The following is a 144,179-nucleotide window of genomic DNA, read 5'->3' on the forward strand; positions in this document are numbered from 1 at the left end:
AAAATACACAAGTTCAAGTTTTGCAATGTTTACAGGATCTTTCTACATGTTTGGATAAATTTAAGATACCTGTTACGAATGCATCAGTGGTTTCTGCTTCTCATTTACGTCTACCGACTCCAACCTCTTATGACGGTAATCCAAAAACCTGCAGAGGATTTCTCAACCAATGTGAGATTCATTTTGAGTTATTACCGCAAAGTTTTTCCACCCCTCGTATTAAAGTGGCTTATATAATGTCATTAAGTTCTGGTACTGCTCTCAAATGGGCCTCTCCTTTATGTGAGAGAAATTATGCTTTAATGTCTAATTACCAAGTTTTTGTTTCTACTTTTAAGAGGATATTTGATGAACCTGGAAGATCAGTGGCCGCGTCTGTGGACATTTTGCGATTGAAACAGGGAACATCTCCAATTGGTCAGTATGTGGTTAGTTTTCAAACTATAGCGAAAGAGCTTAATTGGAATAATGAAGCATTAAGTGCAGCCTATTAGAATGGTCTTTCTGAGAAACTTAAAGATGAGTTAGCAACTCGGGATCTTCCTCAGAATTTGGATGAGTTGATTTAATTGACTATTAAAATTGATTTGCGGATGCGAGAACAAGGGGTTCAGATGAGTCGTACTGAGCATACTAAAATTTCTCTTCCCCAGTCTTGTTCCTCTCATGGTGCAACTGATGAACCTATGCAAATTAATAAATGTAAGTTATCTGAAGTAGAGAAACAACGTAGGAGGCGTTCTAATTTGTGTTTGTACTGTGTGTCCTCTGAACATTTTTTGGCTAAATGTCCAATAAGACTGGGAAATGGTCATCCCTAGTTGATGGAGGGGAAGTCAAACTAGGGGTCCTCTCAAAGAATTTCCCCCAAAAGGATTGTTTAATCTCTGTTAGTATTCCTGATTTTGGTTCTTCTTGTCAAATGTTTTCTGCCTTGGTAGATTCTGGAGCAGTTGGCAATTTTATTTTGTCTTCATTGGTTCAAGAGTTGCAGATTCCTTTTGTCAGATTATCCTGTTCTCTTTCCCTCTCTGCAGTGAATGGGACTAGAATTTCTAATGGATATGTTATGCATCAAACAAAGTCTATGAAGCTGAGGGTTGGAGCTTTGCATGAAGAAAGCTTAGAGTTGTTGGTATTACCTACTTCTATGTATGATATAGTTCTTGGTTTACCATGGTTAACTCTTAATAACCCTCATATTGATTGGACTTGTTCTCAAATCCTTTCTTGGAGTTCTAAATGCAAACTAAATTGTTTGATTCCTGTTGTATGATTGGCTGAAGTAAAAGTAGATGTTCCACCTTCTCTCTCACAGCCTTATCACGAGTTTGATGATGTATTTTCTGAACAGGCGGCAGACGTACTTCCACGGCATCGTCCTTGGGATTGTCCTATTGAACTTATTCCTCATAAAGTGTCACCCAAAGGTCGAGTGTACCCTCTCTCTGTCCCTGAAACTCAAGCCATGTCGGAGTATGTCCAAGACAACTTGATGAAGGGCTTCATCAGGCCTTCCTCATCTCCCACTGGAGCAGGATTCTTTTTTGTAAAGAAAAAATATGGCGGACTTCATCCATGTATCGACTTTCGAGGTCTAAATAAGATCACAGTAAAAAATAAATATGCTTTGCCTCTTATTACAGAGCTGTTCGACAGAGTCAAGGGGTCTCGACTGTTTACTAAATTTTACTTAAGGGGAGCTTATAATTTGATCAGAATTAAAGAAGGAGATGAGTGGAAAACTGCGTTTAATACGCAAGATGGTCATTATGAGAACCTCGTTATGACTTTTGGCTTATGTAATGCTCCCACAGTGTTCCAGGAGTTTGTGAATGAAATTTTCAGGGATATACTTTATCAGTTTGTTATTTTTTATCTTGATGACATTTTAATTTTTTCCAGGAATCTTTCTGATCATTGTATTCATGTCAAAGAGGTACTAAGTCGTCTTCGAGCTAATAAGCTTTATGATAAGATCTCTAAGTGTGTTTTTGAGGTCCCGATTATACCCTTTTTGGGGTATATTATCTCTGATTCCGAACTTCAGATGGACCCCGAGATGCTGAAGGCTATACAAGATTGGGTTTTTCCCACTTCATTAACGTCTATTCAGAGATTTTTAGGCTTTGCCAATTATTATAGAAAGTTTATCAAAGCATTTTCAACGATTGTGGCCCCAATTTCTGCTATGACAAGAAAAAGGTTTAACCCCAAAGTGTGGTCCCCAGAGGCATTGAATGCCTTCCAGACTCTCAAAGATGCATTTTCTGCGGCCCCTATTTTAGTTCAACCTGATGTTGAGAAACCATTTATATTGGAAGTGGATGCATCCACTTATGGAGTTGGTGCCATTTTGTCCCAAGTGGCTGCAGATTGGAGAACAGTGTCTTGTGGTTTCTTTTCACGAAAGTTTTCCAGTGCTGAGAGTAACTATTCAATCGGGGGTCAAGAATTATTAGCTATTAAATTAGCAATAGAGGAATGGAGGTATTTGCTAGAAGGTGCAAAGCATCCAGTTACCATTTTTAGTGAACATAAGAATTTGTTGTATTTGAAGACAGCTCATTGCTTGAACCCATGACAGGCTCGTTGGGCACTCTTTTTCTCTCGTTTTGATTTTATCCTCAGGTATCGTCCGGGTTCATTGAATAAAAAGGCAGACAGACTCTCTCGCTCAATGTTGGAAGAGAAATATCAAAATGAGGATAAACCCTCTGGCCTTTTCTTCAACTTCCATCTCTCCTGATCCTCCTCCTGGAAGGATATTTGTGGCACCTGAATTACGAGGTAAACTCCTTTCTTGGGCTCATAATTCTCGTTTCTCTGGACATCCAGGGGTTCATAAAATGTATTAATTCCTGCAACGTTCATATTGGTGGCCCTCCATGAAAAAAGATATTCAAGAGTTTATACGTTCTTGTTCTAAATGTGTACAACATAAATCCTCCCGGCAGTCTCCTGTGGGTCCCCTCCATCCACTACCCATCCCTACCCAACCATGGACCCATCTTTCCATGGATTATATTACAGATCTTCCCGAATCCAAGGGGTGTACGGTTATTTGGGTAGTGGTGGATCGTTTTACCAAAATGGCCCATTTTTGTCCTTTGGCATGAATTCCATCAGCCCCCAAACTAGCACAAATTTTTATCAAGGAGATATTCCGCTTTCATGGACTTCCTTCTGAAATAGTGTCTGATCGTGGTGTTCAGTTTGTTGCTTGTTTTTGGATGGCGTTATGTTCGTCATTACAAATTAAATTACAATTTTCTTCTGCATATCATCCTCAAGTTCCTGAGCTTTAATAAGTTCCTACAGTGGACGTTCCGGCAGCCAAAGCTACTCTCCAACATTTCTCCGGAATTTGGAGACAGGTATATAAGTGTCTTAGGAAAGCCTCTCATAATTATAACATTTTTGCTGATAGAAAATGTTCGGCTGTTCCTAAATATTCTGTCGGTGATCGTGTCTGGTTGTCCACTAGAAATCTTCGACTTAAAGTACCCACTCTGAAATTTGCCCCCCGGTACATTGGGCTATTGGGCCTTTCCGTATTGTAAAAATTATCAATACAGTGGCATGTAAGTTACAGTTACCTCCAACTACAGTATGCGTGTACCTAACTCCTTTCATGTCTCCTTGCTTAGACCATTGATTCTTAATCGGTTTCATGACAGTTTGCCTAAAGTACCTCCTATAGCAACTTCTCAAGGACTGTATGTGGATCCTGCTCTCCTGTAAAGTGACTGTCCTCCATACTCACTGCCGTCTTACAGCAGTGTCACCAAGCAATTATAGGTCAGCTAAGTTGAGACTAACGCACACAACCAACCACACACACAAAAAATAGTTTTTATTTTTTCACTGGTGGTGTGGCAGGCTAACACGCACACACCAAAAAATTGTTTTTATGTTTACATTGGTAGTGTGGCTAACATGCACACACAAAAATAATTTTTATTTTTTTTACACCCCTGATGGACAGAGCACCCCCTGGACAACTCAGCAGAACAGCCAGCCAGACCCTATGTACAGGACAACAGCCAGCCAGCCCCTATATGGATTAATATGGACAACAGATAGCCCCTATGGACAGGACAACCTCAAAACAGCCAGCCAGCCCCTATGGACAGGACAACAGCCAGCCAGCCCCTAAGGCTAACAGCCAGCCAGCCCCTATGGACAGGACAACCTCAATTATGCAGCACAGCTCCCAGCAAAAACTAGTCACAAGTCACAATGCACAACAGCAGCCACACAGCAGCACAGCACAGCTCCCAGTTCCCTCTCTCTTCACTCTCCACAGCCAGAATAAAAAATGGCGGCGATCACGGGACCTTTATAGAATCCAAAACCCGCAAGAATCCGACAGCGGGATGATGACGTTTTGCCTTGTTTTGAGATCTGAGTCAGGTGGGAAAACCCAAGCCGGCTCGGATCTGATTCCCTAAGTTCTGGTCGGTTCGGATCTCTGAGATCCGAATCCGCTCATCTCTAATAATTGTAATAATAGTAATAATAATAATAATAATGTTAGCCATAAATATTTGTCATACAAATGGGACCCAGTAAGGAAGTTCTTAGCTGTTCAGGGCCCTATACATCCCCCATGGAGTTAATTAAGGAAACTGACAAGCAGGGCCGGATTAAAAGGGGGGGGCGACAGGGGCAGTCATCCCTGGGCCCCCACACATGGAGGGGCCCTCACTAGCAGTGGTGTGCTGTCTGCACCCACCACTAGTGTCCCCTCCGCTAGTGTAGTGTAGACCGCGCAGTGAGCGCAGTCCGCACTACACAGTGACATACACACAGCCGCCGACGGCAGCTGTGTATGTGTAACAGCAGCCGATGAGAGTCACAAGAGACTCTCATTGGCTGCTGCACAACGGAGGGAGCCGGCTGGAGCTCACTCAGAGCTCCGCCTTCTGGCTCCCCCGCAGCGTGTGATGGCAGAGACGTCATGACGCTGACCTCTCTCCCATACTGAACTGAAGGAGAAGAGCCGGGACCCGGAGCTGACTACGGCAGTCATGTCAGGAGCGGTGATTCAGGTAAGTTGTGATTTTTTTTGTGTGTGTGTGGGCACTGCATGTGGGGGGGGCGCGCTACTAGGGTCAGTGCATAGGGGGACTACTGCTGGGGGCACTACTACTTGGGGCAATGCATAGGGGGGGACTACTACTGGGGGCACTATATAAGGGGCACTGCATTGGGGGGGACCACTACTGGGTCTGGGGGCACTATATAATGGACACTACTGGGGACTCTATAGGGGGACCACTATGGGTGCATTATATATGGGGCACTGCATAGGGGGACCACTACTGGCTGCACTGCATAAGGGTCATTACTACAGGTGGCACTGCATAGGAGGGACTACTTCAGTGGGCACTGCATATGGGGGACCATTACTGGGGGCACTGCATAAGGGCCACTGCTACTGGGGACATTGCATAAGGGGCACTACTACCTTGGGCACTGCAAGAGGGGCCGAACTACTGAGGTGAATAAAAAGAAAAAAATAATGTTCCTAGGGTGACGAGAAACTGTAGGGGCCCCCACAAGTTTGTTGCCCAGGGGCCCCCATAGACCTTAATCCAGCCCTGCTGACTAGTCCAGCCCAATGCTAACCATTGCCTAAGATACCAGGGGCCAAATATAATAGTGAGAGTTTAGAAAAAGTGAGAGTTTTCATATTATGTGATAGATTTTTTAACTGGTTTATGCACCCACCCCTGTTGTAGCTTCACAACTTATCCACAACTCTGCTCACCTCTGCCACCCCTCCCCCCAGGGTTCACCCTGCTATTTTGTCATTACCGGGCCCCACAAAATCTGATGGCAGCCTGCATTTCATCATAGACAAACATAAATCACAAAATGACAACTATTCTAGTAAAGTCTTAGAAACTTAAATGTAATAACAAATAAGGGTTGTTCAATTAGCCGCGGGATTTACCTCGCAGCTAAAGGATCGCACCGCACAGGGAATAATTATTCAATTAATTAGCCATATTCCAGTGTACCACATTAATCGTGCTAACCCACTAATCCACGTAAAATGTGGATTCACTGGGTTTTCTTGCTGGGTAAAATGCGGAATCTGCATTTTAACGCAGATTTTTGCTTGCAGCTCCTGAGGCTGCGAGGAAAAATCATGGCTATGGTAATTATCGCTAAAGGTTCCCACAGTAATTGAATTAGGCAGCGTGATCAATTAGCTGCAGGGTTTTGTCATGATGTGATAGTGATTTCCCATAAAGGTGCACTGATTATCTCCCACTTTCCACTTTTCAATGTTGTTTTGATTTCTCTTTTTGTTAGCGGTAGAAACCAGTTTTACTGCTTGCATTTGTGCATCCTGGGGCCTGATTCATTACTGATCGCAACTGCGATCACGCACGCAATCGGCCGATTGTTGTGTTCTGAGCATGCATATGCATCATAGTGATCGAAGGCTTCACTGCAATCACAGAGTCTACACAGACCCATCGCAGAGTGATTGACAGGAAGTGACCATTTGGGGGTGGTGACAGGGGTGTGGTCAGCGAAATGCAGGCGTTCCAGTACGTTTGAACACCGTTAAAGGGGCGTGCATAAATTAGGCACTGCGATGCCATATGCCATATGATGCCATTTCTGATTAAGGGCAGACCTTGTGCAAGTGTGCGTGAGGCTCCAATGGTACTCGATGTTACCGATGATTTTGCAGACTTACAAAGTATTATGAATGTGTGTATGGTAAAGTGGGCATCTTTATGGTAGGTGTCAGCATTGCGATAGCATTCATTAGCATATTTTTGCAGTGAGACTGCGTGCGTAATCGTAGTTGTGATCGCAATAGCGATCCATAACGAATCGGGCACCCAGTCACGTAATGAAACTATCTTATTCTAGCTCAGTGGTCAGGGAACAAGGGTAAATTACCCCACATGGGGTAAAAATTAAATTCCTGGCAGTAATGGACGGACAGCTGGGCATGCATATGAATCATTCTATAATATAGAATGATTCATATGCATGCCCGGCTGTGCCGCAGGGAGGCTTTAAGCCAGACGCCCGCTGGTAATGTTATTACCAGCGGGCGCCCGGCTCCTTCCCTGCAGCGCCGCGTTAGCCGGAGGCTGGAGTTCTCTTCTGAACTCCAACTTCCGGTTCTCTCCATGCGCACTATGGGAGAGACGTCAAGACGTCTCTCCCATAGTTCCGAGGAGCAGCCGGGCGGACAGGACGGCGGCGGATGCAGGAGCGGGGATTAAGGTAAGTGTTTTTTGGGGGGGTCTGTTTGTACAAGCGGTACTACAGGGGCATTATATGGGGGCACTACTACAGGAGCATTATATGGGGGCACTACTACAGGGGCACTATGGGGGCACTACTACAGGGGCATTATATGGGGCACTACTACAGGGGCATAACTATGGGGGCACTACTATATGATTTCCTTCCTTTCAAATCAAGGAGGTAACGTCGGTGTATCTAAATATATTTTGGGGTAAACAGTAAAAAAGTTCCCTGACCCCTGTTCTAGCTTGAAATCAGTCTGTCTCGAAGTGATGAGGTAAATTTTACATGTCTTCAGGTCAATGTGTATAGTCTATAACACAGGTTCTCAAACCCGGTCATCAGGACCCCAAACAGTACATGTTTTCCAGGTCTCCTCACAGAATCGCAAGTGAAATAATTAGCTCAATCTGTGGATCTTTTAAAAGGTGTCAGTGAGTAATGAATACACCTGTGCACCTGCTAGGTGACCTGGAAAATGTGAACTATGTGGAGTCCTTAGGACCAGGTTTGAGAACCACTGGTCTATAATAATGCTTTGTCATCATGTACTGTATAAGCCCTGGTCTGATTCAGAGATTTACGTCAATGCAATCACAAATGCTATCTCTCATGGACCGCAATAACGAAAATATAATAATGCTAATAAAATATAGTGGACCTCAGTGCCAGGATACTTTTTATATATACCTTGAATACATATGAAATACAGTATATGGTAAAACAGAATCTTCTGATAATCAGACATGTTTTTTCCTTATTAGAGGCTTGTCAGTCATCACAAAAATCAATCACTTACATATGTTTAAAACCCAGAGGGAGGGATGTATTAAGGTAAACAAAATGCGGTAAAACCCCCAAAAATGCAGCTTTCGAGGGTTTTACTGCATTTCTCATATGTACCAAACTCTGGAATGTGATACATTCTGGAGTAATGCAAACTTTATATGGTGTTACCCAACTGAAGCCTATGAGCTTCTTCTCACGATGCCCCCTAAGAGGGATCCAATGTGTGCATGCGCAGAATGATGCCAGTGGGACTTCTGGGTCATAAACCCGTTAGTCCCTGTTTTGCACAGTACAGTTGTCCTTTGCGATTTTCTAGGTACGTATCGACAATATTAACCCTGTACCCAATATTTGGCGGTATGTACATCCTGTCCTATATGAGTATAAAGGTTTCTTTTTACATCTCAAGTGGATCTGGGATGTCTGCTAGATCTTTTTTCACGAATAATAAAGTACTGTAACACTCACATTGGTAAGATGTCCTATATGCATATAAAAGTTTATTTCTCTTTACTCTCCCTTCTTCTTTATTTCCTCCTTGATGTATTTTACTCTGTGAAACAGCATTTCTTTATCTTTAACAGGTAATCAGAAAATAACTTACAATCTTATTCTGCCAGCTGTTCATATAAAGGTTTCTTTTTTTCCGTATTAATGAGGATACAGTGGTTATGTGGGGAGAAAATGTAGAAAAGCCCAGTCATGCAGCGTTCAAAATAAAATGCTTCTTTAATAGTTCCACAATAGGACACTTTCCCCAGCGAAAAGAAAGTTTTTAAACAATCAAATATAAATAATAAGTAGTGAGCCCTGTACCCGGCAACGTGGAGAACAGTGGTAGCCCTGTGCGGCACTCTATTTCAGGACCATGTTGATCAGAGAAGATGTTCTGCCTGCAGCCATCTCTTTCTCTCCCCCACCTGCAAGTGGGTCTCTCTTGCTTCAGTAAAGTTCCAAGCAGTATCTACGAGTGTTGGAGACACCTGTCTTCTTTGGCAAAAGCTTGGAAACCACAGCACTAGGTTAATGCGCATAAAATGCGGAATCAATGGGTTTCTCTGCACGTTGATATTAGAGAAGTGTGCAGACCCCCTTGTTTTGGTTTTTCTTCTAATTCATCATCATGTTTCGGTTTTGTTAAAACCACCCTCAAGTGTTTTGGTTGGGAATTGGTTTTGGATTCTTTCAAAATTATAATAATTGATCAAAAATTGTAACAACCCCAATTTGGTGGGATGTCAGTGAGTGGGTCGTACCTGCTGTTCTTCTGGATTCTTTTTGGGAGTCACCAGATAGATCAGGGCCGTTACTCTACTAGGCTTGTCCTACCACGGCAGAGAGACAGGAGACCCTCATAACCAAGCACAGTAAACACATGTTGAAGAAAGTGACATTAATTTGTATTATTCTGAGACACTTTGTCACACTTGTACTGTTCTGAATAAAGTCTAAAGTATGCAATATGACAGAAATAACTTGCACAATATGACATTTACAATACTTGTTTCACATTTGCTATTACTAGCTGGCAATTAATACCTATAATTTAATGTATCAATATCACTAAGTGCATTACAATACCATGTCTCTTAGTGTAATTATAACCAACTGTTATGGTGTAAGGTCTTACTGCAAATCCCAATGAGGAGCACAATGTCCTTCTCTGTGTGTCCCTTCTCTGTGTGTCCTTGAGTTATTGTTCCTTAATCTTCCCTGTACATGCTCTCGTCGATGCCCATAAAGGAGATTCAAGGAATCAGTGTATACTGAGATGCAGGAGTGGCTGTGCTGTCCCTGTAACTGTGGCCACTTGGAACATGCAGATAAAAACATGGAATTTGGACATGTTTTCATTTAATTCAAAACCCGAGTTCTGTTCTTAAATCCGAGTTTCGAACTGACAGCAGACCCGAACTGGGGCTCAGTTGCACTCGGAACCGCAAAGTCATTCCGAACTGGGACTTGATTTGATATGGAACCCCTAAGTTTGGGTGTGTTCGTATTTCAGGAAAACCATCTCTAGGTAATATACAGAATCTGTTACCTGCGAGGAAAAATCCTGCCTCTGGTATTTAGCAAGCGTGGTTGCCACAGCTGATTAAATCGTGTAGTGCAATCAAATAGCTGTAGGGTACTGTCATGATGTGATGGTGATTTGCCGTAAAGGTGCACCGATTATCTGCCACTTTTCAATATTGCTTTGATTTTTCTTTTTGTTAGCAGTAGAAACCAGTTTTACCACTTGCATTGTGCATCCAGTCACGTAATGATACTTTATTTTTCTAGCATGAAACCAGTCTGAAAATCTCAGTCTGAGTGATGAAGTGAGTTTTTCATGTCTTTAGGTCAGTGTGTATAGTCTATAATAATGCTTTATTATCATGTACTGTATAAGCCGTGGAGTAAGCTAACACATTACCTGCAACAGCCGAATATTTACAAGAGGGGCGGGGCCTAATGATACGATTCTTATAGAATTGCGTCATTAGGCCCCGCCCCAATGTGTGGACCTGCCGATACACTGTAATATTTCCACCATTCTGCCCACTTCACTAGGAAGTGGGCAGAATGTGGGAGAAGTGCCTACCCTTCCGGGGTTGTGGGGATTACCCAACATAACATGAGCCTCCAGCGACTTCCGGGGGGTATGCATGTATAGAGTAGGTAGAAGTGCAAATAGTTTGTTTTCAGTAGTACAGTAGCTGGAGTATGTGCCTGGTGGTAAGGGAAAATGTAACCCAGGCATCCTCATTGTCAGTGTGTTTGTTCCATTTGTCACACAGAGTGACTGCACACTCACACACTGCAGTGCAGACAAACAGGCTACTGTCTGTGTTTGGTGTTGTTGATTGTTTTAATTTGTTCCTTTTTGTTAGTTAAAGTGAACCTGCACCTTTTTCTCCTCTAGGAAATCTATCACTGCAGAATACTAATATATACAGTATATATAGAGTGTAGGTTCTGGATTTATCTTCATGTTTTGGTTTTGCATAACCACTCTCACATGTTTTGGTTTTGGATCTGTATTTTTTTTTAATACTAATATAAGCTAAAAGCATGGAGTTTAGGCCTGTTTTTGTTCATACAGTATTATTAACCTTAATAACATTCATTTCCAGTCAATTTTGACCACCTCACAGTTCACAATATTGTTAACCAATATTGTTCAAAGGCTGGCTGGCTCAAGCAGCTCAAACACATGGCAGTTTAAAAAGACTAAGGGGCATATGTATCAAAGCTTGGTGTGAGATAAAATTGTGAAATATATATCACCAACCAATCAGCTCCAAACTATCATTTCTTAAACACAGCCTACAAAATGTAAGTTAGAAGCTGATTGGTTGGTGATATATATTTCACAATTTATCTTACATCAAGCTTTGATATATATGCTCACTGATTAGCTGTGTGGGCTTTACAGACCACAAGCTTCGCAGGGGGGTAGCAATTGCCAGTCAGCACATGCGCGGAACCTTGTCATTGTATTTTTTGCGAAAAATACAGTGATAAGGCTGAGGAGGGGATTCGCAGGGACAGAACTTTATTGCAAGCTCTGTCCCTGCAAAGGATTGATTAATTTAATTTAGATTATTTATTACAATTTAAAAGAGAAAAGGCCATAAAAGAATACAGTATTAATATCCTAGGACTCCTCACAAGGGTTAAAAGATAAACCAAGAAAATTAAAACTCAAAATCAGCCTATTTTACACTAACACATATTAAGAGGCTAACCTACTGACCATAGAAACCAAGATTTTTTTCAAACTTTTCATTAATCACCTAATACTAGATCATAGGCCCAGGGACAGTACAGGTAAATGGAGTTAGAACAGAGAAGCGGTTATAATTATAAAGAAATGGCCTTTTTTACACTAACACATATTAAGAGGCTAACCTACTGACCATAGAAACCAAGATTTTTTTCAAACTTTTCATTAATCACCTAGTACTAGATCAGAGGCCCAGGGACAGTACAGGTAAATGGAGTTAGAACAGAGAAGCGGTTATAATTATAAAGAAATGACCTTGCAAACCAGAAGACCATCATCAATGATACAGTAAAGAACAGCCCAGTAAAGTACAATGAAAATTGGTGCATGATGGAATTGTCGTTGGGTACACCAAGCCATACTTATGTTGTAAATAAAACAGGACATGCACAGTTTAACAAACCAAGCACTGCCACTTTTGTGACTGAAGTGCTTACTTTGTTTTGGGCCCCCACAAAACAAGCAACCAATTGGTGTTTTTGTGCCTGTCAGAGTGATACAACTATCCCACAGTACACAATGCCCCAGCCTTCAGTGTTTCTAATATTTTTTTTATTTAGTACAAAGTGCTCCTATACTACTCACTCCCCCTCCCTCCAGTCTCCAGAGAGAACTGGTGCCCAGTCATGAGGCAGGGACTTTAATATGCAATCCAAAACACACAAGATCCCACGCCAGGAAGATGATGCAATCCAAAACAGAAGAGAACCGGCACTGGTTAGATGACATTTTGCCTAGTTTCGGGATAGAAAGTTAGTAGGAAGACTCGAGCCGGGGCTTAGTTTGACTCTAACCCCTGAGTTCAGGTGTGTTCAGATTTTTGGAAACTAAACCCACACATCTCTAAAAATAACTTTAAACTAATCTTTCCCAGTTACCTATAATTCAAGACTAATTAAACTATCTGAATTTCATCACTATTTACATTTGTATGCAGTAAATTATGTATTTCTCCTTTTTAAAGCTTATTTGCATATTGAAGATTTAATCACATTTTTGAAGATTGTTTTCTATTTTTGGTTTATTGTATTTGTTATTTTTTCACTCAAAAATATTTAATTGTATCCATCATAAAATTACAGTACATTTGTAGTAGCTTTCTTGTTTAGGTTTTTATGTATTTTTACTATTCCTTAAGAATTAGGGGGCGGGGGGGTGCTGTGGAAGGATTGATGTCAGTTTTCCATGTAAGATGTTCCATTTAGTTGTATACAGTCTAATTGAAATCAAAGTAAATTACATGATATAATTCAAAATAATATTTTACTTTTTTTCTTAATTGAATGGAATTATATATTTTACATTTAAATAGACTGTTGCGAGTTTGAACAACTTACCCACTTCGATATAAAAATATCGATATGTCTATCTATCTATCTATGTTGAATGGCACTGTGTGTTGATTCACCCTACACTTTGCCTGCTGCAACCACAGAGGAGCTGCGTGGCAGCAGGCGAGTGACTAAGTCATGCCGAGGGCAGGAAAAGGCAAAGTGCACACGTCCAAAGCTTTAGAAGGAGTGGGCAATGACCATTGCAGGGATTCTTTAGGTAGCCTATTCTCCCTATATCCTCCAATATCATCTCTATGATGATGATACTTAGATCTACCTTTCCTCCCCTGACCTCTCCCACTTTCTCCTCACCTGCATCTCCAGCTGTCTCTCTGCTATCTCTTCCTGGATGTCCCAGCGCTTTCTAAAACTTAACATGTCTAAGACTGAGCTGATCATCTTTTCACCCTCCCGCATAACCTCACTTCCCCCAATTTCATTATCAATTGATGGAACAGCTATCTCCTCTTACCCCAAAGTGCTCTGTCTTGGAGTTATCGTGGACTCTTCCCTCACCTTCAAACCACACATTCAGCACCTCTCGCAGTCCTGCCATTTCCATCTCAAAAATATTTCTAGGATTAGACCCTTTCTCACCTTGGATGCTACTATAAAACCCTCATCCACTCACTGGTCATCTCCAGATTGGACCACTGTAACTTCCTTCTATCTGGCCTCCCAGACTCTCACCTCTCTCCACTCCAATTTGTCCTCAGTGCTGCTGCTCAGCTCATCTTCCTCACCAAATGTTCTACATCTGCCGCCCCTCTCCTTCAACCCCTACACTGGCTCACCTTCCTCTTCAGAATCCAATTCAAGGTTCTTACACTCACCTACAAAAAACTCACCCAAATGTCTCCCATTTACATCTCTGACCTCATCTCCCTTCACACTCCCACCTGTCCAGTTCGCTCAACAAATACATGCCATCTCTCCTGCCAACTGATTACTTCCTACAACTCCTGAATCCAAGATTTTGCCTGTGCTGCTCCCTACCTTTGGAACTCTCTCCCTCTCCCTATCAGTCTCTCTACATCTCTACAAAACTTAAAATGGGCTCTCAAGACCCACTACTTCATCAAGGCTTATCAGCTATCATCCTAACCCACTAGTACATGCCCTTTCCTCCCTGTCTACCCCATCTGTGTCACACCTGTTTGTCTGCCCATCACCTTTAGATTGCAAGCTTTCATGAGCAAGGCCCTTTTCCCTCATGTGCTTCCCCTTATACTTTCTTCTACTTCTTACTCCCCACAAGGGCATCTAACACTTGATTGCTGACTCTCTGCTGCTTAATTTGAGTGTTATAATCGCTAATGCAGCATATCCTTGTCCTATATTGTACTGTAAGTTACTGGGTTCTTGTTCAGTTATGTTTATGTACTTTGTAAGGTGCTATGGAACACTTGTGGTGCCATATAAAAAAAGGATAATAATAGTCGCAGAGGGAGCAGACTGTGCAGCCAAGGTAGCTCCAAAAGCAGGAGCTGCTTGTGAGTGCCAGAAGCTATGTGGGGAGGAACAGGAGGTAGTGACTGGGCAGAGCACCGACACCAGCACTGACCTCCCCCTTGATGCCCTGTAGTGAAAGGAGGCAGGTGTGTGGTGAGGTTTCCCCCCACAGGGTGGAATCAAAGGCAGAACTGGGCAAAGATTGTGATACAAGCTCCGGCCTCCCCCTTGATGCCGTGAAGTGTGAGGGGGCAGTCATGAGATGCAGCTTTTTAAGACTGGTTGAGCCAGAGGTGGACCCAAGAGAACCTTCTTAGCTGCAAGCCAGAGCCCCTGGCAATGACAGGAGAGTGAGAGAAGGTCTATGTCATTGCTGTGACTGGATCAGCCCACTGCTGTTGATTGAGGCTTGAGTACAAGTTGCTGTATAGGACTCCTGAGGTGCAATAACTTTACACAGCCAGCGAGGAAACAGGTCTCTCAGCAAACTTCCTGCCGCTGTTATATTTAACCCAGGCACACTCGTCATATATTGCAATACAGCATGAACATCCCTCCTATACAGTATGTGCAGAGGCACCATTAGATATATATTTGTCCCATTTCCACTAATGATAAATAGAGTGCACCGCTGAAAAACTGGCCAGTGAGGACAAGAGAGTTTAGACTGTGGGGAAAACGGTTATTTATTTTAGCAGTTGGATTTATATTTTAAAATCGAATTTAGCAGTCAATTATTTTTAACTAACTTTAGTATAAAATAATGTTAATGCAAGTATTCTTAAAGTTTAACAGTAACCAATAAGTGATAACTGGATATATCCAGTCAGAAATATTGGTACCTGTATCACAAATTGGTTAAAAGCATAGGCCCTGATTCAGAGCCGCTCGCTATTTGCGGTCGTTCGTTCTAAAACAAGGGGTGACTATTCAAATGAACCGTTCGCTAATTACGGTCTGTTCACGCCTCTAAATCAGAACGAGCAAGCAAAACTTGCGGTTGTAATTTTGAAAAATACGCCCCCTTGCCGCTCGCACCATACATCATGTCCACTATTTATTAGATTAATCGAGTACATCGAACAGCGTATGAACTGCTCGCTATTCTTGTGGCTGGTTTTTTCAACTGCTATTTTGCGAGCAGTTCTGAGTAAAAAAAAAACAAGTGACGTGGTCAATGACGTTGCTGTATTAATTATGCCCTCCCTTAAAATGCCCGTTTTGACCTTTAAGAACGCCTGCGTTCGAATTCCACACCCCAGTTTTCAAGCACCTTCCCCTGTTACCACCCACATACGCCTCCTTCTGTCACTCAAAATAGCAGGCATTCGATATATAGCGAGCAAATGATTTTCGGCCGCACTGACTGGTTCGCGCATGCGTATTAAAATCCGTACGCATGCGCAGATGTGCGAACATCGGTCAGAACGAAAGAGTGGCCGCTTACGAGCGGCTCTGAATCAGGGCCATAGTACTGTTTTGAAGTGTGACAATTTATTACTAATTTTGGATCAAAGGAATTCTGCAAATGTTAAAGCGTTCCAGTTTAATAAAAAGTGTTGTATTATTCATTGTGTCACTTTACTGTGGGAACCACCTGCCTCTGCTATGGAGTAGGGAATCCAAAAGTCGACCCCACTAAAGATTAGCAAGCACGCACATCAACACACCCACACCACTAGTGTGTTACATAACTATTCTTCCATCCATCCATCCACATCAATCCATCCATCTATCCATTTTCCAGGTAGATGTTCCATTTAGTAGTATACAGTCTAAATTAATTCAAAGTAAATTACATTATTTAAGTTAAAATAATATTTTACTTTTGTTATTATTTAGATGGCATTATATATTTTATATATTTAAATTTTAATCAGAATATCCAATTAAATTATCTGGATCTCATCACTATTTACATTTGTTTGCAGTAAATTATTTCTCCTTTTCAAAGCTTATTTGCATGTTGAAGATTTAATCACATTTTTGAAGATTGATTTCTCTTTTAGGCATATTGTATTTGCTATTTTTTGGATTCCTTTGCCGGATGCTTTTAGGAGAGGCCTCTCCCAAGATCTATGCTGCGCAGCAGCAATACGGTACCAGTTACACAGAGACTGTGTTAAGTCATGATTTAGTGGATTCAGCAATATATCCCCAGACGTGACTTATATTAATGTTCACTCCTATTACTAAACAAGCCCATCACTTGGTGGCTGTGCACGCTGATTTTATTTTTTATAATTTAAGTCAAATCCAACAGACTTTTTGATTCATTTCCATACAATACTGGATAAAGAGACAAAAAAGAAAAAAAGATGTAACTTACATATCTATACTAACATTTATTCATTGGGAAATATCCCCTTTTCTATGCATGCTGATTTTTTTGTCTGTTTTTCTATGGCCACAGTGGTTTCTTTTTATTTTTTATTTAATTTACTTTTATCTATTTTTTATTTCCTTTGGTCATCTACAGATTTGATTCAAGGTCCATTTAATATGTGAATTTTATTATATGTATTTTTGTGATTTTATGACTATATCTGCATATATTAAATTAATATACTATTAGTGTCATTTAGCACTCCAAGTTGTTTTTGTTTTTACATAAGGTTTCAAAGGGGTTAGCAACTCCTTCCTGGTGAGCTGCTTCTAGATATATCTATTGCCATTATTGAAGCGCCTACCCTATCTTTCCTTCTTTTTTTGGTACCTATCTATCTGCTCTATTGTTGTATTTGAATATGTATCTTGATATCTTTAATATTGCAGAGCAATATACTGTTAAATAGAGGATAATATTTGCGACAAAGGGTTTATTTATTAAGGTGGGATGATAACATAGATTTTCATCCTAATTTTTGAAAATTATCACCAAAACAGCTGACAGACGCCTGCTCCCCAACAATTGTGTGTGTGTGTTTGTGTGTGTGTGTGTGTGTGTGTGTGTGTGTGTGTGTGTGTGGACTGATTTGGTTCACATTAGAGATGAGCGGGTTCGGATTTCAGAGATCTGAACCCACCCAAACTTAGGTGATCCAAGTCAGATCTGAGTCGGCTCGTGTTTTCCCGCCCGACTCGGAACTCAAAATGAGGCAAAACGTCATCATCCCACTGCCGGATTCTCACGGTTTTTGGATTGTATAAAAGGTCCCACAATCACCGCTATTTTCTGGCTATGGAGAGTGAAGAGGAAGGATGGAGGGGGCTGTGCTGTTGCTGACTGTGTTGAGAGAGCTGGCTACTGTTGTCACTTGTCAGGGGCTGGAATGCTGTTGTCACACTTGTCATAGGGGCTGACTGGCTGGTTGTTGTCCACTCCAAGTCCATACTAGGGCTGACTGCTGTGCTGGGCTGTGCCTGATATGGTTTAAAAAATGGAATAAAGCAGCTAAAACTGCATTCTCTAATTATAGTGTCCCTACTCCCTATCCTTGGACCCTCTACCTGAATTTCAGTGAGTCAGAGGGGCAACTCCATGCAACCGTATTCCAGAGTGCAGCTGCTTCTCCTATAGCCCAGGTCAGAAGATGTGTAGGGGGTGTGGTGATGATATGGACTAAAATGGAGCTCACATCCACTAAAGTGAACAATGAATCCCCAATCTAACAGGGAGCGCAGCTGTAATTTATACACAACACAGGATGGTCTGACGGTATAGGCTTGGGTGATGGCATAATCTGGGGTGATGTAAACATCATCTTCTTCACACAATATTAATTTGTCCCCGCTGGAATCCACCATTATAGGTGCCTCTGTAATTTTTACACGTAATTGACGGTAAAGGTCTTTCTCATAGAATTTGTAGTTCATTTTGATGGACATCATCTTTTACACATTTTGGGGAAGTAAGTCTCAGGCCGATCACTAACAAGGTTCCCGGCTGTGCTGAAAACTCTTTCTGAGTACACACTGGAAGGTGGGCAGCTCAAGTAAAGCAAAGGTAGTTTTGTGTAAGTGCCTACAAATTGCCTTTTTTCTGCCAGTAGTTCTTTACATCTCTTCAGATCTTTGTCCGTTGGGAAGACAAAACAATGTTTTCATCCCTTCATGGATAAAAATCCACTCCCAGCAGCATGCATGGTACAAAAGAATTCTCATGAAAGACACAACATAAGACTTAAACCTTAAATCTGATATGTTGCATTTGCTGCTCTGTTCCACTTGTCCACATATTTGCTCTGGTTAAGTGGACAGTGGGTACAATGGCAGTTTGAAGGCCACCAACTAACTATGTTTTTTCACAAGGTTTGCAAAGAATTATTTAACAGTCAATTGTTTTGGACAGTACTACGAGAAGTATTCCTGGTCCTCTTCTGGGATGAAAAAAAATCCACTCCTGGCAGCAGGCATGGTGCTCAAGGATTCTTCTAGGGCAAGGACTGATGTGAATGTGAATGAGTAAAATTTTCTTGTAAATGCCTCCCCTCCTCCCCTCCCCTTCTCCCTCATAAATTTACTTCAGAATCAAAAAATAAAAATAAATATACTACCAATCAACCCTTCCTGTCCCTGCCTTCAACTACATATATACTCAAACTACCTCATGCCTCTCTTGAATAATAAAAATATTTGTTTCCTGATATGCCTCATTGGAAGTTGAACTGCCATGTGTTTGTGCTGCCCACTGCTACCGCTTAGCTTAGTCAGCCAGCTAGCTTGGTGCAAATTTTGAGCCTAAACTGTATGAAAGCAATATAGTGAGCTGTGAGGTGGTCAAAATTGACTAGAAAAGAGTGGAAATAAATGTTATTGAGGTTAATAATACTGTAGAAACAAAACCTGGCCCATTTTATGTGATTTTAGCTGCTGTTATGATTTTTTAAAGAAAAAATCCAGATCCAAAATCAAAACCACAAAATAACAAACACAGAAGGGAGGTGTTACGGTTGTCTGGGGGTCCATATGACCAAAATACTTTAAGGAGAGAGACACCAGGAGACGTAGGGTGAAATCAAAGTAAGTGATATTATTGTCACAAAAAACAGGCAAGAACATAAAAGAATAGTTCAAAGAACGAACGGTGCAGCTGAACGCCGATGGTGCAGCTAAATGCTGATGGTACGGCTAGGGAGCCGATGGTGTGGCTATGGAGCCGATGGTGCAGCTAAGGTACCATTGGTCTGGCAAGGTGCCGATGATACAGCTGGAGAACCAGTAGAGTGGACCGAGGCCGATGTTGCAGCTTGGGAGCCGATGATGTGGCTTAAGAGCCGTTGGTGCAGCAAGGTGCCGATGATGTGGCTGGAGAGCCAGTAGAGTGGCCAGAGGCTGATGTTGCAGCTTGGGAGATGATGATTTGGCTTAAGAGCCATTGGTGCGGCAAGGTGCCGAGGATGTGGTTGGAGTGCCAGTGGTGGCTGGAGGTCAATGCAGCGGTCGATGTGTGCACTGGTGCAGCTTGGAAGCCAGGAGACAGTGTGTGTACTGGTGTGGCTTGGAAGCCATTAGGCAAGCTGTGCAATAGTGTGGCTTGGAAGCTGGGAAACAGTCTGTGCACTGGTGCGGCTTGGAATCCAGGAGACAGGCTGTTCAATGGTGCGGCTTGGAAATTGGGAAACAGTCTGTGCACTGGTGCGGCTTGGAAGCTGGGAAACAGTCTGTGCACTGGTGTGGCTTGGAAGCTAGGAGACAGGTTATGTAAAACAGACAGACAGGTGCAGGACACTGGAAGAATGACTTCACATACAGGAACTGTGGGACAAAGTAAGACCGGCAAAGATTTAGATTTCTGAGCACAGAACAAACATTCTCCGGATGTCAGATAATATAACCGGCCCTGAGTGCAGGGCTGGCTGTAACTGAAAGGAAACAGGATCCAATCAGAACCAATTCCTGGAGAAAGCAATTCCTAATTAAAGGCATGTGTGCACTTGCTCTGCACACAGACAGCTAGTTAATTAGTGAGCACATGAGATCAGCACACAGACAGGCAGGAATGACAGACAATGAGCTGTACACAGACAAGGCAGGAATAAATGCAGTATCCCAGTCTCAACTATGGCTGGGACCTGCTACCAAGATGATCCACTACCCGCGGATCCTAACAGGAGGTTTTGGCAAAAAACAAATCTAGATCTAAAACTAAGGGAGATACAGATCCAAAACCAAAACACGAGGGTCCACGCACATCTCTAGTTCACATTCCATTCACATGCATTGCAAAAGAGTACTGTCACACTTGAAGTGTTAATATGTCTCAGAAGTCACAGGTTACAAAGGCCATACTCTGCAAATTGATCTCATACAGATTAGAGCAGTGATTCCCAACCTCGGTCCTCAAGGCACACTAACAGTCCTGGTTTTGGTGATATCCAGGCTTGAGCACAGATGGTTAAATCAAATTAACTGAGGTACTAATTATGTCACCTGTGCTCTAGTATGGCTATCCTTAAAACCTGGACTGTTAGTGTGCCTTGAGGACCGTGGTTGGGAACCTCTGAATTAGAGATACAGTATTTAAAGAGTTTATGTCTGCATTAATGTGGATTGTGGTTCTGACACTTATAAATCTGACACTTATGACTGTCTACAACAGGTGAAAAAGGACAAGAGATGTAAGGTCTGTTATATAATGCAAGCCAAGTACAATAAGATTGTGGAACAAAGGAATTGTGTGTGGAGAGGGTGCACAAAACCTGCAGCCTTCCTATCTCACAAAATACGAGTATCACCCTCCTCGAATAAACATGCAAATAACCAAAACAATATAAGAACAGGATGGCGCTGGATATCAAAAAGTACACTGTAAGAATTGTCCAAAGATGGAAAAACGTATTCCTTTTTCCTGTGTTATCGAGTAAAGGATATCCTTCTTCTGTAGATGATCAAAAACTTCCAGAATCCCCCATACCGTTTGTACCGGAAAGACAAAAGGAAAACGTACAAAAAAATTCCTGTTAAGGAATGAATCTAATTGAGGTGGTTCCCCAATTTGATAAAGGTAATCCTCCACTAAGTAAATGTCATACCCCAACTCACAGTAGGACAAGTGGGGATATGCCTATCTTGGTATCTTTTCCTCCTCCCTCTTAGTTTTAATTCCCCGGTGGATTGGTGACAAACAGGGAAATCGATGAGAATAAATGCGTACCCTAGTTACAAGCAGGGATATATCTTGAGGCTCATCAAGGTTTCTTTAATAGATCTTCCTGTATATTTCTATGGCAGGATATGTTATTCTTTCTTCTCCTCATATGCTCCAAAATAATAGAGAAGTTGAAATGATGCTGAAGTTTTTCTTCTTATGAAAATTTAATTTGAATACATACAACTACAATTTAAGTACAATAAAAAATGAACTAATGAACCTTTTAGGGAGAACGTTTGGAGTCCGGATGTCCAAATCCTTCTCACAAGGACGACCTTTAGACCGAAGTCAACATTCCTCCCGTCCTACCCAAAAGGGAGCCTTCCAGACACGTCTGCAGCCCAGGTTTTGGAAGATGTGAAGGATCTGCAGCCCTACTCACTCCCTATGCAGCAGCAATCCTCTTTCTCCGCGCACTCTGCATCCAGCACAGGTGTAGTAGTGGCCATATGGCTGCAGGTCGTCCTTGTGGGAAGGATTTGGACATCCGGACTCAAAACTTTCTCCCTAACATCAGGTCAATTATATTGTATTTACATTGTATTTATATGTATTCAAATTACATTTTCATAAGAAGAAAAACTTCAGTCTCATTTCAACTTCTCTATTGTTTTGGAGCATATGAGGGGAAGAAAGAATAACATATCCTGCCATAGAAATATACAAGAAGATCTGTTAAAGAAACCTTGATGAACCTCAAGATACTGTATATCCCTGCTTGTAAGTAGGGTACACAATAAGGCTGTGTTTGCAAAATTGCACACAGATACAGCTGACATAGAGACACATATGGTGCATACACATGGTCAGATTTTACAGGACGATTTGTACGATAACGATATTGATCATAACATTATCATTCGAAGCGTCCTGTCTTTGGTCCCTTCCAACCCGCAAAAAAAGGTCGATGCGTGGGCATGGATGGTTGATATCGATATCAAACATTGCCCATGCATGCAAGCCAAGCTGGTCGATATCGACCTGGTTAGCCTGGTTACTATAGGGACCTGCAATTGTTGATCGTAGGGCATTATAGTCGTTTGGGGGTTGGTGCATGTGCTGGATGTTCGATATCGAACATCCAGCACATGCAGGATGATCAGACAATGATCATCTGATCGTTGCCTGATCGACCCGTGTGTACTGGCCATTACATGCTTGTAAAAGCCATATGATATGTCTAGCGGTAGGCGCAAATACAGTACATGCTGATAATACCAGTGACTGGTGCTAGCTCTAAACACTACCTTTGATTGTGGATTTGCCACTAAAGCTGATTTTTTTTCTGCATTGATCCTGCATGTATTATATTTTTTTTCAGGGTATTTTAGCAATTTAATAAACAATGTGAGAAAGAAAAGAGTTGTCTCAATATGGAACACTTTTTAAAACATAACTTTAAATGGATATAATAAAAAAAAAATTGTTAATAGTTTAAAACCAATAGTAATTAATTAAATTATAATTTAATAAATACAAATAATTATTAACATTATTTGTATTTATTTGTTGTAAAATATATTTTGCTATCGTTACACAACTATTTATTAATACTCCTACTAGTTGTGGTGGGCAGCACCCCAAAACGTTATATCAAATTTAAGTCAAAATCTATATGAGGTTTAGGCTGATATCCTTCTATCAACTAGTGCAGAGGTTAACCTCCTTTATTTTAGCAATTTATTTTTATTAATTCGTACACCAGAAGGACAGTTGTGATGGCTATATTCCAGAGGTTTTATTTACTCCAGCCTAATAGTGAATGTGTAGTTCAATATCAAAACAAATGTTTTAAAACTTGGGTACAAGTGTACAGTAGGTGACTTGAAGTAATGCTGGCACATATACTACTGGTGCAGACCTGTATACATTACAATGCGTACACCTCAACGTACAGGTGTAGTTATGCTATGTAATATGCATTTTTTCTCACATAAATGATGTCCAACTCAGTGTTAGTCTCTGTATGTGCAGAAATGGAAATGCAGTAAGCAGCCTGATATATTATTTATAGCTTTAATGAGCATGATATCCTCTGCTAACACAAAGACTGCACACCAGGGCCGGTGCTAGACTTCTAGGCACCCTAGGCAAAACTTCTGCATGCGCCCCCGGCCCCCCCACCCAGGGGCGGGCTGGGCCGGGGGGCAGGGTGCCATGTGCCCCCCGGGCCGTTAACATTTTAGTGACCCAGGGCCGCCCGCAGCCGTGCTCTGCATATACATAGCAGCGCAGGCTGTGGAAGGCCGTCGGCTGGGGCTGGTCATCTCTGATCATTTGGACGTCCTACCTCTTGCCCCGCCTCCTGTTCTCCGTTCTCTCGCAGCGGTCCCCAGGTCAGTAATTGGAGCTGCTGACAGTGACAGTGTCGCAGTGCAGTTTGAAGGAGGCTGACAGGGAGGCGGAGTCAGGACAGGGGGCGGGGCTACACAGTCCAGCAGCAGCAGCATGGGAGAGAGGGGATGGTGGAGACAGAGTATATAAACAGTGAGTATACTGTACCCTGCCTGGCTGTAAGGTGATAGAGAGAAAGGTGGAGGGAGGGGGGGGGGGTGACTATGTATGTGTGTGTGTGTATGTATGTGTCTCTAACTGTATGCATGTATCTGTGTGTATGTATCTGTCTCTGTATCTGTGTGTATGTATCTGTGTGTATGTATGTGTCTCTGTAACTGTATACATGTATCTGTCTCTGTAACTGTACGTGTGTGTGTTTGACTGTATGTATGCTGTGTATGTGTTTGTATTTAAGTGTTTTAATGCATGTTTGTGTGTGACTGTATGAATGTATGTATCTGTGTGTATATATGTGTATCTGTAACTGTATGTATGTGTGTTTGACTGTATGTATGTCTGTGTATGTGTTTATATTAAGTGTGTTTATGCATGTTTGTGTGTGACTGTGTGTATGTGTGTCTGACTATATTTCTGAATGTGTAACTATATATGTGTGTGCATGTATGTGATTATATGTGGACTGTGTGTGTGTATTAATTTATGACTGTAGGTGTGTATTAGTGTGTTACTGTATGTATGTGCGTATTAGTGTGTGACAGTGAATAAATGTGTATATGTATGTGTGTAACTATGTATGTATGTGTGTATGTGACTATGTGTGTATTAGTGTGTGACTGTATGAATGTGTGTATTAGTGTGTGACAGTGAATAAGTGTGTTTGTATGTATGTGTGTAACTGTATGTATGTGACTATGTATGTGTGTTACTGTAAATGTGTGCAGTGGCGTAACTACTGTAGGTGCAGTAACTGCGGATGCAATGGGGCCCGGACCAACCCGGGGCGCGGCCCTCCATCCTCATCTACGGTGCCAGGCCTCGGTTTGCACCCCCCGCCCGGGCCACTTGATTGCATGTGCCCCCAGAATAAAAGTTGCCAGCCAGCCCCTGCCTGAGGGGCTAAATGAGTATGGGGTGGGGGCAGGGGCTGGCTGGCAACTTTTAGCCTGGGGGGCAAATGCATGCAGGCGGCCCTGGCAGAAGAGTAGCGTGTAGCCAGGGTGCCCGAAGAACATGCGTGCTATGGCGCCCCCCCCTCAAGTGTTCCAGGGAGGAGGTGGGTCCATATGGGATTAATGTAAAGTAAAAATAAAGATATGGGGCAGCTCCCTGTTGTAGTGCCCATATGCAGTGCCCCCCTGTGCCCCAGCAGAGGACCCCCTTATGCAGGCCTCCAGTAGTGCCCCCAGTAGTGATTCCCCCTATGCAGTGCCCCTTATACAGTGCCCCCAGTAGTGGTCCCCCCTGTGCAGTGCCCCTTGTGCCCCCAGTAGTAAGACCCTTATATAGTGCCCCCAGTAGTGGTCCCCCTGTGCAGTGCCCCTTGTGCCCCCAGTAGTAAGCCCCTTATATAGTGCCCCCAATAGTGGTACCCCCTATGCAGTGCCCCTTATATAGTGCTCCCAGTAGCAGTCCACCCCCCATGCAGTGCCCCCAATAGTGGTAACCCTTATGCAGTGCCCCTTAAATAGTGGCCCCAGTTGTAGTCTCCCCCCTATGCAGTACCCCCAGTATTGCCCTTTATATAGAGCCCCCAGCAGTTGTCCCTCGATGCAGTGCCCCCAGTGGTAGTCCCTTCCCCCCTATGCAGTGCCCCTAGTAGTAGTCCCCTCCCCCATATGCAGTGCCTCTAGTAGTAGTCCCCTCCCCTTGCAGTGCCCCTAGTAGTAGTCCCCGTTGTAGCGCCCCCAGTAGTAGTAGTCCCCCCCTTGTAGTGCCCCCAGTAGTAGCCCCCCCTTGTAGTGCCCCAGTAGTAGTAGTCCCCAGTAGTAGTAGTCCCCCCCTTGTAGTGCCCCCAGTAGTAGCAGTCCCCCTTTGTAGTGCCCCCAGTAGTAGTAGTCCCCAGAAGTAGTAGTCCCCCCATTGTAGTGCCCCCAGTAGTAGTAGTCCCCCCTTGTAGTACCCCCAGTAGTAGTAGACCCCAGTAGTAGTAATCCCCCCCTTTTAGTGCCCCTAGTAGTTGTCCCCCCTTGTAGTGCCCCCAGTAGTAGTAGTCCCCACCCTTGTAGTGCCCCCAGTAGTAGTAGTAGTTACCACCTTTGTAGTGCCCCCAATAGTGGTCTCCCCCTTGTAGTGCCAGCCCCCCCACCCCCGCAGTAGACATAGGTAATAAAAAATTGTAAAAAAAACACTTACCTGAATCCCCGCTCCTGCTGCCGCCATCCGCTCCTCTGTCTGTCCTCCCAGGCCGGCCCACTCTGCATTATGGGAGAGACGTGATGATGTCATGATGCCTCTCCCATTACCCACTGCGGGAGCCGGAAGATGGAGTGGCTCCCGCAGTGGGAGCAGCAGTAACTAATGAGAGTCTGTCAAACTCTTATTGGCTGCTGATCAAAACAAACACACAGCTGCCTGAGCCGGTGGCTGTGTGTCAGTCAGTGTAGCGCTGACTGAACTCCATCCGGTCAGCGCTACACATGCAGTGCAGCCTGTGTCACAGAGACAGACTGCCCACGGCCAGCAGCCCGCATGGCGCTGCGGCCCGGGGGGTACATGGCACCCTGCCCCCCGGCCCAGCCCACCACTGTACACACACACAATATATATATATATATATATATATATATAGACACACACAGTATCAGGGGTGTAACTAGAACTTTTTGGGCCCCACAGCAACATTTTTAAGGGGCCCCCCTAACTTAGGTCTTACACAAAGCCCACAGTAGTAGTTCCCCTAAAACACTAAATGCCCACTTGTAATGGTGGCCCTTATGCAATGCCCACTGTAATGGTGCCCCTTATGCAGAGCCCCCAGCAGTAATAATGCCCCTAAAAGTATTTCCCCCTGTAGTGCCCCCAGTAGTAATGCCCCCTGCAGTGCCCCCAGTAGTAAAGGCCCCTGTAGTGCCCCCAGTAGTAAGGCCCGTGTAGTAAGGCCCCTGTAGTTCCCCCTATAGTAAGGCCCCTGTAGTGCCCCCATATGATGCCCAGAGTAGTAAGGCCCCTGTAGTGCCCCCAGTAGTAAGGCCCCTGTAGTGCCCCCAATAGATAGGCCCTGTAGTGTGGCCCCTATAATGCTCCCTGTAGTGCAGTGCCTGTAATGCCCCCTTTAGTGCCCAGAGTAAGGTGGCCCCAGTAATGCCCCCTGTAGTGCCCCCTGTAGTGCCCCTAGTAGTGCGGCCCCAGGAGCAGCCCCTGTAATGCCCCCTTTAGTGCCCCCAGTAATGTGGCCCCTGTAATGCCCCCTGTAGTGCCCCCAGTAGTGCGGCCCCAGGAGTGTCCCCAATAGTAAGACCCCTGTAGAGTCCTAGTAAGGCCCCTGTAGTGCCCCCAGTAGTGCGGCCCCTGTAATGCCCCCTGTAGTGCCCCCAGTAGTAAAGGCCCCTGTAGTGCCCCCAGTAGTGCGGCCCCTATAGTGCCCCCAGTAGTTCCCCCAATAGTAAGGCCCCTGTAGTGCCCCATATGATGCCCCAAGTAGTAAGGCCCCTGTAGTGCCCCCAGTAGTAAGGCCCCTGTAGTGCCACCAATAGTAAGGCCCTGTAGTGCGGCCCCTGTAATGCTCCCTGTAGCACCCCCAGTAGTGCAGCCCCTGTAATGCCCCCTGTAGTGCCCCCAGTAATGCGGCCCCTGAAATGCCCCCAGTAGTGCGGCCCCAGGAGTGTCCCCAATAGTAAGGCCACTGTAGAGTCCCCAATAGTAAGACCCCTGTAGTGCCCCCAGTAGTGCGGCCCCTGTAATGCCCCCTGTAGTGCCCCCAGTAGTGCGGCCCCTATAGTTAGTGCCCCCAGTAATACGGCCCCTGTAATAAGCCACGCACACAAACACACACATAAAAAAAACAACACTTACCTTAAACCCCGCTCCAGTGCCCGCTGCTGTCCATCCCCAGCGCCCGCTACTCGAAACTATGGGAGTGACGTCATGACATCACTCCCATAGTGCACTGTGGGACCCGGAAGACGGAGCTCAGGAATGCCCTTCTGCTCCACGGGAGGTTTCTGTCCTCCCTGAGCTCGCCTTAGGACACCTGCGTTACGGTTTGACAGGTGTACCGCCCCAGTCAAACTCCCCACCTGCCAGGAATGAGCTCCGTCCTCCGGCTGGCGTCAGGGGGAGGGGGTAGTAAGGAGCCGGGCGCCGCTGGGGGTGGGGGACGTAGAGAAGAAGCTGGGTGCCCGCTGGTAACAATCTCAGCGGGCACCCTGCAAATGGGGAAGGGTGATCGGAAGGCCGGGCGCCCTCTAGTGGTCAGCGCCCCTAGGAAGCTTCCGAAGATTGCCTAGTGGAAGCGCCGGCCCTGCTGCACACAGTACCCACAAAACATTATAATAATAACATCAGGCAATGAATGAGATTACCATCATCTAAGCCAGATTCTTTGTCTTTTTGTGACCTGCAGCTGACTGATGCACTTGTTATAGACTATTACATGGTACTAAACATAATGTGTCAAGTCTTCTCACCCACAGATCCTTAACCTAGAGAGGAAATGATCAGCTGCATCCAGGCCCTGAGATAGGGGGGACCAAGGGGACACCAATACCTGGCCCCATGGATCAGAGAGGACCCAAGAATTAGAGACAGAAAAAAATGGGCAGCAGTACCTCTTGAAACTTTTCAGTCAGGCAATCCTCAGGGCAGCCATCCTCCTTCGGGGTCTTCGGGTGCCGGCTACAACTCCTTAAAGTCCTCTTCATCCAGCAGTGCAGCATGCAGCTGCAGTAGTCTCCTTCAGACAGCGGGGACTTTCTCAGAGGCTGAAGCAAGCTCCTCTTCACAGGGAATAATAGGGACTACCTCTTCAGCAGTCCTGTTAATGGCATCGACAGTTCCCGGACTCTCCTCCTCCCTCCCTCCCTCCAGCAGGCAGCACCACGGTCCCCGTGGGGTCCTCAGGCTCTCCCAATGGTTCCCGGAAGCATTTCAGTAGGCGGGTCCTCTTCTCTCACCGTGTTCCATTAGCAGCAGTGACAAGTCAGGAACACTTGATCTAGCCGCACCAGTAGCCTTTGCACTGGGACCAGGTGAGTGACTCCCTGCGATGGGAACTGCAGGGATTTTGATCCACCCATCCTCTCCTCGATGCAGGGTCTGGCAGCACTTCCTACTCCTTCCAACAGTACAATAATCCCTTCCATAGGCACACCACCCCACAGCCCTTCAGCGGGGCCCTCTTATACTCCTTGTCCTGACTTAGCCGGCCACTGATGTTCCAGTTCTCTTATTTCATTGGTCAGGGGACCCTAGTATAAACTTGCTTCTTGGTCCTTTGCCCCACAACCCAGGGCAACCAATCAAAAGGGTCCACTTAATGCCAGCTATCAAATCTTCCTGGGATGCGCATGCTCAGAAGCCCCAGGGAGAGAGAGGGGTCTCCTAAAGTTCATCAGCCTGCTATTACAGGCTAGGGGCTGTGTATTACCTTTTACCCACACCTGCGGGGGCCAGTACCTTTTATATAAATATTTTTTTTTAAAGTGGGGTACCACATATGTATGTGTGTGTGTGTGTATTTCTCTCTGTAATAATTGTGTGTGTGTGGACCCGGCATGTTTGTTTGGAGGACAGGTCAAGAAGGGAGCAATGGGAGGAGGGAGCAATGGTTGCCCCAGAGATCCAAGTGTACCGGGCCCCAAAATTTCTGTCACTGGCCCTGGCTGCATCACTCTAAGAACCTGGGAACAGGGTTTACGTATCAAAGTGCATTAAAGAAGGTATTTTCTACAGCTGAGATGTGGTGGACCATACCAAGGGCTCCTGATATGTATACTGTACTAAATTGGCAAGTTGTTAACACTTGGGATCACATGTTATTAGCAGAAGGCCATCACTTTTCACCCATCAAGGTCCTATACTGGGAGTGTGAAGGATCTTCATTTCCAATGTCAGCTTGCTCCGCAGGTAAAGTGTCATATTGGTTTTGATTAGAGACTTAATAATTTTGGAAACACAATAACATCCCCTTTCAAAAGAACTGTACACATAAAAAGGATTGAATTTGACTTATTTGATTGCATCTACAAGGGAATTATCTTTATGTGCTGTTAACATATCTACTGTATATACTGGTGAATAAATTGTTATTTGGATAACATCCTTTTTGTAGGTATAAGACATGAGCTGTGTAGGTGTACAAAAGTTTGTACAGTAGCTGCCAGATACTGAGTGAATATTCCACTCTCATTATGAAAGTAAATCAATAGATGTCTTATCAGTGCTACATATGGGGACCAGTCATCATTTATCACACCTTACACACTCACATTTACATACATAGCACCAATAAGACTTCTATAACCCTGGATCCCTTGTGAAGTACTGTATACTCCAACCACAAAGTATTCAATCTGAACTTCCGTTTCTCTCTGTAACAGTGCTTCCACCCAAACTTTAAGCTGTGAACACACTAGAAGATATATTGGACGATTTTTTATTTTTTTGGGATGAATCGGAATGGCAAATCATCTACATAACACAGTGTGTACGCACTATTGCATACTTCCATGTGTTGTTTGTCGCATCTTCAGATTTGCCTGGAGGCAGGCCAATCTGAAGATCCGGTGGCCGACACCATGGTTCTCGATGTGGTGGGGAAACAACATATCTGGCGGTTATAAACCAGATCGTGCAGTGTATACAGACCACCCGATATATTGTCCATTTGCATCTGCCGTCACTGGGTACACACATCGTCTAATGTCTACCAAGTATTAGAGTAGTTCTCATAATCCACCAAGGGTTGGCTTGGGGTACTTTAAATAATCTATAGATTAGTGTATGCAAATTACTTACTAACTAATCCTAGTAATTATTATTGTTATTATTATTAGTGATTTCCGTGACATTATTTTAATAAAATAAATAGCTACAACTGGTTACGTCTGTGAGAGATACATGTTTATAATTGTGAGCCAAACATCTAAGCGGGCATAAAGGGCACCAAGCTGTATGCTCTGAGAGGGGTGCATGTTATATTTCCAAACATCCAATGAGTCCTGCACTGACCAGTCTGGGACTGGATTTTACTACAATATGCTGGGACTGGTTGAGGATTTGGGAAAGGGACATACCATTTTTTTTATTAAAAAAAACTTTTTACAGGGCTGCTCCTGATCTAAGGACTATGGTCAGTGGTATTTAGTTTTTAGACCCAGCCAAATCGATGAGGCCCATTTAACGCTTCCATATTGCACTATGTCTAAGCACACTCCAAATGATGTGTTAACAGCTAGACAGAAGTAACACAAGCAAACTATAGGTAAGCTATTAAAAAGGTTAAACCCAGCCGTATTTTAAGAGAGAATTGATGGAGAACCGGTAACCACAGGTGACCATACCACACACATGGCAGACATGTACTGGACCTCCACCAGTCCTTGGATTCAATGTTAGAGGCTGAAATACTGATTATTTCCTGGCCTGTCATTTGTGCATGTTGCCCAAACTGGATTCTGTGAACACTGTGCAGAAATTAGGGGGTTTACATTATATCACAGGACCCCTGCAATCATTTTGCAGTAGTAATGTAAAATGTAAAACCCCATCTCTCAATGTGCTGCACATGCAGAGGTGGAAGAAGATGTGACAGGCAAAATGAGCCATAGTTAAGCCCATATCCCAACCTGTTCTTTAGTGCTCTCAATCTTCATCATGGGGTGGTGTTCAGTCTATGGAACATTTTCTCATTACTCTGAGTATTATTTGTAAGACTTGGAATTTTACCATGCAGTATTATTTTGAAAATATGAAAGATACTTATAGTGATATTAAAATCAAAACTCACAAATACAATTTTTACCAAGGACTGAAAAAATGTGTAGCTTTTATTATACAGCTTACAGTTCCAATGATCAGAATGATTGCATAGTTGCCCGTCACTATTGGACAATTGGTAAAATAATAGTTCCAAATGTACAAAAGCAACATACTGTAAGCAAATGGAATTTGCACCAAGTATTAGTATAAGCAGGTAATAATGCATCTTCCATCACTCCCTATAATTCCATTGCTCCATATACAGCAGTGTCTTTTTAACAAGATTTTGGATTTTGAGGCATTAAATGTGTGTTCTTGGTTATGTTCTATTATTTGTTCTTTTATCGTAAGGTCATACAGATTGGTGATGAGACTGAAATCTTCTTAATGGAACCAGCTTCAGAGTCGGGAAGAAATCAGGACACTGAGCAGTACGGCTGTACACATTATAGACACAGAAGCCTGAAAGACAAACCAAGGACAAATTTAATGACTTAAGGGCAATCACAAACTATAACATGAAATGTATTACTGAGTCAGCGTCATTAGAGAAATATTCTGTAATGTCCAACCAAAGCCCTATATCTTTTCCGATGTAATTGTATCTCTTTATCTTTATGACAGTCTTAATTCAGTATTTAGTTATAGTACTTACTGTTACATATTATTTTAATTATATGACCTCGTAGAGAACCAGGCCCAATCCTGAGTAGCACTGGGCTTTTGCACAATGACATGGGTAAAATTGGATGTTATATATCTGGTGTGTTCTTAATCTCTATGTCCTTGTAGAGAGTGAAGCAGTAGGTAATTTTTTAGGTATCAGTCCTACTCATTACACTATTACTGTTTAAGGTCTTGATGGATGTTTTTCTCTGGGGCACCTGGTTGTAAAACACCAGAGTTTACCTTGTTGATAAGGGAGTATATATGGAGTGTTTACTGTATATTCATTTTTGATACACTACCATCCTCTGTTGCTATTGTTAAGACTAGGGGTGTGCACCGGACACTTTTCGTGTTTTGTGTTTTGGTTTTGGATCTGGATCTTTCTTCGTGTTTTGGATCTGGATTGGTTTTGCCAAAACCACCGTTCCGTGTTTTGGGTTCTGGGTTTTGTGTTTTGGATCTGTATTTTTTTTAAAAAAAGCATAAAAACAGCTAAAATCACAGAATTTGTAGGTTTTTCTGCTCCTATGCTATTATTAACCTCAATAACCTTAATTTCCACTCATTTCCAGTCTATTCTGAACACCTCACACCTCACAATAGTGTTTTTATGTCCAAAAGGTTGCACCGAGGTAGCTGGATGACTATGCTAAGCGACACGAGTGGGCGGCACAAACACGTGACCCATCTAGGCGTGATACTGCAGTGGCAGACAGGATGGCAGTTTGAAAAACTAGGCCCCAAACTGTACATAATGCAAAGAAAAAAAAGAGGTGCAAGATGGAATCGTCCTTGGGCCCTCCCACCCACCCTTATGTTGTATAAACAGGACATGCACACTTTATCAAACCAATCATTTCAGCGCCAGGGTCTGCCACACAACTGTGGCTGAAATGATTGGTTCGTTTGGGCCCCCACAAAACAAGCTGGCAATAAATCTGTCCCTGCACAAACTGGCTCTACGGAGGCAAGATGTCATCCTCATCCTCCTCATCCACCGATTCCTCACCCTCTTCAGTGTGTACATCCTCATCCTCACAAAGTATTAACTCGTCCCCACTTGAATCCACCACCACAGGTCCCTCTGTACGTTCTGGAGGTTGGTCTCCCTGGAAGAACTGATAATTCATTTTGATGAACATCATCTTCTCCACATTCTGTGGAAGCAACCTCCTACGCCTTTTGCTGACAAGGTTCCCGGCTGCACTAAACACTCTTTCGGAGTACACACTGGAGGGGGGGCAACTCAGGTAAAATAGAGCCAGTTTGAACAGGGGCCTCCAAATTGCCTCTTTTTCCTGCCAGTACAGGTATGGACTGTCTGACATGCCTACTTGGATGCTGTCACCGATGTAATCCTCCACCATTCTGTCAATGGTGACAGTATCATATGCAGTGACAGTAGACTAGTCAGAAATTGTTGCCAGGTCCTTCAGTCCGGACCAGATGTCCAAACTTGGTCCTGCCTGCCCTGCATCACCGCCAGCGGGTTGCTTAGGATACCTAAGTTTTTTCCTGGCAGCCCCAGTTGCGGGAGAAAATGAAGAAGGAGCTGTTGACGTGTCACGTTCCGCTTCAGCTGACAGTGTGTTCACCAGCAGGTCTTTGCACCTCTGCAGGCTTGTGTTGGCCGGAAAGAGAGACACCACATAGGCTTTAAACCTAGGATCGAGCACGGAGGCCAAAATGTAGTGGTCTGATTTCAACAGATTGACCACCCTGGAATCCTGGCAAAGCGAATGAAGGGCTTCATCCACAAGTCCCACATGCCGAGCGGAATCGCTCCATCTTAGCTCCTCCTTCACTTTCTCCAGCTGCTTCTGCAAAAGCCTGATGAGGGGAATGACCTGACTCAAGCTGGCAGTGTCTGAACTGACTTCACGTGTGGCAAGTTCGAAGGGCTGGAGAACCTTGCACAACACGGAAATCATTCTCCACTGTGCTTGAGTCAGGTGCATACCCCCTCCTTTGCCTATGTCATAGGTGGATGTATAGGCTTGTATGGCCTTTTGCTGCTCCTCCATCCTCTGAAGCATATAGAGGGTTGAGTTCCACCGCGTCACAACCTCTTGCTTCAGGTGATGGCGGGGCAGGTTCAAGAGTGTTTGCTGGCGCTCCAGTCTTCGGCACGCAGTCGCTGAATGGCGAAAGTGGCCAGAAATTTTTCGGGCCACCCAAAGCGTCTCCTGCACGCCCCTGTCACTTTTCAGAAAATTCTGCACCACCAAGTTTATTGTGTGAGCAAAACATGGGACATGCTGGAATTTGCCCAGATGTAATGCCCGCACAATATTGGTGGCGTTGTCAGATATCACAAATCCCCAGGAGAGTCTAAGTGGGGTAAGCCACTGGGCGATGATTTCCCTCAGTTTCTCTAAGAGTTTGTCGGCGGTGTGCCTCTTACTGAAACCGGTGATACACAGCGTAGCCTGCCTTGGAACGAGCTGGCGTTTCTAAGATGCTGCTACTGGTGACGCTGCTGCTGTTGCTGCGTAAGGTGATACATCTACCCAGTGGGCTGTCACAGTCATATAGTCCTTAGTCTGCCCTGTTCCACTTGTCCACATGTCCGTGGTTAAGTGGACATTGTGTACAACGGCATTTTTCAGGACACTGAGGACACTTTTTCTGACGTTTCTGTACAGTCTCGGTATCGCCTGTCTAGTGAAGTGGAATCTAGACGGGATTTGGAACCGGGGACACACTACCTCCATCAATTGTCTAAATCCCACTGCACTAATGGCGGATACCGGTCGCACATCTAACACCAACATAGCAGTCAAGGCCTCAGTTATATGTTTTGCTTCAGGATGACTGCTGTCGTACTTCATCCTCCTCGCTAAGGACTGTTGGAGGGTCAATTGTTTAGTAAAAGTAGTGGTGTTCCTACTTCCTCTCTGGGATGATGAACGACTCCCAGCAGCAGCAACAGCAGCAGCGGCAGCAGTAGGCGTAGCAATGCAGGATCCTCCGGAGGAATCCCGGATAGGAGAGTCAGTCATGCCAGTGACATGGCCTGCAGGACTACTTCTGATCCTGACTAAGGAGGAAATTGACGAGGAGGGAGTTGACGGTGTGGTTTGCAGGCGCTTGGATACAACAGGACAACGGGATTTAGGTGTCCCTGGACTGCTTACGGTCTTAGCCAAAGTTTCTGAACTTGACAGTAACTTTTTAAGAACCCGCTGCAGGTGCCGTATAAGGGAGGATGTTCCTAGGTGGTTGATGTCCCTACCCCTACTTATTTCACCTTTACATATGGTACATATGGCAAGACAGTTGTTGTCCGGATTTGGATAGAAATATTGCCAGACCAAAGAGGTGGAAAGTTTGGTCTTCTGCCCAGGCATGACCGTGATGGGCTTTTTCATCCCACGGACAACAACTGTCTCCCCCAGAGCCTGATTTAAACAAACCACATCACCATCAGAATCCTCCTCGCCAACTTCCTCCTCAGCGCCAGCTACACCAGTATCCTCATCCTGTTGTACTTCAACAGTGACATCTTCAATTTGCATATCAGCAAGTGGACTGTGGGTGCTCCTTTCAGCACTTGCAGGGGGCGTGCAAATGGTGGAAAGAGCCACCTCTTCCCATCCAGTGCTGGGAAGGTCAGGCATCGCAACCACCACCACACTTGGACTCTCCTTGGGGATTTGTGATATCTTCTTAGAAAGCACAGTTCTTCACTGTGCTTTTGCCAGCTTAACTCTTTTGATTTTTTTAGTGGGAGGAGGGCTTCCATCGTCATGTGAAGCTGAACCACTAGTCATGAACATACTAGGGATCGACCTTAGCCGATCCTTGCCACTCCGTGTCGTAAATGGCATATTGGCAAGTTTACGTTTCTCTTCAGCTGATTTAAATGTTTTTTTCAAGGTCATTTTCCTGAACTTTGTCATTTGGGATTGTATGTGCCCTCTATTATGACATTGGGCATCGGCCTTGGCATACGACGTTGATGGCATGTTATCGTCTATGTCATGACTAGTGGCAGCAGCTTCAGCACTAGGAGGAAGTGGTTCTTGATCTTTCTCTATTTTATTTTTATCGGAGAAAGTTTGGTCCTCCATTTATGTTATATCGATTTTATATATACGTGCGGCTAAACACAGAAAATATTTTTTTATTTTTGCTGGAGAGAAGTGCACTTTGTGGGTTACACCAGCCATTAAGAAATGAGCCAGCCGGCTCTTTACTTATGGGACACAGGCGCACGATTGGCGCTGCTCCTTTGTTGATGCACGTGCGGCTACTGCGCACACAATTCACAAACGCAGAAAATAATTTTTTTTTTGGTTTGGACTGGAGTGTACTTTGGGGGTTACAGCACCCTTTAACGGTCAAGCCAGCTGGCACTTTACTTATGACACAGGCGCACGCTTGGCACTACTTTGTTGATGCACGTGCGGCTACTGCGCACACAATTCACAAACACAGAAAAAAATTTTTTTTTGGTTTGGACTGGAGTGTACTTTGGGGGTTACAGCACCCTTTAACGGTCAAGCCAGCCGGCGCTTTACTTATGACACAGGCGCACGCTTGGCACTACTTTGTTGATGCACGTGCGGCTACTGCGCACACAATTCACAAACACAGAAAATTATTTTTTTTTTGGTTTGGACTGGAGTGTACTTTGGGGGTTACAGCACCCTTTAATGGTCAAGCCAGCCGGCCCTTTACTTATGACACAGGCGCACGCTTGGCACTACTTTGTTGATGCACGTGCGGCTACTGCGCACACAATTCACAAACACAGAAAATTATTTTTTTTTTGTTTTGGACTGGAGTGTACTTTGGGGGTTACAGCACCCTTTAACAGTCAAGCCAGCCGGCCCTTTACTTAAGACACAGGCGCACGCTTGGCACTACTTTGTTGATGCACGTGCGGCTACTGCGCACACAATTCACAAACACAGAAAAAAAATTTTTTTTTGGTTTGGACTGGAGTGTACTTTGGGGGTTACAGCACCCTTTAACAGTCAAGCCAGCCGGCCCTTTACTTATGACACAGGCGCACGCTTGGCACTACTTTGTTGATGCACGTGCGGCTACTGCGCACACAATTCACAAACACAGAAAATAATTTTTTTTTTTGGTTTGGACTGGAGTGTACTTTGGGGGTTACAGCACCCTTTAACGGTCAAGCCAGCCGGCCCTTTACTTATGACACAGGTGCACGCTTGGCACTACTTTGTTGATGCACGTGCGGCTACTGCGCACACAATTCACAAACGCAGAAAATAATTTTTTTTTTGGTTTGGACTGGAGTGTACTTTGGGGGTTACAGCACCCTTTAACGGTCAAGCCAGCTGGCCCTTTACTTATGACACAGGCGCACGCTTGGCACTACTTTGTTGATGCACGTGCGGCTACTGCGCACACAATTCACAAACACAGAAAATATTTTTTTTTTTGGTTTGGACTGGAGTGTACTTTGGGGGTTACAGCACCCTTTAACGGTCAAGCCAGCCGGCCCTTTCTTTATGACACAGGCGCACGCTTGGCACTACTTTGTTGATGCACGTGCGGCTACTGCGCACACAATTCACAAACACTGAAAATATATTATTTTTTTAGCACTTGGGGGAGCACCCCTGATGGACAGAGCACCCCCTGGACAACACTACAGCACCCCTTTAGGACTGGGACACTGCACAGGACTTTGGAGTGGACACAGCCCCTATGGAGAACTGACCGCACAACACAGTCCAGCCAGCCCCTATGGACTTTGAAGTAGTGGACACAGCCCCTATTAACAACAGCAGCACAGCACAACACAGCCAGCCCCTATGGACTTTGAAGTAGTGGACAACAGCAGCACTACACTACACTACACTACACAGCCCAGCCAGCCCTAACTCCCACCCTCCCTCTTCACTGTCCACAGCCGAGTGAGAAAATGGCGCCGATGCGGGTACCTTATATAGGATCCAAAACCCGCGAGACTCGGAAGGCGGGATGATGACGTTTTGCCTCGATTTCAGTTCCGAGTCAGGCGGGAAAAGTCGAGCCTGACTCGGATCGGACTCGGATCGGGGGGGCTCGGGGGGGTTCGGATTTCAGAAATCCGAACCCGCTCACCCCTAGTTAAGACTGGGGTATTAATTAGTGCTTAGTCAGAGAAGAGCAACCAATATTTTACCCTCACATAGGAGTTTTGGATTAATTTTTATGCTTCATAGATTATAGATGTCTTAAACAAATTAAAAATAAATGCCTACTACATGCCGGTCTCCAAACTGTGCAACCAATTAAAGGGTTTTTTTTCTTCTCTAAGGCTGATTTCCATAGAGACTATAATATTGTTAGGATTAGGGAAACTGATGCCTGGAAAACAGAATTGATTACAGACACTGTAATGCCATTTGGCCTTTGTTAGCCCCAGCAGTTTTCTTGGATCTAATTAAGGAGGTACCAAGGGATTTCCCTGGGCATGTCTGTGGTGGTTTATTTAAACAGCATCCTCATATTTTCCTGGTCCCTGTAATGCCCAACCAAAGCCCTATATCTTTTTCTATGTAATTGTCATCTCTTTATCTTTCAAGGATATCAAGATAGTTCTTCAAAAGCTGAAAGAGAAACATTTGTACACTAAATTGAAAAATTGAAAATTTGAAGGTCTCTTTTATTAGGTATATTTTTTCACAAAGAGAGAGCCAACACAGCCATATGATTCACCGAAGCTCTGGCAGCTTTCGATTCACTCAAGTGTAGTCAGCCACCTAGCAATTCTTTTCTAGATTTAAATTTGTGATTACTTGCAAAGCTGGATTAAAAAATATGAAAGTCAATGCTTTGTCTTAGAGTTTTATACAAGCACAAATGGAAGTTACAGAGAGTTTTCCTATTTTTCCTCAAAATCAGATACAAGCAGCCCTAACTTAGAATCTATCCAACCAAATATTAGCCTAGGATCAGGCTCCTCTGGTAACTCTTCTATTTTTCACTAAAGCACTTAGATGGGCAGTTATATCTGAAGGACAAAAAATTAAGCTTATAAGTCATCCTGATATTATTAAGACCACAAACATTCTGATGCTCATGCAAACAGGAGTCCCAGTGACTGGCAGCCAAAGAGCAACGCCACTCTTTTAAATGGACGTGACTTGTATAATTGAGCGAGTGTCCGAACGGCAAATACATACCTGTGACTTCTGTGAAAAGCTGCTAACACAGACCCTGACACTATCATCCTCAGATGTCAGACCTAAAGTCAGAGCTGGATTTAGACCTCATGGTGCCCTAGGCAAGATACTAGTTTGAGGTCCCCTCCCTCAAACGATCCATAGCACTATATTGAGTTCCTGATTCATGCCTTTCCATCATTTTTTATGTTTTTGTTTTTCCTCCTTATTTTCACTTTTTAAAGTTTTAAACATTACGGGCATCAAAACATTAAAATGGAAAATGAAAACACAGTGCAAAAATAATATGCATATATGATATGTGCATTTGTATATATATATATATACAGTAAGGTTCATAAATATTGGGACATTGACAGGATTTTCATATTTTGGCCTCTATTCACCACCACAATGGCTTTGAAATGAAACAAACATGATGTGCTTTAACTGCAGACTCTCAGATTTAATTTGAGGGTAATTACATCCAAATTGGGTGAATGGTGTAGGAATTATAACAGTTTCTATATGTGCCTCCCACTTTTTAAGGGGCCAAAAGTAATGGGACAAACTAAACAATCCTAAATCTAACTTTCACTTTTTAATACTTTGTTGCAAATCCTTTACAGGCAATTACAGCCTGAAGTCTGGAACGCATAGACATAACCAGATGCTGGGTTTCATCCCTGGTGATGCTCTGCCAGGCCTCTACTGCAAATGTCTTCAGTTCCTGCTTGTTCTTGGGGAATTTTCCCTTCAGTTTTGTCTTCATCAAGTGAAATGCATGCTCAATCGGATTCAGGTCAGGGGATTGACTTGGCCATTGCATAACATTCCACTTTTTAGCCTTAAAAAACTCTTTGGTTGCTTTTGCAGTATGCTTTGGGTCATTGTCCACCTGCACTGTGAAGTGCCGTCCAATGAGTTCTGAAGCATTTGACTGAATATGAGCATATAATATTGCCCAAAACACTTCAGAATTCATTCTGCTGCTTTTGTCAGCAGTCACATCATCAATAAATACAAGGGAACCAGTTCCATTGGCAGCCATACATGCCCACGCCATGACACTACCACCACCATGCTTCACTGATGAGGTGGTATGTTTTGGATCATGAGCAGTTCCTTTCCTTCTCTTCTCTTCCCATCACTCTGGTACAAGTTGATGTTTGTCTCATCTGTCCATAGGATGTTGTTCCAGAACTGTAATGGCTTTTTTAGATGTTGTTTGGCAAACTCTTATCTGGTCTTCCTGTTTTTGTGGCTCACCAATGGTTTGCATCTTGTGGTGAACCCTCTATATTCACTCTTGTGAAGTCTAATCTTGATTGTTGACTTTGACACATATACATCTACCTCCTGTAGAGTGTTCTTGATTTGGCCAACTGTTGTGAAGGGGTTTTTCTTCACCAGGGAAATAATTCTTTTGTCATCCACCACAGTTGTTTTCCGTGGTCTTCCGGGTGTTTTGGTGTTGCTGAGCTCTCCGGTGCGTTCTTTCTTTTTAAGAATGTTCCAAACAGTTTATTTGGCCACACCTAATGTTTTTGCTATCTCTCTGATGGGTTTGTTTTGATTTGTCAGCCTAATGATGGCTTGCTTCACTGATAGTGATAGCTCTTTGGATCTCATATTGAGAGTTGACAGCAACTGATTCCAAATGTAAATGTCACACCTAGAATCAAATCCAGACCTTTTACCTGCTTAATTGATAATGAAATAACGAGGGAATAGCCCATGCCTGTCCATGAAATAGCTTTTGAGTTGATAGTCCCATTACTTTTGGCCCCTTAAAAAGTGGGAGGCACATATTGAAACTGTTGTAATTCCTACACCATTCACCCAATTTGGATGTAATTACCCTCAAATTAAATCTGAAAGTCTGCAGTTAAAGAACATCTTGTTTGTTTCATTTCAAAACCATTGTGGTGGTGAATAGAAGCCAAAATCTGAAAATTCTGTCAATGTCCCAATATTTATGGACCTGACTGTATATATATATATATATATATTTATATATATATATATATATATATATATATATAAATGGGAATGATCCATTTCGTATATATATATATATATATATATATATATATGTATATATTTGTGTGTATATACATACGAGGGTTGTTCAAAAAGTAATGCCTAAATACTCACAACTCGAATTTTATTATAGATACAGATTTGAAAATTTGCAGTAAAATACTTTGAAGTCTTAGTAACAGAATGACTCTACTAAAAAAATTCACCATCTGCCCTCAAACATTTTCTCCACCTCTCAACCCAAGCTGTGAATTCACTTTGGAAAAATGCCAGTGGTTGGTGTTTGACCCAGGAACATACTGCATTTTTAACAACCTTTATGTCTTCAATATGTTGACCCCGTAGACAGTATTTGAGAGGGCCAAACAGATGAAAGTCAGAAGGGGCCAAATCAGGACTGTATGGTGGATGTGGCATTATTGCCCACCCCATTTTGACAATGGCCGCAGATGTTGCCATCGAAGTGTGAGGTCTGACATTGATGACCTTTTTTCAGCTTCTTAAGTGTAATAATGTATCAATCACTGTTGATTGATTGGTTTTGTTCCAAGTAATCAATGAAAATAACACCTCGGCAATCCCAGAAGAATGTGGCCATGACTTTGTTTACGGATCGCTGTGATTTAAACTTTTTTGGCCTAGGTGAACTTGGGTGTTTCCATTGCTTTAATTGGGCCTTTGTTTCTGAGTCATAAAGGAATACCCAGGTCTCATCTCCTGTAATGACATTTTCCAAAAACATTTCAGAGTTGGCTTCAAAGTTGGTCAAAAGGGCATTGCACACTTCCACCCTCTGGGCCTTATGATCCCTGGTTAATTGCTTTGGAACCCATTTAGCACACACTTTACGATATCCCAAATCATCGATTAGTGTTTCTACAGTGCCATGGCTACATTCCAGGTCATCACTGATATCTCTGATGATCACACAATGGTCTTTCTGAATCATGGCATCGACTTTGTGTCGGTTTTCTGCTGTCACCGTAGTTGATAGTCTGCCACCATGAGGTTTGTCACACACGGACGATTCTCCCAATTGAAAACACTTCATCCACCTTCTGACATTGCTATAGTCAATTGTACGCTCACCATACACTTTTTTCAGTCTTCTGTGGATTTCTGTAGCACTGCAGCCTTATTTTTCCATAAATTCAATTATGGCTCTTTGTTTAATATTGGATTCCATGGTATCTCTTGGACTACCTAAACAAAACTACATATATAGTTAGCAGACATATTAAAGTACAAACAGACAAAGTTTCAAATAAATGTTGCATATTATTTCAGAGGTATGAGCATTTAGGCATTACTTTTTGAACAAACCTCATATATATATATATATATATATATATATAATCTATTGACATTGTACAAACTGTGCATACATCCAGTAGGTGTCACTAGGTCAAATCTTGACCTAGTGACACCTACTGGATATATACAGTTTTACAATGTCACTAGATAAAAAAAATAAAATATATATATATATATATATAATTATTCCCAATGAGATAGATGCACATTATATATATATATATATATATACATATGCATATATATCTATATACATATGCATACACATATATATGTATTTATATACATAGTCGTGTGGTCCAGCTCTCCTGAATGAACATCTAAGTGGCAGGGTGCCCATACATGTCACTCACAAATACAGATTGATGGTGCAGCACTCCATGCGCTAGCTGGATGAGGATGGATCAGCTGGGAGGGACAAGGCGGTGGGTCCCGGTGAGTTACCCTGTGCAGGGTGCATACTAGTACACCCTTCCCTCATGCCGCGCACAGGTGGAGGCCACATATACACAGGATCCCGCCAGCCTTGCTGGACTCTCTGGGAGTGGAGGCGGGACCCCTTGACATCATGACATCACAAGGTACTCGCGCAGTGCTCCTCTGGGAGCGCTGTGATCGGGGGATTTCTTCAGGCTAAGGGGCCCATCCACGGGGCCCTTGGGTCCCACCGGGCCCTAGGCGAGTGCCTAGGATGGATAGCAGGAAATCCGGCCCTGCCTAAAGTGTACTCCATGTATTAGATGTCAGAATTATATACTGAATGCATCATGCTTACAGTGAGCAGGGTTTGCCTATAGCAACTCTTCTTATGCCTCTAGAGATACCTCTCACATTACTGGGTGTATGGACTATATCCTAAATCCTGTTCTGACTCACCTTGGAGGTACCCCAGAACCTCCACATGGCACTATAAGGACCAGCACATGCTCCCACTGCTGGCTCCCTTCATGCATCTGAAGACTGCAAACAAAAAGTATGGTGGTCGCTCATATCGACTTAATGACATAGCACAGGTGCTTGTAAAGAGCGGGGTTTACTCTGAACCACAGAGAAAAAGATTCCCTCCAGCTCACTGCAGCAATGTGAACAAAAAATACTTAAATCCTACATGATAATAGAGATTCAGAGGTAATAGTTACATACATTTGCTATGTCATTAAAGTGAGTCAGCTCTCAGTTTATACCTGTGTTGTTATTATGCAGTACACTAATTTGTAATTATATGAACCAGAGTGGGTGCTACTATTATGTAGCAATAATTATTTTGTGGTGAGCATTTGGGAGTGGGGCCCCTGTAGTTGTTCTGGTTGGACCTTTTTTCAGGGCATCACCATTTAATTCACATATATATTTTTTTATCACTTTTCTAATTGTTTGTTTATTGTTTATGTCATTTTAATTCTTTCTCATTTCATTAACACTTATTGATTTATCTTTAAACATCTATTCTTTACACTTCACTATCACCTTTTTTCCCCTTTTCGTGTGATGCCCTGGTGATGGTCCTTGGCTGGAATTTTTTTGGGTACCTTGCTTCTCGGACGTGAACCCCTTAATGTTAGGGACGCCAACATAGAGGAGCCTTGACGATGGCCTGGCACTTATTCACATATTTGCAAATGTATGTAACTAATACCTCTGAATCTCTATTATCATGTAGGATTTAAGTATTTTTTGTTGACATTGCTGCAGTGAGTTGGAGGGAATCTTTTTTCTGTGGTTCAGTGTAAACCCCACCCTTTACAAGCACATGTGCTATGTCATAAAGCTGATATGAGCGACCACCATACTTTTTGTTTATGTACTTTGTAAGGTGCCACGGAATACTTGTGGCACCATATAAATAAATAATAATAATACCACATGAACAAGGACTAATTGTGATTAACCATTATCTTAGTAATGATCCTAAGGTGCAATGGATGTCACGTGACTTTATTCTCAATAGTATTAGGTTTATTTTAGAGCACAATTATTTTTCATTTCATTCACAGTTTTATTTGCAAACATGAGGAACTGCCATGGGAACCAGGTTCGACACAAGCTCTGCCAACCTATACATTTAAGGACCAATACATGTGGGGTGGCGGATTTAGAGCACACCTGGTTCTCTATGGCAGATTCATAGATTACCTATTTTTTGTTTGGGATAGTGATAGTGACTCGATTAAAACATTTGTAGAATACTTGAATAGAAACATTTTTGGTTTAAAATTCATGAGCAGTCATAGCACAGAAGCAATTAAATTTCTGGCTATTGCACTTCAAATACAAAATGGCCATATTCAAACGGCCACCATATTATATAAGTGGATTGTGGGAACTTAGTTTTTCCAGTGGTCATTACATACCCTGGAAAGATAATATCCCCAAGGTTCAGATTCTCTGTCTTCAGAGGAACTGTTCCTCACTTGAAGCTTTTCGGACACAATCCTTTGATCTATACAAGGCTTTTGTATGCCAAGGGTATCCTCATTCCTTACACGATAAAGTATTGAATGAAGTAGAGAAGACTGGTAGAATATCATTACTCCAGGATAAACTGAGTAGCCCATCACTTAGTTTAAAACAACATCAAGTGGATAAACACATACCTTTCATTACTGAATAACTCTTCTGCTCACGCGATTAAGAAAATAATTTCTAAAAATTCGATAATATTAAAATCAGATAAAATATTAAACTCAACCATTGATGGATTGAATAAGGTAGTTTTTAGAAAAGCTCCAAAAGTTAAACAAAATTGGCACCAAGTATATTTAATAAAGGAGTAGATAAGACTAATGTATGCAGTGTTTCTGATCTGTCCTGGTTGCCACTGAAACCCCTAGGGTTTTATAAGTGGGGTAACACTAAATGCCTGACATGCAAATTTTCAACAAACAAAATTACAGAGAAAGTTTCTTTTCACACACAAGAGAAATGTATTATAGACAGTTTCTTAACTGCAAATCAACTTATGTTGTGATTTATGTAATCCAATGTAAATGTGGATTACAATATGTCGGCAAAATGATGTGTGCTCTGCATACAAGATTTGCCAAATATAGACGGAATATAATTAACAAGTTTAGGAATCATAGCCTTTCTTGACATATGAATCTCTGTCAGAGTAATCCACTTGATTGTTTATCGATTAGAGCTAAAGAGCAAATACATTCTACTGAGGGAGGAGGTGATAGATATCAGCTTCTATGTAAAAGAGAAGCATTTTGGATATTTCAACTCAACACATTAGTTCCACATGGTCTTAATGACATTGTGGAACTAAATCAAATTTGAGGAGTGCAATTGTATGAGTTGGATATTGACATTGATGCAGTGGCGTCCCTACCTCACATTGCACCTGGTGCGGGCAACCTGTATTCTGTGTGGTGCAGCCACGCATGCCGGTAAATAAGGGGGCATGGCTTCATGGGTTGGTATGGCCTCATGTGTGGGGGTGTGGCCTCACAGCCTGAACCCCTCATTTTTTGCAAAACCGATGGTGCCAGAGGTGCAGGCAGCCCCCGGGTACCAGCCTGTGTGAAGTGCTGGCTCCCTCACTTTGCTTGGAGCCGAGTGCTGCATGTTATGCAGCATCCAGCTCCTGTCACTGAGGGGGAACTAACACTTTGGTGTCACCCCCCTTGTAACGCCAGTGCATTGATGCCCGATGTGCCCAGATGTGACACCACAGGACTCTATGGGCCGCGTTTGGTTGTTTCAAGATATACCTTTCCTATATAATCTATTAAAATATCTGGAATTTGTCTATACCCTACTTATTTTTCAAATTCTACTAATGTATGTAGGTACTTAGAATTGTACATCAATTATGCTGATTTATATTCATCTTAATCGTCGTCGTATAATGAGTAGATTTTAGATTATCTGTTTGTTATTTATTCACAAGGTGTTACCTTTGTATTTATTGTATATTTCATATTTATTTTATTGACTCTCACCAGTCTTATTGGTAGTTTGATATACTTATTCATAAATAGTATGTTTTATACTAGAACAATCTGTTCCTCAGATTTATTCCGCTAATATATGTTTACTTCAGAATGCCCCCCCTCCCTTTTTGGTTGGCATGTGTATGTGTACACGTAAACAATGCGGTCATGACACATATACATGCAGTGATCATATGAGTTTTTTTCACATGTGGCGGTGTTGTAACTACAGAGGGTGCAGGGGGTGTGCTTGCTATGGGGCCCGGCAGCTTAGGGGCCAGCCAGCCCAGCAAGCATCCCCCTGCACCCTCTGTAGCTGGTGCAACTGGGAATGCTAGTTTCTGAAGTGATCAGAGACTAAAGATACCTCTGATCGCTTCAGAGGCCAGCATTCCCAGTGATGCAGTGTGTGGGTGACGTGATGACATCACTCACATCACCCAACAGGTGAAGAGCCTGTGCTCCTGCTGGATCTAGTTAGAGTCAGTCAGCGGCAGGCACAGATGCTGGAGCAGCGAGCGCTGACAAGCGTGAAGACAGGTAAGTACTGCACAGCAGAGGGGGCACAGCATAAGGGGCATTATCTGGGGAACAGCATAAGGGGCATTTCTGGGGGCACAGCATGTGGTGCATTACTAGAGGCACAGCATAAGTGGCATTACCGGGGACACAGTATAGGGGCATTACAAGGGGCACTGCATAATGGGCACTGTATAAAGGGCACTACTTTGGGGCACTGTATAAGGAGCACTACTGGGAGCACTGCATAAGGGGCTTTAATACAGGGGGCATTGCATAATGGGCACAACTACAGGGGTATTGTATAAGGGGCACTGCATAAGGGGCACTTCATAAGGGGCACTACTACATGGGGTATTGCATAATAAGCACAACTGCAGGGACACTGTATAGGTAGACCTAATGATCTACAGTATGCATACTATCAATGAGATCTTATCCTGAATAAGAGTAATTTCATAAAACTTACTACATCTTGTTAATGTGACTATCCAGCCTCAGTATTAGTTTTTAGATAGAATATACAATATAGAAATATAAATAAAAGCGCTATATGTAGCCCCACCTACCAACTTTTATCACCTACAACTTCCCATTACTATCACGGCTGGTACCGTCGATCAAGGATAGCAAGGCACAGTCAGCTAATAAATTATAACCTGAATGTTGTAGGAGCATGGTCAGTTTGACTTGATTACCAAAGGGTTACCATCACAGATTTTAACTACTAATCATCTACTCCCCACGAGGACAAAACTTATACTCTCCCTCCTTGTTTTCCCTCCTATAAAGATACAATAATTGTTCTGCTGCACAGACTCTGCATGTGCTTCTATGTGGCTTTTCATGAATGCTTTATATACTAACAACTTTTAAGTGGCAACTGAAAATAATTAACTTGCTTATACTTATCAGCTCAGATTTACCAGTTGTAATCTACTAATAAAACAGACTGCTTTTTGCTTATTTGTACAATTTGATCATTTCCATAGTGACAAATCAATGAATATCACTGTCCTCATTATCACTTAAAGGTTTATTGTGCTTCTCAAGAACCTGGTTATTTATATGTATATATATATATATATATATATATATATCAGTGGCGTAACTAGGGCAGGGTGAGTGGGGCACATGCCCTTGGCGCTATGGGACCGGCGGCGCGGGGGGCACCGCCGGCCATGGTGCCGGGCCACCCTAGTTAGCCAGTGTAGCGCTGACCGCAGTGAGTGCGGTCAGTGCTACACATTTACACAGGACTGGTGCTAGGCTTCCAGCACCAGTCCTGTGCTGCACAGCCGAGCCCCTTCCCTCCCCCTGAGTGCTTGCCCAATAGCGCCAGGAGGAGGGTGGCAGGCGGGCTCATGCTGTGCATAACAAACACATCTCCGCCAGCGGTGGCGGCGATGCGTGTGTTAACCAGCAGCCAATGAGAGTCAGATGACTCTCATTGGCTGCTGCTGCTACTGCACACACATCACCGCCGAGAGGCAGTGATGTGTGTGTGAATCAGCAGCCAATGAGGTCAGACAGACTCTCATTGGCTGCTGCTGCTGCTGCACACACATCTCCGCCAGCGCTGCACACACATCTCCGCCAGCGCTGCTTCCAGGGGGGGCACTATATTTAAGGGGGACCACTACTGGGGACAATTCATAGGGGGGCCACTACATGGGGCACTGCATAAGGGGGACCACTAATGGGGGCACTGAATAAGGGGAACTAATGAGGCGCTGCATAAGGGGGACCACTACTGGGGGCACTGAAAAAGGGGAACTAATGGGGGGCTGCATAAGGGGGACCACTACTGGGGGTACTCTATAAGGGGTACTACTATGGGCCGGCATAAGGGGGACCACTACTGGGGGTACTGTATAAGGAGCACTACTGGGGTTAAGGTGCATATGGAAAGGAATGTTCAGAGCGACGATAAAGGGGTGTGTGTCATGTTGACATGCCCCATTTTAAGTGACCACGCCCATGTTTTTGCCGCATGCACACATAGACTGTAATAGCCTTTTATTAAGTCATTGGAATTAACAATAAATACCCATATCTTTAATAGAATTCAATTTATCTTGTAATGAACCAATCTAGACAATCATATGACTTTTGATGTTAAACAGACATTAACCTAAATTTTAATAACACTGTTTACTTTTCTTTTCACATTAATCTTGAATCTTTTCATTTTAATATTTTGCCTTTTATGAAATACATTTATTCTCCATTTGATCAATTTAATGATATTAATAAAAATATTAATTGTAATGTGTGTAATTTTTTCCTTGGTGCACCATGGTAAGACTATTTATTTTCCCTTTTATGTGGTGGCTATGATGTTCATTAAATATCAGTGAGCACACCATCTAATATTATATATGTATAATAAGTAATCTATGAATTAATAAAAGGGTAAAGGAGATTGGTAAGAAACTGGTTACTAGTTTAATAAGTACATTCTTGTTTTATAATAAGGAGAAATCAAGCAAGATACTTTACAACAACTGGCCTGGTATTCACCCTGCATCAGCCCCAAAGTCTTTATCTTTGTAGTTCAGTAGAACAATATATTATTATTTTATATAACACACTGTGGAACAGCTTGCCTTTTACCACTATATTACAAGCATTCAATTATCCAATAAAATTATGAAATGACTAGCTAATACATCCGGTTTCACACGTGTAGACCTTAGATATTTACTGCTTCCATTTCCATCTCACCACTCCAGTAATACATAAATCCTTCACCTCTATAGTAATGCATCACTGTTAGTGTAAGACATTACCCTCCCTCACCTTTATAATAACACATTCCACTCCTCACCTCTATAGTAACACATTATCCTCACTCACCTCTAGTAACACATTTCCCTCCCTCACCCATGCTGTAACACATTCCCTTCCTTCACCACATAATAACACATTTGACATTCCCCTCTCCTGTGTAGAAATACAATCCCTTCCTCACACCTGTAGTAACACATTATCCTCACACACACGCACCTATAGTAACTTATTCCCCTCCCTCACCTCTGGAGTAACACATTCCTCTCTCATCTCTGTAGTAACACATTACCCCCACTCACCCATTTAGTAACACAGCCCCCTCCCTAGCCCCTGTAGTAACACATTCCCCTCCTCACCCATGTTGTAACACATTCCCTTCATCCCACAGTAATACTTTTAACAGTCCCTTCCCTCGCCTGTGTAGTAACACATTTTCCTCCCTCACCTCTGTGATTTCAAATATGTAGAAAACTAACTACTGTAAAGTAAAATCGGGCCCAACTAGTATGTAAAGAAACTTTTTATCCACTGTTATGATGTTATTGATTTTGAAGAAAATAATACTTAGAATACTTAGAATAGATGCCTAGAGGTTGAAAATAACTCTCTGCTACAAGTCATACATATTAAGATAATTATATAAAACAAGTTGAGCTATTTAATCTTTCTAAGACATTTAAGAACTGTCAAAATAGCTGACTTTTCATAAATGGATGAACACAGCTAAATATTACACTAATCTTATTGTATATTTTAAATAGGACAATACACTTAATATATATTCCATAGACAAAAAATCTTACAGTTTCACATGTCCCATTAAGGCTTCTTAGACATGATCTGAAATTTCACAAAACCTACTAAATTTCTGCCACTCAAACTTAAAAAAGCAATGAAATTCCGATTATCAGGGCTGACATCTTAATGGACGTGTTCCTTGCGCAATACAGGTATGGAATGTCATCACACCCAGTGGTTAACTGCAGATTGAGCACTCTCACAGAGTGAGATTGCTGTCACTCACAAAATGGTGGAGATGCTAATTCACAGAAGTTCTGAGCAGTTATGTGACACACTCATCCCACTCGGTGCCTACAATCTTCCCATTCGGTCACCACAACAATCCCACAGGGTTCTAACATCCTTCTCACTCCATACATCCATTTTATTCAAAATATACATTCAGCTCCCTAACTGCTAAAACTATCATACTCTGTCTATGCAGGTACACTTTCTTCCCCTATATACCTTCATGCTGCTATATCTTCCCCAATCCCTACTGCTTTGTGGTCGCCCAACTGTGCTAGTCTGCATCCCCTCATCCGCACCAATAAATCATTCCCCAGCTGTGCTGCCCAGTCTTTCTGCATCCGTGCCAATCTGTTTACATCCATCTGCACAACTGCCTTCCCCCCAGCCACACTGCACTTTCTTTCTCCATCTGCACCACTCTGTCCCCACCAACTGTGCTACTATGTCTTTCCCCTCCCACCCAGACCACTCTGTCTTCCCACCCATCCTTACCAATCTATCTTCCCCAATTCCTACTGTTGTGTGTTCTCCTATTGTGCTAGTCTGTATTCTCTCATCCACAACAATCTGTATTTACCTATCTGCGCTACTCTATCTTCCTGCATCCATGCCACTCTCTACTTCCCATCCACATTGCTCTGTCCCCCCAAACCATGCAACTCTATCTCCCCTGCTTCCGCACCACTGTTTTCCACCCATCTGTATAATTTTGTCCCCCCATCCGCACCACTGTTTTCCACCCATCTGCATCACTCCTTCTGATCAGTGCTGCATAATCTTCCCTCCCCGATCCACACCTATATGTCCACATCCACCCCACTCTTATCCCATCTGCGCAGCTCTATCTTTTGCTCAGACCTCAGTTGCATAGACTGCATGTGTATATTTAAATGAGAACACAATTCTGTGAATTAGCAGCTTCACCATTTTGTGAGTGACAGCAATTTCACTCTGTGAAAGTGATGAATCTGCAGTTAACCACAGGGTGTGATGCTATACCATATCTGTATTGCACAAGGAACACGTCCATTAAGGCGTAAGCCTTAATACTCAAAATTTCATTGATTTTTTAAGTTTGAAATTCAGTAGGTTTTGTAAATTTTCAGATCAAGTCTAAGAAGCCTTAATGGGATATGTGAAACCGTAAGATTTTTTGTCTATGAAATTTCATTGCTTTTTTTTATTTATTAACTATCAGGGTTTGGAGGAGCAAACTGGGCTACCTGCAGGGGAGAAGGGCAACAAAATGGCACTCTAGCGCAGGTGGAGGAAGGCCGGCACACAGGAGGTGTTTTGGTGGTGCAGAGGGAGAGACAGTTACGGGGGCAGGCTGCAGGTGTGCGGGGCAGCAGCAGCTGGGCAGTGCACAGGAGCATCAGTGGGTGACAGAAGGGCTCACTGGCACTGGGCATGCATCTGAGAAAACAAAATCAATAAGACACAGATGCATGAATGTATCAGTGAGATGCATCTATGCATCTATTTCAAAAATGTTATATGTGTAAAAAAAAAAAAAAAAAGGACATGGCTCCCCTCCACCCATTGCAATACCAGCCCCTGGCTTTTCACTGCCAGTCCTGGTTGTGAAATTACAGGGGACAAAAAGCATAGGGGTCCTCTGAATTTAGCACAACCAACACCGGGCTTTTTAGAGCCAGTCCTAGTTGTTAAAATACAGGGGACAAAAAATGTAGGGGTCTCCTGTATATAGCACAACCTGGTCTTGTTTTTGGAAATCCAGGGGACAAAAAGCATAGGGGTCCCCTGTATTTTCCATAATCAAGCTATTTCTAGTGGGGTAATAATGTCACAGCCAGGGGAACCCTTCCACCGGGTCCCCCAGCAGAAGCATTAACCCTGACCGCTAGTCAGCCCAGGCATGGGTTCCTTGGGGACCACCACATTAGAGGGGTCCCCCTCTCCAGGGCACTGCAGGCCTGGACTGATAGCCCAGGGCTATCACCAGCACCCTTGGGCGGTGGGAGCCAGGTTGATTAGGTAAAGTGTGGTGTTCGAAGATATATTTTTCTTTGCAGGTAAACCACAGGTCCCAGCAAGCCTCCTCTGCATGCTGGTACTTAGAGAACCACAAGTACCAGCATGCAGGGCATTACGGGCCCACTGGCACCTGTAAAAAAAATATTAAAATAAACATAATACACTTTAATATTGTAATGGTTTATTTTACCGCATCTTAACCTGGGGCTGGTGGCCTTTAAGCTCTTTTCCATGGCCGCTGTAGCCCCCAGGGCTTTGTCATCTTTGCCTGGTGGACGCCAGCATGCCAGGGCTTTGGCATCTTTGCCTAGGGGGTGATGGCCTTTCATCTCTTTTGCATGGCCAGCACCAGCCGACGTCTTCGTATGGCAGATGCCAACCAACCAGGGCTTTTGCGTGTTGACCTTTTATAAGCCAGCTGAGGGGACATGGCATTGACATCGTGAGCTGGCCATCATTGATTTTAAAAAACGGCGATGAGGCACCATTTTTGAAATAGGTACGATTGCTATAGTCTGCAGAATGGCTGACAGGCCCGCTCTCAATGATCCGCATCACTGCTGGATCCTGCCACCACCCACACAGTGTTTAGTGGGAGCTTGGGCACAGAGGAGATGGGGGTGCAGGTGTAGAGAGGAGGTAGTGGGGGAAGGGGCACAGCAGAGAGGAGACATAGCAGAGGCAGGGGCACAGAGGAGAAGGGAGTTCAGGGGTATAGAAGAGGTAGCAGGGGAAGGGGCACAGAGGAAAGGGGACATATAGAAGGTAGGGGCACAGAGGAGAGGTGGTGCAGGGGCACAGAGGAGAGGGGCAATAGATGAGGCAGGTGCACAGAGGCGAGGAGGGTGCAGGGTATAAAAGAGGTAGTGGGGGCAAGGTCACAGAGGAGAGGGGGTGCAGAGTTATAGAGGAGGTATTGGGGGTAGGGGCACAGAGGAGAGGGGGCATATAGGAGACAGGAGCACAGAGGAGAGGATTGTGCAGGGGTATAGAGGAGGTAGTGGGGGGCAGGGGTACAGAGGAGAGGTGTCATAGAAGCAGGGGCACAGAGGAGAGGGGGATGCAGGGATTATGAGGAGCTAGTGGGGACAGGGGCACAGAGGAGAGGAGGCATAGAGGAGGCAGAGGCACAGAGGAGAGGGGGGTGCATGGGAAAATTGGAGGTAGTGGGGGTAGGGGCACAGAGTAGAGGTGACATAGAGGGGGCAGGGCCACAGAGGAGGTAGTGGAGGCAGGGGCACAGATGAGATAGAGCATAGAGTAGGTAGGGGAATAGAGGATGCAGGGTTAGTGGAGGCAGGGGCATAGAGAGGATGGTGCAGGGGTTTAAAGGTAGTATGGGGGCAGGTGCACATAAAAGAGGGGGCATAGAGGAAGCAGGGGCACAGAGGAGAGGGCAGTGGACTGAGGAGAGGGGGGTGCAGGGGTATAGAAGAGGTAGTGGGGTCATGGGCACAGAGGAGGGGGGCATAGAGGAGGCAGGGGCATAGAAGAAAGGGGGGTACAGGTGTATAGAGGGGGTAGTGGGATCAAGGGCACAGAGGAGAGTTGGGTGCAGGGGTATATAAGAGGTAGTGGGGGCAGGGCCACAGAGGAGAGGGGGTGCAGGGGTAAAGAGGATTTAGTGGGGGCCGGGTCACAGAGGAAAGGGGTGTGCAGTAGTTTAGAGGAGGTAGTGGGGGCAGGGGCACAGAAGAGGGGGCATAGATTAGGCAGTGGCACAGAGGAGAGAGGGATGCAGGGATATAGAGGAGGTAGTGGAGGCATGGGCCCAGAGGAGAGGGGGCATGGAGGAGGCAGGGGCACAGAGGAGAGGAGGGTGCTCGGGTATAGAGGTGGTAGTGGTGACAGGGGCACAGAGCAGAGGAAACAGGTACCAGCAGCAGCTGCATTCTTGCCCCCCCCACTCTAAACTAGAGAATCCTCCACTCACCGCCAATATGTTGAGGTGCATGGGGTCCTACTCAGGAAGCTGAGCACTGCAAAGACTGAGGACTCTCTCTCTCTCATTGACCCACAGCCACTCAGGATGCAGCAGCCATAACTGAGCGTGACCTGATCGTGATGGGGTTGCCTCCTCCTTAGCACCATCCCTGCTGCAGTCCCGCGTGTGCTGCACTCCCCTACCCCCGCGCTGCTGAGCGGACCCCTGCACAACGTTATGTCCAGAGAGGGAACATTTAATTTAAATGATGCGAGTCCTACTATGGCGGCTGGCAGGATAGCAAAGCTCATGGGCATGGCATCTGCATGGGTCCCAAGGGGCAGGGGTATTACTCGGGATCCTAGTCACATGGCTTTGAGGTAGTTGGGTTGTATACCTGGCCCAGCGGCAACAGGACACCTGGGCACAGTGCAAGCGGCATGGCATCTGGGTGGAGAGCAAGGGCAAGTGGCTGTACCGGGGCTTCAAGGGGCACTACAGGGTTCAAGCACGAGTGTACTTGAGGAAGAGGAGAGAGCAGGTGACATGGACTAGGACAAGAGGCACAGGGGGCCATCAGGGACCATGTTCACGGTACTGTCATACGGCAGGTTGGTTGCCAGAGTGGTGCTTGGTGGCCTTTCACAGATGGATTCCCGGGACTACAACCATGACTGCCAGCTGCAGCTTCAGGAAAGATGCCAGGACAGCGCTCTCTGACTGGCTGTGGCCTTACTTACTGGACTGAGCCAACAGTGTGTACACCCCCCTGCTGGAGGAACCTCCCGAGGCAGCAGTGCCCATTTCAAAAATGGTGCCTTAGCGCCATTTTTAAAATTCTCATACAAGAACTATCGTGCACGATCTAATGATTTGCATATTCATTAGATCATGTGCAAAAGCAGACAGATGCATGTTCAGATTAGGGAGATCCGTGATGCTTGCATCTGTGTGTAAAAAAAATTAACATAGATGCACGGACGGGATCAGTGAGACCCATCTGTGCTGTTGTGGTTAAAAAAATTAAAACCTTTGCAAAAATAAAAACGGCATTACCCCCCTCCCAAAAAAAAAAAACTACCAGCACCGGGCTTTGGAGACCCAGTACTGATTGTGCTAAATACAGGGGACAAACAACATAGGGGTCCCCTGTATTTAGTGCAACCAGCACTGGGCTCTGAGCTGGTTCTGGTTCTGGAAATACAGGGGGAAAAAATTAGTAGGTTTCCCCTGTATTTACCAGAAACAGCACCGGACCCTTTCCAGCTGGGGTAATGGCAAAGCCAGGGCATTCACCGGGTCCACCAGCCAAAGCATTACCTCTGACAGCTAGTCAGTCCAGTCCAGGGGGAACTGGAGAACCCCCAATAAAGGGGTCCCCCTCTTCAGGGCACCGCAGGCCTAGGCTATCCCCAGCATCCCTGGCTGGTGGGTGCCGAGTTGATAGTGTAGTGTGGTGCATTTGAATGAGTCAAAAATATTGTCTTTTGTTGTTGAACTTCAGGTCCCAGCAAGCCTTCCCGCATGCTGGTACTTGGAGAACCCCAAGTACCAGCATGCATGGCATCACGGGCCCAATGGTACCTGTAGTTCCACAGCAAAATAAATATTAAAATAAACACAAGCAAGACACACACACTGTTGAATATAACATTTTATTAAAACATACATGAACACATACACTATCTCACATACTCACCTATGTATCCCTGAAGCCCATCGCGTCCACTTGTCCAAATAGAATCCATAGGGTACCTGTAGAAAAAAATCCATATTCACCTCCTCCTATGCGTGGATCATGTCCTCTTCGTTCCATGTAAGCATCCAGGGTCTTGAGAAAGCTAATTATCAGCGAAACGCACATCGGCATGCCCGCGCTGTGTGCTCTTACCTAAACATGAACTGTTATGTTGTAATTTCAATAAGAAACGTGTTAATATAAAATGGTTATGTGGAATTGTTCTAGGTACAGGGACATTGATATGTGCACAAGCTCTTGAGTCACATAGTCTAAACCCAATTGAATGTGGCAACATAGTTACATAGTTACAATGTGTATCTCTCCTGAACATCTATACAGCAGCTAGGAAACCAATATAGGCTGCAGTAAGAGATCTCTGAACATTAAACAGAAATTATGAATGAAGGTTGATCTTAGACTGTAACTGCTATAGATAGCAGACCTGGGTTAATATACAGTATATACCCAAGATATTTATTTAGGGGAGAGAGATTAGTGAAACTGTTGGAGAACGGTAAATATTAGTAAAAGTGGCAATATAAATTATAAGGAAAACATATATCCAGACCTTATAAAGCCATCTCATGTAGTAATTGACATCACATTTGTATAGAATAAATTCCCTGTTGTCAATTATATATGCGCCTTTAACTACCGGATAAGGCACATCATATATTGACTTGGATCCACCAATGACAGAATAAGTGGACAATATCTTATATGGTATAAACATATTGATTGGAGGAATCAAGACATCCATACATAATAATTATAGAAGCCTATTTGGTGACCAATTGTTTGGGTCACATATATTAGGCTATATATTATGGCTAATATATGTGATTGTAAAGTAACTCTCACTCTCTCATTACCCCTATTACTCAGAGCTGAATATTAATATTTAAATATATACTGTGATGAATAAACAATGCAGACACACAGCGGGGATAATCTTTATCATTTTTAATACACACTCTCAATATATACTTTTTTGTCACCACTTCCTTAATTTTTTTAATCTCTATTTCACTGTCTTTAGTCCCAGAAATAAGGGACATTTTTTTTTAAAGTATGACTAATAAACGTTAAGTTTTTTTATATAAACTAAGATAATTTTTGCGCGTCTCCTAACAGACAAAACCTTTCTCTCTTCTCCTTTAATGACAAAACAAAACAAAAAAACGCAAACATGCGGACCACCGAACTTAGTACTTTCCTCTAATGAGTGAATGACAGTGGGATTTCCCGTTGCTGGGCGCTCAATGGCTGAGAGAGCCGAGCCTACCTTTGACTTTAAAAATGGTCACCTTGAGCCAATCATGGCTCGCAATGTCATCACCCCGCCCCCCTTGGCTGGCTTATATAAGCCAGCATGAGGCAGCGGCATGGCACTCCATCGGCCGGGAGGGAGCGTGCAAGAGCTTCCGAAGTTATGCCATGTTATTCAATTAGAACTGTAATGTAGATTATGACCTAATTTTCAATAGTATAGTCCTGTGTTTTATTATAATATCTGATACTTAGGAATAAATTTACTAAAGTGAGAGTTTTTTGAAGTGGAGATGTTGCCTATAGTAAATAAATCAGATTCTAGCTATTATCTTCTAAAAGGTGCTAGTTAAATGTTAAGCAGAATCTGATTGGTTGCTATGGCAACATCTCCACTTCTAAAATCTCTCACTTTAGTTAATACACCCCCTAGTATTTCAACTTGTAGTTAGTGGTGCAATTGCTACATTGTATCAGTTCCTTTCTACATAAACACACGTTAGTGGAACTTTCCCTCTTATAAAATGATAGTATGTGAAGCATACAGACTCACATACAAGGGCATAGCTACCGTGGGTGCAGGTGGTGCAGTTGCAATGGAGCCCGTACCCCCTCCGGGGCCCGCCTCCTTCCTGCACCCAGCTCACCTGAGGGGACATTACAGAGAAACTTACTAATCACAGATATCCGTGCCCTCCTGCTCCTGGTGACTTCCACTATGTAACCATGGGGGTGGGACTACATGGGGTGCTGCTGGGCCCAACATTTGGTGTGTGAGTGGTGCATGTTGTTAGTGGTGCTTGTTGTCAGACTTCAGCCTGTGACTAGGAAGCAGTTTGCTGCAGGGATCATCAATACTGCAAGCCCCTGTCAGACTAATCAGCAGCAACTCCACTCATCTCGAACAAGGCTTCAGTCTGCACTGGAGACTATGTGTACCAAAGCTTGTCCTTCACATGTGTCCAAGCCCCCAACTCTCCTTATTTCTCCTCCTTTACCTGTTTCCATGAGTAATTAGTAATATAGGCAAACAGGACTTTCCCAGGAGCGACTCTGCTTCCCCAAGTGTGCATCTGACCTCACTCCCCATGAATGCCTTTGTTCACTGCCTTTCCATTTGTACTTCTGATACCCTCCCCATAAGTGCTTCTGTCCCCTGCCTAGCTAAGTGTGCCTGTGATCTCCCCTACTCATATGTGCTTCTGACCTCCCCCAAGTATGCCTCTGACCCCCTTCCCATGTGTGCCTCTGGCCACTCCCTCCCCACATGTTCTTGTCACCCCCTCTCTATGTGCTCCTCTGACCCCTTTTCCTATCTTTTGATCCCCTCTCCCCATCTTTAACCCTACCCCAGTCACCATCAACAATTGTGCCTTTCCCCAAACACAAGGCTGGTTCTACTGTTTAAAAGTAGCATGGATGAAAGTAGCATGCACGAATGTAGATTAGACCGTGCTCAACACCACATATTTGTACCTAAAGATTGCAGGTAACAACAAATTTTCTTTAATAAATGATTAAGCCGGTAACAAATATAGCAAACAGGCAGACGTACTTTATAAATGACCTTTAGAATGTTGCATGGGAATCGATTTATTAATCCTTAGGTCCGTATTCAATTAGAGGCAAAAAGATGCGATCGGCGAAAAAGTTTCTCCGTTGCAAGGGTTTCTACAAATTCCAAAGTATCACCCTGTTCAATTCCGGTACTTTTTCGCATGTGCGAAAACTCAATAGGTTAAAACAGGCAAAAAAGTTTCTTTACCCAAAGGCAGGGCAAAATCTCTATTTTGGGCAAAAAAATTGAGGACTAGGGGCCCAATTCAGACCAGTTCTCAAAGCTGCGTTCGCACGCTGCTGGCCGATTTTCACAATCTGTGCATGCGAAAAAGTCACAGTGCGTGTGCGCGAACCAGGCATTCGGGAAAAGAACGCAGCAAGTACACAGACCGCCTGCACGACTGAGTGACAGAATGTTCCGTTTGTGGGTGTGACAGGGGGAGGTAGAAGGAAATGAGTTGTGCTCGCTTCGGCAGCACATATACTAAAATTGGAACGATACAGAGAAGATTAGCATGGCCCCTGCGCAAGGATGACACGCAAATTCGTGAAGCGTTCCATATTTTTTGGGGTTTAAGTGCTTTGACCTGTATTTATACTTTCTGATATTATAAGTTTTGACCCGAGTATGACATGGGAACTTTTTGCGAAAACCTGCTGGTAAGTCTTAACTCTTACAGGACTGCATACCTTGTTATATCAACTGAGATACCATTGTGTGATGCACTATTGTTTTATTCCATTTTATTTTATTTTATTTTATTTCATTTCATTTTATTATTTTATTTTATGGTTATCTCCATGCTTTCTTATCTTTATTTCTACTTTATTGTAAAAAAAAATAAAAAGGGGACAGTAATTATTGTATTTGTCTTTTAAATTAACATTGTTTGTATGTGTGTGTACAAAATTCTGATTGATTGAAATACATATTCATATACTATGTAAATTTTCTCTTTTACTGTTCAATAAACAGTTTTAAAAAAAAGAAGGAAATGAGTTAGTGGTGGTGCGAATGCAGGCGTGCCTGAGTGTCAAAATGCCGTTTGTAGGGCGTGCATAATTAAGACGCAGCGCATAGTACACGTCACATCGCTGTTTAAAACACTACAGCACTCACAGTGCTTGCAGTAGGGTATGGTCAACCACAAGCGCTGCGTATAGTTCCGATGGCACTCGATGTTACCGATTGTTGCATACACTTCCTGGAGATGACGTGTGTTACGAAGGGAAAGTGGGTGTCTTAAGACATGCTGGGGAGCGTCTAAATACACACCGCGATTGCGCGCCAAGACATAGTGGGCGTGCTAATGTCTTGCCGTGTGATCGGGGGAATTGCCTACTTTGGCAGCTGACGGCTGTGTGCGAACGCATCCAGCGAATGGGTCTGAATCGGGCCCTAGGTTCAAAAACCTTTGGACACCCCCCCTAAAGACTATTAAGGCATAAAAACTTATATAAAGTATTGGGTCAGGTATTTTGGGGGGCTGTATGGATGGGACAGATGTTATTAGGATTGCAGAGAGCTGCAGCAGGTGTTTTTTTTAAGTATTTTAAAATGCACTTTATTAACACAAAAATATACTAGTACCCATTTTAATGTAACCCCAATTTAACTACAACAATTATTTTTCACAAAAGTTTGCTTTATCTAATTTTTCCACAGTAATGCAAAAGTGCTTATAGCAGCCCTTTGACTCACTTTAGGAACACAAAATACTTTTATTAAAGCTATTAATACACTTCTAGATTGATTACCAGGGTCAGTTAGGCTTTTTTTGGGGGGTACAGACTGATCTCCCCAAAATGTGCTATATTTTTCACTAGTTTCGACATTCGGGGCATTATTACGTCCACGTAGTCACTTGTTTTGCAATTGAATAGAGCGACAAGCGGGAGTGTGCATTGTTATAGTTAGCGATAACTACGCGTACAGACGAATGAGGCGAAAACATCACATCGGCGAATACTATTCGCTGGCCGTGACTTTTTGCCTCTAATTGATAAATTAGAGGCAAAAAATTGATAAAGTGAAGAAGAAAAAGTACCAGCCAACCAGTTCCTAATTGTCATTTTTCAAACACAGCCTGTGACATGGCAGTTAGGAGCTGATTGGCTGGTCCTTTATCCCTGTTCACGTTATCTCCATCCAAGGCTTAGTAAATAGACCCCATAGTCATCTATCTAGATAAATGTGATCTATTCCAGAAGTAATTTTCCCTTTTGCTACAGGTAGAAAGCAAGTAACTTCAGACTGACCTACCAACATGACTAGGGTTCAGTGTTAGAGTCAGGTATCACCAAGGTTCCTAGCCCTATAGCTAGTGCGCACATGGTTCATACATGAACATACATGAGCTACCTACTGCACAATGCAGTAGATACAGTAGTTTTCCTTTATACTGTAGAATACTACTATTTATGACCCATCATATGTCAGGATGCTAGCTATTGTGTAGATGCTGTGTTTAGGCAGCCAGTAAGAGCTGTAAAGGTGCCCATACATCAGCGACTGTTTGTCGCGATGCGATGGGAAATGCCGGCGTTTCCGGGTGGAAATGCCGACCTCCCACCTTTGACGTTCTGCGATCCGTCTCGCCGGATCGCAGACATTTCACATGTTAAATGTCCGCAATTTGACAATTGCGCTCATTTTTTGATCGCGATTGTCAAATCGCTGAAATCAAACATGTTCGATTTCTGCAATCCTGCGATGCCGGGTTGCAGCATCGCGGGATCACTGCAAACCGTCGCTAATGTATGGGGCCCATAAGGGGAGGGAGTGGGTGGAGCCTCCCAGCAGCTCTCTACTTGCTCTAGATATAGACACATACAGAATTATAAAATAAATATTGCTTGACTTTTGCAGTAGTGTTACATTGATCCATGGGCATTGGAATGGGGGAGCAAGGGGACAGCTTGCCTCCCTCAAACATTTGAAAAATGTGGTGGGCGTGGATGGTCAGGGGCTGTACCCTATAGTAATAGGCTGCACAGCCCCTGCACCGCATGGAGGAGGAGGTGTAATGTGCAGTATTTAAGTTAAAAGACTGCATATTACACCTCCTCCGTGCATTGCAATGGCTGTGCAGCCTATTGTTAAAAAGCACTGCCCCTGACTGTCCGCAGCCACCACTCAGGAAAGAGAGAAGGAGGGAGAGAGAGAGGGAGGGAGATAAAGGGAGAGGGTGCGCAGGGGCATCAGAATGATTTTATGTTGCCCCCAACATAAAATCATTCAAACGCCCCTGCAATGATCATCTAGAAGTAAACCCCACCATCTCTTTATGTTTAGAGATGGAAGCGAACCAGACAAAATGAGCAATAATCATAGCCTGCTCCAGGGCTTATGGCTCAAAATATGCACCCTGTTCTTAAACCTCAACAAAGAGTAGGGAATATTCCAGTGTGGTACAGGTAAATCCCAAGCTGTGTATGGCATTGCAGTGGCTAATTTATGCACGCCCCTGTAACGGCGTTCAAACGTGCTGACACACCTGCGTTTGCCGACCACCTGCAAATGGTACTTCCTGTCAATCACTTTGTGATGGGTCTCTGCAGTCCTGATCAGTGGTGTAACTAGGGCAGGGCTGCCGGGGCTCGTGCCCTGGGTGGCGTTGACCATGGTAGAGGCCCTAGTCACTCAGTGTAGTGCAGACTGCAGTCAGTGTGGTCCACACTACACATTTACACAGGGCCAGCGCTAAGCTTTGCTGCACCCAGCACCATTCTGTGTTGCCGTCCTTTCCCTCCTCTGCTCCCTCTCCCTGAGCTTAACTAGCGCCAGGAAGAACGGTGGGCATTTTCCTGCACAATGGCACTCTGTTGAAAGACCGGCTTGCCTGTGCCTGGAGCCACCACTGCATTTACACACACATCACCTCCGGGTAGTACGAGTGTACTACCCAGCACCCGCAATGATGTGTGTGTAAATGATTTACACACACATCGCTGCTAGCGCTGGATAGTACACTCGTACTACCCGGTGGTGATGTGTTTGTAAATGCAGAGAAAGAGAGTCAGACAGGAGCAGGGAATCAGGTAAGTCAGTGTTTTTTTGTGTGTATGTCTTGTCTTTGTTTTGTAATGCTGGCTGGAGGCACTAGGGGGGATCACTACTGGGGCACTGCATAGGGGGGACTACTACTGGAGGCCTGCATAAGGGGGACCACTACTAGGGTCCTGCATAAGGGGGGTCACTACTAGGTCACTGCATAGGGGGGACCACTACTGGGGACCTGCATAAGGGAGACCACCACTGGTTGCCTGCATAAGGGGAACCACTACTGGGGGCTTGCATAAGGGGTACCACTACTGGGGGCACTGCATAGGAGGGAAGACTACTGGGGGCACTGCATAGGGGAGATCACTACTGGGGGACTGTATAAGGGGCACTACTGGGGGCCTGCATGAGGGGGATAACTACTGGGGCACTGCATAAGGGGAACCACCATTGGGGGCCTGCATAAGGGGGACCACTTCTGGGGGCCTGCATAAGGGGAACCACCATTGGGGGCCTGCATAAGGGGGACCACTACTGGGGGTCTGCATAAGGGTTACCACTACTGGGGGCCTGCATAGGGGTATCACTACTGGGGGCACTGTATAAGGGGCACTACTGGGGGCCTGCATAAGGGGAACCACTACTGGGGGCACTGCATAGAGGGGATGACTACTGGGGGCACTGCATAGGGGGTATCACTACTGGGGGCACTATATAAGGGGCACTACTGGGGGCCTGCATAAGGGGGACCACTACTGGGGGCACTGCATAGGGGGGATGATTACTGGGGGCACTGCATAGGGGATATCACTACTGGGGGCACTGTATAAGGGGCACTACTGAGGGCCTGCATAAGGGTGACCAGTACTGGGGGGCTGCATAAGGGGGATCACTACTGGAGGCCTGCATAAGGGGGACCACTACTGGGGGCTTGCATAAGGGGGACCACTACTGGGGGCCTGCATAGGGGGGGACTGTATAAGGGTGCACTACAGGAGGCACTGTAAAGGGTGCACTACTGCAGTCACTGTATAAAGGGCACTGCTACTGGGGACATTGCATAAGGGGCACTACTACTCGGGTCTTTAAGGTGCATATGTAATGGAAAGTACTATTACCAGAGTGACGAGAAAGGGGTGTGTGTCATGTTGACATGCCCCATTTTCAGTGGCCATGCCCCTTGTGGCATGTGACCACGTCCATATTTTTTGACGTGCGCACATAGGGGGGGCTCCATATTTTATTTTGCCCTGGACTTCAAATACTCTAATTATGCCACTGGTCCCGATCACAGTGCAGGCTTTGCGCACTGTGATAAATATACGCATGCATAGAACGCAACAATCAGCCGATTGCATGCATAATCGCAGTTGCGATCGCTGCTGAATCAGGCCATGTGCAGTTTAAGGATCATTACACATTACCTGTTTTGAGACTTTGAAATTTATCATGAAACATATATTCCAGATTTTTAAAGATTAATACTCAAATTACAGTTTTTACCAAGGAGAAGCTAATTGAACCAGATGGATTAATGCAAATGCATTTTTTTAACTGGAATCTCTTTTGGAGCTTTTATAAAACTATGTATCATTCTTTTGAAAGTTATGATATATCTGGGCATTAGAACTGTTACATTTCAAAAATGTATTAAAATTAGTGGTGAGCGGGTTCGGATTTTTGAAATCCGAACCCCCCCGAGTCCCCTGATCCGAGGCAGATCCGAGTCAGGCACGACTTTTCCCGCCTGACTCAGATCTGAAATCGAGGCAAAACGTCATCATCCCGCCTTCCGGGTCTCGCGGGTTTTGGATCCTATATAAGGTACCAGCGTCAGCGCCATTTTCTCACTCGGCTGAGGACAGTGAAGAGGGAGGGTGGGAGTTAGGGCTGGCTGGGCTGTGTAGTGTAGTGTAGTGCAGTGTAGTGTTGTGCTGTGCTGTGCTGTGCTGCGCTGTGCTGCTGTTGTCCATAAGGGCTGTGTCCACTCCTCCAAAGTCCATAGGGGCTGGCTGTGTTGTGCTGTGCTGCTGTTGTCCATAGGGGCTGTGTCCCCTCCTCCAAAGTCCATAGGGGCTGGCTGTGTTGTGCTGTGCTGCTGTTGTCCATAGGGGCTGTGTCCACTCCTCCAAAGTCCATAGGGGCTGGCTGGACTGTGTTGTGCAGTCAGTTGTCCATATGGGCTGTGTCCACTCCAAAGTCCTGTGCAGAGTCCCAGTCCTAAAGGGGTGCTGTAGTGTTGTCCAGAGGGTGCTCTGTCCATCAGGGGTGCTCCCCCAAAGTGCAAAAAAAAAATATATTTTCTGTGTTTGTGAATTGTGTGCGCAGTAGCCACACGTGCATCAACAAAGTAGTGCCAAGCGTGCGCCTGTGTCATAAGTAAAGGGCCGGCTGGCTTGACCAGTAAAGGGTGCTGTAACCCCCAAAGTACACTCCAAACAAAATACAAAAATATTTTCTGTGTTTGTGAATTGTGTGCGCAGTAGCCGCACGTGCATCAACAAAGTAGTGCCAAGCGTGCGCCTGTGTCATAAGTAAAGGGCCGGCTAGCTTGACCATTAAAGGGTGCTGTAACCCCCAAAGTACACTCCAAACAAAATAAAAAAATATTTTCTGTGTTTGTGAATTGTGTGCGCAGTAGCCGCACATGCATCAACAAAGTAGTGCCAAGCGTGTGCCTGTGTCCCATAAATAAAGGGCTGGCTGGATTGACCGCTAAAGGGTGCTGTAACCCCCAAAGGGCACTCCAAACAAAATAAAAAAATATATTTTTTTGTGTTTGTGAATTGTGTGCGCAGTAGCCGCACGTGCATCAACAAAGTAGTGCCAAGCGTGCGCCTGCGTCCCATAAATAAAGGGCCGGCTGGATTGACTGCTAAAGGGTGCTGTAACCCCCAAAGGGTACTCCAAACAAAATGAAAAAAAAATTTCTGTGTTTGTGAATTGTGTGCACTGTGGCTGCACGTGCATCAACAAAGGAGCAGCGCCAAGCGTGCGCCTGTGTCCCATAAGTAAAGGGATGGCTAGCTCATTTCTTAAAGGGTGGTGTAACCCACAAAGTGCACTACTCTCCAGCAAAAATAAAAAAATTATAAAAATGGAGGACCAAACTTTCTCCGATAAAAATAAAATAGGGAAAGATCAAGAACCACTACCTCCTAGTGCTGTTGTTGCTGCTGGGAGTTGTTCATCATCCCAGAGAAGAAGTAGGAACACCACTACTTTTACTAAACAATTGACCCTCCAAAAGTCCCTAGCGAGGAGGATGAAGTACGACAGCAGTCATCCTGAAGCAAAACGTATAACTGAGGCCTTGACTGCTATGTTGGTGTTAGACGTGCGTCCGGTATCCGCCATTAGTGCAGTGGGATTTAGACAATTGATGGAGGTAGTGTGTCCCCAGTTCCAAATCCCGTCTAGATTCCACCTGCATCCTCAAAGCAGCAGCGACAAGCGTGCGTCTGTCTGTTAAAGGGTGGTGTAACCCTCAAAGTGCGCTCCACAAACAATAAAAAAATTCTTTTTTTTCCTGTCTTTGTGAAATGTGTGGGCTGTAGCCGCACCTGCATCCTTAAAGCAGCAGCGACAAGCGTGCGTCTGTGTGCGTCTGTCTGTTAAAGGGTGGTGTAACCCTCAAAGTGCGCTCCACAAACAATAAAAAAATTCTTCTGTTTTTTCTGTCTTTGTGAAATGTGTGGGCTGTAGCCGCACCTGCATCCTTAAAGCAGCAGCGACAAGCATGCGTCTGTCTGTTAAAGGGTGGTGTAACCCTCAAAGTGCACTCCACAAACAATAAAACAATTCTTTTTTTTCTGTCTTTGTGAATTGTGTGGGCTGTAGCCGCACCTGCATCCTCAAAGCAGCAGCGACAAGCGTGCGTCTGTCTGTTAAAGGGTGGTGTAACCCTCAAAGTGCGCTCCACAAACAATAAAAAATTCTTCTTTTTTTTTCTGTCTTTGTGAATTGTGTGGGCTGTAGCCGCACCTGCATCCTCAAAGCAGCTGCGACAAGCGTGCGTCTGTCTGTTAAAGGGTGGTGTAACCCTCAAAGTGTGCTCCACAAACAATAAAAAATTCTTTTTTTTCTGTCTTTGTGTATTGTGTGCACTGTAGCTGCACGTGCATCAACAAAGGCGCAGTGCCAAGCGTGCGCCTGTGTCCCATAAGTCTGTTAAAGGGTGGTGTAACCCCCAAAGTGTTACAAAAAATAAAAAACATTTTTTTTTCTGTGTTTGTGACTTGTGTGCGATGTAGCCGCACGTGCATCAACACAGTAGCAGCGCCAAGCGTGCACCTGTGTCATAAGTCAAGGGCCGGTTTGGACATCTGGTCCGGACTGAAGGACGTGCCAACAATTTCTGACAAGTCTACTGTCACTGCATATGATACTGTCCTCAAAGCAGCAGCGACAAGCATGTGTCTGTCTGTTAAAGGGTGGTGTTACCCCCAAAGTGTGCTCCAACAAAATAAAATAATCTTCTTTTTTTCTGTTTGTGTGTGAAATGTATGCGCAGTAGCCGCACCTGCATCCTCAAAGCAGCAGCGACAAGCGTGCATCTGTCTGTTAAAGGGTGGTGTAACCCTCAAAGTGCGCTCCTCAAACAATAAAAAAATTCTTCTATTTTTTCTGTCTTTGTGAAATGTGTGGACTGTAGCCGCACCAGCATCCTTAAAGCAGCAGCGACAAGCGTGCGTCTGTCTGTTAAAGGGTGGTGTAACCCTCAAAGTGCGCTCCTCAAACAATAAAAAAATTCTTTTTTTTCTGTCTTTGTGAAATGTGTGGACTGTAGCCGCACCAGCATCCTTAAAGCAGCAGCAACAAGCGTGCGTCTGTCTGTTAAAGGGTGGTGTTACCCCCAAAGTGCACTCCAACAAAATAAAATAATCTTCTTTTTTTCTGTGTTTGTGTGTGAAATGTATGTGCAGTAGCCGCACCTGCATCCTCAAAGCAGCAGCGACAAGCGTGCGTCTGTCTGTTAAAGGGTGGTGTAACCCTCAAAGTGCGCTCCACAAAAAATAAAAAATTCTTCTTTTTTTTTCTGTCTTTGTGAATTGTGTGGGCTGTAGCCGCACCTGCATCCTCAAAGCAGCAGCGACAAGCATGCGTCTGTCTGTAAAAGGATTACATCGGTGACAGCATCCAAGTAGGCATGTCAGACAGTCCGTACCTGTACTGAAAGGAAAAAGAGGCAATTTGGAGGTCCCTGTACAAACTGGCTCTATTTTACCTGAGTTGCCCCCCCTCCAGTGTGTACTCCGAAAGAGTGTTTAGTGCAGCCGGGAACCTTGTCAGCAAAAGGCATAGGAGGTTGCTTCCACAAAATGTGGAGAAGATGATGTTCATAAAATGAATTATCAACTCTTCCAGGGAGACCAGCCTCCAGAACATACAGAGGGACCTGTGGTTGTGGATTCCAGCGGGGAAGAATTAATACTCTGTGAGGATGAGGATGTACACAACACTGAAGAGGGTGAGGAATCGGTGGATGAGGAGGATGAGGATGACATCTTGCCTCCGTAGAGCCAGTTTGTGCAGGGACAGATTAATTGCCAGCTTGTTTTGTGGGGGCCCAAACGAACCAATCATTTCAGCCACAGTCGTGTGGCAGACCCTGGCGCTGAAATGTTTGGTTTGTTAAAGTGTGCATGTCCTGTTTATACAACATAAGGGTGGGTGGGAGGGCCCAAGGACAATTACATCTTGCACCTCTTTTTTTTCTTTGAATTATGTACTGTTTGAGGCCTAGTTTTTCAAACTGCCATCCTGTCTGCCACTGCAGTGTCACTCCTAGATGGACCACGTGTTTGTGCCGCCCACTCGTATCTCTTAGCATAGTCATCCAGCTACCTCGGTGCAACCTTTTGGACATAAAAACACTATTGTGAGGTGTGAGGTGTTCAGAATAGACTGGAAATGAGTGGAAATTAACGTTACTGAGGTTAATAATAGCATAGGAGCAGAAAAACACACAAATTCTGTGATTTTAGCTGTTTTTATGCTTTTTAAAAAAAAAATACAGATCCAAAATACAAAACCCAGAACCCAAAACACGGAACGGTGGTTTTGGCAAAACCAATCCAGATCCAAAACACGAAGAAAGATCCAGATCCAAAACCAAAACACAAAACACGAAAAGTGGCCGGTGCACACCCCTAATTAAAATGACTCAAAAAACAATATACAGTAAGTGCATAGGATTCACATCAACTTCGTAGTTGGCCGATTTTTGCAATCTGCGCATGCATATGCATCGCAATGTGCATGCGTGAACTACTGCAAAAGATCGGGAAGCGCTCGCTCGCCCAGCATAGATAGCCCAGTTGAATGAGTGACAGGAGAGGCTTTTTGTGGGTGGTAACAGGGGCAGGCCACTAGAAATGGGGGAGTGAAGGTATGAACGCAGGCATGCCTGAGTGTTTCAATGCCGTTTCAGAGGCGTGCATAATTAACAGGCAGCGTCATAGTACACGTCACCTGGTTGTATTTTACACTGAAGTGATCTCAGTGCTTGCGGTAAGGTATAGTCAATCTCAAGCGCTGTGAGCACATCCGATGGTGCTTGATGTACCAATGTTTTCATGCAGGAGATGACGTGCGCAAGTGGGCGTCTTAAGACTGGCTGGTGAGCGTCTGCATACACAAAGTGATCGCATGCCAAGACATAGTGGGCGTGCTAATGCCTTGCTGTACGATCGCCTGCCTTGCTGGGCATGTGCTGGATTTGAATATGCTGGGAGCGAGCGAATGCATCTAGCGAGCGGGTCTGAATGAGCTCCACTGTGTGGTAGTTTGTTGTGTGTTTAGGCACAGTTAAAAAATGTTAATATAAACTTGTGTGCTAAAAAATATAACTCCATTATTAAGGTGCCATCCAGCTTAAACTAGGGCCGCTGTGAGGCATTTTGGTATGTGTTCTGGCACAGTTAAAACATTTTACAATAAAACTCTTGTGTTAAAAATTCTAATGTCATTAAAGTGCCACCCTTATACTAGGAGTACTGTGAGGCAGTTTGTTGTGTGTTCAGGGCCTTCAGGCACAGTTAAAAAATTTACAATAAAACGTCTGTGTTAAAAATTATTTAAACACCATTAGAGCGCCATCCTTATACTAGAAGCACTGTGAGACAGTTTATGTGTTCAGGTACTGTTAAAAAAGTTTAAAATAACACTTGTTTGTTAAAAAAAATATAACATCATAATTAGGGTGCCACCCTTATACTAGGAGCATTGTGAGGCTGTGTGTTGTGTTTTCATGCACTGTTAAAAATGTTTAATATAAAACTTGTGTGTTAAAAAAATATGACGTTATTATTAGGGTGCCAGACGGCTAAACTGGAGGCGTTGTGAAGCAGTTTGCTTTGTGTTCAGGTACAGTTAAAACATTTTGCAATAAAAGTTCTGTGTTAAAAGATATAACGTCATTAGGGTGCCACCCTTATACTAGGAGCACTGTGAGGTAGTTTGTTGTGTTTTCAGGGCCTTTAAGCATAGTTAAAAAAATTTACAACAAAACTTGTGTGTTAAAAAATATAACATCATTAGGGTGCCACCCGGCTTATACTAGGTCAGTTGATATGGATCAGTCAACAGAAGAGCAGGAGCAGCTACCCAGTACTAATGCTGTGGGTGCTGCCAGCAATCATGATAGTACTTCAACATCTACTATAGGTGGTCAAAGAAATATAAAGTTTAAGAAAGGGCACCTGAAATTTAAACAATATTTCAAACTGTTATAGAAAATATCACCTCTAATAATAAATGAAAGCCCATGGTCTGAGCCTTTCCTTGCCACTGCATGTGGTGTAGAGCATGCTGGCAACTTTACATTTTTGGCAGAAATTTTTCCCATTTGATATTAGAGGTGATTGGTGGTCCTGATACTGCTGTTTCATGCCCTATAATGCCTATTAGGGAAGCTGGGGTCCAAACACATTCAGGCATCTCCTATAATCTAACATGAAACACCTCCTCGTGTTTCTAGTCTAGAGGTGTCACATTTAAACCAAGGATATTGGTGCACAAAAAAACGAAAGAACAAACTGTGTTCACAGACTTCACAAATCCCTGAGAATCTAAGTGTTTTCACAAGTGCTATGTGTGAGTCTGACATTTCTGACACTGTACTTTTAGAGAAACCTCCTTCTACCATTTCCACTCCCTCTGCAAATGTAGGGTTGAGCAGCAGTAAAAGTTAAAATTGTGATTTCAAAATTAAGCATGCTACTGTAGAAGTGCAACAGGATGAGGGGGCTATATGTGCATCTAACACTAATGAGGATGTTGATGATGAGGATGTTGTTTTTGTAAAAGTAAGTCAGCCACTAGTGGCAGCAGTTCTTAGCCATGATAAGAAGAAAGCCATTGCCATGCCTGGCCATAAGACCAAAAAAGCCACCTCATTTATGTGGCATTATTTTAATCCAAATCCTGACAATATTTGTCAAAAATATATAGAAATGGAAACTAAGTGCTGAAAGAGAAAGCATTTAAAATATACAAAAATAAAAATAACAAATATAATGTTTAAAAGCCCTTTTGGGACGTGATGTAGGTGAGTGATATCACTTAGTCTCTGGTTAGAAGATGTCCATGGAGTAAGACTACTAACACTTGCCCCTACTGGCCCTACCTTTGACTTGTGCCACTCTGTATGCACCAACACTTTTCAAACCTTTGCAGGTTCTTTATCAAGGATGAATATGTTTGTTTTTGACTGCTGTAAATACTATTATAGTATTTAAAGCAGTCAAAGACAAACTTATCCATCCTTGATAAAGAACCTGCAATGATTTGAAATGCATTGCAGCATACAGAGCGGCACTTGAAAGAAGTTGCAAAGAACATCGCTAATGGTGCCTGAAGTCATTACTGAGCGCCGCGGAAAAGACACGCTGTACTCATGGACACCGGAGAGTTATCAGACACCAGATCCCAGGCATTTAACACACTCACCGAGGATACCATTTGCAAGTCAAAGGTAGGGCGACTAAGGGCAAGTGGTAGTCCACTATGTACTCCACCTCCATTTCCCTGTACTGCCCTCGAGCCTCTAAGCTAGTTCCCATCATACTCAGACTTTTTGGTGCACCTCATAAATGTAATACAGGGGTGTGTTACACAATTACAAAGTAGGGACAAGAGGGGATAGTATAGCCAGCTTCTCTTGCAACCCTTGTCAGAAATCCTTGGTTATTAACATTGTATTGTTTATGTCCTTTTCCTTTCTCAGTTGCTGCAAGACAGCTCTCGCAAAGCTACGTCTCAATTTTCATTTTTTAATTAATCAATCTATTGATCAATTGATCATTCTTTTTACCTGCCTTCAACTAAATATTCCACCTACATTTGCCTGTACTGCCCTCTGGCATATGCCCAATCTAGTTCTTAATTGATTGATTAATTAATTAATTACGTTCTTTCTATGGGATTGTATAGTGCCATCCTGTCTGCCAGTGCTGTGTCACAATGTTTCATAGATGTGCTATATTCTTTTAAAGTGCCGTGTGTTTGTGTGTTTTGTCTGTTCAGTTGCTTAGTTTAGCCAGGCAGCTCACTGCAGCCTTTGGCCAATAATGGTGAACATTATTGTGAGCTGTGAGGTGGTCAATATTGCCTGGAAATTAATGTTATTAAGGTTAATCATACTGTAGGAATAAAAACAGGTCCAAGTCATATGATTTTAGCTGTTTTTATCAATTAAAAAAAATATATACAGATCCAAAACCAAAACAGGTAAGGGTGGTTTTAGCTAAACCAAAACCAAAACATGATGATGAATTAGAACCAAAACCCAAACATGGGGGTCCACACACATCTCTACTGTATTTACATCTAGGCACAATGGAATGTTTTGACATACTGCATGCTTTCATAATCACTGCCATACTGAATCAATTTAATTATCAGACGCTGAACAATCACCACTTTGAACAATATAATTCAAGACCCACAACTACATACTGTACTCATTTGGTAAAAACAGTGGAGTTTCTTCACAATATGGATAAGACCTATATAGGGCTTAGTGTTACTGGACTATTTTTCTTTATCCCATTTTTTCTGTACTACATATTACATGTGATTGACATCATTGCCGCCCCAGAGCATGATATATCCTGTACAAAATTGTTCCAGCGACAATAAAGAGTTTCAATGGAATACAATAGGTTGCAAGTTAGCCTCTAACTCGGCATCTATTTTAGTCGATGTGAGGCAGCTCTAAACTTAACTAGCACTAGCACTTGTACCTAGGCTGGTATAGGAAAAGACATACATAAGGTACTCCCGATATTTCCTTTAACAAGCAATAGGCTTGACCAACCAGGGCTAGTGGAACCATAGAAGGGAGACCCGCAGTGTGAGGGTATCCACACTATGATTCCACCAGCCCTAGGCTAATTGTCACTGGGGCTGGATTCTCCCAGGAGAGTAGGGCTCACAAAAAAACATGCAGGCCCCCCTCTGAGAGATCATTCCAGTCCTTGTGCCAAGAGCACCAGGACTTTTTTTTACCCCTGAAGGTGGTGGGTATGGAGGTAATGTATAAATTATATAATTTTTTACAGGTGAATAACTGACCCCAGCAATCCTGTAAGGTCACAATGGCACTTGGAGAAGTACAAGTGCCAGCATGCCCTGGCGTCAATGCAGGGATGACCGGGAGGGTCAAGCGGAGCATGTTCCACCTGTGTGACAGACGGAAAGAGGTGCCAGTGAGGTAGCAAGATCTGCCTCAGAAGCTGCAATAACACATAGAGAGAGCAATAAGGGAGTCCAGCATTCATTTACTCCTCCCAGTACATACAGTGCGTAAAGCAGCCTGAGGTAGACTGTAGCACGCCACCTGTTGTTGACAAATAACTTCGAGTAGGCCCAGCGAACATCACAGATGGTGGGAGTTCTAGTTCAGCTGGAGAACTACAGGCTGCTTTCCTCTGATGTAAACAGCAAGTCTCGGTTCCATTATCCCTAACAACCTCCCTGAGTACAAAGTAAACGTCTGTTTACAGTATGTTCTAGCAGCAGGTTCACAAGCAAGGTCACCTCATTTATTAAACTGTCATCCTGTCTACCACTGCAGTGCCACTCTGTGCCATGTTGGAAGCTGAACTGCCACATGTTAGTGCCGCCAACTGCTGTCGCTTAGCTTAGGCATTCAGCTAGCTGGATGCAACCTTTTGCCTAAACTCAATGAAATCAATATTGTGAGCTGTGAGGTGGTCAAATTAACTGGAAATTACTGGAAATAAATGTCATTCAGGTTAATAATACTGTAGGAACAAAAACAGGCCAAAATTATGTGATTTTATCTGTTTTTGTGATTTTTTTTAGAAAAAAATACAGATCCAAAACCAAAACATGCTAGGGCGGTTTTGCCACAACCAAATCCAGATCGAAAATACGAAGGAGATACAGATCCAAAACCAAAACACGGGGGTCAGCGCACATTCCTAGTTAGGGTATGGGAGGCATGTGATATGGATTATGGTAGGTCATTTTATGAATAAGGAAGTACTGCTTTAATGGGGTTAATTAAGATTAAAGTTTTTTTCATCAGACTGGGGGTGGGAGAAGGTTTACCGCCATACATATGGATCTCAATACGTACTGTGGCACATTAATCCCCATAGGATTCTATGGTGCTGCAATGCCCCATCTACTAAGTGAATTTTCTCATTGTTATCCAAATAGACTAATAGCAGAAAATTGCGTTAAACAGCAAAAACATCTGTCATCTCTTTTCTGCTGCACTTACATTGTTGGAGAATAACCACAGAACGTACATACATGAATGACACATCTCATCATTGTACAGTATCATTAAACTGAAGTGACTATTGCACTTCTCAAACTGCTGCTTTTAAATCTGAAAAATCTATTTCATTTCATTTAGTGAAAGTTACTACAGGTTGAGTCTCCCATATCCAAAATGTTTGGGACCAGGGTTATTTTGGATATCGGAATATTCCATATTTTGGAATATTTGCATAATATGATGAAATATCTTGGGAATGGGAGCCAAATAAAAACACGAAAGCCTGCAGGTAATATTATGCAATATTTTAAATGATTTTGTGGCTCAAAAAAATTTGCGTACAGAAATGAAATTCATTTATGTTTTATATACACCTTATACACACAGGCCCTGATTCAGAGCCGGACGCTCTTCATAGCGCTCACTCTGAATCAGGGCGGCTTATTTTTTTTTGGAGCCGGCCTCCTGGCCGCTTGCTAAGCTGTGGGTGATGGTCGTGACCATTGCGACCATCTCACTTGTGACGAGACTCTTGTGGTAGGCTCTCGTCTGCCGCAAGCCCCAGTGAGCTTCTGGCTCTAATAGAGCTGGAAGCTCACTACTGATATCACTCGTGATGTCAGTAGGACTGCCCCAAGACAGCAGGCGTTCCTTCGGAACGCCTCCGTTTGCCCAGCGACCCCCACCCCGACCCGCCTACCAAATGGGGCGAGCTGTCGATCAACATCGACAGCCACCCCTTTTGGATGCGAGCGCCGGAGCGAGTGATTTCTTGCTCGCTCCAGGGCTCGTGCATGATGCGCGTGCGCACTGTCCGGCCATCGACCTACTTGCGAGTGGGTCTGAATCAGGCCCACAGTCTGAAGGTAATTTTATACATTATTTCTTATAATTTTGTGCCTTAAAGAAAGTTTGTGTACATTGAACCATCAAAAATCACATGGCCGGCGGTTCAAATCCCGACAGCGGCTTCCAGACACAGGAGGAAATCCTGATTGTCCCTAAGGTAAGTACTTACTAACCTAATCCCCCCTAACCCTAACCCTTCCTTAGAGGTGCCTAACCATAACCTCCCCCCCAAGTGCCTAACCCTAACCCCCCTCTAAGTGCCTAAACCTAACCCCCCTTCCCCGCTGCCTAAACCTAAGTCCCCCGGGGGGTGCCTAACCCTAACCCTCCCTCCACCTTGCCTAACCCTTACCTCTCAGGGGGGTGCCTAACCCTAAGTCCCCCCTGGGAGCCCTAAACCTAACCCTCCCCACCCTGGGGCTGTCCGTGCCCGGCGCCCGGCTTACCTTCGATCGCGCCGGGCTCCCTGCATAGGTCTAATGACAGGCATCGGGATTTCGACGCCTGCCATTAGTGCCTTGCTGTGATTAAGCAGTCGGGAAGCCGGCGGTCGGGATTATGTCCGTCAGTTCCCGACTGCTTCCCTCATTATCTCAGTCATGCCCCCCAAAAAATTTATATTTCGGAATATTCTTCATTTCGGAATGTTTGGATATGGAGGGCTCAACCTGTATCATGTATTAGGTTTGTATTAATGTTATTTGATCAAAATTTGTGTTTAGACTTACAGCATAAAATGAAGAAAAGTGGTTTCAAAGCAAGGCAATACTCAATATTATTCCTCCTTTCTCCAGGTTCTAAAAACACTACCAGAAATTACATTAGTGTGCCCAACAGTTACTTAATGGAAGAACTGTTTGCCACGGTTATGATGTTAATGTTTTTCAATAAAAAAAAAATACGTAAGGTACATAGAAGTTGAAAATTAGTCTACGCTACAAGCTATAAATATTTCATCTAATAACAAAAAACAAAACAATTTCAGCATATTTATCTTTCTAAAATGTTTAATAACAGCGTTGGAATGGGATTGCTGATTACACAGTATATGTGTATCTATTTGGATAAATCTGTAATTAACCTGCATTAACCTAAAGTCTCAAAATCTTCCATTTGTATATTCATTTAATTTCCTTCCTTTATGTCTGCTGAGCATATATAAAAACATTTTAGCTAAGGCAGATAAATCCTACACATTTACTTACCAAGATCTGGGATCCTTGGGAACCAGCATACGTGAGATTTGGACCTACAACATTTGTCCAGTAAATGGACACATGACGCACAACTGTGGCCCTATAAAGAAATAAGTAAAATGATCATATGAAAGGAACATGAAGCTGTTTGCAAACTAACCCTAACTACAGAGCCAGATGTTTCATTGCACAGAAAGTACAAAGTCAAAACATTTAATTTTACTGATACCCAACCTTCTGCCAATTTCACTCCATCACCTGAGCTGGATGTTGGAGATGTTAGTGCTCGGCGCTATCCATGTCACCTGCACAACACTTTTTGCACTCTCAGACGTGTGACTCACTGCACTCTGTAAAACAATAAAATGACATTACATATCTTATTACTTTATTAAGAACCAAAAATAAATAATAACTAAGGGCCTGATTAAGAGACGGATGCTAATTTGATCACAGCTGCGATTTATGCTAATGAAAATATGTTGATACATGTTTTATTGAATGTTTTTTATTGGAATATTTTAATAAAGTGATATATGTAAGCCTATTCCAACTAGTTGAACCGCACCTTCTTTGTATTGGTGTCTAGTGCTTCAAAAGTGGGTTCTATTTTAACAACTTTCCGAAATTGTGGCACATTCACTTTGTATGACGTCCTGGGGTAAATTTACTAAAGTTCGATTAGAGATTATTTTTTATGAATCTCTGAAATCTCCTGAGATCGAATTGAACTTGAACAGCAAAATCCCTTAGCAAATCTCAAATTTACTAAGAATGGATTTTGCTTTAGATTTTCAACTCGAATTCAATCTTGTTCCAGTTTAAAAGGGATTTGCTGTTCGATTTTGCATGTTCATTTCCAAATCAAACTACAACTCCCACTCCAAAATGAACTTCCAAGCCCCAAATGTATAGAACAGCTTCATGCTTTCATTTTCAGCATGAGCAGTTCATTTTGACACAGATATATGCATACATCAGTGACATGCATTCATGTATCTTACTGTAAAAAGCTTGTAAAGAGTTAATGTTTAAAAAAAATTACATAGGGTCCCCCCCTAAAAACAGAACCAGCCCCGAACTTTTCATAGCCAGTCCTGGTTGTGTAAGTACAACCAGTACTGGGCTCTGATCTGGTCCTGGTTCTGGAATTACAGGGAAAAAAATTGTGTAGGGTTCCCCTGTACTTAGCACAACCAGCACCAGGGATCCCCAGCCTGGGCTGACTAGCAGTCAGGAGTAATGTTTCAGCTGGGGAACCCGGTGCTAGGGTTTCCCTGGCTGTGACATTACCTCCCTCTAGAAAGGGTCCGCTGCTGGTTGTGGAAATTACAGGGGAACACTATGCTTTTTTTTCCCTGTAATTCCAGAACCAGGACCAGATTCTGGTTGTGCTAAGTACAGGGGAACATTATGCAATTTTTTCCCTGTACTTCCACAACCAGGACTGGCTATGAAAAGTCCAGGGCTGATTCTGTTTTAGGGGGGATCCCACAGATTTTTTTTTAAACATTAACTCTTAACAAGCTTTTTACAGTAAGATACATGCATGCATTTCACTGATGTATCTGTGTCAAAACAAACTGCTCATGCTGAAAACATAAAAAAGATTTGCTGTTTGATTTTGAGTTTGTTTTTCATTTGATTTGCAAATTGAATGTTAGTAAATGAAGGGATCCAATTGTCCTCTATGAAAAAACATTGATGTTTTTCAGAAATTCGATTTAATTTGAAATTAATTTTTCTGTTCGATTTGACATTCGATGTTGCCTTTAGTAAATCCCTTCATAAAAAATCTAACCAAAATCGAGCCAGAATCAAATGCAAAATCGAACAAAAAACAAAATCGAACCTTTGTAAATATACCCCCCCAGTGTCACAAAGAGAGAAGCCTTGTTATGTAAAGAGGAGTGGTCTGTCAGATCAGAGCATGGGCTGTGATTATCATGGTTATGGACTGATTGCAGTGGTGGATTGGGCCGCCGGGATGCCGGGCTGTTTCCCGATGAGCCGGTCCCTTATTATATTTTAGGGGCTGGCGGCGGCCCTTCCATCACCCACCCCTCTGCAGGCCCAGCTGCAATCTACCACGATCGGAGCAGCATTACAGCTTCCGCGCATGCCGGCAACCGCCCCATCCCTCACCCACTCCTCTCTTCTTTGACAGCCCAGCTGCCGCGATCGGAGCTGAGCTCCGATCGGGCAGTGTACAGCTGTCTGAACTTAAACAAAAATGGCAGACAGGGGAGCTGCCGGGCATGCCCAGCCGCTACAGCTCCCCAATAAGCCTTTGCGGATGCCTGTCAGTTACTACTGACGGCACCGCCTCCAGGCTGTCTATGTACCTCCTCGGCACCTCCAGGACCAATATATGTACACGCCGGCAGTGCAATGTGTACACGCACACACTGAACAGCAGCAGCCTGCACACAGGTGCCGACAGCCTAAAGACTAATTGTGACAGTCAGTAAGTAAACTATATTATTTATATCTAGTATATGTCTGCCTGCCTGCCTGCCTGAATATATATATATATATATATATATATATATATATACACACACACTGTATATATATATATATATATATACACATATATACATTTTATATATATATATATATATATTCTATGTGTATAATACATTTAGAATTGAACACTCCTGGACTCTAGACCTCATTCAGAGCCGGATGCTATTTGCGGACGCTCGCTCAGAAAAAGGGTCTGGCTATTTAAATGAAGTGCTCGCTCTTTGAGGTCTGTTGACGCCTCTATGTCTGAACGAGCGAACAAAACCTGCGGCCGCTATTTTGAGATAAACGCCCCCTGGCCGCTCGCATCATACGTCATCTCCGCTATTTATTAGATTAATCGAGTACATAGAACGGCGTATGAACTGCTCGCTATTCTTGTGGTAGCATTTTCCTACCGCAATCATGCGAGCAGTTCTGGCTAAAAGACAACCAAGTGACGTGGTCGATGACGCTGCTTTGTTAATTATGCACTCCCATTAAACGCCCGTTTTGACCGTTTGGCACGAATGCGTTCAGATTTCCACTCCCCGTTTTCAAGCACCTTCCCCTGTTACCACCCACAAACGCCTCATCCTGTCACTCAAATTAGCAGGCATTCGCTATTTTGCGAGCACACAAATTTCGACAGCACTGACTGGTTCGCGCATGCGTATTACAACCCGTACGCTTGCACAGTTGTGCGAACATCGCTCGGAATGAACGAGCGGCCGCTTACGAGCGGCTCTGAATCAGGCCCTCTGTCAGTTTTATACACCGTTTTAAATATATTCTTTTGTGAATTTAAGGTATCCCTTTTATAGGATGCATATTTAATAAGTATTTTATGTTATTATATTTTTAATCTCTGTTTAATATATTGCTGTTGAGAATCACACAGGTGAAAATTTTATGTGAAAACAAATTGCTGAGCATAATTAAATGGTGAAAGCGACTGGTCGTTTTTTGTGTTTAATCACCACTCTGGGTATGGGTGTCTATTTCCCTCTGACAAAACCTCCATTACACCTGTCCCTACACACACCTGCACCACATAAATTTTCAAACACACCATTGGCCCAATATGATTACACTCATCACTCCAGCAGTCCCTGCACACACCTGAACCGCATTACCTTTCAAACACACCATTGGCCTAATCTGATCACGCTTATCACTCCAGGTAGTTCCTGCACACACCTGCACCGCATCATCATTCAGCAAATCTCTGCACACACCTGTATCACATTACCTCTCAAACACACCATTGACCTAATATGATTACACTTATCACTCTAGCTAGTCCCTGCACACACCTGCACCGCATCACCAATCAGCAAGTCCCTGCACACACCTGCACCGCATTACCTCTCAAGCACACCATTGGCCTAATATGATTACACTTACCACTCCAGCTAGTCCTTGCACATACCTGCACCGCATCACCAATCAGCAAGTCCCTACACGCACCTGCACTGTATTACCTTTCAAACACACCATTGGCCCCATGAGTCACCTGATCACACCCCCACCCCCGGAAGTGCCCTACATAAGAACCTCAGTAGCATTGATCCTCTCACACCTCCTTGAAGAAGGCACCTGTGCCAAAACGAGTTTGAGACCTTCACATCAAACCCGACACCGATCCAGGCTGACCTCCACTAAAGATCCCCATCCCCACCAGGGACCACAGTGCAGAAAGCTCTCAGCCCACCCGCCTGCTGGTCCGCACCGCTCTCACCTCCAGTGACCGGCTCCACCCCGGTCCAGCCTCTCTCCCCCCCTGCTCCCAGGCGTGCTCTGCAACTCACTCCTGGCCAGGGGTATCTCCACCGTCGATCCCCATTTCCACGAGGGACCGTCAGTGATAAGAGCATCCCGCACATCCGGCCGCAAGTCCGCCCAGCCAACATCGCCAGTGACCAGCTCCATCCCGGTCACACTTTCCACATCCCCCCTCCTCCCTGGCTTTTTTTTTTTTTTAATCAGTATCCCGGGCAGACCACCCCCCAGGGGTGGTCCCAGCACACACGCTGCAACCCAGCCTCCCAGAAGCTCACCCATCCACACTTCTGGCTCCGCACCACCCGTGGCACGACCTAGAGCCAAGTTCAGCTGCATACTCCGGTCGCTGACCTCCGCAGACCAATCAGAACAGCCGTGCACCTGCAGCACACCAGCAACACGCTGATCCAGCCCACCAACAAACCTGCAGCTTTCTACCTATCTGCAACGGCCGCAACGTCGACTTACATCACCATAACAAAAAACCTACCGGTAGGTAAGTACTGCCTAGACTCACACCAACACGCGGGACGCCGCACAGGTGTTCCAACCCACTCTGCAAATCCCCCCACCCCCCGAGACTTCCTAGACTGTCGACCATAGGTCCAGCAGGGGTGACGTGCAAGGTCACTGAACCGCACGGGAAGGAGCCCCCTAAAAGGGTCCACCTACCTCCCCAGTCTCATCACCACTCATCACTGAACCCCACCCACCTGCCCGGGATCTTAACAGAGCAGCATTGTGACTACTCAATAAAAGATTTTGCCCCAAATACTGTGTCTCGCTGGCCTCATTTTGATCCTATTCCATTCCCCTTTTCACATTACTCCAAACTATACTCCATACCCAATCACACCCTCCTCACTCCCAAAACATCACCACCACCAGAAGAAACATTCTATTTAACACCACTCACAAACACACACAAGTCATCACCATCACCATTACTAGCAGGAAGAGTGCACCTTACCCCCCCTACCCCCATACGTTTTCAGTGCGGGAAAGGTACTCCCACACAAAGGTGCAGCACCCCGAAACCACAACACACCACCCCCTGGTCAACGAGAGCGCAGTTCTACCACCCATCTTCACTCCCATTAAACGCCCGTTTTGACCGTTTGGCACGCCTGCGTTCGGATCTCCACTCCCCGTTTTCAAGCACCTTCCCCTGTTACCACCCACAAACACCTCATCCTGTCACTCAAATTAGCAGGCATTCTCTATTTTGCGAGCACACAAATTTCGACAGCACTGACTGGTTCGCGCATGCGTATTACAACCCGTACACATGCACAGATGTGCGAACATCGCTTGGAACGAACGAGCGGCCGCTTACGAGTGGCTCTGAATCAGGCCCTCTGTCAGTTTTATACACCGTTTTAAATATATTCTTTTGTGAATTTAAGGTATCCCTTTTATAGGATGCGTATTTAATAAGTATTTTATGTCATTATATTTTTAATCTCTGTTTAATATATTGCTGTTGAGAATCACACAGGTGAAAATTTTATGTGAAAACAAATTGCTGAGCATAATTAAATGGTGAAAGCGACTGGTCGTTTTTTGTGTTTAATCACCACTCTGGGTATGGGTGTCTATTTCCCTCTGACAAAACCTCCATTACACCTGGAGGAGAAACGTTATGCTGTGACAGGCTATGTTCTACATACCCTTGGGAGAACTACATTGAGAACTGTTACTCAAAGGGGCCTATTCATCAACACTAAAATAATATTTTTTAAGGACATTTTCCTTAATTAACGTTATTTTAGTTTTCATTAACACACTTAGCACAGGCGATATCACTGATATGTCCTTGCTAAGTCCCCCTGCGGTAATTTCCACACTCCCCATACATTGGTATGGGGATAAGGAAATTATGGTATTCATCAAATTCCGAAAATTATGTATTTTCAGAATTTGATGGTGTTACTATCCACCACTGTGAGGTGGCGTATAGTAGGTAACACTTACCTGCTTCCAGCTGGACAGGTCCCCCGGCTCCGTCTGCTATGCTGACATTGTGTTCTCCCAGCAGAACACAATAAAGTTTAGAAAAAAAAATCATTTTGTTTTTTTTTCTAAATAGTACGGTGCTCTGCTGGGAGAACACGTGACAGCATATCAGACGGAGCCGGAGGCTGCTGCGCGGGCAGGTAAGTGCTGGACAGGGGGAGGTGAGTGGGGTGGAGGGGGGTTTGGTGAGCGGAGGGGAGGACACAAACTTACCACAGGTGTAGGCAGTGCTGCGCATGCGCTGGTTTTACAGATTTAACAGCGCATGCGCAGCACGGATTCCAGCTGCGGTAAGTTAGACCAGGCAGGGATAACTATCTATTTCCCGAAAAGCTGTCATTGCAAAAATGACAGCTTTTCAGAATAGATAGTTATGGGGAGGAGGAATGATGAATACCTCCATGCGAGTTCTAAACCTAATAACCTCCTGAGAAACTTTAGGTATGATGAATAGGCCCCACAGAGAGAGAGATACTACATGCAAGCAAAAACTATGGGTGACTGTTGGTAATTAATCAACCTGCATTGCCCTCTGGAGTTCACTCTCTGGGGCCTATGTATCAAAGCTTGATGAGAGATAAAATTGTGAGATATAAATCACCAACCAATTAGTTTCTAACTTACATTTTGCAGGCTGTGTTTAAGAAATGATAGTTTGGAGCTGATTGGTTGGTGATATATTGTTGGTGCCCCTCTGTCTTGAATTATTTCACGGAGACTGTTAGAACGGAGGAACAGAGGAATTTAGGGTGGATATTCTTCGAGTGCATGTAAACTGCCAGTCAACCTGGAGGCTGAAAGCTGACACCTCAAACAGAAGCTGTTGCCTATAGAGATTATTTCTGCTTGCTATAATAGTTTCTCCAACACCTCTGTTTGGCCAACATTTATTGAACAAAAGTGTCAGATACCAATTGGGTATTTATGAACATTATAACATTGTATTCTCCAGTGTTGACACCTGCTGCAGAAGGTTTTTTTAGTCTAAATACTGTGAGACGAGATACATTTACCAACATATATGTAGTTGTTATGATCTATATATAGCCTGTCCTGATCAATTTTATTGTATATATTTATTTTAATGTTGATTCTATGCACATTTGAGTGTGATGTTTACATATAATACATTTATTATTTTTTTTATTAAGCGCTCCTTCTATATCAATTAATACAATTGTTGGTTTTCTTCAAAACATGATTTTTCACCTATTTGTTGTACTGTAGTTTAATTTTTTAGGCTGTATTTGAGGGGAATCAGATTATACCCCTTTATTTAGCAGTTACTTTTTTCAACGAGATAATTAATTATTGACTACTTATATATATATAGAGGTAGTCGGAAAGGTACTTGTAGAAAAGTACTAAACCAAACAGGTTTCTTATATACATATATATATATATATATATATTATATATATATATTGTGATAGGATCACTGGTAAAGTGGTCTGTGACAGGGACATTTATCCCAGATTCCGGTCCTATGTGTTTAAAATCCCCAGGAGAAAGTCTGCAGTGTAGCAGGCTTGAGTCTCGGCTTTTTGAAAAGCCGGTTTGGGACCTGGGGGTTGTGGGTGAGAGGAGAGGGAGGGCTCCACCCACAGCCACTCCAGGTTTTGGTTCTCTTAACCTGGTAACAGGATTATTAGGGCTTCCACCTGAGAGTGGCCAATATAAGCCTAATGTGTTGAGGGCTGATTGTCTCACCTGGGAGAGCAGACAGGGAGTTTGCTCAGAGACACTTGGAAACCGAACTGTGAGTGCTGTGCTGTGCTTTTGTTGCTGGTGAGGGCATTAGGCCCTGCCAGGTTCTGGTAGTGAGGGAACTACCTGTGAAGTTAGTGCCCCGACAGGGCTAGAATTTGTGTTTATGTTTTCTTTATGTTATTTCTGACATTGTACAATAAAGACTGGCGCCGACCAGCTTGTGCTTGAATCCAGTCCGGCGTACTGTTTCCCAGCTGCTGTGGGTGTAAGGAAGGAGTCCTCTCCCCAGGAGAGGGATCCCTAATCTGACTGTGTCACAATATGGTGGAGAATGCGGGCACCCACACACACTGAAGTTGCAGCGAAAGGAAAACTTTCTGTTTAAAAATTAAAGGGACAGACACCCAATTGGTGAGTGTGGAAATAACACTGTGTCCTTGGAGTCCCATAGAGGAGGCGTCAGCCAATGCTCAGAGAGGCAAGGTTCAGCTTCCAACCTACACCCCAGGACAAAATGGAGGACATTATTAAGGCCTTGCTCCAAGCTACAGTAGCTCAGCAGGAGGCAAACAAACTTCAGCAGGAATCTACCAGAGCTCAGCAGGAATCTACCAGAGCTCAGCAGGAATCTACCAGAGCTCAGCAGGAATCCACCAGGGTGCAACTGTTGGCCTTGGAGACAGCCCAGAGGCAACAACAGGTCACCATTGAGGAAACCCGCCAGGACTTAGCGGAAAACAGTCAGGCCATAAGAGAGGTGGTACAGCACCTGGTCGCCCGGCCCAGAGAGGTTACTGCTGGTCCTCCCACCCCCACTCACTCTGTACGAGCCAGTCACTTCCTCCAAAAGATGACTTCGGGCGATGATGTGGAGGCCTATCTCGCCGCATTTGAAAGAACGGCCGAAAGGGAGAGTTAGCCCAAGGAGCAGTGGGCAAGTCTGGTGGCACCTTTTTTGTCTGGGGAGCCACAAAAAGCATATTTCGACTTATGCCTGGCTGATGCCAAGGACTATAAAAAACTAAAACAGGAGATCCTAACTCACTTGGGAGTCACCACCTTTGTTCGTGCCCAATGGGTCCACCGCTGGGAGTTCCATATGGACAAGCCTCCACGTTCACAGATGCATGACCTCGTCCATCTGTCCTCAAAATGGCTACAGCCTGAGACGCTGACGGGACCACAGATTGTGGAAAGGGTGTGATGGACCGGTACCTGCGATCATTACCTGTGACTCTGCGCAAGTGGGTGAGCCATGCAGATCCTAAGTCCACGGACCAGTTGGTTGAGCTGGTGGAGAGGTACGTGGCGGCTGAGGAGCTGATGAGTATGCCCCACCGAGCCCTGATGGTGCACCGGCGAACTCCCACAGACACTGGTAAGACTGTTCCAGGGGAGAAGGGTGCTGGGTGGTGGAATGTACCTAAGACTGAGGGTGTAGAACCTGGAGACAGGCCTGCCAGGCCAGTAAGGTTCTTGCCCCGTAAACGACTAGACATTAATATGATTCAGTGTTTCCAGTGTGGTGACTTCGGCCATATTTCCGCTAATTGTTCACTTATAACTGAACCTATGCAATGTGATACTGCTCATGTCTACCGCAGGGGTCTTTCTTTGCACAGACAGCCTGTATGGCTGACCGGCAGGCTGAGACTTATAAGCACATGTGTGTACTCACTGTAGATGGCAACCGAGTAGAGGCACTGTTAGACTCTGGTAGCTTGGTGACACTTATAAAAGCTGAGCTGGTGAACCCCTTGAGGCGTACAGGGAAAACTGTTGGTGTGACCTGCATACATGGGGATACTCGATATTATGTTACTGCCGAGATGAACATCGAGACACCATGTGGTTCTGCTATAGTTTCTGTGGGTTTGGTGCCTGGTCTGATGTGCGATGCAATATTGGGGAGAGACTTTGCTCACTTCTGAAAGTTGTGGGAAAGCCATTTTGTTCCAGAAGTGAACAACCCCGGTCCATTTGAGAAGGTTGTCGATGTAGTGGAGGAGGGAGTTTCTTCTGAGTCAGAGTAATGCCCTTTTTCTACTATGATTGGCGAACTAGAGAATGCGGAGTGTGACGGTGGCCCGCCAACTGATGTGCCTCCCATTGAGGTGGGAAGTGTTGTTGGGCCAGTTGATCGTCTGCCTGATTTAGAGGTCAGAAGAGAGGTCTTTGCCGTGGAGCAGTTGAATGACCCTGCTTTGGTAAAAACCAAGGAGAATGTAAAAGTAGTTGATGGTAAACCCGTAGACCCTGATAGTCCTTTGTCCTATCCCCACATGGCAATGTGTCAGGATTTGTTATATCAGGTGACTAAGAAGGGGGAAGATGTTGTGGAACAGGCTCAACAGGCACAGCAGAGGGTATACAACCGCAATGCCCAGTTACGCCACTTTGCTCCAGGGGACAGAGTGTTAGTGTTGGTTCCCACTGTGGAAAATAAACTTTTGGCTAAATGGCAAGGGCCCTTTGAAATCTTAGAAAGAGTGGGACAGGTCAAGTACAAAGTTTACCAGCCAGGGAAAAGAAAGCCGGAACAGGTATACCTTATAAATCTGTTAAAGCCCTGGAAAGACAGAACGGTACTGTCGGCCGTTCGAGCCCCTCCAGTAAATCCAGGGCCCTTAGTTCCCGAAGTGACAGTGGCAAAAACCCTGTCGGCAATTCAACAACGAGAGGTCTAGGAGTTTCTGGTCAGAAATAGGATGCTGTTCTCTGACGTACCTGGGAAAACCTCGGTCGTTAAACATGACATCATCACTGACCCAGGGGTTAAAGTTAATCTAAAGCCCTATAGGTTACCAGAAGCACCAAGAGAATCGGTGTCGAAAGGAATTAAAAATATGCTAGAGTTAGGGGTTATTGTAGTATCACATAGTGAATGGTCAAGTCCCATTGTGTTGATTCCAAAGCCCGACGGGAGTGTGCATTTCTGCAATGACTTCCGAAAGTTGAACAGTGTTTCAAAATTCGATGCCTACCCAGTGCCACAGTGGAGAAGGAGGCGTTGGCCATAAAGTGGGCATTAGAGGCTCTCAGGTACTACTTGGTTGGTAGAAAGTTCAAATTGATCACTGACCATGCCTCTTTGAAGTGGATGTCCGAAAAGAAGGACAGTAATGCGAGAATTACGAGATGGTTCTTGGCGTTACAAACTTTTAAATTTTCAGTGGAACACAGGCCAGGGGGCCTGTTGTCTAAAGCAGACGCATTGTCATGCGTTCATTGTTTGGGGGCTTCAGTTGTTCCGCCCCATAGGTCGAAACAAAGGGGGGGATATGTGACAGGATCACTGGTAAAGTGGTCTGTGGCAGGGACATTTATCCCAGATTCCTGTCCTATGTGTTTAAAATCCCCAGGAGAAAGTCTGCAGTGTAGCAGGCTTGAGTTTCGGCTTTTTGAAAAGCCGGTTTGGGACCTGGGGGTTGTGGGTGAGAGGAGAGGGAGGGCTCCACCCATGGCCACTCCAGGTTTTGGTTCTCTTAGCCTGGTAACAGGATTATTAGGGCTTCCACCTGAGAGTGGCCAATATAAGCCTAATGTGTTGAGGGCTGATTGTCTCACCTGGGAGAGCAAAATATGGGTATATGAGCGCTGGTATGGATTAGAATAGGTGGACCGCACTAATAAAAATATATGAATGTAATGAATAATCAGTAATCAATAATAAAACAAAACAAACAAAAAAACAAAACAAAAAAAAAAAAAATTTTTTTTTTTTTAAATAAATAAAAAATAATAATTAATAAAAAAACAAAGATGAAAATAGAAAGAAAAAACAGCAAAGGAGAGAAAAGGCATAAACAGTATTATGGAATTAATGTTTATAGTCTTTATAGACTAGTTGGGGGTGTGCCAGTTCTGCATGTACCCCACGAGGGGTCCGCTGTGCTATTGCCACCTAACTCACCCTAACTAGCTCGGCATTGACTGCTGACTTCAGCTGCAGATTCCCATCTGAGCCGCGATAACATGTCCCGCCGGGCTGGCGCCGCTTGATGACAGAGGGCGTCGGGGGATGTTCAGTGGGCTTGCAGCGGCAGTTGTTCTTTTCCTGGGCACTCCTTCCAATCTCCAACGCATTTCGGACCTTCCACGGGTCCTTTGTCAAGGATGAAGGGGGTGGGCCTTAGTATGGCTTTATTTATAGTGTGACTAATTAGTAAAAAGAGTTAAAACCCGGATATCCAGTCATGTCCCGCCGGGCTGGCGCCGCTTGATGACAGAGGGCGTCGGGGGATGTTCAGTGGGCTTGCAGCGGCAGTTGTTCTTTTCCTGGGCACTCCTTCCAATCTCCAACGCATTTCGGACCTTCCACGGGTCCTTTGTCAAGGATGAAGGGGGTGGGCCTTAGTATGGCTTTATTTATAGTGTGACTAATTAGTAAAAAGAGTTAAAACCCGGATATCCAGTCCCGGAATTTGCAGGAGGGTTGGAGGCAAGCACATGTTCTTTTTTCTGTGCCTGACTCCATTTTGGTTTATGCCAGAATGGTGTAGATTGAGAAAAGTTAACGAAAGATAAGCAATGATATGAAACTAACAAAATAAGAATAAATATAGATAAATAAAGATAATAACATTTAAAATAATAAATAATAAATTAAAATAAAATTTAAATAAAGTGAAATAAAATTAAAAATAATAATAATAATTGCTAGTGAATAATGAATCTAAAAATTATTATTTTGATTTTAAAATACTTATAAAAATGCTTTTAATTCTATATCAATGTTCAGTCCATACGGTTCCAATGTGTGGAGGTTATAGATCCATTCTGTTTCTTTTTTCTTTAATGTTTTGATCAGATCCTCACCTCGCCAGTTTTGTGTTACTCTTTCGATACTCATAAACTTCAATCCTCTTGGGTCCTTATTGTGGTTATTTAAAAAATGGGCTGATACACTGTGAGTAGTGAGGCCTTTCTTGATGTTGTATTATGTTCTGATATTCGTACTTTTATTTTTGTTTGGCCGATATATTGAATGCCACATGGGCACTCTAATAGGTATATCGCTCCTTCGGTCTCACATGAGATGGAATCCTTAACTGGATACTTTCGTCCTGTTTGGTTTGAATTGAATTCTGTTTTCTTGTTGGTGTCCTTAATCAGGTTCTTACAGCCAGTGCAACTTTTGCAAAAATGGAAGCCCTTTGAAGCTTTATTTACTTTCTCTTTGTTGTTCTGGGTCCCGTAGAAGCTTTTCGTTAGTTGTTGTTTGAGGTTTGACGCCTTCCTGTATATAATACGTGGTTGTGCTGGCAGTATCTTCTTCACTTCCTCATCTAGCCTCAATATATTCCAGTGTTTCATAAGGATGTTTTCGATCTGTTTGTAATTGCTATTGAACTGTGTTATGAATGAGACTGGTCTTTCTTCTTCTTGTTTTGTGTTCTTGTATTGAATGAGTGTGCCTCTGTCTAATTTGCCAATTTTTTCAATTTCTTCTGATAGTCTTTTTTCTTTATAACCCTTCTTGATGAAATTTGACTTCATTTCTGTTGCCTGTACCCTAAAGGTGTCATCTTTGGTACAGTTCCTTCTTAGGTGGCGAAATTGGCCCCCTGGTATGTTGTTTTTCCATTTTGAATGATGGTTACTTTGAATAGGCAGAATGCTATTGCCACTGACATCTTTAACATGATTTCTGGTCATTATTCCACCGTCTTCTATAAATATTTCCAAATCCAGAAAAATAATCATTTGTTTGCTATAATTAGATGAGAATTCTAAATTTAGGTTGTTCTGATTCAGAGAAATAAGAAATAGCTTCAGGTCATCTTCTGTTCCATCCCAGATAAATAGCAAATCGTCAATATACCTGTGCCACAATTTGATGCTTCCAATATACGGGTTATTCTGCCAGATATGAGTATCCTCCCACCATGCTACAAACAAGTTTGCGTAGCAAGGGGCAAAGGATGTGCCCATTGCAGTTCCTCTTGTTTGTAGAAAAAAGTCGCCATTGTGCCAAAAATAATTTTCCTAAGGATGAAATCTATTGAATCCATTATGAAGTTTATCTGTTCGTTTGGAATTGTTGATTGAGATGATAGGTAATGTCTAGTTGTGTCACATCCTTTTTTGTGATTGATGACTGTATATAATGACTTTATATCACTTGAACATAAGAGGTAAGTCTCTTTCCAGACAATAGGTATCTAAAATTTGTAATACCTGCATCGTGTCTTTAAGGTAACTTTGTTGTTTAGATACAAGGGGTTGTAAGAAGAAGACTACATATTTGGAGAGGTTTGCTGTGAGGGAACCAATCCCCAAGACTATCGGTCTTCCAGGTGGATTGGTCAATCGTTTATGTATTTTGGGGAGGTGGTAAAATGTGGGAATGCGTGGATGTTCTGTATGAATAAATTCATATTCTTTTTTAGAAATTATACCCAGTTCTATTCCTTCATTTAGTTGTTCTTGCAAAATCTTTTTAAAATCTTGTGTAGGATCTTTATTCAATTTTTGATAAGTAGTGGCGTCGGAAAGGAGATTTTCTGCTTCCTTACTGTATTCCTCTACATCCATTATTACAACTCCTCCCCCTTTATCCGCCGGTTTTATCTTCTCTTAGTTCTTTTCATTGCTTATCTTTCGTTAACTTTTCTCAATCTACACCATTCTGGCATAAACCAAAATGGAGTCAGGCACAGAAAAAAGAACATGTGCTTGCCTCCAACCCTCCTGCAAATTCTGGGACTGGATATCCGGGTTTTAACTCTTTTTACTAATTAGTCAACACTATAAATAAAGCCATACTAAGGCCCACCCCCTTCATCCTTGACAAAGGACCCGTGGAAGGTCCGAAACGCGTTGGAGATTGGAAGGAGTGCCCAGGAAAAGAACAACTGCTGCTGCCGCTACAAGCCCACTGAACATCCCCTGATGCCCTCTGTCATCAAGCGGCGCCAGCCCGGCAGGACATGTGATTGCGGCTCAGATGGGAATCTGCAGCTGAAGTCAGCAGTCAACGCCGAGCTAGTTAGGGTGAGTTAGGTGGCAATAGCACAGCGGACCCCTCGTGGGGTACATGCAGAACTGGCACACCGACAACTAGTCTATAAAGACTATAAACATTAATTCCATAATACTGTTTATGCCTTTTCTCTCCTTTGCTGTTTTTTCTTTCTATTTTCATCTTTGTTTTTTTATTAATTATTATTTTTTAATTACTTAAAAAAAAAAAATTTTAGTTTTTTTGTTTGTTTTGTTTTATTATTGATTACTGATTATTCATTACATTCATATATTTTTATTTGTGCAGTCCACCAATTCTAATCCATACCAGTGCTCATATACCCATATTTTTAATCTGACCACTATTTATTGAGCTGCGGAAATACAAGCGCAACACACCATTTTTATTTTTTACTTCTAACTACTATAACCTAAGTGGAGTTTGCTGCTATGCCTTATATAACACGACACAATCATAGAAGAGATAACATTGCAGAAATCTTCTCAACCACCAGAGCACCTGTAGAACCAACCAATAAAGAGGAAGGTTTTTGTAACCAATTCCTTAGACTGGAAAAATATTATGTACAAGAAATAAGACAATGGTGGGAAATTACAACATTATCCAAATATTTGGAACAAGGGCTTATTCCAAAAGGCCTAAGAATGCAGAAAAATCCAACATTCGTACCCATCACAATAGACTTTTTCAAAAAATGGAACGATATATTGGATACATGTTCCAGGGAATTGATCAAACTAATCATTAAGGATAGAGAAAGCTCAATGAAAAATATAAATGAGAATATTGAACAAATTGAGAAGAAATTTGAGCCATTACAGACAATGCAAGATTATCAGAACTTGATGGACCTAACAAAGAGCAAAATGGAGAAACTAGAGGACAATATTATTTCACAAAAGAAAAAGAAATTCATAAGAGATTATGAAGAGAAAGATTTGTATTCAAAAACTACCAATGAAAAAAGGAACCACACATCAAATATAGAAACCATAAAACAAAGACAGGGATACCAGCAATATAGGAAAATTCAAAATCTAACTAGAGAGAAAAAACCTCTCCTGCAAGGATACCCACAGACAACTAGACAAAGAGAGTACAAACCGTATGATCAAAGAAACTTTTCATATCAGACGCAACAACCACGTCAACAACATAATCCATACAAATTGATCAGACAATCATACCAACAAGGAAAAGATTCAGCCAATGAATTAGAGCAAAAAAGTTTCAGAACACTCTTTGAAGATATTGAAGAGCAACAAAATGTGCCTAAAAAGAAGTTACAGAAGAGAAATTATGAAGAAGAATCAGACAGTGACGACAATTTAGGAGACGATTTTTTAGAGAACCTTTGGGGACCAGGGAGACCCCCAAATCCAATGCGGTCAATGAACAAAAAAAGAAAGAACAGTCCATCATCCGGAAAAGGGGAATGAGAGGAGGAAAAAGAAAGAAGAAACAGGTAATACCAACTACAGATGAGGAAGAAGATAAAGGACTTATTTTCAATCTCAGTAAGAAAGAACTGACAACAGCTCAAAGAAACCTCCTAAAGAAAGGACTAAAATTTGCCCCCCATTCAGGTGTCAACAAATTCAACTTATACATAGACACACAAAAATTCATTAGAAAGGTATGCTTGAAGAAATATTTTGCAAAAGATCCAGTAACAAGAGTATGAATGCCACCATCGAAAGAATATATACGCACCAACTTTAGAGCGGCATCAACCTTTTACCCAACACATGTCAAAGGACCACATATCACAACATTTCAACGACTAATAGAAGAAGAAATCAGACAACTCACCGAAAAAAAGAATAATTTATATAACTTCACAAGAGAAGAAAAAGCAAGTATAAAAGAACTAAGAGAAGATAAAACCATCAAAATAAAACCGGCGGATAAAGGGGGAGGAGTTGTAATAATGGATGTAGAGGAATACAGTAAGAAAGCAGAAAATCTCCTTTCCGATGCCACTACTTATCAAAAATTGAAAAAAGATCCTACACAAGATTTTAAAAAGATTTTGCAAGAACAACTAAATGAAGGAATAGAACTGGGTATAATTTCTAAAATAGAATATGAATTTATTCATACAGGACATCCACGCATTCCCACATTTTACCACCTCCCCAAAATACATAAACGATTGACCAATCCACCTGGAAGACCGATAGTCTCGGGGATTGGTTCCCTCACAGCAAACCTCTCCAAATATGTAGACTTCTTCTTACAACCCCTTGTATCTAAACAACAAAGTTACCTTAAAGACACAATGCTGGAATTACAAATTTTAGATGCCTTTGTCTGGAAAGAGACTTACCTCTTATGTTCAAGTGATATAAAGTCATTATATACAGTCATCAATCACGAAAAAGGATGTGATGCAACTAGACATTACCTATCATCTCAATCAACAATTCCAAACGAACAGATAAACTTCATAATGGATTCAATAGATTTCATCCTTAGGAAAAATTATTTTTAGCACAATGGCGACTTTTTTCTACAAACAAGAGGAACTGCAATGGGCACATCCTTTGCCCCTTGCTACGCAAACTTGTTTATAGCATGGTGGGAGGATACTCATATCTGGCAGAATAACCCATATATTGGAAACATCAAATTGTGGCGCAGGTATATTGACGATTTGCTATTTATCTGGGATGGAACAGAAGATGACCTGAAGCAATTTCTTATTTCTCTGAATCAGAACAACCTAAATTTAGAATTCTCATCTAATTATAGCAAACAAATGATTATTTTTCTGGATTTGGAAATATTTATAGAAGACGGTGGAATAATGACCAGAAATCATGTTAAAGATGTCAGTGGCAATAGCATTCTGCCTATTCAAAGTAACCATCATTCAAAATGGAAAAACAACATACCAGGGGGCCAATTTCGCCGCCTTAGAAGGAACTGTACCAAAGATGACACCTTTAGGGTACAGACAACAGAAATGAAGTCAAATTTCATCAAGAAGGGTTATAAAGAAAAAAGACTATCAGAAGAAATTGAAAAAATTGGCAAATTAGACAGAGGCACACTCATTCAATACAAGAACACAAAACAAGAAGAAGAAAGACCAGTCTCATTCATAACACAGTTCAATAGCAATTACAAACAGATCGAAAACATCCTTATGAAACACTGGAATATATTGAGGCTAGATGAGGAAGTGAAGAAGATACTGCCAGCACAACCACGTATTATATACAGGAAGGCGTCAAACCTCAAACAACAACTAACGAAAAGCTTCTACGGGACCCAGAACAACAAAGAGAAAATAAATAAAGCTTCAAAGGGCTTCCATTTTTGCAAAAGTTGCACTGGCTGTAAGAACCTGATTAAGGACACCAACAAGAAAACAGAATTCAATTCAAACCAAACAGGACGAAAGTATCCAGTTAAGGATTCCATCTCATGTGAGACCGAAGGAGCGATATACCTATTAGAGTGCCCATGTGGCATTCAATATGTCGGCCAAACAAAAATAAAAGTACGAATATCAGAACATATATACAACATCAAGAAAGGCCTCACTACTCACAGTGTATCAGCCCATTTTTTAAATAACCACAATAAGGACCCAAGAGGATTGAAGTTTATGGGTATCGAAAGAGTAACACAAAACTGGCAAGGTGAGGATCTGATCAAAACATTAAAGAAAAAAGAAACAGAATGGATCTATAACCTCCACACATTGGAACCGTATGGACTGAACATTGATATAGAATTAAAAGCATTTTTATAAGTATTTTAAAATCAAAATAATAATTTTTAACTTTTCTCAATCTACACCATTCTGGCATAAACCAAAATGGAGTCAGGCACAGAAAAAAGAACATGTGCTTGCCTCCAACCCTCCTGCAATTCCGGGACTGGATATCCGGGTTTTAACTCTTTTTACTAATTAGTCACACTATAAATAAAGCCATACTAAGGCCCACCCCCTTCATCCTTGACAAAGGACCCGTGGAAGGTCCAAAATGCGTTGAAGATTGGAAGGAGTGCCCAGGAAAAGAACAACTGCAACTGCCGCTACAAGCCCACTGAACATCCCCCGACACCCTCTGTCATCAAGCGGCGCCAGCCCGGCGGGACATGTGATCGCGGCTCAGATGGGAATCTGCAGCTGAAGTCAGCAGTCAACGCCGAGCTAGTTAGGGTGGCAATAGCACAGCGGACCCCTCGTGGGGTACATGCAGAACTGGCACACCCCCAACTAGTCTATAAAGACTATAAACATTAATTCCATAATACTGTTTATGCCTTTTCTCTCCTTTGCTGTTTTTTCTTTCTATTTTCATCTTTGTTTTTTATTAATTATTATTTTTTATTTATTTAAAAAAAAAAAAAAATTTGTTTTTTTTTGTTTTGTTTTTTTGTTTGTTTTGTTTTATTATTGATTACTGATTATTCATTACATTCATATATTTTTATTTGTGCGATCCACCAATTCAAATCCATACCAGTGCTCATATACCCATATTTTTAATCTGACCACTATTTATTGAGCTGCGGAAATACAAGCGCAACACACCATTTTTATTTTTTACTTCTAATCACCTGGGAGAGCAGACAGGGAGTTTGCTCAGAGACACTTGGAAACCTAACTGTGAGTGTTGTGCTGTGCTTTTGTTGCTGGTGAGGGCATTAGGCCCTGCCAGGTTCTGGTAGTGAGGGAACTACCTGTGAAGTTAGTGCCCCGACAGGGCTAGGATTTGTGTTTATGTTTTCTTTATGTTACTTCTGACATTGTACAATAAAGACTGGCGCCGACCAGCTTGTACTTGAATCCAGTCTGGCGTACTGTTTCCCAGCTGCTGTGGGTGTAAAGAAGGAGTCATCTACCCAGGAGAGGGATCCCTAATCTGACTGTGTCACAATATATATATATATATATATATATATATATATGATAAGCGTGTGTTTGTATATGTTTTTAATTGTTTGTGGTCTTGAGAACGGGGCTCTGCGCAGTCCCGAAACGTTGATCCATATGCTATTTCCATAAAGGATTCTTATTTGCAAAGTCCTGGAGTGACCTGTTTGGTTTAGTACTTTTCTACAAGTACCTTTCCGGCTACCTCTACATTATTGCAGCTGGAGCATCCAGGCTGTTGACATTGACTATAATTGGAGTGCCAGACCATTGTACACGTATATGTATATATATATTTATATATTTTTTTCTATATATATATATATATATACACACTATATACTATGTGTATATATATATATAGTATGTATATATATATATATATATACACATACATACATACATACACACACATAGAGTATATTTATATATATATATATATATACACACACAACTAAAGTGCCGCCCATCTACTTGTTATATACTGTGCATGTGTTTGCGTGTGCATATATTATATATGGTTGCGTACAGAGATGCTGAATCGATCACATTGGAGACCATACTGTGATGAAATCCAGCTTGCATATGGTTGGTGCAAGATTTGATGGCGTAACCAATGGTGGCGTCTAAAGGTGCACCAAGCGGTATTGCAGCATTTGTAGCGCTAATGCTAGGTACACATTTATGTGTACCCAGCACAATCTCGTTAGTGATGGGACCAGCGGTGATGTTGGGAACAACATCGCAATGGCGGGGCCCAATCTGCATTCGGCAGCATGGCCTTCACTAACGATGTCTCCCGTCTGACCTGCATGCAAGTCCAACAGGCGATGTGGCTGACGAAGCGCGGGAATGCGCATCGTCAGTTAAATTGAGGATACACACAGACGATGTTGCCGATATGTCGTCCGATCCGTCCGTTATTAGCAATACTATATTATAGTTTTTTATCGCTTATGTATAATGCAGTCTATAGTTTTGCATAAATGTAGTGATTACAAATTTAGAGGTCAAATATGAAATTTTATGAAAATAATTTACTAACTACTGAAAATGGAAATATAATAAAATATACTTTAAAAGTAAATTTAGGGTCACTAAAGCAATGACACTGACATGAGTGACAGGTGTAACTAGGTATTTGAAGGCCCCATAGGAAACGTTTGTAAGGGCCCTTATGTACCAAACAATGGTGAAAAATATATATAACCTATGTAACATTGACAAGGAAGATGGGCCCCCCTCAGCTCTGGGCCCCATAGGAAACGTTTGTAAGGGCCCTTATGTACCAAACAATGGTGAAAAATATATGTAACCTATGTAACATTGACAAGGAAGATGGGCCCCCCTCAGCTCTGGGCCCCATAGCAGCCGCACCCCTTACACCTATGGTAGTTAAGCCCATGATGACTGATATCTTAAGTATTAGGTACTTGTCCATAGACATAGCTGAATGCTGATGGCGCTGTACAACTACTCACCGCAGCAGTGGTGCAAGTTAGGGTCTGTACATCTGAGCCACTTATCTGGAATGAGCCCAGTGGGGTGCTACTGTTTGGTTGTCGGGCCTGAATCATGAAACCTTCAATTGGGTTGTCTGCTGATGTAGCTGAAAGTGTGACTGTTAATAACAAAAAAGAGAAGTTTTTAAAAACATAGTTGCATCACTTGAATAGATGTAATATCATTTTCATTACAAATAATATACAGTAGCTTCCCTGTCAGCTCTCCTCAGAGGATCTTTGTCCTTGTATATTACAGATTATTAGGTGGAATTTTCTGGACATCTACAGTATAATAGCAGATTTCACAGTATCCTTAGTTTTGCACTAAAAAGTTTCATTTCTTATCACTGCATTATGTGGCAATAAAAATGATGTTATCGGACCAATTTACCAAAAATGTTTTGTCGGGGCACAAGCTTTTGCAATCACCTTGACTTTGGTGCAGACCAGGCTGAGCATCTGCACAGCTGTTTTCAGAGAATTTTTCATCTTAATAAATTGGCATCATAATAGGAACATTAACATAGTAAGATTTTCACACACCTCCTTTTTCATTACTGATGTTCCCTGATTATTCATTGTTGTGGACTAAAATGAAAGACTGTAAAGATGTATGAAGATCCAGAATTTATATTCACTGTGTCAATGATGAACTTCAGCTCAAAATATTTGATGCATGACTACTATATTTATATATATATATATATATATTTTCTTCCAAACCATCCATCCTGGACTTCCTGTCCAAAAAGAGTAAGCAGGGTACAGAAAGAGGAGCTAGATGTCCCCAATGACATTTTTTTTCTTCTATCATAGATGATGTGGAGAGATAAGAGCTTCAGATGTTGGACTTTGAACGGGGCTCCCACCTATTTGGCTTCCATCCTCAGGAACTGTCTATGCCTGAGCTGATAGGTAGGTAGTCTCTGTCTGTTGGTAAACACCCTTCAGGAGATGGCAACCCAGAATAACAACAACTATAATAATGTGAGGACACTGCCAGCACCGCAGCACTGCCATTCCATGTACTGAGGACACCGTCAGCAACCCCTGCACTGCCGACACAGCCAGCAAACCTGCACTAAAGACACCGCTGGCACCCCTGCATTGCCAACATCGCCGGTACCCTTCACTAAGGACACTGCCAGCACCGCAGCACTGCCATCCCATGTACTGAGGACACTGTCAGCAACCCCCTCACTACTGACACTGCCGGTACCCCTGCCCTGCCAACACTGTCAGCACACATGCACTGAGGACACCGCTGGTACCCCTGCTTTGCCAACACCACCCTGCACAAAGGACACTACCAGCACCTCCTACTACTGCCCCATGTATTGAGGACACACCGAGGGCATCCCTGCATAGCCAACACTGTCAGCACTCCTGCACTGAGGACACCGCTGGCACCCCCGCTCTGCCGACACTGCCGGCACTATGCACTCAGGACACTGATGGCATTTCCACATTGAAGACACCACTGGCACTCTCACATTGAGGACACCACCAGCACCCTGCACTGCCAAAACTGCTGTCACAGTAAGTGCACTATTGGTGTATCCAACACACAATGTATAACACACTGTATCTGTGTTGGAACTTGGAAGCTGAACTGCCACATGCTAGTGCCATCCACTGTGTCACTTATCTTAGTCAGCCAGCTAGCTGGATGCAACTTTTTGGCCTTAACTAGATGAAAAAAATTATATTATGAGGTGGTCAAAATTGATTGGAAATGACTGGAAATAAATGTTATTGAGGTAAATAGTTCCGTAGGAACAAAAACAGGTCCATTTTATGTGAATTTAGCTTTTTTTATGATATTTTAAGAAAAAATCCAGATCCAAAACCAAAACTGAAAAACAAAACACCAAGGAAAAAAATCCAAAACCAGATCCAGATCCAAAACCAGGGGAGATCCAGTTCCAAAACCAAAACACAGGGGTCAGCGCACATCTATAATATATATATATATATATATATATATATATATATATATATTAGAGATGAGTGGGTTCGGATTCCAGAGTTCCGAACCCAACCGAATTTGGCATAACCGAGTCGGATCCAAGCAGGCTCGGAGTTTCCCGCCTTACTCGGATCTCGAAACCGAGGCAAAACAATAGAGTCTGAAATCTCACGGTTTGCGAGCTTTCATCTCTATGATCAATGTAGTATATAAGGGACCACGCGATGGATGCCATTTCACTCTGGCTGTGGGGACTGAATAGGGAGGTTGGGTAGTGTAGGGCTGGGAGAGGTGCTGGTGCTATCTGCTATGTCCTGGGCTGGTGCTGATCCATTCTGGTCTCTGGTCACGGTGCTGTCACTGTGCTGTCTGCTGATCCATCTGGGCTGTCTGCTGTGTCCTGGGCTTGTGCTGTGTCCATTTCTGGGCCCAAGTTCTGGACTCCCAAAAAAAAAAAAGTAAAAAAAAATTAAATCAAAGTGTCTTTTAAATTTTTCTGTGTGTGCGTGTGTGTTAGGCTTACCCACAGTAGCACACAAGCGACAGCCAGCAACGCACGTTGCAACCTTGTGCTGCCCGACTAATGTCTTGCTCCAAAAAAGCCCAATAAAAGTGTCTTATATTTTATTCTTCTGTGTGTACTCATGGGTGTTAGGCTTAACTGCAGTAGCACACAAGAGCCAGCCAGCAACTCATGTTGCAACCTTGAGCTGCCCGACTACAGTCGTGCTCCAAAAAAAACCCAATAAAAGTGTCTTATATTTTTTTCTTCTGTGTGTGCTCGTGGGTGTTAGGCTTAACCGCAGTAGCGCACAAGAGGCAGCCACCAACGCATATTGCAACAACCTTGTGCTGCCCGACTACAGTCGTGCTCCAAAAAAACCCAATAAAAGTGTCTTATATTTTTTTCTTCTGTGTGTGCTCGTGGGTATTAGGCTTAACTGCAGTAGCGCTCAAGAGCCAGCCAGCAATGCAGGTTGCAACAACCTTGTGCTGCCCAACTACAGTAGTGCTCCAAAAAAAAAACAATAAAAGTGTCTTATATTTTTTTCTTCTGTGTGTGCTTGTGGGTGTTAGGCTTAACCACAGTAGCGCACAAGAGCCAGCCAGCAATGCACATTGCAACAACCTTATGCTGCCCGACTACAGTTGTGTTCCAAAAATACCCCAATAAAAGCGTCTAATATTTTTTTCTGTGTGTGCTCATGGTTGTTAGGCTTAACTGCAGTAGCGCACAAGAGCCAGCCAGCAACGCACGTTGCAACAACCTTGTGCTGCCCGACTACAGTAGTGCTCCAAAAAAAACAATAAAAGTGTCATATTTTTTTCTTCTGTGTGTGCTCGTGGGTGTTAGGCTTAACCACAGTAGCGCACAAGAGCCAGCCAGCAACACACATTGCAACAACCTCGTGCTGCCCGACTACAGTCGTGATAAAAAAAAAAAAAAATGAAAGTGTCTGATTTTTTTTTCTTCTGTGTGTGCTCTTGGGTGTTAGGCTTAACTGCAGTAGCACACAAGAGCCAGCCAGCAATGCACATTGCAACAACCTTGTGTTGCCTGACTCCAGTTGTGATCAATCAGTGCTCTGGGCCCAAGTTCTTCTGGAGCTGACAAAAAAATAAAAATCATAATTTTGTCTTTTTTTCTAATACTTTTGTGTGTGCGCACGACTGCACATGTGTGAATTTTGTAACTGCACCTTGGCTACACTATTGGTAATTGTGACACTGTTTCAAGACTGCAGAAAATATGGAGGGCTGTCACATGACAGGAGAGCAAGGCAAAGAACCACATGTTGTAGCTGCCGTCAGCAGTGCAAGGCCGTCAACTTCCTCATCCTCTGTGAAGACCCATGCCCCAGGGCTTAAGTCACGCCATCAGTATGGTAAAGCAAGTTTTACTGAGGTTAAGAAAAAAAATTTGAAAGGATATTTGTCTTAGATAAACAAAAAATTGGCAGTAAGCCATTCACTACACAAAGTGGAAAGGAAAGGATAAGACCTTGGCCTTTCTTTATGAAGACTGCTGATAGCCCTTCTGCTTGTAGTAGTAGTGGTGGTGGTCCAATTAAAAATGTGAAAGTTGTTAAGACAGCACCGGGAAAACCAACTGTGTGCCCTGAGAAATCGAAATCACAAATCCCAGAGGAGAGTGCAAGTGTGGCCGTGGTTGCCATGTGTGAGCCCAACCTAAATACTAGTGTACTGGAGGATCCTCCAAGTTCCAACATTCGTGTGCCCTCTGTAAATGTGGGGAAGGGCAGTCAACATCTTGCACATGTAGTCATTGAGGATGCTTCTGGGGAATTGCACATGGAGGAGGAGGATATTTTGGTAGCTGAAGGCGTTAAGGATGATGAGGATGTTGATGATGAAGATATTGGTGATGAGGATGTTGATGCCAAGGATGTCCTTTGTGTAAGTAAAGCAACAGCTGTTGCCCATGGTTTGAAAAAGCCAAAGCCCATTGTTGTCATGATGGGACAAAAGACAAAAAAATCTACTTCTCACGTTTGGAATTATTTCCATCCCGATCCTGACAACAGTTGTCAAGCCATATGTGCCCATTGCCATGCAAGAGTGAGTAGAGGGAGGGACCTAAACCACCTAGGAACCTCCTCCTTGTTATGTCACTTGGAGCGCATTCATCAAATATCAAAGTGTACGTTGCCAAATTCCAAAGCTCAAAATGTAACAAGTCCAGTGTCACCTACCTGATCCATCTCTGTGAGATCCAAGTGCCTTCGATCTCCAACACCAACACCTGCATCATCAACATCCTCATTCGTCATCGGGAGTAGTCCTGCTGCATCCAATGTTGGTATTCCAAGCATGATTGACTCCTCTCCTATCTGTGATTCCTCAGAAGGATCCTTGATGACTACGCCTGTTGCTGCTGCTGCTGTTGCTGTCAGTGGATCTTCATCCCAGAAGGGGACCAGGAGGAAGACTACTTGTAGCGTATCCTCCAAAAAGCAATTAACTGTTAAACAATCATTTGCAAGGGCAAACAAGTATGACAGCAATCACACAGTTGCACAGCGGATTACTGATGCCATAATAGCTATACTGGTATTAGATGTATGTCCAGTATCCGCCATTACTGCAGTGGGTTTTCAACAGTTAATTCAGGTCCTGTGTCCTCACTACCAGATCCCTTCTAGATTCCACTTCGCTAGAAGAGCAATTCCAAATCTGTAAAAGGACATTAAAAAAACCCTATTAATGTCCTCAGAAATACCGTTGTACCCACTGTCCACTTGACCACTGATATGTGGACAAGTGGGACAGGGCAAACTAAGGATTACATGACTGTGACAGCCCACTGGGTGGGTGTATTGCCTACAACAGCAACAGCAGCAGCAGCAGCAACATCTCCCAAAAGACAGCTGATACAGAGGCAGGCTACTCTTTGTATAACTGGTTTCACTAAGAGGCATACCACTGAGAACCTCTTAGAAAAACTCAGGGAAATCATTGCTAAATGGCTTACCCCACTTTGACTCTCCTCGGGATTTGTGGTTTCGGACAATGCCACCAATATTTTGAGAGCATTACATCTGGGCGAATTCTAACACATCCCATGTTTTGCTCACACAATTAATTTGGTGGGGCAACATTTTTTAAAAAGTGACAGGGGCGTGCAGGAGATGCTCTCGGTGGCACGCAAAATATCCAGACATTTTAGACATTCGGCAACCGCTTGTCAAAGATTGCATGACCAGCAGGTACAGTTAAATTTGCCCTTCCATCAGCTGAAGCAAGAGGTAGTAACTCAGTGGAAATCTACCCTCTATATGCTTCAGCGGATGGAGGAACAGCAAAAGGCCATCCAGGCCTATACAGCGGACTATGATATAGGCCGTGGAGGGGGAATGCACCTTATTCAAGTGCAGTGGAGAATAATTTCCATGTTGTGCAAGGTTCTCAAACCCTTTGAACTTGCCACACGTGAAGTTAGTTCAGACACTGCCAGCTTGAGTCAGGTCATTCCCCTCATCAGACTTTTGCAAAAACAGCTGGAGAAACTGAAGGAGGAGCTGAAATGGAGTGATTGCGCAAAGTATGTCAGACTGGTGGATCAAGCCCTTGATTCACTTCACCAGGATCCAAGAGTCATCAATCTATTGAAATCTGAAAAATATATTTTGGCCACTATTCTGGATCCTAGGCTTAAGTCCTACCTTTTGAGTTTTTTTCCAAAAGACCAAAATCTAAAACTATGCAAAGAGCTGTCGGGTCAAAAAATTGTCGGCTGCAGCCGCATGTGAAACGCCTTCATCTCCTCCTTCAGTTTCAACATCTGCCAGGAAAAAAATAAATTTTCCTTACAGAATGCCTGCTGATCATGCAGATCAGTCACCAAAAAATGACATCTGGTCGGGCCTGAAAGAACTGCCTACTAGTGACATGTCTTCTACCATGACTATGTGTGATACGGTCTCCATTCACAGAATGATGGAGGACTATTTCAGAGCTAACATCCTAATAGACATGTCAGACAGTCCCTTTCAGTACTGGCAGGAAAAAGAGGCAATTTGGAGTCCCATACACAAACTGGCTTTGCATTACTTAAGTTGCCCACCCTCCAGTGTGTACTCCGAAAGAGTTTTCAGTGCAGCTGGCAACCTTGTCAGTGATCGGCGTAGGAGGTTACGTCCTCAAAATGTGGAAAAGATGATGTTCATTAAAATGAATTACAAATTCCACGAGGAAGACCTAGGTTACAAAAAGTTGTTTTTGTTTTTTAATCTTAAACATAGCAGAAATGTTATCCTAACAGCTTATAAAGTTATATGCTCTAAAAAACTAATGCCTATATTTGTAAAAAAAAAACTAAAGCCTAATTCAGTCAAAAGAGAGACTGACACCACGGCTAAACATAAGAGTCACCTTCTGGATGTGAATTGTCTCATTTGCATGGGGAAAACACAACCCTCAGATGAGATGGATCTCAGCCAGTGGACAACATTGAAATCACCATTAAAAAGTCACAATGGAAGACTACAGTGTGGAGAATCTTTCTTCACAGTCAGGAGAGGCCTCAGAGAACATGAAAAAAGATGCTCTATTTGCTGAACTTCAAGGGATTTCTCCATCATGTTCTGCAGTGTGGAAAGGTTTCATTCACATGTTTTCTATAAAGCAGTTCAAAGTTACAGCCTTCAAAGTGTCTGGTAATTCCTGTCAAAGGTGGGTGTTATATATAGCCAAAGATTATTACAAGCAAATCTGTCTGGGAATTCATGGATTGTATATGGCCTGAATGCACTAAGACATCCAGTGATTCTGTCACTGTGTTCTGTAGCCCACTTTATTCCTACCTGAATCACAAACTGAAATACGGAATAGTAAGCACAGACATGGAGGCCTTTGTTATTCCGCTGCCTGCATGCCAAACAAATACCTCCCAGACTACACCCACTGCTGGGACCAGGTCTTGATAATGACCATCCCCATTTGTTGCTAGGCCTTCTTCTTCCAAACCACCCATCCTGGACTTCCTGTCGAAAAAGAGTAAGCAGGGTACAGAAAGAGGCGCTAGATGTCCCCAATGACATTTTTTTTCTTCTATCATAGATGATGTGGAGAGATAAGAGCTTCAGATGTTGGACTTTGAACAGGGGCTCCCACCTATTTGGCTTCCGTCTTCAGGAACTGTCTATGCCTGAGCTGATAGGTAGGTAGTCTCTGTCTGTTGGTAAACACCCTTCAGGAGATGGCAACCCAGAATAACAACAACTATAATAATGTGTCCACTGATAACCAGCCTGATCCCTTACCAGCAACATACCCCATATGGCCAACTCATCATAACATGACACCCAGTTTGCAGCCTCCTCTTCCTTATGACACTAATCCAGTCGCCATGGTTGATAAATCAGCCATGTGTGGTCCACCCAATTTTTGGCCTTCTACATACAAAGTTTCTAACATTCACATATCTAAGAGAAGTGGACAGTGGGAACAATGGCAATTTGAAGGCCACTAACTAACTTTTAAATGTCCCTGTACAGGTCAGAAAATTCTGTTACAGAAAAGAAGGTTTGCAAAGGATTATATAAGTCAATTGTCTATTTATTTTTGGAAAGCACGCTTCCTGGTCCCCTTCTGGGATGAAAAAAATCAACTCCCAGCAAGCAGGCATGGCGCAGCCGCACAACGTAATACTTAAACCTTAGGTCTGAAATGTTGCATTTGCTGCTCAGTTCCGCTTGTTCACAATATATCTCATATGGCTAAGTGGTCAGTGGGAACAACGGCAGTTTGAACTAACTATGTTTTTTTTATGTCCCTCCACAGGTTCGGAAATGCCAGTTTATAGAAGATTTGCAATGCATTATTTAAGTCATTTGTTTATTTATTTTTGGAAAGCACATTTCCTGGTCCCCTTGTGAGCTGTGAGATGGTCAAAATTGACTGAAAACGAGTGGAAATAAATGTTATTGGGGTTATTAATACTGTAGGAACAAAAAAAGGCCGATTTTATGTGATTTTAGCTGCTTTTTTGATTTTTTAAGAAACAATCCAAATCCAAAACCAAAATATACGAAAACAAAACACAGAGGTGAGGTTTTGGCAAAACCAATCCAGATCCAAAACCAGGGGAGATCCAGATCCAAAACCAAAACCAAAACATGAGGGTTGGCACACATCTCTAATATATATATACAGTAAGTAAAGGGGAGAGCAGGTACCTCTCCCCTTTGTCTTCTCAACATGATTATGCTAAATTGCTTGCTGTATTTATATATCTATGACTTTATATAATGTCTGTATTTGTCTGTACTTATGTGTGTTTTTGTCTTTGTTTTCCTTTGTATAATGTACAGTACAATATGGAACCCTTATACCACCTTATAAATAAACAATAATTATAAATACTAAAAGCAGGGAGCACAATGGGGATGTAGTCAGCATCCTGGCGTGAGGGATGCAGATGGTCTAAATACCAGCATCAGAATCCCGACAGCATCAGGATCCTGGCTCCAGTTTCCCGACCGCCGGCATCCTGAAGGTAAGTATCAGGGGTTAGGGGAGGGTTAGGTTTAGGCTTCCCCACTAAAGTGATACCCAGCACTATGCTTCACAAGGTGGGCCAGATCATACTACAACATGGACGATGTATTTAGTATTCAATGTAGTCAATACAGATAAGATACTGTAATTTATATTTTGAGGTAGAATGCAGCCTGAGCCTAATTATTGTTTTAATACCTTAATCTTTGATTCTATTTACTAATCTAGATATTATCTGCACTTCTTGGCTGATTCTTTGACTTAAGTAAAACTGGTCATACATCTACAGTACACATGAAGACCCTAATGCCAATGTCTTTTGGGTTCAGATAAGCACATTATAATATTCTATAGGGTACGCAGATAATAACTACCTTTTGTAAGTTTTAGTGTTTTCAATTTATTCACTACACTGTTTTGTGCCTATTTTATTCTGCCATTCTCTTCTGGATCTGATACTACTAACAAATAGGCAATTTCATAAAAAGGCTGCCCTATAGTTTATTGTGCATTATTGTAATGTTTGCTCTTTTCATTTATTTTTCACCAATCACCTTCACTCATTAACCCTTTATTAACTGAGCTTTCTCTTTCTGTATAAGTTATAAAACATACATAAAATACAGTACAGGTTCCAAACAATTGCTTTCAATGTACAGGTTGAGTTTTCCATATCCAAAATGCTTGGGACCAGGGGTATTTTGGATATCAGAATATTCCATATTTTGGAATATTTGCATACCATAATGAGATATCTTGGGAATGAGACCCAAATCTAAGCACAGAATGCATTTATGTATTATATACCCTTATACACACATTTATAATTTTGTGGCTCAAAGTTTGTGTACACACATGAAATTCATTTATGTTTCATATACACTTCATACACAAAGATTAAAGGTAATTCTTTACAATATTTGTAAAAATGTTGTGCTTTAAACTAACTTTGTGTACATTGAACCATCAAAAGCAAAGGTTTCACTATCTCAGTCATGCTAAAAAAAATTCTGTATTTCGTAATATTCTGCATTTCGTAATATTTGGATATGAGAGACTCAACCTGTATTTACCTGTGATTTTCTCTCCAGCCAGGTAAGTGATCTTTGACATGGTTATAGAGTAGGGGTGAGCGGGTTCGGATTTCTGAAATCCGAACCCCCCCGAGCCCCCCCGATCCGAGTCCGATCCGAGTCAGGCTCGACTTTTCCCGCCTGACTCGGATCTGACATCGAGGCAAAACGTCATCATCCCGCCTTCCGAGTCTCGCGGGTTTTGGATCCTATATAAGGTACCCGCGTCGGCGCCATTTTCTCACTCGGCTGTGGACAGTGAAGAGGGAGGGTGGGAGTTAGTGCTGTGTAGTGTAGTGTAGTGTAGTGCTGCTGTTGTCCACTACTTCAAAGTCCATAGGGGCTGGCTGTGTTGTGCTGTGCTGCTGTTGTTAATAGGGGCTGTGTCCACTACTTCAAAGTCCATAGGGGCTGGCTGGACTGTGTTGTGCAGTCAGTTCTCCATAGGGGCTGTGTCCACTCCAAAGTCCTGTGCAGTGTCCCAGTCCTAAAGGGGTGCTGTAGTGTTGTCCAGGGGGTGCTCTGTCCATCAGGGGTGCTCCCCCCAAGTGCTAAAAAAATAATATATTTTCTGTGTTTGTGAATTGTGTGCGCAGTAGCCGCACGTGCATCAACAAAGTAGTGCCAAGCGTGCGCCTGTGTCATAAGTAAAGGGCCGGCTGGCTTGACCGTTAAGGGTGCTGTAACCCCCGAAAGTACACTCCAGTCCAAACCAAAAAAAAAATTATTTTCTGTGTTTGTGAATTGTGTGCGCAGTAGCCGCACGTGCATCAACAAAGTAGTGCCAAGCGTGCGCCTGTGTCATAAGTAAAGGGCCGGCTGGCTTGACCGTTAAGGGTGCTGTAACCCCCGAAAGTACACTCCAGTCCAAACCAAAAAAAAAATTATTTTCTGTGTTTGTGAATTGTGTGCGCAGTAGCCGCACGTGCATCAACAAAGTAGTGCCAAGCGTGCGCCTGTGTCATAAGTAAAGGGCCGGCTGGCTTGACCGTTAAGGGTGCTGTAACCCCCGAAAGTACACTCCAGTCCAAACCTAAAAAAAAATTATTTTCTGTGTTTGTGAATTGTGTGCGCAGTAGCCGCACGTGCATCAACAAAGTAGTGCCAAGCGTGCGCCTGTGTCATAAGTAAAGGGCCGGCTGGCTTGACCGTTAAAGGGTGCTGTAACCCCCGAAAGTACACTCCAGTCCAAACCAAAAAAAAATTATTTTCTGTGTTTGTGAATTGTGTGCGCAGTAGCCGCACGTGCATCAACAAAGTAGTGCCAAGCGTGCGCCTGTGTCATAAGTAAAGGGCCGGCTGGCTTGACCGTTAAGGGTGCTGTAACCCCCGAAAGTACACTCCAGTCCAAACCTAAAAAAAAAATATTTTCTGTGTTTGTGAATTGTGTGCGCAGTAGCCGCACGTGCATCAACAAAGTAGTGCCAAGCGTGCGCCTGTGTCATAAGTAAAGGGCCGGCTGGCTTGACCGTTAAAGGGTGCTGTAACCCCCGAAAGTACACTCCAGTCCAAACCAAAAAAAAATTATTTTCTGTGTTTGTGAATTGTGTGCGCAGTAGCCGCACGTGCATCAACAAAGTAGTGCCAAGCGTGCGCCTGTGTCATAAGTAAAGGGCCAGCTGGCTTGACCGTTAAGGGTGCTGTAACCCCCGAAAGTACACTCCAGTCCAAACCTAAAAAAAAATTATTTTCTGTGTTTGTGAATTGTGTGCGCAGTAGCCGCACGTGCATCAACAAAGTAGTGCCAAGAGTGCCCCTGTGTCATAAGTAAAGGGCCGGCTGGCTTGACCGTTAAAGGGTGCTGTAACCCCCGAAAGTACACTCCAGTCCAAACCAAAAAAAAATTATTTTCTGTGTTTGTGAATTGTGTGCGCAGTAGTCGCACGTGCATCAACAAAGTAGTGCCAAGCGTGCGCCTGTGTCATAAGTAAAGGGCCGGCTGGCTTGACCGTTAAAGGGTGCTGTAACCCCTGAAAGTACACTCCAGTCCAAACCAAAAAAAAATTATTTTCTGTGTTTGTGAATTGTGTGCGCAGTAGCCGCACGTGCATCAACAAAGTAGTGCCAAGCGTGCGCCTGTGTCATAAGTAAAGGGCCGGCTGGCTTGACCGTTAAGGGTGCTGTAACCCCCGAAAGTACACTCCAGTCCAAACCTAAAAAAAAATTATTTTCTGTGTTTGTGAATTGTGTGCGCAGTAGCCGCACGTGCATCAACAAAGTAGTGCCAAGCGTGCGCCTGTGTCATAAGTAAAGGGCCGGCTGGCTTGACCGTTAAAGGGTGCTGTAACCCCCGAAAGTACACTCCAGTCCAAACCAAAAAAAAATTATTTTCTGTGTTTGTGAATTGTGTGCGCAGTAGCCGCACGTGCATCAACAAAGTAGTGCCAAGCGTGCACCTGTGTCATAAGTAAAGGGCCGGCTGGCTTGACCGTTAAGGGTGCTGTAACCCCCGAAAGTACACTCCAGTCCAAACCAAAAAAAAAATTATTTTCTGTGTTTGTGAATTGTGTGCGCAGTAGCCGCACGTGCATCAACAAAGTAGTGCCAAGCGTGCGCCTGTGTCATAAGTAAAGGGCCGGCTGGCTTGACCGTTAAGGGTGCTGTAACCCCCGAAAGTACACTCCAGTCCAAACCAAAAAAAAAATTATTTTCTGTGTTTGTGAATTGTGTGCGCAGTAGCCACACGTGCATCAACAAAGTAGTGCCAAGCGTGCGCCTGTGTCATAAGTAAAGGGCCGGCTGGCTTGACCGTTAAGGGTGCTGTAACCCCCGAAAGTACACTCCAGTCCAAACCTAAAAAAAAATTATTTTCTGTGTTTGTGAATTGTGTGCGCAGTAGCCGCACGTGCATCAACAAAGTAGTGCCAAGCGTGCGCCTGTGTCATAAGTAAAGGGCCGGCTGGCTTGACCGTTAAAGGGTGCTGTAACCCCCGAAAGTACACTCCAGTCCAAACCAAAAAAAAATTATTTTCTGTGTTTGTGAATTGTGTGCGCAGTAGCCGCACGTGCATCAACAAAGTAGTGCCAAGCGTGCGCCTGTGTCATAAGTAAAGGGCCGGCTGGCTTGACCGTTAAGGGTGCTGTAACCCCCGAAAGTACACTCCAGTCCAAACCTAAAAAAAAATTATTTTCTGTGTTTGTGAATTGTGTGCGCAGTAGCCGCACGTGCATCAACAAAGTAGTGCCAAGCGTGCGCCTGTGTCATAAGTAAAGGGCCGGCTGGCTTGACCGTTAAAGGGTGCTGTAACCCCCGAAAGTACACTCCAGTCCAAACCAAAAAAAAATTATTTTCTGTGTTTGTGAATTGTGTGCGCAGTAGCCGCACGTGCATCAACAAAGTAGTGCCAAGCGTGCGCCTGTGTCATAAGTAAAGGGCCGGCTGGCTTGACCGTTAAGGGTGCTGTAACCCCCGAAAGTACACTCCAGTCCAAACCTAAAAAAAAATTATTTTCTGTGTTTGTGAATTGTGTGCGCAGTAGCCGCACGTGCATCAACAAAGTAGTGCCAAGAGTGCCCCTGTGTCATAAGTAAAGGGCCGGCTGGCTTGACCGTTAAAGGGTGCTGTAACCCCCGAAAGTACACTCCAGTCCAAACCAAAAAAAAATTATTTTCTGTGTTTGTGAATTGTGTGCGCAGTAGCCGCACGTGCATCAACAAAGTAGTGCCAAGCGTGCGCCTGTGTCATAAGTAAAGGGCCGGCTGGCTTGACCGTTAAAGGGTGCTGTAACCCCTGAAAGTACACTCCAGTCCAAACCAAAAAAAAATTATTTTCTGTGTTTGTGAATTGTGTGCGCAGTAGCCGCACGTGCATCAACAAAGTAGTGCCAAGCGTGCGCCTGTGTCATAAGTAAAGGGCCGGCTGGCTTGACCGTTAAGGGTGCTGTAACCCCCGAAAGTACACTCCAGTCCAAACCTAAAAAAAAATTATTTTCTGTGTTTGTGAATTGTGTGCGCAGTAGCCGCACGTGCATCAACAAAGTAGTGCCAAGCGTGCGCCTGTGTCATAAGTAAAGGGCCGGCTGGCTTGACCGTTAAAGGGTGCTGTAACCCCCGAAAGTACACTCCAGTCCAAACCAAAAAAAAATTATTTTCTGTGTTTGTGAATTGTGTGCGCAGTAGCCGCACGTGCATCAACAAAGTAGTGCCAAGCGTGCGCCTGTGTCATAAGTAAAGGGCCGGCTGGCTTGACCGTTAAGGGTGCTGTAACCCCCGAAAGTACACTCCAGTCCAAACCAAAAAAAAATTATTTTCTGTGTTTGTGAATTGTGTGCGCAGTAGCCGCACGTGCATCAACAAAGTAGTGCCAAGCGTGCGCCTGTGTCATAAGTAAAGGGCCGGCTGGCTTGACCGTTAAAGGGTGCTGTAACCCCCAAAGTACACTCCAGTCCAAACCAAAAAAAAATTATTTTCTGTGTTTGTGAATTGTGTGCGCAGTAGCCGCACGTGCATCAACAAAGTAGTGCCAAGAGTGCGCCTGTGTCATAAGTAAAGGGCCGGCTGGCTTGACCGTTAAAGGGTGCTGTAACCCACAAAGTACACTCCAGTCCGAACCAAAAAAAAAATTATTTTCTGTGTTTAGCCGCACGTATATATCAAATCGATATAACATAAATGGAGGACCAAACTTTCTCCGATAAAAATAAAATAGAGAAAGATCAAGAACCACTTCCTCCTAGTGCTGAAGCTGCTGCCACTAGTCATGACATAGACGATAACATGCCATCAACGTCGTCTGCCAAGGCCGATGCCCAATGTCATAGTAGAGGGCACATACAATCCCAAATGGCAAAGTTCAGGAAAATGACCTTGAAAAAGACATTTAAATCAGCTGAAGAGAAACGTAAACTTGCCAATATGCCATTTACGACACGGAGTGGCAAGGAACGGCTAAGGTCGATCCCTAGTATGTTCATGACTAGTGGTTCAGCTTCACATGACGATGGAAGCACTCCTCCCACTAAAAAAATCAAAAGAGTTAAGCTGGCAAAAGCACAGCGAAGAACTGTGCTTTCTAAGAAGATATCACAAATCCCCAAAGAGAGTCCAAGTGTGGTGGTGGTTGCGATGCCTGACCTTCCCAGCACTGGACGGGAAGAGGTGGCTCTTTCCACCATTTGCACGCCCCCTGCAAGTGCTGAAAGGAGCACCCACAGTCCACTTGCTGATATGCAAATTGAAGATGTCACTGTTGAAGTACAACAGGATGAGGATACTGGTGTAGCTGGCGCTGAGGAGGAAGTTGGCGAGGAGGATTCTGATGGTGATGTGGTTTGTTTAAATCAGGCTCCGGGGGAGACAGTTGTTGTCCGTGGGATGAAAAAGCCCATCACGGTCATGCCTGGGCAGAAGACCAAACATTCCACCTCTTTGGTCTGGCAATATTTCTATCCAAATCCGGACAACAACTGTCTTGCCATATGTACCATATGTAAAGGTGAAATAAGTAGGGGTAGGGACGTCAACCACCTAGGAACATCCTCCCTTATACGGCACCTGCAGCGCGTTCATAAAAAGTTACTGTCAAGTTCAGAAACTTTGGCTCAGACCGTAAGCAGTCCAGGGACACCTAAATCCCGTTGTCCTGTTGTATCCAAGCGCCTGCAAACCACACCGTCAACTCCCTCCTCGTCAATTTCCTCCTTAGTCAGGATCGGAAGTAGTCCTGCAGGCCATATCACTGGCATGACTGACTCTCCTATCCGGGATTCCTCCGGAGGATCCTGCATTGCTACGCCTACTGCTGCCGCTGCTGCTGTTGCTGCTGCTGCTGGGAGTCGTTCATCATCCCAGAGAGGAAGTAGGAACACCACTACTTTTACTAAACAATTGACCCTCCAACAGTCCTTAGCGAGGAGGATGAAGTACGACAGCAGTCATCCTGAAGCAAAACGTATAACTGAGGCCTTGACTGCTATGTTGGTGTTAGACGTGCGTCCGGTATCCGCCATTAGTGCAGTGGGATTTAGACAATTGATGGAGGTAGTGTGTCCCCGGTTCCAAATCCCGTCTAGATTCCACTTCACTAGGCAGGCGATACCGAGACTGTACAGAAACGTCAGAAAAAGTGTCCTCAGTGTCCTGAAAAATGCCGTTGTACACAATGTCCACTTAACCACGGACATGTGGACAAGTGGAACAGGGCAGACTAAGGACTATATGACTGTGACAGCCCACTGGGTAGATGTATCACCTTACGCAGCAACAGCAGCAGCGTCACCAGTAGCAGCATCTCAGAAACGCCAGCTCGTTACAAGGCAGGCTACGCTGTGTATCACCGGTTTCAGTAAGAGGCACACCGCCGACAACCTCTTAGAGAAACTGAGGGAAATCATCGCCCAGTGGCTTACCCCACTTAGACTCTCCTGGGGATTTGTGATATCTGACAACGCCACCAATATTGTGCGGGCATTACATCTGGGCAAATTCCAGCACGTCCCATGTTTTGCTCACACAATAAACTTGGTGGTGCAGAATTTTCTGAAAAGCGACAGGGGCGTGCAGGAGACGCTTTGGGTGGCCCGAAAAATTTCTGGCCACTTTCGCCATTCAGCGACTGCGTGCCGAAGACTGGAGCACCAGCAAACACTCTTGAACCTGCCCCGCCATCACCTGAAGCAAGAGGTTGTGACGCGGTGGAACTCAACCCTCTATATGCTTCAGAGGATGGAGGAGCAGCAAAAGGCCATACAAGCCTATACATCCACCTATGACATAGGCAAAGGAGGGGGTATGCACCTGACTCAAGCGCAGTGGAGAATGATTTCCGTGTTGTGCAAGGTTCTTCAGCCCTTCGAACTTGCCACACGTGAAGTCAGTTCAGACACTGCCAGCTTGAGTCAGGTCATTCCCCTCATCAGGCTTTTGCAGAAGCAGCTGGAGAAAGTGAAGGAGGAGCTAAGACGGAGCGATTCCGCTCGGCATGTGGGACTTGTGGATGAAGCCCTTCATTCGCTTTGCCAGGATTCCAGGGTGGTCAATCTGTTGAAATCAGACCACTACATTTTGGCCACCGTGCTCGATCCTAGGTTTAAAGCCTATGTGGTGTCTCTCTTTCCGGCCGACACAAGCCTGCAGAGGTGCAAAGACCTGCTGGTGAACACACTGTCAGCTGAAGCGGAACGTGACACGTCAACGGCTCCTTCTTCATTTTCTCCCGCAACTGGGGCTGCCAGGAAAAAACTTAGGTATCCTAAGCAACCCGCTGGCGGTGATGCAGGGCAGGCAGGACCAAGTTTGGACATCTGGTCCGGACTGAAGGACCTGGCAACAATTTCTGACATGTCTACTGTCACTGCATATGATACTGTCACCATTGACAGAATGGTGGAGGATTACATCGGTGACAGCATCCAAGTAGGCATGTCAGACAGTCCATACCTGTACTGGCAGGAAAAAGAGGCAATTTGGAGGCCCCTGTACAAACTGGCTCTATTTTACCTGAGTTGCCCCCCCTCCAGTGTGTACTCCGAAAGAGTGTTTAGTGCAGCCGGGAACCTTGTCAGCGAAAGGCGTAGGAGGTTGCTTCCACAGAATGTGGAGAAGATGATGTTCATCAAAATGAATTATCAGCTCTTCCAGGGAGACCAGCCTCCAGAAGGTACAGAGGGACCTGTGGTGGTGGATTCAAGTGGGGACGAGTTAATACTTTGTGAGGATGAGGATGTACACACTGAAGAGGGTGAGGAATCGGTGGATGAGGAGGATGAGGATGACATCTTGCCTCCGTAGAGCCAGTTTGTGCAGGGACACATTAATTGCCAGCTTGTTTTGTGGGGGCCCAAACGAACCAATCATTTCAGCCACAGTTGTGTGGCAGACCCTGGCGCTGAAATGATTGATTTGTTAAAGTGTGCATGTCCTGTTTATACAACATAAGGGTGGGTGGGAGGGCCCAAGGACAATTCCATCTTGCACCTCTTTTTTTCTTTGCATTATGTACAGTTTGGGGCCTAGTTTTTCTAACTGCCATCCTGCCTGCCACTGCAGTGTCACTCCTAGATGGGTCACGTGTTTGTGCCGCCCACTCGTGTCGCTTAGCATAGTCATCCAGCTACCTCGGTGCAACCTTTTGGACATAAAAACACTATTGTGAGGTGTGAGGTGTTCAGAATAGACTGGAAATGAGTGGAAATTAAGGTTATTGAGGTTAATAATAGCATAGGAGCAGAAAAACCTACAAATTCTGTGATTTTAGCTGTTTTTATGCTTTTTTTCAAAAAAATACAGATCCAAAACACAAAACCCAGAACCCAAAACACGGAAGGGTGGTTTTGGCAAAACCAATCCAGATCCAAAACACGAAGAAAGATCCAGATCCAAAACCAAAACACAAAACACGAAAAGTGGCCGGTGCACACCCCTATTATAGAGTAAGGAGCAGTGGTGTTTTGGGTTGAGTTTTGATGCTGAGGCACCATGTCAGAGCAGGCTGCCTCTACCTTTCCATTGGGATAAGCAGCAACGTGCAGCGAATAGAGTACGACCAATGCTGTGACCACGATGCTCCGAACTCGAAGATCCATCTGTCACAGAAACATTATTCTCAGTAACATTTCTGAAATATAATATGGAAACACTTTGCTGTATAACAGTGCATCAAATTGCCTTTTCCATCTAATCAAATTTGAAGCAAAATACAATCTCAGTTTTTCTAAAACCATTAAAAAAACGCCTGCTGCGGCTGCATACGATGTTTAACACACTTGTCGCCTCCATATGGCTCCCCAAAAATCCAGACACAATATTTTAAACCCATTTTCAAAGGGTTTTTTTTCTTTTAAAAAAAATGTGCGCCGTGGTTTTTTTCAACAAAATATGCAACTTACAAAATATTTTTGTGGTAATTTATCATCAGGCAAAAATATTGATTTTGCATTTTTTTTTTCTCCAGGTCCCAGATGGAGGAAAAGTTTTTTTTTTTTCCTGTTCTCATTATAAAAGTGCAATAAATTATTGCGGGTGCAATAAAATTGGACGATCTTATCGCCGGTGATATTGTCGCTGCTAATTGAATATGGCCCATAGTCGTGTTTCGGTAAAACTACTCTTAAGTTATTTGGTTCAGGTTCAGTTTTTGATTTCTTAAAAAATTTAAAAACAGCTAAAATTTTGTAACTTGGACCTGTTTTTGTTCCTATAATATTATTAATCAACATTCATGTCCAGTTATTTCCAGTCAATTTTTCAGTGCTATGAGGTCTGTGACCTAAGTGCAGCAATTACCTCTGTAAAGGTCATTACATGGATGTACACAAAAAAGAGAGTAACGGCGCAAGATGTGTATTACCTTTGAATATATAATAATTGCGAGACACTAAAGTACAGTATATATATATATATATAAATACATTTGTATTTAATATAAAATGCACTATTCATATAAATAAAACGTGTAAAAACAAATTACTGTCATTATAACCTAAGAAGGCAGTTCATATATAGGTATCAAAAAAGTCTTATAGCAGCGGTATGTGGAGTACTACAGTTCACCAGATGATATTTGTAAACAATTTGGCTCTGTTATAGGATGGATTAGCTCTTTAAACTGTGCTGAATGCAGATATATTTACCAACGTCACTATGTCTCAGTGAGAGGTATGGGAAGCAGTCTCAGCACGGTTAGAACAATCTGCAGCCTCTGCAGTCCCTTGCTTTTGGAGTCTCCCAAACGCAGTGCTGTGTTGGCCAGCTGGGACTGTGGAGTGACCCGATCTGCTGTATGTTGATACAAGGGAATCCTTCCAGCAATTACGTAAATACAGTAAAAGACCAAGGAGCACTAGTGTATGATACATTGCCTCTGAGGAAACTGTCAGTAGACAGAGAAACGCGTTGGGTCATACACCAGTGCTCATGGAGTGTGAGGAGGAGTGTGAATGTGGCTCCTTCCCACATGTCACTGAGCAGATAATATATCTGTGTAGTATTAAAAGCGAGATTAATTTGGTATATTATTATTTTCTATCAAAATGTTTGTTTCATGTGTTCTCTTTGTGTATTTTAATATGTGCAGTCACACCGAGTCCACATTATGCTGTGGTTTGGGTGTTAATGACATACTTATATTCATTCAACCATCATCTGTCTCCTTTTCTCTTGTATGAGTGATGGAAAGGGGGGGGTATGCAATGAGACCATGCCCTTCACAGAGGCATGCCCCTTTTCTGGTGCATGCTCACCAAAGGCAAACGCAGATGTGCCATTCTCGGTGATACTAATACCCTAACAAGATCTTAGGATGAACACTACACAAGGCACCAAAATGTGTAGTAATGACTTTGCTTTGGTGTGCACATATGTGTCCTTCTCTGTGTTCAGTACCCCTGCCCTAAAATTCACACAGTGAACAACTATCTAATGCTCTACAACTGCTAAGCTAGGGCTTGGTCAATTGGGAAAATGCCTTCCCTTTTCTTTGTGTGTGACCTACTGTACACCATTTAAGTGCCAGCTTTACATAACAGAACCAACCAAATACCAAATGTCTGACTATGGCACATGTTTGAATGCCCAGTAGGATGAGCTCTGTTGTGTGTATTTAAATACAGATAATGATGCACATTTCTATGTTATTGTAATATTAATTATATTTGTAAAAGGCAAAGCATAGACTAAGAAGTGGGAGGAGTGTTAAATAGTAAGGGGAGAAGTCTATTCCAGGAGCCAGATGCAAACGCAAGGTGGGCCAGTGTGCTTTAAATGCCAGGGCCTATTTTTAGTCCCAGTTCAGCCCTGCCTCCTCTCCAGTTTACTTGGATGGCAAAATGGTTATCTTGGTATCCGTACTGGGATGAGACTTCATTTTTGTATAATGGCTTTAGTTGAGATTGTAGTTTTTTTTAGCTACCGGGCAGGTCTTGTTTTTTTCTCCTAAAAAAGTACAGTCAGCTAGGGAATTCCCTGGGGATGCAGTCATGAAGCCGACGGTCGAAATGCCGACCGCCGGCTTCCCGACTGTCAAATCCCAGCAGGGTACTAATGACAGACGTCTAAATCCCGATGCCTGTCATTAGATCTACACCCGGAGCTCGATGCCCGGGATACCGAACGAAGGTAAGCTGAGCGTGGACAGCTGCGCAGGGGGAGGGTTAGGTTCTAGGGCTCCCGGGGGGACTTGGGCTAGACACCCCCCGGGAGAGTTAGGTTTAGCCTGTGGGGACGGGGGGGTAGGTTTAGGCACTGGGGGGAAAGGGAAAGGTTAGGATTAGGCACCCCTAAGGGAGGGTTAGGGTGGGTAGGATTAGGGTTACTTAACCTTAATCCGCTGTCGGGATCTTCACCCCTGCCGGGCTTCCATTGTCGGGATTTGAACCGCCGGCCATGCAGCCAGCGGTACAACATACTGACTCCATTCCCTGATATGTTGCCGGCTAAAGTGGGGAAGGAAGTGTGGCTGGGTCAGATGGCTGAGCAATATCATTCTTTTGTGTGCACTGATGTTAGAGTGTTCTGCCGGTGAGCCCTGATGGGTGAGATTGATGTTTAATAAACTTTCAGTTTGCTTCCCTTACATTCACCTGTATCTTCAAGTTTATGGGATTTTGCTTGGATGATGGCTATTACATAGACAAGTGCTTGATGATGGGATGTTTCTTCTCCTGCACTTTCTTTAGCACTTTGCTCCACCAGTGTGATGATCATGATCAACACATAGTACATAAAAGTGCCAAAGACAGCATGTTAAGCATGGCACAGGTGATCATGGGAGCTCATTATTACAATGATTTCCCTATGTGATGATCTGGCCATTTACGGGAGGTGCGATCTTTTGCTTTTTTCCTTGGATTTTATTTTATTATTTGGGGTTTTCTGTAGCTCATGAGAGGACTGAGGATCCCACTCATCTTCTGTCCTATCTTGGTATCAGGATGGATACCTTGGGATAATCCCAAATGGCCAGTGGAGACAGGAGGCAAGTCCTCTAGCCGGTTTCACCTCTATTAGGCGGCTTTATCAAGGAGCCTCCACAGTGTATACTGCAATACAGACATCAGTCCCCTGTTACTTGCTCGGATGACAGCAGCTGCTCCTACATATGTATATGTTATCGCAGTCAAAGACATTTCCACTGTTTAGAGGCAACACCACCCAGTGGGACTGCTTATAGCTGCACCTATATGGATCCTCATTAAGGAACGCCTGTTTTGGATGCCATACATGTACTGGTAAATAGGATTCCTTCACAATAGTTTTATTTGGATCTAAAACATCATCATGCAGTTTAGGACTCTGCTTAATTACTTTTGTCTGAACTGTAATTGGTCAGTAATAAATGTACACATAATGTGGAGCTGAACGACAAGCCAGGGGCATCTTTATAATGGGTGCAAGGTGTGCTGCCCACATGGGCCCCTGGGTCCAGGGGGGCCCATACTGCACACCCTGCACTCATAGTTAATTATTCTCACCTTTCCGCCGATTCCGGTGTCCTGCTCCGCAGCACTGGACCGTCAATGCAGAGCAGCAAAAAATCACAGGGAAATCCCTGTGACTCGGGCATGCGCAGAAGAGATGTCCCTGGGAAAAAGGCACAGGCGCCATTTTCCCAGAGACCTGCACATGTGCAGTAGATTCTGCTATGAAGCCAGAATCTACTACACTGACAGAGAGGAGGGGGCCCAAATGGAGGCTGTACACTGATCCCCTCCTCTCTTAAAATGCCCCTGAGAACAGCACTCTGTTATTGATATTATTTTATATAGCAGATTCTAGGACCAGTTTTATCTATTAGGATTCATGTTTCTATGGGTTCTATTTGCTACAATCCGCATTGGGAATGCAGATTGTAGTGTGATATTACCAACTGAATTCACATTGCGAATTCAGGCAATATCACAGGGATTTAATAAAAATCCCTTGCAGGGACAGAGCTTGTGATAAAGCTCTGTCCCTGCAAATCCCCTCCGCAGCCTTATCACGGTATTTTCGCAAAAAATACAGTGACAAGTGACTGCGCATGCGCTGATGGGCCGCTGCTGCTACTCCCCCGCGATAAGCTCCACCCCCGTGATCACGGGCCCCCTCCCCGCGACCCCCCCTCCCTTGATTGCACATACGTGCATGATCCGGGCTCCGGTAATGTCCTCCATGACTCCAGTCAGCTGATGGACTCCAGTCACCTGATGAGCGGGCCGCAGTGCAGTATTGGAGACCAGCTGACCAGAGGGAGGACATCACCGGAGCCCCGAACTCTGGTCCCTGGACTCAGGTAACTTGCACTTGATCGCATTTCCCATTAAAATTATGGAAATGCGATCTGATTACTAAAAATAAGTGAACTTAGGGGTTGGAGTAGAATTTTATGAATTCTACTCCAATTGCCCTGTAGTAACTTTAGGTGAAACTAAAATAATGTGAAAAGGGTGTGAAAACATCCTTTTTCACTTTATTTTAGTAAAAATAATGATAATAAATAGAGGCCCTGATTCAGAGCCGGACGCTCTGACCAGAGCGCTCGCTCTGAATCAGGGCCCACCTCCATAAATATGGAGCGTCCTCCTGGACGCTCGTATAGCTGTGGGTCACCACCCACAGCCTATACGAGCGTGCAGGATGATGGTCGCGATGGTCTTGACCATCGCGGCCATCGCCAGTGCTAGCAGAAGCCTGCGGTTGAGTTTCTCAACCGCAAGGCCAGGAGTGATTTTGGCTCTATCAGTGGGGCCGGCTTCTGACGGTAGGCGTTCCCTTGAGAACGCCTCCGTCTGGCAGGCATGCCCCCGGCGCGCCCACCAAAGGGGGCATGCTGTCAATCAACATCGACAGCACGCCCCCTTTGATCAGACACAACGAGCGAAGGAAAGTCCTTCGCTCGTCGCGTCTCGCGCATGCACACGACGGAGCTCCCTCCGTCGTGCGCATGCGCAGTGCACACCATCGACCCACTTGCGAGCGGACAGCCGCTCGTGAGTGGGTCTGAATCAGGCCCAGAGCCCTATGTGATGTAACACATTACATATTACATATTACACATTACATATATATTACATATTTATGTAGTTTTGGCAATAACTGTTTCATATTTTATTTAAATACACATATCTTGATGAAAACAATTTCTTCTGCGATGAAAACACTAAATTTTTTTAAACTACGTAGTGCCATATATTGATCTTCATTGTTATTTCTTCAGGTATTTAATGGTGTGCTCTTGTGGCTTCCGCCAGTGGTCTATAATTTGCAGTTGAAGATGTTCTACAGAGCCCACAAGTTTTGGCTGTTACCTGGATGGTTCTTAGGGCCTGATTCAGCAAGGATCGCAACTGAAAAGCTGTACGCAGGCATATACTGTAGTGTGTAGTACACGCAGGCAGCTTTGCAATTGCGATCTTTGCTATTATGCAAATGCAGCAGGAGGTGTGTGACACCCCCTGCTGCATTTGCGATCCCAGCGCTGCAACGGAGGTCGCAGGTTGGGATCACCATTGCGACCATCAGTGGTCGATGGTTGCGATGGTGGATGGGCCCGGGCTACCAGCTTGCAAGCCCAGGACCCTGCATTGATCAATGCAGATCCTAGGCTGACCACTCAAGGAAAACGGGACAGACACGCCCCCATTTCTGAGAATGTAGGTCACCCCCACCCCCGCACTGCCCCTTAATTCAAAGGCCTGTGTGCGACCGACACAGGACCCATTCTGCCCACTAACAGAATGGTTCCTGAGCACTGCTGAATAAGGCTCTTGGTGCACCTCATCTTGGCCTCCTGACTAGGTCAGCGGGGACTTCACATGAGATTTGCTGTTTGTAGAATTGTTCCCCATTGTTGTGTGATTGGAAATTTGGGGTTAGTGTTTGCACAATCAATGCTTAGAGATTTGTTGCAATAACTATGTAGTCCACTTGCTCATGCAGCTTGTCAAACTTGTAGGAGGTCAGAGAATGTCGAGGCAGTCTGGCCTGGCTCATCGAAGATTCTTTTGAAAGAAGAAATAAAATTTTCATAATTGAAGATGAGAGGAACAGCTCGCTCCCATTATGGAGAGACCGAAGCTAAGGCAGTTCCAGATAGTAAAGAGATGATGTATGCCACCTTTGACCTTGGAGTGGGGAAATTCTGGGGCAGGCACTCAAACTGTATCTTGCACTGATTTATGAAGCCCCAACAGCATCTGGGGTTTCCATCAAAGTGCTCAGGAGAGGCCAACTGTAGACCATACTTTTGAGTTACTGCTACTGGAGGAGTAACTAGAGCAGATCCAGAGGGAACAGGAAGTATAGTGACCAGAGTCGACTGAATGGAGAGTAACTGAACAGAGAGTTCCTGGAGATATTGAGCCACCTGATGTTGTGCTGCCTCCTGATTCTCGATACAAGAGGCGACATCTTGTAACGTCCTTGCACCCTGAGATCCACCGGCTTCCATTGGGCCTGTACAAACTGTCATGTTTGGGTGATTGGTAGTCCCCTGTAGAGGGATTAGAAGACATGCGCCCAGGTTGAGAAAGGAATCTGAGGGGAGGGGCCTGGATATACTGTATGCCTTCCTCATCCACAAGTACCGGATGTTTGCTAGACCTGACCAAAGGAACGGAGTCTAACTTACTGGGAGGTGTTCACCGGTGACCCCTCCAAGCGGCATGTGGGATTAAGCTGCACTCAGCAAGCAGGTTGCGGGCCTTTTGTCAGGTATCCAGCACAAGTGGGAAATGGAAGAACACTATCACATGGAAAACACAGGAGAATGATACTGGAAGTTTTACATTTGGGTGATGTACTAGGTACACACCCTGTTGATTCAGACGCAGGGCTGACACAGGAGAATGGCATTAGGAGATTGTACTTGGTTGATGTATTAAGTATACACACTGTGGCTTTAGATGCAGAACTTGCACATGAGAATGGCACTAGGAGTTTGTACTTGGATGATGTACCAAGTACACTTGCTGTGGCTTCAGACGCAGAACTGGCACAGGAGGATGGCACTAGGAGTTTGTTCTTGGATGACGTACTAAGTACACTCGTTGTGGCTTCAGGTGCAGAACTGGCACAGGAGAATGGCATTAGCAGTTTGTACTTACTAAGTACACACACTGTGGTTCCCATCGCACAACTGGAACCACACGTCATCCGATTACTATCTCCGAAAGATGATGACACTTCGGAGATAGTACTCAGATGACATACTGAGTACACACGCAGATTGTGGGCAACACTAGGAGAGTATCATTGGAAGAAAGGAGCTTGGAACCTGGAATGCTACAACAGCAAGTATACACTGGAAGTAAAATGTTGTACAGGCAACTTCCTGTTGTCTGGAACCTGGCTACATACCCTAAGGTAGCAAAATACACTAGAAAAGTATATATCAGGCGCCCACTACATAAATCTTGTAAAACAGGTATATAGCAGCTCTCAAAAGGGGTGTTTGGGAGCACCCCACAAAACAAGATATGAACAAATACATATAGAAAAATAGAGAGCGCTCTCTATTTCCCTAAGTAGCAGTTTATTGGAGGATATTGTCAGCTGACAGCAACCAATGCTACCGTTGGGTAAAGGGCAATCAGGTGATGTAGACTGTCATGGCTGCACCCATGACGGTAACCGCAGGAACCAAATCACAGAGCAAGCACATGGATGTCCTAGCAGACCCCAGGTATAATCCTCAGCACGTCACTCGTAGCCGCACCTGGTGTCTGCTGACCACTCAAGAGGTCAGGGGAAACCGTCGCTGAGGTGAGTAATGGCCGTTCCTAGGCCGCAACCTGACACCTTTCTTTTGCCTGTCACCCCCTAGCACCTCCCCCCTTTGTGCTTGGCTATGCCATTCCTTTGTATTTGTGTACCTTAAATGTTATAATTTTTTACTTTTTCAAGGCTTGCATCTTCATGCGCTAGAAGTTTGGGTAGTTGGCCACTTATATGTTTTTTTGTCTGAAGCTGATACGATCTAGCCTGTTTCCTAGTTCTGATAGGGTTGGAGGCGGTGGATAAAAATGGGGGTATTTAATTGTGCGAGAATAGCAAAAATTCTGCACCTGCACATTTTTTTCCTGCAGGTGCGGAATATTTGCTATTCAATTAGGTGCTGGGTTTTTCAGTTTTCGAGCTCCTGGAGGTTTTTTTTAGCACCTCCAGAGCATGACCAATTTTTCCTAAAATACCTTCTGCAGTGCTGCCTCCTCCTCCAGTATTTCTCTCCAGCGTTGCAGACCCTTTCACCACCATCTCCACACACTACACTACCCCTGCTACCCTGCATACCCTCTCCCAGCACACACTACACTACCACTGAACCCCATCACCTGCACACACTACACACTACACACTACCACTACCCTGCACCCCCTCCCCGCACACACTACACATATCTTCTCTGGCCGACTTCACTCTTCTGCAGGGGAGTGCATGAGCCAGACCAGCTGTCGGAGGATGCAGCAGCCGGGCTCAGCAGCAGACATCGGGAGCAGGTGAGTTGTTTTTTTTGTTTTCATTTTCATTTTTCACACACCACAGGTTTTCAAAGCTGAAAACCCCACATGCATTTTTTTATTGGATACCACGGGTATCAGGAGCGTGCATACCGGTGGTAATCCAAAACGTGATTTTTTTTTTCCGGTCAAAGCCTCGAGGCAATTGGATATGCCCCATGGTGTACCCTGGGTTTTGGTTGTACATTTAGGTGACAATATGTTAGGAAAGAGGTCAGCTTTAGATCTGAGGCTTGCTATAGTGTGGGATTTTGCATATCTTGGTCTGGTCGTGGTGTAAATTGATTTTGTCGTGCATGGTTCCTACGCTTGTATGGAAGGATATTTGAGATTTGGTGGCAATAGAAGCATGCAAAAAAGTGAATTCGGCCATGTATAAAATTTTGCTTGGCGAATGGGTGATTTGTGGTTGTGCATTCTTTATTCCGTTTCCATTATATGTATCTTTATTAAGCAGATGGGGTGAATTTTAGAGAAGATGGTTTAATAATTGTTTTGGGTGATTTTTTTAGATGGTTTAGGTTAGCATTTGTATGTTGGCAGTGTGGCAGTTCTGTAACCGGAACCTCACTTTTGGCAGGAAAGTATGGTAAAATATATTGCTTGGGGTGCACTCACCTTTATGACTATATTTCGAGTTGCACCACCCTTATGAGGGCAGCAACACCTTCCTCACAGGATGGTAGTGAAGTTTACAAGGAGAAGTTGGATGCCCCTTTCTTGTTTGAGCACCTTGCATTTCCACCTACAATACATGTTTGTTATTATTAGTTTGCATTGTATGGTTTTGTTTTGTTCTGGCCGTCGTCTCTTTGCAACCACACATTTCCTTAATAAGATTACTTTATATCAAATGACCAACTTTTAACGCAATGTCACTGTCTGTCTTTGTTTCAGTGATGAGCATTTTGTTGTAACTTAAAGTGTTAAGTTATTATTATTATGTGATTTACAAAGGAGATATCCATGACTACGGGTGCAGGGAATAACCCTGGTCTTATATGCACATGGATAGTTCTTCCTAGGAGAAAATACTTTTTTTTGTGGGCTCAATTTCCCTAGGGATTTCAGCCGCATGCTGACCGACATAGGGCTGGTTACCACTATGGAGGGGGGACCCCATGCTACTACCCTGGCTAGTGAAGCCTAGTGTTGGTTAGTGGAAAGGAAGCGGTACCCCATGCTCTTTGCCCCAATGATTATTCCACAACAGACTAGACTAAGCTTAAAAACCTACGGCTAGTTAGAATTTTGGGGTTCCCAAAACAAAGTTTTTTTAGTTTTCAGTTTTTCCTAATGAGAAGGCTGTACAGATCTTTACCCTCAAAATTCTATCAGTGGCAATACATTTTTGGGACATATTTTGCTGTGGTTTTGAGGCAGGTGGTTTGTTTGTTTATAATTTGGTAAAATCTCAACTGTTGAAAAAAAATACCAGTGTGTAGCTAAACCTGTCAAGGGTATGAGGAAAAACACAATTGTATTAACCATCTGTACCTGTGGAAATTACAGTAGTGCTGGAATAGATTTTTACCACTTGTTGAGTAGTTGCATGCTTCATTATTTCTATGTTCTCATATGACTTTTTAACACAATAAGCATTGGCATTTATTGTTGCATGCTTGTTTTTATTGCAAATGTGAGTGCATTTATTAAAGACTAGCTGGGATACCTGGGATTGCACGGGTTGCAGAGTGAACCCTGAAGTATACCTGCTGCCTTTTTGTTTACATTGTCCTTGCCTATAACTCCATTCCATTGATCCTGAAAGGACCCCACTGTTTGCTAACATGCATGTAAACAGTGGTGTAACTTCTGTGGGTGCTAGGGGTGCAGCTGCTATGGGGACCAAGCTGCCTCTGTGGCCCACAGCTCCCCCTGCACCCAGACATGCACACAAGGTGGGCCGGTCCAGTCAAGGCCGATGAGGGGGGCCCTAGTGTCAGTGGCATTGATTTGGTGCCGACCCGCCAGCTAATTACAGCTGGCGCGCCAGCAGGCAGACATGGTTATACAGTGCCACTGGTCGTTAGGTAATTAGAGCTTGTGGGATGACTAATATATATATATATATATATATATATATTTATATATATATATAAAAAGTCTTGTACCTAGCTCCACCAAATTTGGCATGGTGATGTAGTTCGACCAGGAATAGGTTTTTGCCTATGTTTGATCTTTGTTAGGGCCACACACTGTCAAAAAATCCTGGCATCCCAATACTGATGGCAGCCCTGCTAGACATCTTCAATGTTGGTCTGCAGAGTGATTTCAGGGGTGCTTCAGCTGTGGACACAGTGACAAGGATTATGGAGATTCCTGATTATCTTTGAACTAATCATGCGCCAGACCCGTACTGCACATGATTCCTGCACACAGTCCAGCAGCAGACTGTCAGTGATTGACAGACTTCTGTTAATTCTGGCCAGGGAGCAGGAGATACCCTCTTTTGTTTCCCAAAAGGGAGGTGTGTCATTGCTGTTGGGTGGCAGTGGAGAGGCCAGAATCTCCATTGGCTGATGGATATTTCCTGGCCTCTATTACTCATTTGCGGCAGCCTGATGTACCCCATTCCAAACAATATGAGAATACGCCTGTCTGCACTGTATTTACTCCTAATTTGCATAGCTATCCAGGTTATAGGTGAGGTCAATGTAAAAAAAATGAAGGCTACAGGTGTACTTCAACCCAGGCAATGCTAGATATCCCAGCTGGTCTACATAATAAGTGAGAAAGTGTGTGTGTGTGCCTGTCTGCCATTTTGTCCTTTAGGAATGGCCAGAGTTTTGTACCTATCTCCACAAAATTTGGCATGTTGGTGTAGTTGGACCAGGATTAGGTTTTTGGCTGTGTTTGAAGTTTGTCAGGGTGATGGAGGTCTACCAATTAGGCCACAGAATCTTATTTTAAGCAAGCTCGCTCAGGATGTCTTCCAGTGCCTAAAACTACACTGATCTAAAAGCACAGGCTGATATGAACCAGTGGGGGGCAGGCAGAGCTCCAACGTAAGAGTAGTGAGTCAGATGATCAACTGTCACCCTGCACCTGCACTGACAGTTACTAATTTTCTCCAAGCACATTTTTATGTGCCATGGTCTCCACTGTTGGTGGTCCAATGTAAAAAATGAAGGCTGCAGATGTAATTCAAGGTCCATTTTTCAGCCCAGGTAACATCGGGTAACCCAGATAGTGATTTCTAAGTTGATCTCTTTCGGTAGCTGTGAATCCTGTTCTTGCTTTTCCTTGGAGATAGAAAATACAACATCTTTTCCATTAGGATTAATGACTTCAAAGTAGGGGTGTGCACCGGCCACTTTTCGTGTTTTGTGTTTTGGTTTTGGATCTGGATCTTTCTTCGTGTTTTGGATCTGGATTGGCTTTGCCAAAACCACCCTTCCGTGTTTTGGGTTCTGGGTTTTGTGTTTTGGATCTGTATTTTTTTTTTTTAAAAGCATAAAAACAGCTAAAATCACTGAATTTGTGGGGTTTTCTGCTCCTATGCTATTATTAACCTCAATAACATTAATTTCCACTCATTTCCAGTCTATTCTGAACACCTCACACCTCACAATATTGTTTTTAGGCCAAAAGGTTGCACTGAGGTAGCTGGATGACTGTGCTAAGCGACATGAGTGGGAGGCACAAACACATGGCCCATCTAGGAGTGACACTGCAGTGGCAGACAGGATGGCAGTTTGAAAAACTAGGCCCCAATCAGTACATAATGCAAAAAAAAAAAGAGGTGCAAGATGGAATTGTCCTTGGGCCCTCCCACCCACCCTTATGTTGTATAAACAGGACATGCACACTTTAACAAACCAATCATTTCAGCGCCAGGGTCTGCCACATGACTGTGGCTGAAATGGTTGGTTCGTTTGGGTCCCCACAAAACAAGCTGGCAATTAATCTGTCCCTGCACAAACTGGCTCTACAGGGGCAAGATGTCGTCCTCATCCTCCTCATGCACCGATTCTTCACCCTCTTCATCACAGAGTATTAATTCGTCCCCATTGGAATCCACCACCACAGGTCCCTCTGTACGTTCTGGAGGCTGGTCTCCCTGGAAGAGTTGATAATTCATTTTTATGACATCATCTTTTCCACATTTTGTGGAAGCAACCTCCTACGCCTTTCGCTGACAAGGTTCCCAGCTGCACTAAACACTCTTTCGGAGTACACACTGGAGGGGGGGGCAACTCAGGTAAAATAGAGCCAGTTTGTACAGGGGCCTCCAAATTGCCTCTTTTTCCTGCCAGTACAGGTACGGACTGTCTGACATGCCTACTTGGATGCTGTCACCGATGTAATCCTCCACCATTCTGTCAGTGGTGACAGTATCATATGCAGTGACAGTAGACATGTCAGAAATTGTTGGCACGTCCTTCAGTCCGGACCAGATGTCCAAACCGGCCCTTGACTTATGACACAGACGCACGCTTGGCGCTGCTACTGTGTTGATGCATGTGCGACTACTGCACATACATTTCGCATACAAACACAAAAAAAAAAGAATTGTTTATTTTTTGTGGAGCGCACTTTGGGGGTTACACCACCCTTTAACAGACTTATAGGACACAGGCGCACGTTTGGCGCTGCTCCTTTGTTGATGCATGTGCAGCTACTACGCATACATTTCGCATACAAACAGAAAAAAAAGAAGCATTGTTTATTTTTTGTGGAGCACACTTTGGGGGTTACACCACTCTTTAACAGACTTATGGGACACAGGCGCACGCTTGGTGCTGCTCCTTTGTTGATGCACATGCGGCTACTGCGCATACATTTCGCACACAAACCCAGAAAAAAAAGAAGAATTGTTTATTTTTTGTGGAGTGCACTTTGGGGGTTACACCACCCTTTACCAGACTTATGGGACACAGGCGCACGCTTGGCGCTGCTCTTTTGTTGATGCACGTGCAGCTACTACGCATACATTTCGCATACAAACAGAAAAAAAAGAATTGTTTATTTTTTGTGGAGCACACTTTGAGGGTTACACCACCCTTTAACAGACTTATGGGACACAGGCGCACACTTGGTGCTGCTCCTTTGTTGATGCACATGCGGCTACTGCGTATACATTTCGCACACAAACACAGAAAAAAAAGAGTTGTTTATTTTTTATGGAGCGCACTTTGGGGGTTACACCAGCCTTTAACAGACTTATGAGACACAGGCGCTCACTTGCTGCTGCTCCTTTGTTGATGCACATGCAGCTACAGCGCAAACAATTCACAACACAGAAAAGAATAATTTTTTATTTTTGTTGGAGTGCACTTTGGGGGTTACACCACCCTTTAAGAGATGAGCCAGCTGGCCCTTTACTTATGGGACACAGGCGCACGCTTGGCGCTGCTCCTTTGTTGATGCACGTGCAGCCACAGTGCACACAATTCACAAACACAGAAAATATTTTTTTATTTTGTTTGGAGTGCACTTTGGGGGTTACAGCACCCTTTAACGGTCAAGCCAGCCGGCCCTTTACTTATGACACAGGCGCACGCTTGTTGCTACTTTGTTGATGCATGTGCGGCTACAGCGCACACAATTAACAAACACAGAAAAAAAAAAATTTTTTTTTTTGAGTGCACTTTGGGGGAGCACCCCTTATGGACAGATCACCCCCTGGACAACACTACAGCACCCCTTTAGGACTACAGCCTTTATGGGACACTGCACAACACAGTCCAGACAGCCCCTATAGACTTTGGAGTGGACACAGCCCTTATGGACAACTGACTGCACAACACAGCCCAGCCAGCCCCTATGACAGCAGTACAACACAGCCCAGCCAGCCCCTATGGACAACAGCAGCACAACACAGCCCAGTCAGCCCCTATGGGCTGAGTGGACACAGCCCCTATGGACAACAGCAGCACAACACAGCCCAGCCAGCCCTAGCTCCCACCCTCCCACTTCACTGTCCACAGCCAGAGTGAGAAATGGCGCCGATGCCAAAAACCGCGAGATCCGGAAGGCGGGATGATGACGTTTTGCCTCGATTTCAGTTCCGAGTCAGGCGAGAAAACCCGAGCCGACTCGGAACGGGAGGGCTCGGGGGGGTTCGGATTTCAGAAATCTGAACCTGCTCATCCCTACTTCAAAGAATGGACTATCTCAAACAAATTGATTGCATTGCACTATTATCAATAGGAAAACAAGAACCTTTTTTAAGTATTTGAGAATGCATGTCACAGTGCTCGGAGAAAATTATTATCTACACACTTCTATTAAATTAGAAGGTGTGAAATGTCACCTGTCTCTTTACACTTATCTGCAGTAACCAGTTGTGCTATATTTTACTTTTTGTTCACATTCATTTATTGTTAAATTTCTGGGCTGTCAGCACCCTTTACCTCTCATTTACCTCTCAGATACCTCTCTCCCAGAAGTCAGGCACACTTTTATCAAGACGTGATCAATCATACTCAATTGACTCATGCTGGCTGACCAGCACTTATCCTCACTGGGAACTTGATGCCCAAAGCTTTATCTAAGCTTAGATCTGTCCTCACTCTTCTTTTTTAGAAACCTATTAGTCACTCAATATGAAATACTCATGTACCATCACTACCCTCTCCTTGCTAATATGTGAGGTGAGGTGAAAGAGGCTAAGACAGTAGAGCAATTTAAATATGATTGGGATAGGCATTAGAATATCTATACAAAGAACTCAAACAGGGTTGTGGCCACCAAACTAGATGATTTTTTTGGACAATAACGATATCGTCCAATGTTATATCATTCATATCATTCAGTGTGTATGCAGTGAACGACCACCGAAATGCGCTCCTGCGGGTCATTAACGATATTAACGTCGTGCAAACATACAGGCCAATCTGATGATATCATTAGAAAGTGCCTGGTCAGGAATGTGGCAGGATGACGTCACTGAACGATATCGTTAATTATATCGTTCAGTGTGTACACCCAAGGGGCCTGATTCAGAGCCACTCGTAAGCGGCAGCTCGTTCGCTCCGAGCGATGTTTGCCAAACTGCGCATGCGTACGGATCGTTATATGCATGCGCGAACCAGTCAGTGCGGCCAAAATTCATGTGCTCGCAAAATAGCGAATGCCTGATAAATTGAGTGACAGAATGAGGCGTATGTGGGTGGTAACAGGGGAAGGTGCTTGAAAACGGGGTGTGGAAATCAGAACGCAGGCGTGCTTAAAGGTCAAAATGGGCGTTTTATGGGTGTGCATAATTAAAACAGCAGCATCATTGACCACGTCACTGGGTTATTTTATAACCAGACCTGCTCGCAAAATTGTGGTAGCAAAAACCGACCACAAGAATAGCGAGCAGTTCATACCCTGGTCGATGTACTTGATTAATCTAATAAATAGCGGACATGACGTAGGATGCGAGCGGCCAGGGGGCGTAGTTTCCCAAAAAACGACTGCAAGTTTTGTACGCTCGTTCAGACCTAGAGGCGTGAACAGACCGCAAACAGCGAACGGTTCATTTGAATATCCACCCCTATTTTCTGGACGAGCGAGCACTAATTGCGTCCGTCTCTGAATCAGGCCCAATATCTTTCACCAATGTCTTTCAGCAATATCTTTCAGCACATCGTTTAAATACAGTCTGATACAAATCCGCCTGCAATGCCAATATTTACACAGACTGAGCAATTGTTAGCCATTGACTTGCAATTACGCTTGCACAGATTCATTCACAAAATGAGTGATAGGTAGTCAGCATTTGGAGGAAGAAAAGGGGGTGATCTCATTTCTATATTTGGTGATTTCTTCAGTACTCATAGCTCTTCTTGCTTTTTAAATAAGATTAATTACTTGTATTTTATGTATATTTTATGTATATGATGTTATATGTGCCAAACTGTAATTATGCAACTTTCTAATATAATATAATTATTAAAATATGTTTATATTTGGAAGACTAGATTAAATTTTGCACTTCCTTCTTTTTTGTTTATTATTGTTATTTTGCAAAATATTGGCAGCAATTTCTGGAGTGGAAGCAGCAAAGGTTTTTCTTCTACCTCCTGACAAAATGCTAGTACAGTAGTTATTGATGACATAGTTTATTAAATTTATTTTTACTTTATTTATTTCACATTTATTCAAATGTTTTATTTAATATTAGTTTTATATATTTTAAGAATGTCTGATTTTTTTCTATTTTTCTTTTTGAAAATGGACAGACTGTGTGACAGATAACACTTACATTTAAACATGCAAATAGGCAAAATAAAATGAATGTTATTTACACTTACTGTATATATTCCTATTTATAGAACAATGTATATTGTATATTTGTATTTTGTATATGAAAAGGATCTTCAGAAAGTTGCAGTTTTTTCCAGTGAACAATATTTCATACTTGCCTACTGTACATTTGAAAAGCATCGCAGGGAGATTTTGAAAGCAATACCTATGAGAATGGCGGTAAAGTGGAAGTGTACTCCTACATCTGAGAGTCGCGTCATAAAATTGACTTACATCCAAATTTAAATGAGACCCAAACCCAGTCAGTAAGATCTATCTGAAGACGTACTGATAATTTTCAGAAAATGCAGCCAGCCATAGGGATCATTGTGACCAGAGATGTGCGCCGACCCCCATGTTTTGGTTTTGGTTTTGGATCTGGATCTACCCTGGTTTTGGATCTGGATTGGTTTTGCCAAATCCTCACCTCCGTGTTTTGTTTTCGTGTTTTGGTTTTGGATCTGGATTTTTTCTTAAAAAATCATAAAAACAGCTAAAATCACATAAAATTGGCCTGTTTTTGTTCCTACAGTATAATTAACCTCAATAACATTTATTTCCAGTAATTTCCAATCAATTTTGACCACCTCACAATATTAATTGCTTCATCTAGTTAAGGCCATAATGTTGCATCCAGCTAGCTGGCTGACTAACCTAAGTGACACAGTGGGCGGCACTATCATGTGGCAGTTCAGTTTCTAATTTCCAACACGGATACAGTGTATTATACAGTGTGGGTTGGATACACCAATGGTGCACTTACTGTGCCAGCAGTGTCGGTAGAGCGGGGTTGCTGACGGTGTCCTCAGTACATGGAATGGCAGTGCTGCTTTACTGGCAGTGTCCTCAGTGAAGGGTACTGGTGATGTCGGCAGTGCAGGGGTGCCAGCGGTGTCTTTAGTGCAGGTTTGCTGGCTGTGTCAGCAGTGCAGGGGTGCTAGCAGTGTCGCAGTGCAGGTTTGCTGGCTGTGTCGGCAGTGCGGGGGTGCCAGCGGTGTCCTCATTGCAGGTTTGCTGACTGTGTTGGCAGTGCGGGGGTTGCTGATGGTGTCCTCAGTACATGGAATGGCAGTGCTGGCAGTGTTCTCAGTGAAGGGTACCGGCGGTGTCGGCAGAGCGGGGGTGCCAGCGGTGTCCTCATTGCAGGTGTTCTCCGTGCAGGGTGCCACCGGTGTCGGCTGAGCGGGGGTGCCAGCGGTGTCCTCAGTGCAGGTTTGCTGACTGTGTTGGCAGTGCAGGGGTGCTGGTGGTGTCCTCACTGTGGGAGTGTCCGCTGTGTGAGGGTCGCTGATGGTGTCCTCAGTACATTTGGCAGCAGTGCAGGAGTGTCGGCAACGGTGGTGTCGGCAGCGGGGGGTGCTGCCACCGGGGGTGACGGTGGTGTCGGAAGCGGGCGCCATCTTTTTTTCCTCCTTTCTATTGTTTTCAATGGGCTTAATGCTGATTGGCTGAGAGCCGTGACAGACAGCTCTCTCAGCCAATCAGCGATAAGCCAGCTGAAAACAAAACCTCGCGACTCGGTCACCCCGGATCAATGAAATTTGGGTGGGTCCGGTTCTCAGGGAACCGGACCTGCTCATCTCTAATTGTGACATAACCAATACAGGGAAATTATACTGATACCATTTGAAATGTATATCTCTCTGTTTTATATATATATATATATATATATATATATGTATATATATATAAAGACAATAAAACTGCGGCACTCCAAGTCTGATATATGAAGATAAAGTTGTATTGAATCAATGTATAGCCAACGTTTCAAAGCCTCCAGGCTTTTTTGTCAAGGTAAACATCATATGACATAAACATGTACATTAACACTCTTACCTTAAGTAAGCGCTGTACCGCTTGGGCCTGTGTTTGGGTGTCTTGGTACGAGGGTATCTTTTTTAGAACCTCGAGGAGGACTTAATGTGAACACATAGTTTGGACTAATTGATCAAAATTGAGAACGAGTAGGAATAACGGTGAAGTTGTCTCTTCAAAAGAAAAAGAAGACGTATAAGCCTTTGGAGAGATTGCATTGTGTTTTACAAATTTTAAAATAAATTGTGTTGCGATTTAGCGCCCCATCAGTAATCCATTTGTATATCTTTGAATTAGTCCTTCTAACAGGGGACTTACTGAAGGGTGCTGCTGTATGTGAATTGTTCAGCGCACTTTGGGATTTTTTGTGGTAAAAATTGTTCTGTTAGTTCCCTATTACTGCTGCTGTAAAATATGCCACTATTTAAAGATAGACACTCTAGGACACAGAAATGTAAGACAATTTTTTCAGAATATACTAATCCTTCAGAGACAGTAGGTGATGAAGAAGATGAAGACTATTATAACTATCTAAATAATATGGAAAAGGTGGCAACTAAGGAGTTAAGATATTGGTACGATATAATAACACTTGAAAAATATCTAGAAGTAGGCCGGATCCCTAGGGGCTTAAGATTACAAAAAAATCCAACAGTTGGATCTCAAAATGAAAAGTTTCTTGATGAATGGAATAAAATTTTAGATGAGTGCTCAGCGAGACTCATTGGTCTCATAGTATCAGAAAGAAAAAAAGAACTTATAAATACTGTGGAGGAACTTAATAAATTAGAAACAGTCTTATTGAAGTTTGAAAACAGTGAAGAATTTCAAAAAGATGTAGCGAGTTTACAGTTTAAATTGGATAACTTTGAGAACGATATTGTTATTCGAAAACAGAAGAAATTTTCTAGAGATAAATACGATTACGAAAATGGAAAGGTACGTAATTGGGCTAATAAAGAACCTATAGGAGAGATAGGAACGAGATATAATTTTTCCAGGTGGGAAAAAGAAGGCCATAATGAGTATGACGAATATCAAACTAGACCAAAATTTCATCCACAAAGGTCACATTGGCAACAAATTGAGTATAAGAAAAAGAACTATAAATCACCAAATAATCAACTACATCAGACAAAAAGAGGTTACTTCCAAAATAAATCTCCATATCCCAGAAAATCAAATATTCCAACAAATTACAATAGGTATGAAGTACTTAGATCTCCCTCTCCCAATAAGACTCATTTTTTAGGGGACAGAAAGAGAGTTGTTATACAGGAGAGAGAAAGGCTACATTCCATGATAGACTCACCTCAGGGAACAAAAAGAAGTTACAAATTAGGAGAAGAGGAAAGAGAGGAAGTGGTCAATTCTCCCAAAAAAAGAAGAACCCCATTCAATCCCCAAGAACATCAAAAACTGGAGTCGTCAACATTTCTGAAAAGAGATTATCTGCCCCACAAAGTTCGCTACTAGAAAATGGTCTTAAATTTGCCCCCGATGCACATGTAAACAAATTTGATTTATTCATTTATTTGAACAAATATATAAGAAGTTTAACTTTAAAAAGACATTTTTTGAAGAACCCTGTTCAAAAAGTAGTAGGGGAATCTAAAATAAAACCATTAGTAGCATTGCCATCTAAATTTTTTCCCGTAGAATCGAAGGGAAGTCATTTAGAAATATTTTATGAGTCAGTTAGGGAAGAATTTAAAAAAATTAAAATAAAAGATGATAAATACCACAGTAATCTTAATTCTTTAGAAAGACAAGCAATGAAACAATTAAGAAAAGATGAGGAACTTATCATAAAAATAGCTGACAAAGGAGGGGCTGTAGTAGTACAAGATCGGAAAGCCTATTTGGAAGAAGCCTCCAAAATAGTCGGTGATGATACCACCTATCGAAAATTAAACTCCGACCCCACAGCTAAATTTAGGGAAGAGTTACATGATTTATTGAATAAAGCCAACAAAGATGGTATTATTTGTAGAGAAGAATTTGATTATTTAGATGTAAAATATCCAAGGATTCCAATATTTTATCATATCCCTAAAATACATAAGAATAAAAAATGTCCCCCAGGCCGACCCATTGCTTCAGGGATTGATTCCCTAACTGCAAACTTATCCCATTTTATAGATATAAAATTGCAACCATTTGTCAGTAAACAAAAATCTTATTTAAAAGATTCAACCAGTCTCTTGCGAGAAATTGAACATTTCAAATGGTCCCCTTTATTTTATTGGGTTACCATAGATGTTCAAGCGCTTTATACTTCTATTCCCCATAATAAGGGGATAGTAGCAGTTGAGAAAATGTTAAAAACAGATCATAAGATTACAGAGAAGGAAAGGATGTTTTTGCTGGAGAGCATACGCTTTATATTGGAGCATAATTATTTTGAATTTGATGATATATTTTACTTACATACAAACGGTACAGCGATGGGGACGAAATTTGCCCCATCGTACGCAAATATTTTTATGGCAAGTTGGGAGGAGGAGTTCATTTATAGAAATGAAAGTCTGAGAGAAAATATAAAATTCTACTGTCGGTACATCGACGATCTCATTTTAATATGAGAAGGCGACGAAAAAAGTATAGAAACATTTATATCTTTAATACATATGAACACATACAATTTGAAGTTTACATTTAAATGTGACCCTGTGAATATAGATTATTTGGATATTTGCTTAGAGGCTAATGATGACAGTATTATTACTAAAACATTTTTTAAAGAAACAGACACTAATAGTTTTATTCCCTCTACTAGCTGCCATTTACCAGCTTGGAAAAATAATGTCCCTTTCTCACAATTCTTAAGATTGAGGAGAAATTGTAGTAATCTGGAGACATATTGGTTGCAATCTGAAGATCTGAAAAACATGTTTGTAGATAGAGGATATAAGATTGAATTAATAGAAAATGCCAGATGGAAGGCTTCAATTAAAGATAGAAGTGAACTTATTAAAGAAAAAGAACATGTACCTAAAAAAATGTTTGAAACCTGTAGACCATTTATTACTCAATTCAGCAAAAAGAATGTTATGATAATAAAAATCATGGATCGCCATTGGTATCTATTATTAAAGATCTGATACTGGGTCCTCACCTTCCGAATAAACCTAGTATAATCTATAGGAGAGCTACAAACATGAAGAACATACTAGCCCCCAGTAGAATGAAATCCCAAAAAAATTTAACCACCGCTAAGAAAGATATTAATGTGGGTTAATTCCTTGTTAAAAAACCAAGTTGTTATCCTTGCAACAAATGCATATGTTGCAAGTTTATGGAGAAAACTAACTTCATTCAGCAGGGAGAAGGTGGTAAAAATTATAAATTACGGGAAGTAGTCACGTGTATGACTACCTTCGTTGTATATAGAATTACATGTAAATGCGGGCTAGCTTATGTCGGGAAAACAAAGAGAAGTGTCAAATTACGTATTCAAGAGCATCTGCGAAATATTAAAAACAATGTAAAGAATCATAGTCTACCTAGACATTTTTCGGAAGTTCACAGATCAGAAACAAATGGGTTCACTTTCACAATTCTTGAACATATTAATGAAGATCCAAGAGGGGGAAATAGAGAGTTAACACTAGCAAAAAGAGAGACATACTGGATTTATATGTTAAATACCCTTTCTCCGGGGGGTTTAAATGAAGGGATAGATATAGTTTCTTTTCTTTGAGTGGTTATTGTATTAGTAAAACATTTTAAATGTACCAATGGAAACTGTGTGTGATAATATGGTTATTTCTGGTATGTGTAAACAAATCTTAGTAATAGATTATTTTTGTAAAGTATTAATGTAACACTGTAGGATTCTTTTGGGAATTAATACGATAAGAGAGTAGTTGGAATAATATGATATTAACTAAAGTATAATAAAGGCGAAAAAATGTTTAATTGTTGGTTGGTCACATATTTATACACTTGTTATACATTACATAAGGGATTATTGAATATATATAATTAATAGGTAATATTTATGTAGGTGATAGTAGGTTTAGTAAAGATACGAGTAAGTACATGATTTAAATATTTATTTAAAGTAATGTATGTATAATAAAGGCACTTTGTTTAACACAAATAAAGTATAGTTAATATGGATTAAATAAAGATCAATGTATTATAAATATAATTTATTGGTATAAGATATTATTATTTGAATGAAATTAAAAGTATTTATATGGCGTGATATTTAGAATCACTGTATATTGGGTTAATAGGCATTACAAAAGTAAAGATGTAGTTATGAAATATTTGTTATCAAATTCAAAGATGGCGTCCGTTTCCATGGAGCCAGTATACAGAGGAGTAACAGTATTACGGAGCCGTAAAAATCCAAAATGGTGCCTGTCCCCATAGCTACGGGACGCACACTGTACATTAGGTCAATAGACATTATAAAAACATATCGTTACAGTAAGGAATCATTCGTAATTAAAATTAAAAGATGGTGTCCGCGTATATGGGGCTAATATTTAAATGGTTTACAGCATTGTGGAGTCTCGGAAATCCAAAATGTTGTCTGTCCCCTTAGCAACGAGATGCTTGGTGATCATGAGAGATTGAGGATTAATTAAACACTGCGGTAGGCTTGTGGGTCTCCGTGCACTTAGATGATAGAGTGTGGAGTGGCAAAGTGCCATTTGGGAGCGGTATTAAAGCTGATATGTGGAGTTGATGGAGTAGGACCGAGTCCGCATAAGAGGAGTGATGTCACTGCATTGTGGCATCTGTTACCATGACAACAGTGTACGGGCGGTTATAGTAGGTTGGTGCCACACGTGACAAGGATTGTCACTGTGAGGTCCAACGTATATGAATGTTAGCCGGAGGTGGGAACCATGACAACGGCAACACAGATCAGAAGTAGGTCTATCACATGGGCACATTTAACCAATGGAGAGAAGGAAGAAAAAAAAAAAAAAACATAGATGAGAAGTAGGTCTATCATATGGGCACATTTAACCAATGGAGAGAAGGAAGAAAAAAAAAAAAAAAACATAGATCAGAAGTAGGTCTATCACATGGGCACATTTAACCAATGGAGAGAAGGAAGAAAAAAAAAAAAAAAAAAAAACCATAGATCAGAAGTAGGTCTATCACATGGGCACATTTAACCAATGGAGAGAAGGAAGAAAAAAAAAACATAGATCAGAAGTAGGTCTATCACATGGGCACATTTAACCAATGGAGAAAAAAGCTACAAAATCAAGATGGATGCTGGGACTTTTTTACATTTTTATCAATTAGATGATTCCAAACGAATAAAAAGGTTTATGATATTATAAACCAAGCGGTTTGTTGATAATGTGAATTTCCAACAAGTCTTTATTATTAAGATTAATGTACTTTAAGAAATTATAAGGTTTTTTAAGGTTGCACTGAATCACCAATGAAATTTAGGAGGAAGTGATGACATAGTTGCTAGAGGTTAAAAAGGAGGTTTGAATGAGAAAGGTTAGTGTAGCAGTTGGATTCAGAAGCATAAGCATCTACCCAGAAAGTAATAAATTCCCAAAGGAATCTTGCTGTTATTTTTATATAATATACTTGTAAAATTTATGTACTTTGTTTAATAATATTTTTGTCATTCTGTTATGGTGATTAATGTTTGTCTCTTTAAAATGGGATTAAGTGTATATTTGGATAAAAAAATTATATGTAATATATGATGATGTACTGATTTTAGTGATACAATAGGTTAAGGTGATAAGATATATGATATATACAATAAAGGATATTTATTTTTAAAAAGTATATAAAAATTGTATTATGTAAAATGTATTATGTAAATTAAGAGAAATTTATATTCTAATAAGGCTGAGGAAACGAGCCAATACATTATGGTGAGCCTTGATTATGTGGCCTATTATTGAAACATTTGTTTTAATATTAAATAGGTTGCACGGTTTTGGTTCAGTAAATTGACCACCAGATGGTCTGACATAAACTACGGGTACCGTTTTTTAGACATCAAGTATGAGGTATGTAATGTAGATATATGAGACCAGAAAGTTGTTTTTAAAAAAAAAAAAAAAAAATGTACGATAAAAATATTATTATTGAATATATGTATCTTTAATATTAAATAGGTTTTACAGTTTGTGATCCAAAGAATTGCCTAATTTTGGGTATACATTATGTACATGTGTATACATCAATATTGAGGTATGTAATTTTGAAAGAGATGTATTTGAATATTACCATTGTTTTGAGTTCAATTCATTACCAGTGACACCTAGTATATATAATATATATCATATATTTTAGATCTACCCCTGAAGAAGTCTCATAAAGAGACGAAACGCGTAGGGTTTTAATGAAAGGTGGAAACTACATTTAAACATCTGCTGATCGAAAGGTGTATGATATCCCTTTCCTAAGATTGGAAGGCTGTGCATTACCAAATTGTGTAAGATTGTCCATCTAGCATACTGTTAAATTTTAATAAAGAATTATTTTACTTTCTATTTTTCTAATTCTTACTAACGTTGGCCTTGGGCCTGTGTTTGGGTGTCTTGGTACGAGGGTATCTTTTTTAGAACCTCGAGGAGGACTTAATGCGAACTCATAGTTTGGACTAATTGATCAAAATAACGAGTAGGAATAACGGTGAAGTTGTCTCTTCAAAAGAAAAAGAAGACGTATAAGCCTTTGGAGAGATTGCATTGTGTTTTACAAATTTTAAAATAAATTGTGTTGCGATTTAGCGCCCCATCAGTAATCCATTTGTATATCTTTGAATTAGTCCTTCTAACAGGGGACTTACTGAAGGGTGCTGCTGTATGTGAATTGATCAGCGCAGTTTGTGATTTTTTGTGATATATATATATATATATATATGTACCGTATATACTCGAGTATAAGTCGACCCAAATATAAGCCGAGGTACCTAATTTTACCACGAAAAACTGGGAAAACTTATTGACTCGAGTATAAGCCTAGGGTGGGAAATGCAGCAGCTACTGGTAGTAATCCCCCCCTGGTACTGTCCCCAGTAGTGGTAGTGCCCCCAGTAGTAATCCCCCCTGGTAGTGCCCCCAGTAGTAATATCCCTCCCTGGTAGTGCCCCCAGTAGTAATACCCCCCCTGGTAGTGCCCCCAGTATTAATCCCCCCCCTGGTAGTGCCCCCAGTAGCAATATCCCCCCCTGGTAGTGCCCCCAGTATTAACCCCCCCTGGTAGTGCCCCCAGTAGCAACATCCCCCCCTGGTAGTGCTCCCAGTATTAATCCCCCCCCTGGTAGTGCCCCCAGTAGCAATATCCCCCCCTGGTAGTGACCCCAGTATTAACCCCCACTGGTAGTGCCCCCAGTAGCAACATCTACCCTGGTAGTGCCCCCAGTATTCCCCCCCTCCCTGGTAGTGCCCCCAGTAGCAACATCCCCCCCCTGGTAGTTCCCCCATTATTAATCCCCCCCCTCTGGTAGTGCCCCCAGTAGCGATATCCCCCCCCCTGGTACATGTACATTAACACTATTACCTTAAGTAAGCGCTGTACCACGATGTTCTGCTGCAGACCGGGTAGGGG

The 144,179-nt window shown here is 43.3% G+C and overlaps 1 protein-coding gene and 1 non-coding gene across 2 annotated transcripts; one reads left to right on the plus strand and one right to left on the minus strand.

Moving 5' to 3' along the window:
* Positions 1–31,991: 31,991 nt before the first annotated feature.
* LOC148540749 (putative defense protein Hdd11-like) lies at positions 31,992–120,780 on the minus strand. The gene is made up of 7 exons (XM_088481964.1): positions 120,631–120,780; positions 117,517–117,662; positions 109,141–109,196; positions 99,055–99,194; positions 77,931–78,022; positions 77,682–77,772; positions 31,992–32,404 (listed from the first exon to the last, which is right to left on the minus strand). Exons 1-7 carry the CDS (start codon positions 120,778–120,780, stop codon positions 32,342–32,344), a joined length of 738 nt encoding a protein of 245 aa, XP_088338090.1. The 3' UTR covers positions 31,992–32,341.
* On the plus strand, positions 60,330–60,436 carry LOC148540750 (U6 spliceosomal RNA). The gene has a single exon (XR_015880206.1). It is a non-coding gene; the product is annotated as a U6 spliceosomal RNA (small nuclear RNA).
* Positions 120,781–144,179: the final 23,399 nt, after the last annotated feature.

The sequence above is a fragment of the Taudactylus pleione genome, unplaced genomic scaffold, assembly GCF_031769625.1.
Source record: "Taudactylus pleione unplaced genomic scaffold, aTauple2 ptg000017l, whole genome shotgun sequence".
NCBI classification, from domain to species: domain Eukaryota; kingdom Metazoa; phylum Chordata; class Amphibia; order Anura; family Myobatrachidae; genus Taudactylus; species Taudactylus pleione.

Bases quoted from the DNA above. Each gene is read 5' to 3' on its own strand.
- LOC148540749 (XM_088481964.1), bottom strand. From the start codon at position 120,780: ATGATCATCACACTGGTGGAGCAAAGTGCTAAAGAAAGTGCAGGAGAA. The intron at 117,663-120,630 runs GTTTATTAAACA...TTTCTGTGACAG, and splicing joins GTAAGGGAAGCAAACTGAAA to ATGGATCTTCGAGTTCGGAG. The intron at 77,773-77,930 runs GTGATGGAGTGA...ATTTCTTTATAG, and splicing joins ATCTCCAACATCCAGCTCAG to GGCCACAGTTGTGCGTCATG.